Raw genomic sequence first — 105,122 nt, 5'->3', positions numbered from 1 at the left:
CTGTACGGGCCACTGCCATCGCCACCACTGGTAGGCTGTGTGGGAATGGATGTGCTAGGGTGGCGATGGGCAACTCCCTCATCTGAAGCAGGAAACTCCCTTGTCTGGAGCCGAGTCCTAGGGCCCCGGCCAAGAACACGAGCGGTTGGGGGCTTTTTTTTTTTTTGAGACAGGGTCTCACTCTGTCACCCAGGCTGGAGTGCAGTGGTGAGATCACAGCTCACTGCAGCCTCCACCTCTTGGGCTTGGGTGATCCTCCCACCTCAGCCCTGAAGTAGCTGGGACTGCAGTGTGCACCACCATCCCTGGTTTGATTTCTTGTAGAGACGGGCTCTCACTGCGTTGCCGAGGCTGGTCTTTAACTCCCGGACTCCCCAAGTGCTGCGATTATAGGCGTGACCCACTGTGCCCGGGCCCCAGGGCTTCCAGAGCCACATCTGGCTGCGTCTGTGTCTGAGAAGGGGTCCGAAGGTCTTAATTCATGAGTGCTGTGGCCGCTCTGGAGCAAACTCATGATGCAAGTGAGGTGGGGAGGGGCATGGCTGGCGTGGGCTGCCCTCCCGGGGCTGCACGGAAGGCAAGGCTCTCTGCCCCGGACGAAGGTGAGACAGAAGAGGCGGAGTCGGCTCATGCTTAGTGTTTTATTTCCTCAAAGGAGCCCTGCCGTCGGCCTTCTCAAATACCTCCTGGTATCCTTCCAACTTCCACCACTCCCAACTGTCAGATTCCATTCAGCTTCCTCCAACCTCAAACCAACCACTTTCTTGTCACAAGCTCAGACCTTCCAAACATTTTAATAATGAATAAATGTTAAATAACAACTTTCACTATTACAGAAAGGGGCAGCTAGAAAAGTTTAGTTCTACTCTGTGCACAAGACCGCGACACCCCGCTCGTAGAAGCTGCGAGGATCCTCCTTTGTAGCAATTTCAAAGTCGACGGTGAAAATAAGGTCTGCACGGGTGAAGTTCAGGTACACAGGTAAGGTCACCTGCAGGAGAAGCAGAGGGGTTTACTGGTGGCTTCAGGGAAAAGTAAGAAAACTGGAAGACTGCCAGGGACAGCTGATGGGGGCCCCGGCAAGGGAGAGGTTGGGACAGGTGCAAAATGGTTTTGCTCTAGGAACCTGACTTCCAGGTGCAAGCAGAACCCAGGCATAGAAAAGGAGGCGCCTCTGCCCTTGGTTACTGCAGGGGTCGCTGCGGGAGACCCCGGAGAGGCAGCGCTTCCTTACCACGCTGGCCTTCTTCTCGGCGTTGGTCTGCTTGAGCCAGCGCAGCTGCGTCAGGGGGAGGGCGGTGGAGATGGCGCTGGACAGCGACAGCTTGTTGTTGCTGCACGTGGCCCCTTGCAGTTTCAAACCTGTGAGGCGGAAGCCAAAACCCAGGCTGAGGTGACCACGACAGCCACACAAACCCCGTCGGAGGGCTCCCAGAGGCTCCAAACACAGCGGCTCCACCCGACCACCAGCGGGTCACCCTAAGTGCGTGTATCTGGGAACAGTGGTCTCAGGCCACCGAGGTCACCTGCAAAGAGCCAGTATTTCCTGTGAGCCTCCACTCACCCGTGACTCCAAAGCTGCAGGCGTCCAGGGTGGCGCCCTGGGAGGTGGTGACGTTGACTTCCAGGCAGAGCTCCTCCAGGGACCAGCTGTTGGCCTGGGCCACGTACTGCCTGGTGGCCGTGATGTACGCCTCCGGCACGAACAGGCCACCCAGGCACACGTGGATGTTCTGTGGAAAGCGGCAGCCCCCGGGGGAAGGAGCTCAGCTCAGACCTGGGCCCTGTGTTTGTCCCCAGAGCCACTCCCACCCCAGCCCAGGACAGCTGCTGACCACCCCAGACTCGTCGGGAGCGCCTTCACCTTTAGCTCCTTGGCGCCTCCAGACGCGGCCGCCAGTGAGATGTTCTGCAGCTGTTTGATCCTCTCGCTGAAGTCGGACACCCACTGGATGACCGTCATGCCGGCAGGCACCGTGTAGTGCGACCAGCTCCGAGGCAAGATCCCTGCAGCCAGGCACAGAGCGCAGGGCGTCAGCTCTCACAACTGCTCCAGCACAGATGCGGCAAATCTTCAAGTGCTCCGGCATCCTGGCTGCCCACACAGGCGGCTGGCGGCTCCACCTGCTGCCTTTCCCAGGCTGCGCTTTATGCCCCTGGCGCCGCCCTCACCTCCGTATCTGCTCTAACTCAGGCTGGTCCAGAGCATGTCTCAGAACCGTGCAATTTCTAGGGTCAAATTAGTCCAGGTGTGTGTGTCTGGAGGACCATAATCACATTCAAGTAAAACTGTGGCTAGAAACTCATGTCACACAAGTGGCTCAGTGTTCCTGGTGATTAGGGCTTTTGGGGCAAATAGGAGGATGCTGGGGGCTCCCCACAACTTTGGACAAGCCCTCCATGCCCGCCTGCCCCTGCTTTTCCACTGTCCTGGGGGATGCCCATTCTTCACAGGCCGTAACCTACTACCGTCTGTCACTGTCCTGGACCGCCACATTCCCCATTCACTGTCTTGCAAGACCCCTAAAAAACTGTAGAAGTTGTGTAAAGATTTTGGTCAACATTCAGCGAACCAGCACAGAAGAAAGACAAATTCTTCAGCATTTCCAATCCCTGCCCCTCCCCCCGCCCACCTCGAGGGTACGAGCACAGAGCTGCTCTCAGTGGGAAACCCCCAGGACTGCTGTTGGCACGTGGTGCTGTGTGGCTGGGCTGGGTCAGGCTGCGGCCCTAGGCCAAGGAGGCCCCAGGCCAAGGTGCCCGCCGGAGGCCACACCGTGAGTTGGGCGTCTCACGCACCTTTCACCAGCTCGTTGATCAGCGTGCGCAAGTAGTTGGTCTGCTTCTTCTTTCCTTCGCACACCTGGACCACATCCGCGAGGTCCTGGCGAACGTCCTGAAGCAGCTTCGCGCCCATCTTCACTTCTCTCTCAAAGAACCTGAACAAAGGATCCTAAAATCGTTCAAAAGGGTGAAGAGAAGTTAGGAAGAGGTTCTTTCTCCAGCAGAAAGATCAAACAGAAGTAACTCGGCCTCCGGGGAGAGCCCCAGAGCTTCCGACCTGTCCAGGGTCATGGACAGCTTTGACAGAGTGTGACTTGGAATCCAGCTTGTGTGAGGCTGAGGCTGCTCGGAAACCCACTGAGGCCCTGCCTGAGTCGCAGCTCTCGGGGCCCTCTCGGGAGGAAGGGCTGCGGTCGCTCGCTTTGGAAGCTGTCTGCCTATCTCACCATCTTCTGCAGTATTTTCAGTCCATTTCAAAAGGGCCAACTCATTTTGCCCAATGCCTGGGCTCAGCTGGACACCTGCCCTGAGGTGACGGGGGTGTGAGCACGTTCTGTCCGGCACAATGGAACCAACGGTCCACGGAACGATTGTCCGTGACCATATCCAGCACCTGGGACCTTGGGACCTGGCCGGCCCGCCACCCTCCAGCTACCTTGATATTCTCCACAGTGCGCTTGAGGTGGCTGAGTGTCTGGGGGATGAGGTGGAGCCAGTTGGACGCGGTGGTGTGCAGCGTCCGCATCCAGGCGGGGCGGCCGTCGGACGTGGAGTCTGTCCTCGTCTTTTTCTCGGTCTCTGCGTAGGCCAGGTCGTCCTCGTCCTCCAACATCTGCATCTTCAGCATCTTACTGATCATGTCCACACCTGGCCCATAGTCCCACAGTCACAGCAGGAGGGAGGGAGGGGACAGGTAAGAAATCACAGAGGGAAAAAGGACTTGAATGTAAAGGCCACATGGTGAGTCTGCACTCGGAACTGCAGCAATCTGAAAGGTGCTCTCAGTCATATATATATATAGAGAGAGACAGAGACGGAGTCTCGCTCTGTCACCCAGGCTGGAGTACAGTGGTGTGACCTTGGCTCACTGCAACCTCTGCCTTCTGGGTTCAAGTGATTCTCCTGACTCAGGCTCCCAAGTAGCTGGGATTACAGGCACACGCCATCAGGCCCAGCTAATTTTTTTGTGTGTTTTTAGTGGAGACAGGGTTTCACCATGCTGGCCAGGCTGGTCTCGAACTCCTGACCTCAGGTGATCTGCTCGCCTCGGCCTCCCAAAGTACTGGGATTACAGGCATGAGCCACCATGCCTGGCCAGTCGTATATGTTTTTAAAGCACAGAAAACGGCCTGACCAGAAAGCTAAGGAGACAAATACAGAAGAAAAAACTGTTACCAGGTCAAGTACATGATTATTAAAACTGACCCAGCAAGACAGACACAGTGGCCCACACCCACAGTCCCAGCACTGTGGGAGGCTGAAGCGGGAGCATCTCTTGAACTTAGGGGTTCAAGACTAGCCTGGGCAACATAGTGAGACCCTCATCTCTATAAAAAATGAGAAAGCCAGGTGTGGTGGTGGCACCTGTGGTCCCAGCTACTTGGGAGGCTGAGGTGGGAGGATGGCTTGAGCCCAGGAAGCTGAGGCTGCAGTGAGCTGTGATTGCATCACTGCACTCGTCTGAGTGACAGAGTAAGACTTAGTCTCAAAGCAAAACAAAAAAACTGAACCAGCAGCCTGAGTCCAAAGACTCAAGGAAGGCTCTTCAGGACTCTGCATTCACTGTGAGACCTGGGCCAAGCCCCAGCCCGCTTTGTGCCCGACCATGAATGAGTGCGTGCTCGAGAGGGGCTCCAGGAGGGGGTGCCACCTGCCCTCTTAACTCAGAAAACTGGTCGCCATGGTGTCCCTTGGCCTGTGACTGCCACCATGTGGCTGGGATTACCCTGAGCCTTGTGGTGCCTATAGTGTGTTCCAGCCTCGCCCAGATCACCCGGCTTTCCCTCCGGCCCCGCCCAGGTCGCCCGGCTTTCCCTCCAGACCTGCCCATGGCACCTGGCTTTTGCCCTCTCTGGGATGTGACTGGTGATGATGTGGGGCAGCTGGATCTCTGGGTTAGGGCAGCTCCCCTTTCCTGCCCCGACACAGAGTGCTGAATGTCAGGCTCCCAAGAGCGCTGCCTCTGGGACTTGCACCGTAGGGAGACAGAGCCTGGGCCTCGCTGCTGTGCTCTAAGTGGGACTGGACTAGGTGACGGGTGTGCTGTCCCCTGCACAGTGCTGGCACAGTACGGGGCTCAAAGAGCAGACATGATAGGCCTGAGGGGTCCTTCACAGGGACCCAGTTGTGCAGGGCCACACTGGGGCTCCTGGCATGTGACACCCAGTACTAAGCACAAGCCTCTGTAGGAGCCAACGCCCCTGCCCCACCCTTGGAAGCATGCTTGGTGCTCAGGGCTCCAATTCTCCTGGGCTTCCTCACCAGCTCAACTCAGCTGCCAACCATCTTATGTGTTCATTCTGAATGGGCAGCTGGGTTTGCGGACCCGAAGCTGGTCTACAAGCACATCCTCCGTGGGAGATGGCTGCTCTCACAGGAGGCACAGATGCCCTGCAGGGTGGCCTCGGCTGAAAGTCAAGCCCCATAACTACAAGTTCTGCCTACAGGACTAAAGAGGTGGCCTGAAGGAGTGGCCTGATACTATCCTGTTAACTAGCTGTGAGCTTCAGCAACCCCTTTGTCTTCTTTGCTTTTCGTGATTTTTCCCCGTAACAAAAAGTCAAGATTTGATCAGCCACTGTCAACCCCATGTGTAGTGCTTGGAGGCTTTGTGAAGGCCGACTGCTGGGCCTGTCCCTAGTCCTGATGGAGTGCATCTGGGCAGAGGCTAGGAACATGCATTTCTTTCTTTCTTTCTTTCTTTCTTTCTTTTTTTTGAGACGGAGTCTTGCACTGTCACCCAGGCTGGAGTGCAGAGGCGCGATCTCAGCTCACTACAAGGTCCGCCTCCTGGGCCCACGCCATTCTCCTGCCTCAGCCTCCCGAGTAGCTGGGACTACAGGCGCCCGCCACCACGCCCGGCTAGTTTTTTTTTGTATTTTTAGTAGAGACGGGGTTTCACTGTTGTTAGCCAGGATGGTCTCGATCTCCTGACCTCATGATTCACCTGCCTCGGCCTCCCAAAGTGCTAGGATTCAAGTGTGAGCCACTGTGCCCAGCCAGTAACTGCTTTTCAATATGAGATGAAAATCTAAATGTTATTTCTAGGCTCATTTATATAAATATCAAGCCTCTTCTCTAGAACTGAGTTGATGCTGCAGAAAAGATCCCTGTTAGAACCAACTCTTTCCTCTGCCTCCCCTCCGAGTGGAGCTAGGAGCAGCTGGAGACTGGCAGGGAGGCTGAGGCTGACCGAGCCGCACCCAGCATAACAAGGGAGGGCCCTGGGACAGCAGCGCACACTCACCCTGTGTGTGGGGACCCTTGCCACCCACCCTGCGTGAGGGGAGGACCCTCGCCACCCACCCCATGTGTGGGCACCCTCGCCACCCACCCCACATGAGGGGAGGACCCTCGCCACCCCCTCGTGTGTGGGGAGGACCCTCGTCACCCACCCTGTGTGGTAAGGAGGACTCTCTCGGCGTTGTTGGGCAGGCCCAGCCAGGAGGGCGTCTGGGTGTCAGGGAGCAGCTCCACCCACTGCACAAACTCCTCTCGCCTAGAAAACCAGTGCGTTTGGAAACGATGTTAGAGGCTACCTCTGAGTGACACCAGACGCTCTGACGTCACAACTGTCTCCATCCCAGCAGGCAGCAGCATACCTGATGCCGTCTGGCATTTGAATGTCTTTATGCCCGTCGACCTTGCATGCCAGCTTAAATTCACTGTCGAAACTCCTGGTTGTGAACAGGCGTTCCAGGAAGGTGTTGAGCAGACGTTGGTCAAACTCGTTGTCCACGCGCCCGCCATAAATGGACTGGGCCATCAAGGTCTTTAGTGCAGACCACGGGATCTTATCTGGTGAGATGTTCTGCCTGCCCTGGGGGAGGAAAAGCAAGGTTCGTGTGTGGTCGGAGGCGGGCATGCCCGGGGCTCCCTTTCGAGGGGCACAGCTTTCCTCCTCACTCCCCATGGCCCGCTAGGCTTTGGCGGTCACGAGGGGTCAGCTCGCTCTTCCAAGCTGAGTCTGGCCTCTCAGCGCCACGCCCTGCAGCGTCCTTCCCAGGTACACATCCGCTGCCTGTCCCGGCACGGCCCACACTTGCCTTGGCTGTGTCGTCCAGCCACGTGTCCACTGTATCGCAAGCTGACCGCAGGTCAGACTCTCCAAATTCATACTTCTTTGACCACCCCAGTGGTGCGTATCGTAAGCGTTCTTGGATGATGGCATGGAACCAGGCCAGCAGGAAGTACAAGCGGGCACGCTCGTTGGGAGACTGGGTGAGGAAAGTGACCGAGTACAGTCATTAGACAGCAGCACTTCTCCAAGAACAGCGCAGAGGCTAGGTCAGAGTCAAAGCTTTACAAAGAGCTCTCCACATCCTGATGATGGTAGCAAATTCACACGAGTACCGTTGCTAGGAGAAAAGTATGCCAACTTTTCTATTAATAGAGATGTCATCCAATGAGGCCATCGGAGAATTTATTCAGCCAATAAGAAATCTACAGAAGACAGAGTTTCTAAGAATGTCAGAAAAGGTGGATATGGCGCAAAATAGAACAGAATTGACAGAACGAAACCCCTGCCCTTCTCTTGCCCAAGAGTCCTGGTTTTCACTTGGCACCTGGGAGGGCTCTGCTTGGTCTCCGGGGGCCTGTGCTGGGGGAGAGGAGACTGTCCGCCACCTGGGGACACAACGCTGAGTCCCAGCTTCTCCGTGGGTGGGCATCTCTGCTCCTCTGGGACCTAATCACACCCCATAATCAAACATGGCTTTTACTTTTCAACCTGCTCACAGGAAGGAAATTTTAGAGAGAGAGACAGGATCTCACTATGTTGCCCAGACAGGTCTTTTTTTTTTTTTTTTTTTTGAGATGGAGTCTCGCTCTGTCGCCCAGGCTGCTGGAGTGCCGTGGCCGGATCTCAGCTCACTGCAAGCTCCACCTCCCGGGTTCACGCCATTCTCCTGCCTCAGCCTCCCGAGTAGCTGGGACTACAGGCACCCGCCACCTTGCCTGGCTAGTTTTTCATATTTTTTAGTAGAGACGGGGTTTCACCAGGATGGTCTCGATCCTGACCTCGTGATCTGCCCGTCTCGGCCTCCCAAAGTGCTGGGATTACAGGCTTGAGCCACAGCGCCCGGCCAGGTCTTTTTTTTTTTAGACGGTATCTCGCTCTGTCGCCCAGGCTGGAGTGCAATGGTGCGATAACCTCTGCCTCCTGTGTTCAAGCAATTCTCCTGTCTCAGCCTCCCCAGTAGCTGGGACTACAGGCACCCACCACCACGCCTGGCTAATTTTTTATATTTTTAGTAGAGACGGAGTTTCACTATGTTGGCCATGCTAGTCTCAAACTCCTGACCTCAAGTGATCTGCCCACTTAGGCCTCCCAAAGTGCAGGGATTACAGGAGTGAGCCACCACACCTGGCCTGCCCAGACAGTCTTGAACTCCTGGGCTCAAATGATCCTACTGCCTCGACCTTCGAAAGTGCTGGGATTACTAGTGTGAGCCACGATGCCTGGCCAAGGAAGGAAATTTTACCTACAGCCGAAAAGCAAAAGCACCTGTGCAGTTCACCACATGGCACTTCTGGGACGCCCAGGGACCCACTTCTGCATTTGGTGATGGCACTGGGCTTCGGCTTCTATGGAGAAAGCACACCAGGAGGACAAGGTACTTACCTTGCATATCCGTGAGACGGGAATGCTGCTGAACGTCCTCAGCATGTTGGCCTTCACCCCTGGTGGTGGCTCAAACACAAAGATGCGACCCGCACGGAGCAGATTCACCGGCACCTAAGGGAGAGCGCGGCCCCCGTTATGGCTCGGGTGTGGACACGGGCGCCGACAGGACTGCCACACCAGCCTGCAACGTCTCCACCCCTTCAACCACCCACCTTGGGGTTGATCTCCATGGTGAGGAAGAGTCGGAAGCAGGCATGCGGCTGCAGGGAATGCAACTTCTTCTCCAGCTGCATCAGCCACCCTGGGGCCAGATGCACATTCTTCAGCATCACCCACCTGCACACACAACGTGAGAGTCACACAACACGCCAGGCTGCCTGCCTGAATGCCTGGGGACTAAGGCTTTCTTCAGCCAAAGAGAACAGGCCTACCTGCCCGACTTCACAGCGGTGTTTATTGCCTTATCTGCTTGGTTAAAGCCTTCTGCAGAGCCTGGCGCAAGGAAACTTAGTGTCAGCAGCGGCAGCCGCGGACATCAATGCCCACCACGAATCCTGCAGGGCTCCAGCCCATGCAGCCCATCAAGCGCCCTTACCGATTGCAATTGAAGTGATCTGCGTGTTCTGCTCGGCTGCAAGGTCCTCGACATGCCCACTGGCGTCGTAACCAGGCACAGAGCACATTAAGACAGGAGTGTTGGGCTTCACCTGCAAACAGAGAAGGCAGAAGTTACAGCGGTGCCAGCAAATAGTGTGTACCTGTCAAGGGAAAGGAGCGCCCCGAGTGAGGGGCCTGAGATGTTCTTTCGGGATCCAGAGGTGTGGGCACCACACAGCCGGTTGAGAATCTGCAGCGAGGTCCTGGTCTTTGGAGCAGACTGTAGCCTGGAGTGACAGGAGATGCCAGGGCTGCTGACAGCTGTGGTTGGGGAGGTGGGCGTGGAGTCTCTTGAGACGCCTGGGCTGTATCAGGACATTACCTCTGTGCCCACAATGTGGGTCAGGTCGAGCGGCTGCTCCATGATGGACATGAAAGACTCCCCAAGGTTTGTTGAAACAAACATGTGGGCCATGGCCAACAGGCGGTCGGGCCGGAAAGCCTGGATCAGGAGCAGGCGGTGGATGGCCTGGCCAATGGGTGCTGAAACAGGTACAGAGGGGTGGGTGCTGGGTGGAAGCAAGGACTTGGAGACACCCTCCCCTGCCTGCAGCGTTCTTCCCAAAGCACCCACGCAGTATTTCAGGATCAGCTCAAATCAGGAAATTCGGCCACATCTCCTGTGCCTTCCGTGAGCCCTGTGGACACACCTTACCACCTGGATGTATCCATAGGACAAGGTGCCGTTTGCTGATTTTTAAATTACTACACTAATACCTGCTCACTTCCTGAAAACACCTGAAGGTACTCAGGAAGGGGGTCCACGCTCTGCCCTCCACAGTCTGACACTTCCTCTCAGCCTGGCTAGCCCAAGGTCTGGCTAACACACTCAAAACCGGCTGATGGCATTCCATTCCTGTCTGCAGCACGAATACAGCCAGTTAACTCCTTACCATCAGGCAGGAGCTTCCCACCTAGTTCTCTTATGGTCTTCAAGCATGAGATGAATAGGAATTGGAAATTTCTGATCTACCTCTAAGCCAACACCTATCTAGAAGCGATCTCCCTAAGTGGTTTCCTTAAAAAGTTTAACATTGAAACACTTATCTTGGGCATCAGTGACCACTCACTCAGAGACAGGTCTCTGTCTGCTGCCCAGGCTGGAGCGCAGTGGCGCAGTCGCAGCTCATGCAAGCTCGACCTCCCAGGCTCGAGTGACCTTCCTGCGTTAGCCTCCCGAGTAGATGGGACTACAGGTGTAGCCAAGGCTGATTTTTGTAGAGATGGGGCCTCCCTATGCTGCCCAGGCTAGTAACTTTGCATGTTTTTAAAGCATCCGTTTAAGCAGCAAAACCCAACTTTACATTCAGGTTCAGAAAGAAAACCACAGCGGGGCTTACTTGCAGGTGTTTCTTCACTCCAGAGGTAGGGCACGGTCTGCTCCGGGGAGCTGCTGTCCAGCCAGATGCCAAATTGCTGTGGAGACAACAGTGGAAGCACCCATGGGGCAGGGCCGGCCTCAGGGGACTGACGTAAGAGTCTGACGCGAGAGCGCAGACACGACATTCTGGGTTTTATACAACATGCGATTCCTGACATTTCCTGGGAAAAGGCCGACATTTTTCACTGGGAACAGTCAAAAGAACAATCACCTCGTCTGCCTGAACCTTTGCAATCAAGTCCTTAAACGCGGGAAGGCAGCTCAGCCTCACCACCGCCTCCGCCTGCTCCACAGTCAGGCCCTGGATCCTCGGGGTGGAGCCAGCACTCAGGACAATCTCATTTCCTCTCAAGAAGTGCTGGAACTCTGCGTCGTAGGCGGGCTCCCTGCGAAGGGCGCGGCAGGTTAGCTAGGGTCCCTCATGTTCGCTCCCACTGTCACTAACAGTTGTGATTTAAAGAAAAGAAAAAACGGGCTGGGCACAGTGGCTCATGTCTATAATCTCAGCACTCTGGGAGGCCAAGGCAGGCGGATCACTTGAGGTCAGGAGTTTGAGACCAGGTTGGGCTGCCAACGTGATGAAAATCTGTCCCTACTAAAAATACAAAAAAAGTTAGCCTGGGGTGTTGGCAGGAGCCTGTAGTCCCAGCTACTCAGGAGATTGAGGTAGGAGAATTGCTTGAACCTGGGAGTTGGAGGTTGCAGTGAGCTGAGACTGCACGACTGCACTCCAGCCTGGGAAACACAGGAAGACTCTGTCTCAAAAAATAAAAGAAAAAACAAAAGCACGTATCTGATCATGAAACCCTTGTGGGCCACCAGCAAGATGGCATCCTCCTGCGGGCATGAGTGCTCTTACCCCACGGTGCCCTTCAGTTTGATTCTCGCCAGCAGCATGGCAAAGGTGATGTGGTCCTGATGCAGCATGCCTCGAGCCACTCGGTTAAATGCCACCTGGGACAAGAGCAGGAGACGATGTTGTTCCATAAGAGAAGCAGCACCCTGCTTCCCCCCGCCGGGGAGCGGCTGAGGCCCTCACTCTCTACCTGGAAGAGGTCCTTCGTTATAATGGACAGGCGCTGTGTGTGGTCGGTGACGCCCTTCAGGTTCGGGTTCTCATATAAGACGTTGTGATAAATGTCCAGGAAAAACTGGAGGGAGTACTGGTACAAGAAGTGTATCTGAAAGGAAGCAGTGGGCAGCCATGAGGCAGCTCCCCTGGCACCTGCCGAACTTCTGTGTGGCCGAGGAGCTACTGTGCAGGGGCCGGCCAGCCTCTGCGCGGCCAAGGCACCCACCTGCTTGAGGGACTCCATGGTGAAGTAGATGCTGCTGCAGGCGGTGGAGAGCGGGAGGTACTGCTGGGACACGGTCTCCACCTCCTGCATGACAATGTCCGTCTCCTCAACTTTCCTGGTGACCTCTGCAGCCTCTCTCTTCAGGTTCTCCAGAGTGGTTATGATGGTGTCGTCGTCCAAAATGCGCCCTTTCACCTCGTTCAGAGCTTGTAGTAGAGATTTTTCCAGCTGACGCAAACGGAGCTGAAATTCCCCTTAAATGAATAAAACATCCAGAGTTTGCAATAATACTTCAAAAGGTACGCTCTCAGAAGTGTTCGCCACAAACGTGGAACGTCCTAGTCACTTAAAAGTTCAGCCCCTTCACCTGCACCAACCATCTAACAGCCACAGGTCCAGATCCTACCTTGAAGTTTAAGAAGATCAGATCGTTTCTCGTCCACATCAGGTCTTTCTGCTTTAAGTACTTCATTTAGACACTGGCTTTGTAAACTGCTACGGGTGACTGTGAAGTTTACAAAAGTAACCCGGGAACAGAGATCTGGTGGGAACTCGACCTGCCAAAATAGGTAACAGAACAGTCTGTTTTAATTCAGCTTCAAAACCAAATCCTGCCAGATTTCCCTAGGGAAGAGTCCCATTCCTTACAGTTGGATCCCGGGTGGACAGGAAGATGACAAACGATGGCGACAGGTCTATGTCCTGGTCCCCGAGGGTGATCAGCACTCTCCCTCCCGTTCGCCGCACTTCACGGTTCAGCACTGGGTTCAAAACTGGATCATAGCTTTCCACATCCTGCACAGCACACGGGTGGAACTTGATGGCCAGGGCTTTGTAACTTTATCTTCACCCAAACGCTATGTTGCTGTCCTACTCTAGATAAGCATACCTTCCCAAAAGCCACCCACCACTTGTGTACAGTGGCCACTAGCTATGTGTGGCTACTTACATTTAAATTAACTAAAATTGGCCAGGCACGGTGGCTCACGCCTGTAATCCCAGCACTTTGGGAGGCTGAGGCAGACGGATCATGAGGTCAGGAGATCAAGACCATCCTGGCTAACATGGTGAAACCCCATCTCTACTAAAAATGCAAAAAATTAGCCGGGAGTGGCAGCAGGCGCCTGTAGTCCCAGCTACTTGGGAGGCTGAGGCAGGAGAACGGCATGAACCCGGGAGGCGGAGCTTGCAGTGAGCTGAGATCGTGCCACTGCACTCCAGCCTGGGCGACTGAGCGAGACTCCGTCTCAAAAAATAAACTAAAATTAAAAACTCAGCCAGGCGTGGTGGCTCACGCCTGTAATTCCAGTATTTTGGGAGGCTGAGACAGGCAGATCACTTGAGGTCAGGAGTTCAAGGCCAGCCTGGCCAACATGGTGAAACTCCATCTCTACTAAAAATACTAAAAAATTAGCTGGGGGTGTTGGCACATGCCTGTAGTCCCAGCTACTTGGGAGGCTGAGGCAGGAGAATTGCTTGATCCTAGGAGGTTCAGACTGGGGGACAGAGCAATACTCCATCTCAAAAACAAAACAAACAAAAAAAAATTAAACACTCAGTTCCTAGTCACACTAGCCGTGGGAGGTGCTCAGTATAAGCCACCTGAGGCTATCGGCTACCACACTGGACAGTGTGGACCGTAAAGCATTCCTGCCCCTGCAGAAAGTTCTGGGGGACAGTGCTGATACAGACCCTCTGAACAGCATTGTATTTCATTTCTTAAATTTTTTTCAATTTGCATAATGAATTCATCTTGTTGCAAATCTGATGCTTCCTAGTGACCTTACATGCTTTATTTAAAAACAAATTTTTAACTTTTAAGTTCAGGAATACAAGTGCAGGTTTGTTACACAGGTAAACTTGTCATGGGGGTTTATTATACAAATTATTTCATCACCCTGGTTATAAGTCTAGTACCCAATAGTTGTTTTTCCTGATCCTCTCCCTCCTCCCACCCTCCACGCTCTGAAAGGTCCCAGTGTGTGTTATTCCCCTCTATGTGTCCATGTGTTCTCATCATTTAGCTCCCACTTATAAGTGAGAACATTTGGTACTTGGTTTTCCGCTCTTGCATTAGTTTGCTGAGGATAATGGCCTCCCGCTCTATCCATGTTCCTGCAAAGGAACATGTTCCTTGTTCTTGTTTATTGAAAATTTTTCTTGTTCTTTTTTTTTTTTCTTTTTTTGAGACGGAATCTCACTCTGTCACCCAGGCTGGAGTGCAGTGGTGTGAACTCGTTTCACTGCAGCCTCCGCCTCCCAGGTTCAAGCAATTTTCCTGCCTCAGCCTCCCAAGTAGCTGGGATACAGGTGTGCATCACCACACCCGGCTAATTTTTGTATTTTAAATAGAGATGGGCTTTCACCATGTTGGCCAGGGTGGTCTTGATCTCCTGACCTTGTGATCTGTTTGCCTTGGCCTCCCAAAATGCTGGGATTACAGACATGAGACACCACACCCGGCTGTTTCTTGCTTTTCATGGCTGTACTGAATATAATTTTTTTTTTTTTTTTTTGAGATAGAGTCTCTTTCTGTCTCCCAGGCTGGAGTGCAGTGGCATGATCTCGGCTCACTGCAACCTGTGCCTCCTGGATTCAAGTGATTCTCTTGCCTCAGCCTCCCAAGTAGCTGGGACTACAGGTGCTCGCCACCTCAACCAGCTAATTTTTGTATTTTCTGTAGAATGGGGTTTGGCCAGGCTTTTCCTGAACTCCTGACCTCAGACGATCTATCCGCCTTGGCCTCCCAAAGTGCTGGGATTACAGGCATGAGCCACCTCGCCCCACCACTGTATAGAATTTTAAATGCAAATAATGATTCTGCTGAATTTATCTATTGTAGAACCATCTCAAAGCTTTATCCTTCTGATACAACGTGAAGTCTTACAAAGTTGAAAACTAAATGCAGCCCCCAAAAAGGAATTCACTCTTGAACGCGGTGTTTCAAGAATTCAAAGGTCAACACCAACCTGGACCAGAAGGGGGTTCCCAAATCGCAGTGCACTCTCTAAGTTCTTCCTGAAGGCGTCATCCAGGAAGCTGGTCCGTGTGATCTTACGATCCTTATATTCATTCATAATGAATTCTGTGGCCTGTCCAGAGGGGTCAATGATCAGCGGATACCTGAGGATGAGGCCACAGAAGAGAAAGTTGAAACACTGAATGGGAAAAGCACAGGATCATGGTCAGCCAAGTCCCTGATGAGAGGGACAGGCTGTTACCACCACCCGAGGGTGCTTTCCAGAGACATTTTCGGGTTTACCAATAAAGCTTACATGCTTAATGCTAACATCACATCATCCTTTTGAAGAACTATTGGCATGAGGAGGTAGCTTGCGTCATATACCAGGAGGGCCATAGTTAAAAATCCTTTTTCTTCTGGGACATTCGTCCTCCCTCAGCATCTGGCACTGTTAGAATAGCTTTTTCGTATTTACGATCCTTCTAGACAGCCGGTATCAACACCGACACTGAGCAGCACCAAGGGATTAACTTTACGCAGAATTTAAATTGCCAGGGACTGTGTCAAATTACAGACACTATCTCAGGTAATCCTCCTAACAGCCCTACGAGGCTGACACTGTTATCAAACCACTCTACAAATGCGGGAAGACGGGCACAAAGAAGCTAATGTGAAGTACCTATAGTCTAGCCAGTTAAAACGTGGAAAAAACCCAGCTGGTAATACACACAAGCTTCTACAAAACTCAAACTATCAAAGGGCATATGCTGAGAAGAACCACGCTGCCCTGCCTTTTGGACCCTGTTCTTTGGTCCTCAAAGTCCCTTCGCCAGGTGATGGCTTTTACCAGTTTCTCGTCTGTCTTTACAGAGAAGGTCTAAGCATTTACAGACACATGCGTCAGTGTGGGTGTTGTGGCCTCGGGGGAGGCCTCTACCGCCTGCTCTGCACCTGTCCAGCCTGTATTCGAATGTCCTGTGTCGGCAAAGACTACCCAGCACCGCAGCGTGGTGGGCCCTCAGGAGGGCCATCTGAGTTATCTCCAGTCTTCAGCTGGGACACACTTGCTCTTCGATTTGCCATTTTGTACACACGCCAAGCTACTGTTGAATGAACACCTAGAAGTGGAACTCCTAGGTGAAAGGGTCATTTAGGCAAATCTAGCCCTGTACACAGGGTGTATTGATCGATTCATATTCTTGTTGGCGCCACCTGGTGAGACATGGCGCCCTCTCAGCACCTAGCCCATCTTCACTGCAGTTACGTCCCAGTTCTTATTCTGTCCTTCCTAAACAGAAAAACAGGCAGCACTTCCCCTTTAACTAGCTATTTTCAGTTCTTGTAACAGAGGACTGTTTGAATGTCCACCCCTAAACACAACCCTGCCAATCAATTTTATTTTTTTATTTTTTTATTTTTTATTTTTTGAGACGGAGTCTCACTCTGTCACCCAGGCTGGAGTGCAGTGGCCGGATCTCGGCTCACAGCAAGCTCCGCCTCTCGGGTTCACGCCATTCTCCTGCCTTAGCCTCCCGAGTAGCTGGGACTACAGATGCCCGCCACCTCGCCCGGCTAGTTTTTTGTATTTTTTAGTAGAGACGGGGTTTCACCGTGTTAGCCAGGATGGTCTCGATCTCCTGACCTCGTGATCCTCCCGTCTCGGCCTCCCAAAGTGCTGGGATTACAGGCTTGAGCCACCGCGCCTGGCCCAATTTTATTTTTATTTATTTATTTTTGAGATGGAGTCTTGCACTGTCACCCGGGCTGGAGTGCAGTGGCGTGCTCTCGGCTTGCTGCAATCTCTGCCTCCTGGGTTCAAGTGATTCTCCTGCCTCAGCCTCCTGAGTAGCTGGGACTACAAGCGCTTGCCACCACACCCCACTAATTTTTTGTATTTTCAGTAGATATGTTGGCCAAGCTGGTCTCAAACTCCTGACTTCGTGATCTACCCGCTTCGGCCTCCCAAAGTGCCGGGATCACTGTGTGAGCCACCGTGCCCAGCCTATTTTTATGTTTTTTTGAGATGGAGTCTCACTCTGTTGCCCAGGCTGGGGTGCAATGGCGTGATCTTGGCTCACTACAACCTCTGCCTCCTGGGTTCAAGAGTTTTTCCTGCCTCAGCCTCCTGAGTAGCTGGGATCACAGGCGCACGCCACCACGCCTGGCTAATTTTTTTGTATTTTTAGTAGAGACAGGATTTCACTATGTTGGCTAGGCTGGTCTCAAACTCCTGACCTCACGTGATCCACTGCGCCTGGCCCCTGCCAATCAATTTTAGAAGGTTACAAGAAGCATTTACTGCAGAATAACTCAGACACTTGACAATAAAGAGAACAGCACACGCCCCACCGTCAGAGGAGCACCAAGCTGCCAGCACTGTATGCCCACGTCCCATTTTCTAGTCCTCTCTTCAAACAAGGGTGTATTTTGAACAACATTCAAGATCACCACCCACGTTCTTCCCGAGCCTCTCCTTGGCACCCGAGCTCGTACCTGTTGAACCGTTTCAGCATGATGGCGTTTTCTGTGCACAGGTCATCAGCAGGCAAGGAGCTGGCCTGCCAGCGAAGACGCTCATCCGCATTGGAAAGGTATTCCGTCCTGGCAATATCTGTACGGAACTGAAAGGCAAGGCTGTTACCTTTCCTCCTCTTCGAAGCCACAGATGGGGCGTTCTAACTGTGCACTGAACACCAGCTTCGAAGCCACAGACGGGATGTTCTAACTGTGCACTAAACACCAGCTTGCCTCACACTGCTTGCACATCCTTTCTGAATTCCCCGCGATTCTCACCTGGATGTTGGCCTGCTGGAGGTGATGGGACCAGGTAGTGAACAAGTTCTGACGCATCTGCTGGTCAAAGTAACCCGCGTAGGCAATGAACGCAGCCGACAAGAGACAGTCCCCAGCAATGGTGGACATCTGGTTTTTGAAAGTTTCACTTGTTTTTTCCCATCGTTCACGTTCAGCAGACAAGCTCTTCAGAAGAGCAGTGCTTCGGTTTACCTAAAAGGAGAACCGAACAAGATGCTCAGGGATCAGGCCTTTCAGGATTTATACCGAATCCTGTAAATTGGTTCATCCACATCACGTGCAGGGTTTTGGGTGGGTTAGAAAGGGGCCCAAGTTGTTCACAATCCCAAAGGAGATGAGACCCAGATCATACATAACTAATGACCACACGCGACTCAGAATCTCAGCGGGGCAGAGGCTGGGTGTGGAGTGAGGCCTTCAGGCAGCAGAGCAAACAGGTCTGGAGCTGCCGGTGGGGGATTCAAGGGCTGTAAAGCATCCAGTTTGTATCAATCTATCCGAATTAACAACACTTTGTGAATACTCAAGTGTGTATTATTTTCTAGGAAAAAAAGTCCTCTGGGCCCTTACAGATGTTACAGAGCTAATTCACTGAGGCCAGCGTGGTACATGCAGTGCGTGTTAAAGTGTGTTAATCTCTGCTTCCACGGCAGGAAAGACTGAGGATGAATGATGATAATCTTACTTTTGCCTCGACAGCAGCCAGATCTGCCTTGATAGCCTGGGCCTCTGAGATCAGGACGGCGTATTCCTCCTTGTAGCGGGCGATGCTGGCTTCCAGGTCTCGGATCATCTGCTCCACCTCGTTGGCCTTCTGCTGGTTGTCCTTGGCGTCATCTTCCAGCTTCTGCAGCTCATTGCGTAGGGGCTCCACTCTCTTTAACATGTCTGCATAGTTAAGCTAGGAAGAACCAATTGATAACTGTTATTTAAGTGACAGAAAAAGAGGTTATCTTTCACGCGGGAGCTCTTGGCTGTGTTAATCACCTGAGCGATTGCCCATTTCACCATAGGGCCGCAAGCCAGGGAAGCCCGATTAACAATTTCATAATTGTAACTTGGATTGGACATGTAATTTTTCTTCATCTTCTCCCTTATGGCGTCACTGTAAGAGAGGAATGATATTTCTAAGCACATGCAGGACAAAAGCAAGGAAGAGTTTTCACAGAATTAAAATGGAAGAGACCAGAGCCAGCTCTCATCTCATTGCCCCAGTGACTGACCACTGGGGATGAGCGAGACTGACCCTTGGTTCTCAGGCAAAAGCTGGAAATGTGCTCTCAACACTTGAACAATTTCTTTCTTTTTAAAAAGTGAGATAGGGTCTTGCTCTGTCACCCAGGCTGGAGTGTGGTGGCGTGATCTCGGTTCACTGAAGCCTCGATCCCCTGGGTTCAGGCAATCCTCCCACCTCAGCCTCCCAAGTAGCTGGGACTACAGGTGCATGCCACCCCACCCAGCTCATTTTTGTATTTTTTGTAGAGACAGGGTGTCACCATGTAGCCCAGGTTGGTCTCTAACTTATAGGCTCAAGCACTTCACCTGCCTTGGCCTCCAAAAGTTCTGGTTTTAGAGCCGTAAGCCACTGTGCCTGGCCTGAACAGCCGAAAGTTCTGGGACTGGAGGCGTGAGCCACTGTGCCTGGCCTGAACAGCCGAAAGTTCTGGGACTGGAGGCGTGAGCCACTGTGCCTGGCCTGAACAGCTGATTTCAACTTCTGGCAATACCTTGGCACTTCCACTTCCTCACCTGATCTCCTCTGCAGAGAAGTTGACGATGGTGGGGATGAAGTTCTCCCGCATGATGATGGAGCGGATCTGCTTCCAGTCCGTGGTGCTCTCCCCCAGCAGCAGGCAGATGGACTCCAGCGCCAGCTTCACCGCAGCAGGAGGGTTGGCCATGGACCTCACCTCCACCAGGTGCTGCTTCTTGATCGACTTCACAGCTGAGTGGCAGCAGGAGTGGAGGAGGGTCGATGGGTGGGAGAAGACAGAGCAAAGCATGGTGAGAATGAACCAACCAGTCAGGAGCTCCAACTCCAATGAGAGAAAGGACAGCTAGCTGCTCAGAAGAGCTAAGAAATGAGAGACTTTTCTGTATTAAACCCTCTGGAATAGGGTAAGTAGCTGATCTCTTAAATGATTACGAAGATCTTACAAAACGCAAGCATTCCTTAAAAAGCAGGATATTACCTTTAATATTTACTTGAGACAATAATTTATTTGAGACAGAGTCTAGCTCTGTTGCCTAGGCTGGAGTGCAGTGGCACAATCTCAGCTCACTGTAACCTCTGCCTTGCAGGTTCCAGCGATTCTCCTGCCTTAGCCTCCTAAGAAGATGGGATTACAGGCCCCTGCCACCACGCCTGGTTAATTTTTTGTATTTTTTTTTTTTTTTTTTTGGAGACAGAGTTTTCGCTCTTGTTGCCCAGGCTGGAGGACAATGGCGCGATCTCAGCTCAATGCAACCTCTGCCTCCTGGGTTCAAGCAATTCTTCTGCCTCAGCCTCCCAAGTAGCTGGGATTACAGGTATGCACCACCACGCCCAGCTAATTTTGTATTTTTAGTAGAGGTGGGGTTTCTCCAAGTTGGTCAGGCTGGTCTTGAACTCCCAACCTCAGGTGATCTGCCCGCCTCGGCCTCCCAAAGTGTTGGGATTACAGGCGTGAGCGACTGAGCCCTGACAAGAATATTTTTAAGTGTAATTGTGCATCTATTTCATACAATTTCAACAGACATTTTAAATTTGCTACAATTTAGAGGGATGAGTAAAGATGTGGAGTTAACAGTTATAAAACAATGGCTGCCAGGCACAGTGGCTCACACATGTAATCTTAGTACTTCTAGAGGCTGAGGCAGGTGGGTCGCTTGAGCCCAGGAGTTTGAAACCAGCCTGGGCGATATGGCAAAACCCTGACTGCACAAAAAATACAAAAATTAGCTGGATGTGGTGGTGCGCCCCTATAGTCCCAGCTACTCAGGAGGCTCAGGTGGGAGGACTGTCTGACATAGGGAAGGCTGAGGCTACAGTGAGCCACGGTTGCACCACTACACTCCAGCCTGGGGGACAGAGTGAGACCCTGTCTCGAACAAAGCAAAACAAAAACAATGGCCCACGACTGCTATACACTGAAAAAGTTTTCCAGGCTGAAATTTTTGTAGATCAATTTTAAGTAACTATTTAGAAGGTGAGAACTACATTAAATTATCATCCAAATCCAACTCTGAATGAAAATCTATAGCTTGGGTGGTGCCTTTGAATTCATCTTGTTGTATAAGGTAAAAACTACAGATAATTGGGTTATTTGAAACTGGTTAAATACTAGTGGGCAAGAAGAGAGCACTCTTTTTTTTTTCTTTTGTTTTCATTTATTCATTTATTTTAAAATAGAGATGGGGGTCTTGCTGTGTTGCCCAGGCTGGTCACAAACTCCTAAGTTCAAACGGTCCTCCTGCCTCAAACAATCCTCCTGCCTCGGCCTCCCAAAGTGCTGGGATTAATGCGAGCCACCTTGCCTGGCTGACAGCAGTCTTAATCACTGCATAAACTGCAAACTAAAATAGGGTGGCAGGTTATTGCCCTTTTTCTTTTTTTTTTTTTTTGAGACAGAGTCTCACTCTGTTGCCCAGGCTGGAGTGCAGTGTCTCGGCTCACTGCAAGCTCTGCCTCCCCGGTTCACGCCATTCTCCTGCCTCAGCCTCCTGAGTAGCTGGGACTACAGGCGCCCACCACCATGCCTGGCTAATTTTTTGTATTTTTAGTAGAGATGGGGTTTAACTGTGTTAGCCAGGATGGTCTCGATCTCCTGACCTCGTGATCCGCCCGCCTCGGCCTCCCAAAGTGCTGGGATTACAGGTGTGAGCCACCACGCCAGGCCTGCCCTATTTCTATAGCATCTTATAGGCATGTGAGGAATGGAAAAAGAGAAGTAAGTGACTGCTATCAATACTTAAATTAGCAACTGGGTCATAGCCAGAGCACTCAGAAATAATTACAAGACAGTCACACTGAATATTTTGTATTTCTTGGTGAAATTCAACTCAGGGATAAATAACATATTTATGTAATTATCAGCAGATCTCTAAAAATGTATTATTGACATAAAGCTTATATTGTGAAGTTTCTTTTATGAGAGGGGTTTCACTATGGTACATACAGTCTAGCTTTATAGGAACTTTGCTTTAAGAGATGAAGACAGTCTCAAGCACTCAGAAAAAGCTTCAGATGGTTACTAATGATGTTTTTGGAAACATACACAACCAGAACCTTTGAGGGAAGCATGTGTGCGATGTTCAGTGACCTGAACTCCACAGTAATGTTGAGGAAGAGCACCCTTCCTAGACGTCAAAGCTCTGACAGTCTTTACATACCATTCTGGGCCTCAATGACAGCAGGTTCCACCTTATCAAGATCTTCTTTGACACTCATCTGTTTGTCCGCAATTACCTCCTGCTGCTTATGCAGCTGTTCCTGGATTTCTTGGCTCATAACCTAGAAAGGAAGGATGGCTTAGGTATGGGTTAAGCATTAATTTGCTGAGTAAATTCTAAACAACATTCTTCACTCTGCCAACACACACACACACACACACTCACACACTCTCACACTCTCTAACTCTAAGACCCATTTTGAACTACAGTTCCTACTCTCTCATTGGAGACTGAAAATGCCCAGTCCGTACAGGCAGAATTCCCTGACACCATACCTTCTTCTTTTCAGCCTCCTGCTGGTCTTTCACCATCTTTTTCAGCTTGTCATTGGCTGCTGCATTCTTCACCTCCAGCTCCTGGCTCTTTATCCTCAAGTCGCGACGCAGTTCTTCTACCTAAAGAGCAAAGCCCACACTCTGAGATGAGAAACGTGCAGAAATCACACGGAAAGGGGTCCTCACTGCAGCTCACTCCCGTGAGGAATTTGTGCCTGTGGCGCACCTGGTCAACTGTCTCCTTGATCTTCCTGAGCCCCACGTTCAAGTGCATCTGCTGCTCCTCCAGCTCGCTCCGCTTCTCGTGGAACAGGTTGGCGTAGTGATTGATGAAGTCCAGGTAGTGGCGAGGGGTGATGGCCATAGTTCTGCCGCCTCGCTTTGCTAGTCGAGCATTCGCCTTTCAGAAAACAGTTACATCTTCTCACTCTTCGGGAAACTCTATGACTTAACCTCAGAAAACAAGTTTGGCCTTGGCAGATGGGTGTGACATGACAGAAGGAGCCCAGCCCTCAGGGGCCAGAACACTTGAGTCGGGCCTCAGCTTAGCCACTTAGAACTTTCGAGATGCCCCCTACACTTCCAAACTTCTCTAAGCCCCTTAACTTCTCTAAACTGAGGATGGTGATTATGCCAACTTTAGAGGTGTACTTTATGTGAAAGACATCACAAATGTCAGTTACTACAGAAAGGTTAGCTAGCCTGCTTCCACCTTTTATTAATAAGAAATGACACAAGCAAGAAAGGGGCAGGGCAGGCCTGACGTGAGAAGCTGCTCTGGTCCCTTGATTTCTGGAGCACAGCAAGACGATCAGACTACCAGGGGAAGCTGGGGCTGGAAGACATTCCAAGGGCAATGGAGACGGCCTGCAGGGACTGGGCAGCAGGACACCTACAAGCTCAGAATGGATGTCACAAAGCTCTTCCGGGAGAGAGGAGTAGACTGAAAGCTTCTATTACAGAAAATCTATAGCAAGGATTAGCAAAATACGGCTAGCAGGCCAAGTCCTGCATTTTTCGGTAATGAGGTTTTACTGGCCACAGCCACACCCATTCACTTATATATGGTCTTTGGAGGCTCTTGCCCTACAATGGCAGCACTGAGTAGCTGTGACTACTCCACCTGCAAAGGCTAAAACATTTACGATCTGGCTCTTTAAAGAGAAAGTGTGCTGATTCCTGGTCTACAGGAGAGAGTAAGGGCCTGAACATACAGCCGCACTGGGAGAAACAGGCCAAGGAGATCACTTTATTAGAGGCAGAGTCAGTGGGGGCACTAAAGTGTTAGATGGCTCCAGAATTTGCAGCCCAGTGACAAGAATGAGACGTTGTTAAGGAGGTAAGAGGTAAGAAACAACTATTTCCTTTACAAATAACAGTACAATGTCAAATATGAAGTGCCCTCCTAAGGTCTATTTATGGTTTTTTGAGTCTACATCTCGCTCTGTTGCCCAGGCTGGATTGCAGTGGTGTGATCTCAGCTCAATGTAACCTCCTCCCACCTCAGCCTCCTGAGTAGCTGGGACTACAGGTGCCCACCACCAGGCCCGGCTAGTTTTATTTTTATTTTTTGTAGAGATGAGGTCTCGCCATGTTGCCCAGGCTGGTCTTGAACTCCTGGGTTCAAGTGATCCTCCTGCCCTGGCGTCCCAAAGTGCTGGGATTACAGGTGTGACTCACTGCACCTGGCCTTAAGGTCTATTTTTATAGCAATTTAGTTTTATGTTAGCATGATGGTTAGTTTTGTGTTTTATGTGTTGATCTGAAAATTGAACCCACCTGGTGAAGAGTCTGATGAACAAACACACAGCTGTTCACAATGGCTTCCCGATGGGATGGTGGCTGCGGCAGTTTATCATACACAACTGGCATGTAATCAGGAACGATGTAATTTGGCTTCTCCAGGTCCATCTTACTTGTGAATTCTTTGCCAACCTGATACAGTGCTTCGGTGGACCAGTCTCCAAACCAATTCAACACACACCTGAGAAAGAGGCCCACGTTTCCAAACAGCTATGAAGGGCAGCCTTTGCCCCTTGGAAGGACACCGACTTTCCTGACCCAGAGCCAAGTAAAGGTCCGCATACCTGTTGAAAAGTGCTGGCGATGTGGCTGCCCGGTCCTTGAGTCCTTCCGAGGACGGGTTCATGGTGAACACGACGTGGAGGTTACGGATAACCTGGCTGGTGAACCACTTGTAGAGCTCCTCGTGCGAGTCCAGCATCAGGCCTTCCTTCTGTGCCCCCTCTTTGCACTGCGTCATCAAGGTGGCATACTCGTCTCCTTCAAAGAGACCAGGCACCTGGGAAACAGCACAGGGCTGACTTACTGGTCCCCCGGTAACACGTAACGCAACGCAACACGTCACCTAATTACCTCTCCATTGGCCAGAAGGGTATTCATTCGCTCCAGGAATCCAGAATCTAATACATTAGATTCATCCATTATAAATGCTATCTTTTCATTTTTACAGCCAGAGCGTCTCAATACTGTCCGCAGATCTTCATCGAAGTCTTCCCCTGTGTACTTCCTATGGACCTACAGAAGCAGAGGCAAGTTAGGGCCATTCCTACTCACTGAGCTCTGCACACACATCAAGAATCTGTTGCTGGGATTAAGAGGCCACCGACTAGACGCACCTTAATCTGGTACACACTCAAACCGTTCATCCAGGCGACAAAACGAGACAGGGTAGTTTTTCCTGCTCCACTAACACCAATCAGAAGCAAGTGGCCTTGAGGTTGACGGAATATTCTGAAACATTATGAGAACTGATCAATGTTAAGGCTTATAACGCCTCATTCCCCTTTTGACTCATATCTAGTGTCTACAGTATTTCGGACATGTTTTAACTTGAACTCGTATATTAAACGTTTGCTGAGCAACTGTTATTTGCGAGGTCCAGGAGGAATGCAAAGGCCGGTAAGACACGGTCCTGTCCTCCAGACTGACATGAGACTCATGCAATTCTAGCAGAAGGTCAAAGGGCCCTAATCACAGCAGGCATGCAGTGCTGGGGGGAGGAAGAATGAAGTTCTGCTTGGGATAAACTGAGGAAGGCTAAGCTGGACTTAGAAAGAAGAGAAGGCGGAAGCTGCTTGGCAGAGAAGGCTGAGGTGGAGGTGGTAGGACAGCAGCAGGCCTGGCGGGAGCCGGCACACACACTCACTCAAGAGCAGCTTAGGCGAGAGGCGGGCCTGTAACAACAAAAGCCCACCTGTCAATCCTCAGCACGTGGTCTAGGACTTCATTGAACAGCACCAGCGGGACATCAAGCTCTTCCTCATAAAAGACCTTCAGCCTAGCTTTGACATAATCTCTTAACTCTTCTTGGTCTACTGGGATGTAATCCTATAGAAAAAAAGGCAATACCCAAATTACTCAGAAAAAATGTTAGTTATTAGACCAAAGTCAACTGTATTTCCACATACCATGAAGAAACTGTTGAAAAATGCAATAAAAAAAGGTATCATTTACAACATAGCAAAAAAATATAAATTCACTAGAAATGGATCTAAAAACATGAAAAGTTTTTATAGAGAAAACTGGACTTCACCAAAAGGCAATGAAGATGACCTCAATACATGAAGAGACATACCCTGATCACAGAGGGAAAAACGCTCTACTATAAAAATGTCAGTTCCATCAAACTCATCCACAGGTTCAACGTAATCCCAAGTGAAACCTCACTAGTGGGAGGTGCTTACTGTCTTGGTGCAACCTGACAAGTCAATTCTGCATTTCATTTGGAACAGGAAAGATCCCTCTAAAAAAGAAGCAGGTGTGAGGGCCTGCCCAATTTTTTTTTTTTGACAGTAGCCTCGCTCTGTCACCAGGCTGGAGTGCAGTGGCACGATCTCAGCTCACTGCAACCTCCACCTCCAGGGTTCAAGCAATTCTCCTGCCTCAGCTTCCCAAGTAGTTGGGTCTACAGGTGTGCGCCACCACACCCAGGTAATTTTTGTATTTTTAGTAGAGATGGGGTTTCACCATGTTGGCCAGGATGGTCTTGATCTCTTGACTTTGTGATCTGCCTGCCTTGGCCTCCCAAAGTGCTGGGATTATAGGCATGAGCCACCGCATTTGGTCTGGGCCTGCCCTATTAAACAGACTTATTACCATAATCAGGACCATGTGGTTTTAGCACAGAGAGCAACCAACAGATACCTATGCACACAGGGAAACTATGATGACAGACTGATACTGTGGAGTAAATTATTATTTAATAAACTTTGCTGGGATAAGGGGCATACACAAGGAAAGAACTGAAAATGGAGCCACTGCTCACTCCATACACAAACTCATTTAGAGACGTGATTAAGGGTTTCAAAGATCCATCTTTTTTTTTTTTTTCTTTTTTCCTTGAGACACGGTCTCACTCTGTCACTCAGGCTAGAGTGCAGTGGCCTGATCTTGGCTCACTGCAACCTCCACCTGGGTTCAAGTGATTCTCCTGCCTCTCAAGTAGCTGGGAGGACTATAGGCACATGCCAACAGGCCTGGCAAAATTTTTTTTTTTGAGTCGGAGTCTCCCTGTGTCGCCCAGGCTAGAGTGCAATGGTGCAATCTCGGCTCACTGCAACCTCTGCCTCCTGAGTTCAAGTGATTCTCCGGCCTCAGCCTCCTGAGTAGCCGAGATTACAGGCACGTGCCACCACGTCAGGCTAATTTTTGTATTTTTAGTAGAGATGGGTTTCACCACATTGGTAAGGCTGGTCTCGAACTCCTGACCTCGTGATCCATCCGCCTTGGCAAGACGGGGTTTCACCATGTTGGGCAGGCTGGTCTCGAACTCCTGACCTCAGGTGATCTGCCCACCTTGGCCTCCCAAAGTGCTGGGATTACAGGTGTGAGCCACTGTGCCCAGCCTGAAAGATACACTTTAAGAACGTTTGTTCGGCCAGGCGCGGTGGCTCAAGCCTGTAATCCCAGCACTTTGGGAGGCCGAGACGGGCAGATCACGAGGTCAGGAGATCGAGACCATCCTGGCTAACACGGTGAAACCCCGTCTCTACTAAAAAAATACAAAAAACTAGCCGGGCGAGGTGGCGGGCACCTGTAGTCCCAGCTACTCGGGAGGCTGAGGCAGGAGAATGGCGTGAACCCGGGAGGGGGAGCTTGCAGTGAGCTGAGATCCGGCTACTGCACTCCAGCCTGGGCGAAAGAGGGAGACTCCGTCTCAAAAAAAAAAAAAAAAAAAGGTTTGTTCTTCAAAAGATCTTAGAAAGAGTAAAAAAACGGCTGGGCGCAGTGGCTCACGCCTACAATCCCAGCACTTTGGGAGGCCGAGATGGGCAGATCATGAGGTCAGGAGATCGAGACCATCCTGGCTAACATGGTGAAATCCCGTCTCTTCTAAAAATACAAAAACATTAGCTGGGCGTAGTGGCAGGTGCCTGTAGTCCCAGCTACTGGGGAAGTTGAGGCAGGAGAATGGCGTGAACCTGGGAGGCAGAGCTTGCAGTGAGCCGAGATCATGCCACTGCACCCCAGCCAGGGTGACTGAGCAAGACTGTCTCCAAAAAAAAGAATAAAAAAAGATAAGCCACAGGGAGATGTTTCCTATATATGAAAAAGAATGGGTACCGAGAGTCTTAAAATATATAGAAAATTCTACTAACACTGAACACACCCACTTTACTACTCCCGGCTCCTATCCGGCCCTCTGCCTCGTACGCCCTCCCTGACGTGGGGAACCCTTCTAGAGAAAGCTGAACTTCACTGAAAGCCACTGAAGAAGACCTAAACACATGAAGACCCAATGCAAGGGTCACTCTACCAGAAATCTCTTCCCAGCCTGAGTTATCTCCCTCTGTCCCGCTTTTTCCTCCATTAGAGGCGGAGCTCCCTAAAGGAAGCTTACTCATGTCTATCACCTGGGGTTACTGAATGAAATGCAAGTGAAGACTGTAACTCAGTAAACATCCTCATCCTTTTCAGAGAAAAAGGACAACTCACAGCTATTCTGGAGAGGTGAACTCCATCTAGTATTTTAGCACATGAAACATTTTCACACAAGTTATTCACAATTGTCCTATTTTCAGTGTGAGGAATGTGAAAACAAATTTGTGAAGCAAAGATTTCTTTCACTGTAAACCCACTGAAGCAACATCTTCTACCGGATGGCAATCCAATGGCTTGACCCTCACACAGAAGTCAGAACCCCAGCAGCAGCCAGCCAGCCATACTCCTGGGAGTTCCTGCCCTAAAGCATCAGTGACTGCAAACCCACAGCCCATCACTGACGCAATGGCAGCCTCATTTGTAGTGCACTTCAGGACAAAGAGATTTTTCTGGTTTTTTAAGTGTTTTTTTGAGGTAGGGTCTCACTTTGTCACCCAAGCTGGACTCTTTTTTTTTTTTTGAGACGGAGTCTTGCTCAGTCACCCAGGCTGGAGTGCAGTGGCGCGATCTCGGCTCACTGCAAGCTCCGCCTCCTGGGTTCACACCATTCTCCTGCCTTAGCCTCCCAAGTAGCTGGGACTACAGGTGCCCGCCACCATGCCCGGCTAACTTTTTGCATTTTTAGTAGAGATGAGGTTTCACCATGTTAGCCAGGATGGTCTCGATCTCCTGACTTCATGATCCGCCCGCCTCGGCCTCCCGAAGTGCTGGGATTACAGGCTTGAGCCACTGCACCTGGCCAGCTGGACTCTTTTTAAGTTTTTATTCTTTTTTATTTTTGAGACAGAATCTCACTCTGTTGCCCAGGCTGGAGTGCAGTGGCATGACCTCGGCTCACTGCAACCTCTGCCTCCCGGGTTCAAGCAATTCTCAGACTCCCGAGTAGCTAGGATTACAGGTATGTGCCACCATGCCTGGCTAATTTTTGTCTTTTTAGTAGAGATGGAGTTTCAGCATGTTGTCCAGGCTGGTCTCGAACTCCTGACCTCGAGTGATCTGCCTGCCTTGGCCTCCCAAAGTGCTGAGATTATAGGCGTGAGCCATTGCACCTCACTGTATTTTTTTTTTTTTTTTTGGGACACAGTTTCACTTTTGTTGCCCAGGCTGGAGTGCAATGGCGCAATCTCAGCTCACCTCAACCTCTGCCTCCTGGGTTTAAGAGATCCTCCTGCCTCAGCCTCCCAAACAGCTGGGATCACAGGCATGCACCACGATACCCAGCTAATTTTGTATTTTTAGTAGAGACGGGGTTTCTCCATGTAGGTCAGGCTGTTCTCGAACTCCCGACCTCAGGTGATCCACCCGCCTCGGTCTCCCAAAATGTTGGGATTACAGGCATAAGCCACTGCGCCCGGCCAATGTTTTGTTTTGTTTTTTTTTGTTTTTTGTTTTTTTTTTTGAGACGGAGTCTCGCTCTGTCGCCCAGGCTGGAGTGCAGTGGCCGGATCTCAGCTCACTGCAAGCTCCGCCTCCCGGGTTCATGCCATTCTCCTGCCTCAGCCTCCCGAGTAGCTGGGACTACAGGCGCCCGCCACCTCGCCCGGCTAGTTTTTTTGTAGTTTTTTAGTAGAGACGGGGTTTCACCGTGTTAGCCAGGATGGTCTCGATCTTCTGACCTCGTGATCCGCCCGTCTCGGCCTCCCAAAGTGCTGGGATTACAGGCTTGAGCCACCGCGCCCAGCGCAATGTTTTGTTTTTTAAAGTATTTTTTGAAACAGGGTTTTGCTGTTTTACCCAGGCTGCAGTATGGTGGTGTGATCACAGCTCACTGTGACTTCCCGCGCTCAAGCCTCCCAAGATGCTGGAACCATAGGCGTGAGTTACCTTGCCTGGCTAAATTTTCAAATATTTTTGTAGAGATGGGGTCTTACTATGTTGCCCAGGCTGGGCTCAAACTCCTGGGATCAAGTGATCCTCCTGCCTCAGCCTCCCAAAGTGCTGGGATTACAGATGTGAGATACCATACCTGGCCCAAAGGTATTTTTGAGTAGAAGATAATTGGTTAGAATCGGTTAGAATTAGAAAGGGACGGCAGAACAAGAAGGACGTCTAAAACGCTGCGAGTCTGCTACCTTTGACAGCCAGTTGCTGTACAAGATGGGCCGGCTCATTGCCTTCTCTCTGTCGATGTTAGGGAAGTGCTTCAGAGCAACCGTGTCGATGTTCTCGTCAGTCCAGCGCCTCTCCTCATCCTCCACGAGTCTGTGGGGAGAGCAGCATGTGCATTTGGGTAACTACAGGCCACGGTGAAGAAGCACCATGTTTGTGGGTGCTGTGGGCTCTTCCAAAGGATGCAGTCTTTATCACACATCTTCCTTTACTATGCATGGACAAACCTAAGAAGCTGAACTTATGACAGCTTAGGCAACCTGAAATTTTATTTACTTATTTATTTATTTACTTTACTTACTTACTTATTTACTGAGTCTCACTCTGTTGCCCAGGCTGAAGCGCAGTGGTGTAATCTTGGCTCAATGCAACCTCTGCCTCCCAGGTTCAAGCGATTCTCCTGCCTCAGCCTCCTGAGTAGCTGGGATTACAGGTGTGTGCCACACCATGCCCAGCTAATTTTTATATTTTTAGTAGAGATGAGGTTTCACCATGCTAGTCTCGAGCTGTAATCCCAGCACTCTGGGGGGGCAGAGGCAAGCAGATCACTTTAAGTCAGGAGTCCGAGACTAGCCTGGCCAATGTGGTGAAACCCTGTTTCTACTAAAAATATAAAAATCTGTCTCAAAAAAAAAAAACCAAACAAACAAAAAAAGGGAACTGTGATGTATGTAGTTTTAGAGGTGTAAGACTGACTTACTACAAGGCAAGAAGGTGAGCCTGTGATTGCCCTGCTGTGTGAGGACCTTTGAGAAGCTGACTGTAAGATCTCCTATGCAGGCTACCAGGTGAGGGTCTACTGAAGGCAGATATATACTTACTTACTGAAGCCAACATGAATTTGTAAGCACAACTGCTGTTGCTACATTTGAATTTAAACAAAATTCTCTGTGGTATTAGAAATCTGTGAAAATTATATTGTGGGAGACAGGGTCTTGCTCTGTCACTCAGGCTGGAATGCAGTGGCACAATTATGGCTCACTGTAGCTGCAGCTTCCCAGGCTCAATCGACCTTCCTGTCTCAGCCTCCCGAGTAGCTGGGACTACAGGTACATGCCACAACACCTGGCTAATTTTTCATTTTTTTTTAGAGATGGGGGTTTCACTATGTTGGTCAGGCTGGCCTTGAACTCCTGGGTTCCAGGATCCTCCTGCCTTGGCCTCCCAAAGTGCTGGGATTATAGATGTGACCCACTATGCCCAGCCAATTTTTTTTTTAATTGAAAAGGGGAGAGTGAAGGTAGTTGACACAGCAACAACAACCAAAGACCGTTTAAACAGCAGCAGAACTCCAATAAGAAATAAAAACAGGGCTGCCACGGCCAACACGCTCTGTACTCTGCCTTGCCTGCTCATCTCTTACAGTGGCTCTCAGTAATGTGCCCAGTATTACCCAAGAACCCCAAGGAGTCGGGTTTGAAAGCCAGCGATTACAACTAGGCAGTATTCTGAGACTTCCTGTACAGTAATGATAGGAAAACCTGCGGGATGACACCTGGTCCAGAAGCACAGCTGCCCAACACTTAAGCATTTCTTAGTCTGGAGGGCACCATCTGCCAAGTCATCTTACTGCGATTCAAACCACAAAACCCACACAGTTGATGCTGATCAGTCATCCGTTAGCGATTTTTTTCCCTTAAGTACTGGTCACTTAACTAGAAAAACTCAAAACTTACAAAACAAGAATTGATCCAAGTGGGCAACAGGTAAAAGAGAAAACCAGTGCCCCAGAGCTCCAGCTGCAAAGCCTCTGATGAGAACACAGGCTGAGTCAGGAAGAGGGATGGTGGTTATGGAGCATGTACACCGGGCAGTTGTTGGGAGGCCTTTTAACTCAGCAGTGAACCCGTGCTCTGGGAAGGTTATCACAGGCAGCTGCTACCTTGTGTGGTCCCACCTGACAGTTCAAAAGGTTTATTAAAGTGCCCTGTTTTTTGACTTCTATGGTGTATCTTTAAAAAAAAGTACCCTGTTCATGGCCATAAGGTTTATGAAAGTGCCTTGCGTAAGCAGACAGTGGTGGGCAGCTGGTGCATTCAGTGCACTGTGACTTTGGTACCCTGGGGCGACTGTGACCAGAGTCCAGACGGGAGGCTGCCCTGGCTGACGCTCCTTCCACCACTGGCACCACCTGGCTCTAACTTAAGCAGGCCACCCCTGCAAAGACCCCAGCTGGATCCTCGGCTTCCCTTACCTATCTTGGAAGAGACGCAGAGCTTCATGTGCCCAAATTCGAATGAGGCCTTCAACAGGCAGGGTCTCCAGAGGTCTCAGCGCTTCGAAGATGCCCCTCACCCACCTAGTCATTTCACGGGGTGAATAGATATAGTGAGGTTGTGTATCCTGGGTGAATCTCTCCTATGGGAATGAGAAAAATAGAAGTTACATGTCAATATCTTAAGACACAGAGAAGTGGTCAAAAGGTAAAATGCGGCAAAACATATTTACATATTACATTAAAGAACCCAGACCCTGAAATATTTAAGAAGATAGCTGGACATGGGGGCAGGCGCCTGTAGTCCCAGCTACTAGGGAGGCTGAGGCGGGAGAATCGCTTGAACCCAGGAGGCAGAGCTTGTAGTGAGCCGAGATTGTGTCACTGCACTCCAGTCTGGGCAACAGAGCGCGACCCCGTCTCCACATGAGTAAACAATGTTGGAACAACTGGAAAACCATCCAGAACAAAGTTAGATTCAAGCTGCTCACTTTATGCTGAAATACATTTTATTTAATGATTTAAATATTTAAACAATGAAACTACAAAAAATCCTTCTGAAAATGCTTAAAATTAAAAGCAAATTAAATACTGGGAAAAAGCATCTGCCACCTATGACAAGCAAGCTGTCCCAAAGCATGAAGAGCGAGGGAGACACAGCAGGGCGGTCGGCGGCTCCCACTCATCCCCGCAGCCAGCGCTCCATGGGAGGCTCAACAGAGAAATGCAAACAGCAACGACGAGAGTCATTGCTCACCAAATGGGCAACGACATTTTTGTTAATGACTCTTTTTTAAATGTTGCAGAACACAGGGAAGCGGGTGCTGCTGGTGGGAGTGTAGCTGGTCCCACCATCCTGAGAGCAATCTGGCAGATACGCAGCCTTTCTATACATTTAGAAACTGCACAGCCTCTATTCTCATCATCTACACACACACACACACACGTATCGGATAATGATCTACACATACATACACATGTATCGGATAATGATCTACACATACATATGCATGTATCGGATAATGATCTACACATACATACACATGTATCGGATAATGATCTACACATACATACACACGTTTAAACATGGAAATGGCAGCAGTCTCAGTACCTGCAGAGAAAAGCGACTTTGATGACAGACCTTGGAGAAAGTCTCTCGGCTCGATAACATCTCTGAATAAAGTCCAATCTTTTTCAATAGAGTTCTCTTTTTTTTTTTTGAGATAGGGTCTCACACTCTACCACTCAGGCTGGTGCAGTGGCGCAATCACGGTTCACTGTAAGCTCTGCCTCCAGGTTCAAGCAACTCTCCCACCTCAGCCTCCTGGGCAGCTGAGACTACAAGCACACACCACTATGCCCACCTATTTTTCGTATTTTTTGTAGAGACAGGGTTTTGCCATGTTGTCCAGACTGGTCTCAAACTCCTGGGCTCAAAGGATCCACCCACTTCAGCCTCCCAAAATGCTGGGATTACAGGTGCGAACCACCACACCTGGCCAATAGAGTGCCTTCATTATGAGAGGAAAACAATTTCTGGAAGAGCAAAGAAACTCTGCGTACCTGAGACATGGTGTAGAACTCCACCATGGCAGCAGTGAGCGGCTCCGCATACGTCCGCAGGGATGGAATGAGCCTCAGCATAGCGCGGTTGAAGGTGCCGTAGATCTGTGTGAGGGAGGCGGGGCCCGGGTAATCCACATACACGACAGGCACGTGACGGAGGAACCTGTGCACAGACAGCCCAGCTCAGCACCCCTCCCTGACAGCGGCTCCAGGGAAGGGGCAGTGTGCCAGTGGAGTTGCCCTGCCAGGGCCCTGTCTGGAGGTCGCTTCCTAACCCAGCTATGCAGACTTGACATCGGTGTTAGCTGAGATCACACACACACTACTCAGGCTTGGGGTCCGACACATAACAGTCGACGGAAAACACTTGAAAAAGAAACCAGCAAAGATGAGAAAATAACCGAGGCTTATTTCAGCCTCATCTTGGCTCTACAGATGAGTCTGGAGCAGTTCATCACTACCAAGAGATCAATGCTTTCATTTTATTTATTTTTTTGAGATGAAGTCTCGTTCTGTCGCCCAGGCTGGAGTGCAGTGGCGCGATCTCGGCTCACTGCAAGCTCCACCTCCCGGGTTCATGCCATTGTCCTGCCTCAGCCTCCCGAGTAGCTGGGACTACAGGTGCCCACCACCACACCCAGCTAATTTTTTGTATTTTTAGTAGAGACAGGGTTTCACCATGTTAGCCAGGATGGTCTCGATTTCCTGACCTCGTGATCCACCCACCTCCGCCTCCCAAAGTGCTGGGATTACAGGCGTGAGCCACCACGCCTGGCCAATGATTTTTTTTTTTTTTTTTTTGAGACGGAGTCTCGCTCTGCCGCCCAGGCTGGAGTGCAGTGGCTGGATCTCAGCTCACTGCAAGCTCCGCCTCCCGGGTTCACGCCATTCTCCTGCCTCCGCCTCCCGAGTAGCTGGGACTACAGGCGCCCGCCACCTCGCCCGGCTAGTTTTTTTTTTTTTTTTTTGTATTTTTTAGTAGAGACGGGGTTTCACCATGTTAACCAGGATGGTCTCGATCTCCTGACCTCGTGATCCGCCCGTCTCGGCCTCCCAAAGTGCTGGGATTACAGGCTTGAGCCACCGCGCCCGGCCTGGCCAATGATTTTTAACATGTTTTCCTGTCATTACAGCACAGAGAAGTAACCCAAGAGGAGCCCACGATAAGCAGTATTGTTATCTTTATTATCAAAACCAGGTTTTTGTGACGCTGTGTGTACAGCAATCCTGGAGCTGTGTGTACAGCAATCCAGGAGCTGTGTGTGTGTGAAGCAGAGCAGTCTACCAAGCTGTTTTACCTGTGTGAGAGGGGCTTTCTTCCAGGGTCTGTGGGGGGATTACAAGCCCCAACAAACTGGATTCTCTCCAGCTTCACCCACGTTTGATCTGAGGTACGGTAAAAGCCTCCGTGCTCCACCATCTGAAGGAATGGACAGGTACTACATTAGGAGCAAAACGTGAACAAGAGACACTGTGGGGCAGGACGGGCCTTGTGGATAGAAACAAACCTGTCTGATGAAGGATATGACCCTCTGGGTCCCATATTTATCCATATCTGGCAAGTTGATTTCATCACAGAACAACACCAGCCACTTTCCAAGTTGAACAGGAGCCAAAACAACCCCGTTAGGCGTGCGCCTGTACTCGCAGTAGTGATCAAAAGTCTTCAGAAGCAGCTCTGGCGTAGTAGCACTGGAGAAGTTGAGACCCACCACCTTTGGAGGGAAGACACAAAACCACACTGTGAGACCAACCCCCCGCTCAACACCAAAAGGTCTGCTGTCCACCTCCTGGACCCTTTACCTCCATGTCAGGCAAGGCCCGGAGGGCGCTGAAGAGTGTCATGGTCTTGCCAGACCCGGGAGGGCCACACAAAACCAGGGGCTTGTGCTCGGCCAGCCAAGTGTACAAGAGGGCTTCGTGGCGGACTGTGTCCAGTGTCGGCACAACGACATCAGGGGCTGCCACCTTGTGCGTCTCCACTTCAATCTGAGGCACCTTGGCCTGCCACGGAGACCACTCTCCGCTGATGGATACCTATACACAGAGATGGAAGCGTGAGTCAGGCTGGAACCAAGGTGTCTCCTCACAAGGTTTGCTTACCTGAACACAAACTTGAGCTTTCAGAAAAAGGAAGGAATTGGTCAGGTTAATGTGCATTCTTTGCTAACACATGAAACTAAAAGGATAAAGTCCTTCTGTGAAATGGAATACAATGAAAAGATGAACTCAAGGTCCATGGTCAGGTTGTTCCAGGACGAGTTAAATCAACACGGGCTGTAACCGCATGCTCACCTCATAATCGATAATGGGTATGTTGGGTGCAGTGGGCAGAGGCACGGTCGTGATTCTTCTGATGTATTCACCCAGCTCTGCTCTCATTTTTAGCCGGCTGTCTCCAGACAGGGACCAGAGTATGGCATAAACCAGATAACGCTATTAAAAGAGGAATTAAACTTTGATTTTAATAAAATTTCAACAACAAAAGAAAGACACTTACAGCAAAGTTAACCAAAAGACAGTGGTTCCCGGTTTTCTTGCATCACAGACACCCACTGCACCTTTCCTAGCCCCTCAACGAAGGCTCTGCCCTTGCCTAGGAGAGAGCACATCCACACAGGTGCAGCATTTCAGAGGTCCTCAGACCTGTGGTTGGGCGCAGTGGTGAGCTCTGTGAAGCCCCTGATGCCCCCTGACCTGAATGTAGCGCTCCAACTGCTCGATCTGCATGGGGAAGTCGGGATGGTTGGCGTTATACTGCGCCACGTTGCGGCAGGCCTGGTGCAGCATGGAGAAGAGCGAGCCCAGGCAGCGCAGGCGCGTTAGGTCCATGATGTGCTCCAGCTGGAAGGCGTGCTCTAGTGCCTTGGTGACCAGGCCATTGGACGTGAAGTATGGTTGCATGATCGTGGCTGCATCTCTTTGGATCTGGGAAGTGGAATGAGTGATACTTAACTATCTTTCAAAGGGCAGGCAAGTTTCATGGATTCTAACCTGGTCCCAGGAGAAGGTCATATGACCTTGGAAAACTAATTTTGGATGACGCTTCAGTGACCAATCCTCATTCCTTTACGCTGGTGGTTCTCAAAAACCCTGCTTCCCAGGAACTTTGGTTTTCCCACTGAACATGGCAAAGAGCAGTCTTCCATCAATTTGTAGAGAAAAGTAAGATAATGAAAAGAATTTGTTAAATTTTCCCATACATGACTTTTAACATTTGTAGCTGCTACAGCCGGGCTTCCTCGTTTAAGCTGGTGGAAGACAACATTGATTACACAACACTTGGCTGGGTACAGAGACTCACGCCTGTAATCCCAGCACTTTGAGAGGCCAAGGCAGGTGGATTGCTTGAGCCCAGGAGTTCAAGACCAGCCTGGGCAACATAGCAAGATCACATCTGAACATCCTAGCACCCTCGCGTCATGATGTATGGGTCCCACCTGGGCATACCTGCAGCATGGGGGAAGCGGCCTCCTCCCCCTCATCCTCTTTGCCCTTGCGCCGCCGCTGTGCCTCATCCTCCCCTTCATCCAGCGGGATGCTGCGTAGCCTGGCCAGGAAGTTGTTGAAGATCATGTCGGTGCTCAGCACATCCTCACTGAACCAGACCATGCCGCAGCGTGACACTGTGGCCAAGGTCGCGTATTTCAAGTCCTGTACCTCAAACATTATTCTCACCTTGAAAGAAAACATTAAGCAGATTTAATAACATAGGTTTAGAAAAAACCTGGACATTAAGATTCTTTCACCTATATACAAACTGAAAAGGTGACTTAAAACTTAATTTTCCTACACAGAAAGTAGCCGGGCATGGTGGCGTGTGCCTGTAATTACAGCTTCTTGGGAGGTTGAGGCAGGAGAATCACTTGAGCCTGGGAGGTGGAGGTTGCAGTAAGCCAACATCATGCCACTGCACTCCAGCCTGGGTGATAGTGAAAACCTGTCTCAAAAAAATTTTTTTTCTGCACTTATTAAAAAAAAACCAAAAAACACCTACAGCTCGCATCACTACAGTATTCACCATTCTCTCTACAGGAATCTGGGCAGGACAAGTGTGTGTGGCAGGGAGAAGAGCAGGGCAGACCACCGTGTTTAAGGTTTCCCACTGTTCTTGAGGGCTCAGAAGCAACAGCCCCTCCAAGTGTGATGTCAGTAGTGACTGCATCCTGGGTACGCACCGGGCCTGGATCCCTCCAGTCTTACACAACCTGACCAGGCATGACCAGGCAGGCATGCTGCGTCTCCAGTGTTTTTTTTTTTTTGGAGATGGAGTTTTGCTCCTGTTGCCCAGGCTTGAATGCAATGGTGTGATCTCAGCTCACTGCAACCTCCGCCTCCCAGGTTCAAGTGATTCTCCTGTCTCAGCCTCCTGAGTAGCTGGGATTATAGGCATGCGCCACCACGCCCAGCTAGTTTTTTGTCATTTTAATAGAGACAGGGTTTCATCATGTTGGTCAGGCTGGTCTTTTTTTTTTTTTTTTTTTTTTTTTTTTTTTTTTTTTTTTTTTGAGACGGAGTCTTGCTCTGTAGCCCGGGCTGGACTGCAGTGGCTGGATCTCAGCTCACTGCAAGCTTCGCCTCCCGGGTTTATGCCATTCTCCTGCCTCAGCCTCCGGAGTAGCTGGGACTACAGGCGCCCGCCACCTCGCCCGGCTAGTTTTTTGTATTTTTAGTAGAGACGGGGTTTCACCGTGTTAGCCAGGATGGTCTCGATCTCCTGACCTCGTGATCCGCCCGTCTCGGCCTCCCAAAGTGCTGGGATTACAGGCTTGAGCCACCGCGCCCGGCCTGGTCTTTTTTTTTTTGAGATGGAGTCTTGCTCTGTCGCCCAGGCTGGAGTGCAGTGGCCGGATCTCAGCTCACTGCAAGCTCCGCCTCCTGGGTTTACGCCATTCTCCTGCCTCAGCCTCCCGAGTAGCTGGGACTACAGGCGTCCACCACCTTGCCCGGCTAGTGTTTTGTATTTTTTAGTAGAGACGGGGTTTCACCGGGTTAGCCAGGCTGGTCTCGATCTCCTGACCTCGTGATCCGCCTGTCTCGGCCTCCCAAAGAGCTGGGATTACAGGCTTGAGCCACCGCGCCCGGCCGGTCTCAAACTCTTAACCACAGATGATCCACCTGCCTTGGCCTCCCAAAGTACTGGGATTACAGGCACGAACCACTGTGCCCAGCCTCATCTCCAGTTTAAAGATGGTGCAGGTGACTTGCTGGGGTCCCACTGCTAGTCAGTGGTTGAGATTCAAAGCAGGTGGTCGGACTCCAGAGTCTTAACCCCGGAGCTGTAACAAGGAGATCAATCTCCTCTGACAACAGTTAGACTCTACGGGATCAGCTGTCAGAGCGGAACTCGAGTTGTTGGAGTAAGTGCACTTTCAGACAGTACTCAGAATGCATGGCTGGTTCCTGAAGCTGAGATAAATACCAATCCTAAGCCTTGTTGTTAAAGGCTCATAATCTGATCAGGCCAGAAACCTCGCATCATCCTTGAGTTGTTTCCCTCACACTCACATCTAGTCCATCAGCAAATCCCATGCATGCTTTAAACTCCGACCACTGTCAGCCACCTCTCAGCACCTTTGCTGCTGCCAGCTCACCCCCTGTCCCTGATGCCTGGAGGACTGAGGCAGCCTTCAACTGGCCTCCTGGCTTTCACCCTGCCCTCTTCATTCTCCAAATGGCAGCCAGACGGATCTTCGTGGACATACACCATGGAACATCGCTCCTGCCAGGCTGCTCCATGGATCCCAGCTTGCCCAGTGTACAAACTCACACTCCCACAATGACCTCCAGGGCCCCTGACCTGGCTCGTTTCCTCTCTGGTCTCAGCCCCGACTTGTCCTCCCTATCCTCTCTGCTTTAGCTGACTGCCCCTCGCTGTCCTCATGCACACCGGCCCCTGTCCCAGACCTGCTACTCCTGCTTGTGTGTTCCTTTGCCCAGAATACTTGGGAGCCTTGGAACCTACTCCCTCACTCCCCTGTGTCTGCTCAAATCACGTTCACAGGGAAGGCTTCACATTTTAACCTCCAGCCCCCACCAACACCTGACAGCTCACTTTCCATTTCTTTTTTTCTTTGCACCAATCACTATTCATTTTGTTTGGCCATTTTATGTATCACACGTGAGCAAGGGCTTTTATCTTCCTGCTTTTTTTTGTTTTCTGAGACAGAGTCTCACTCTGTCACCCAGGCTGGAGCGCAGTAGCGCAATCTTGGCTCACTGCAACCTCCACCTCCCAAGTTCAAGCGATTCTCCTGCCTCAGCCTCTCAAGTAGCTGGGAGTACAAGCGCCTGCCACCACGCCTAGCTAATTTTTTGTATTTTTAGTAGAGAAGGGGTTTCATCATGTTAGCCAGGATTGTCTCGATCTCCTGACCTTGTAATTCGCCTGCCTTGGCCTCCCAAAGTGCTGGGATTACAGGTGTGAGCCACCACGCCCGGCCTGTCTTCTTGCTTTCTTACTGCTGTATTTTCAGCATCTACAACAGGGTCTGACTCAGTGCAAATCTATACCGGGCCTGCCTGTGTTTATTGATCAGTAGGTGTTGTCAGGCACCTGCACCATGCACTCATTTCCCGAGGGACAGCCTAGAAAGCCCCATTCCAAATTTCTCATTTTCCCAACTCTTTAGATGTATAATAGCTTAAGAAACCCTAACAACCACCCCACCATACAAGGTTAACCGATAATCACAGAATGTGCTTATTATTCCATAAATGATAGAAAGCCATTAATAAAACCTATTAAAATGTTTCTCACTAGCCATGGAAATGGAAAAAAAATCTAGCAGTTGAGATGCTGCCTCTGAAAATTACTTACACATGATCGCTACTCCACGCAATCTGGGTCCACGACTCCAGATCTGCATTTAGCTAGCATATGAATTTTAGTTGGCCAAAAGGAATTATTCAGTTGATGACATACAAAAGGCTACTTACATTGGGTGGAAGACTGAGGCGCTCTCCATTGGGCAGAGTTAGGAGCTTGTTGTCATCCAGCACTGAGTTCAAGTTCTCAACCCACTCTGGATCCACATCGCCATCGAAGACGATCCACTGGCGCTTCTGCAGCTCGCCTCTCACGCTGTCGATGATCCTGGTCGGGGAAGGATTTTAAAACAGCTGCTGACTAAATCAAGATTTTTTTTTTTTTTTTTGAGACAGAGTCTTGCTCTGTCGCCCATTCGGGAGTGCAGTGGCACAATCTCGGCTCACTGCAAGCTCCGCCTCCCGGGTTCACGCCATTCTCCTGCCTCAGCGTCCCGAGTAGCTGGGACTACAGGCACCCACCACCATGCCCGGCTAATTTTTTTGTATTTTTAGTAGAGACGGGGTTTCACCGTGTTAACCAGGATGGTCTCGATCTCCTGACCTCATGATCCGCCCGCCTCGGCCTCCCAAAGTGCTGGGATTACAGGCGTGAGCCACCGTGCCTGGCCAATCAAGATTTCAACATTAGGCACGTTTACCTATGATAGTTTGCAGTGACCTTTAATTTGCTCAGACTGGTTGAAAATAATGTATACTCTGCTCTTGTGAGAGCAAAGTACGTAGGGCCCACATCCAGGAGAACACAAACACAGATCAAAGAAGACGTACTTTCTCAGCACGTGTGTGAAGAGCCCATCTGTCCATTCCCTGGTATTGGGGTCCAGGGTTCCGTAGAGGTGGTCTTTGCTGATGGCCTTGGGGTCGATGATATGGGCCACACCTTCCACACCCTCGAGTCTCTCCAACGCCTTCAGCAGGACACGCCAGGCCATGCTCTTCCCACTTCCCGAGGGCCCCACCATCATCAGGCCATGATTGATCTGGGTGATCTGATAGAGCTGGAGAACCTGCAGGGCCCAACAGACCAGCAGAGTGACCATCCCAGAGGAGGAATGGGGCCAGCTCCTCGCTCAGCCACCTCTTGTGAAAGTCAGCAAGAAACATTACGTGTGGACTTTTTTTTTTTTCTGAAACGGAGTCTCTCTCTGTTGCCCACACTGGAGTGCAGTGGCATGATCTCAGCTCACTGCAAGCTCCACCTCCCAGGTTCCAGTGATTCTCCTGCCTCACTCCCCCGAGTAGCTGGGATTACAAGCACCTATCTATGGATTCTCTTTTTTTTTTTTTTTTTTTTTTGAGATGGAGTCTTGCTCTGTCGCCCAGGCTGGAGTGCAGTGGCCGGATCTCAGCTCACTACAAGCTCCGCCTCCTGTGTTCACGCCATTCTCCTGCCTCAGCCTCCCGAGCAGCTGGGACTACAGGCGCCCGCCACCTTGCCCGGCTAGTTTTTTGTATTTTTTAGTAGAGACGGGGTTTCACCGTGTTAGCCAGGATGGTCTCGATCTCCTGACCTCGTGATCCGCCCGCCTCGGCCTCCCACAGTGCTGGGATTACAGGCGTGAGCCACCGCGCTATCTATGGATTTTTAAAGGCAAGTACTGAAACTCCCCAACTGGAGAGATGTTACATAGGCCACATCTAAAACAAACATTTCCAAACTGGCGAGTTCTTTAGTAAGTCAGGAAGGCTGGAGCCAGTGGGACAAGACACCAACGAGCAGCCTCAACAAGGAGACATCAGATCCCGCCAAGGACAACCAGAGACTGAATGGATGAGCTGCATGTTCAATCCCGTACAGCGTCTCTCAGGCTAAACACACACAGCTTGTGTAAACAATAAACGTTTTCTTAAATGAATCACATAGAGTAAGGAAAGAAGCCAATACAGAATGTAAAGTACTTACTGATCAGCAATTGAGGCTGTTCACCTCTGGCACTGGAAAGTCTTGTAAGCAGAATTTTTACCAGTATAAACAACTTTCCAAAATAGTCATGCACTTAGCATTTTCAGAAATCGAACTGTATCGTGTAAAATTTTCAGGTTAAGTATTGTTTCCTCTTCATTTAAACAACAACAACAAAAAATTCAAATAGGCCTTGGGCAAATCTTCATAAAGCATATTATGTACCTCCACAGCCTCTGCGGACAGTTTCATCAAAGGGCCCACGGCTGTCATTACTGGACACTAAGGCCAGCAGGGTCTGTGAGGGCAGTGGTCAAGGAAACAATCCGAGTTACCTTTTCAACCCACATTCCACCAACTTCTTCTCCATCTCCATATGTCAAATACATCTCCTGACACACTTTCTTCAGCTCTTCTCGAAGGGCAGTCATCTCACCCCTGTGATACTGGACTCCAGGGAACACGTCCGACAGGAGGCTGAAGAGCAGCGGGATGTCCTCTGCCACCAGCTTCGGCACCATCGTCTCACAGACGCTCTGTATCAGAATCTACGGGGAGAGGGCTGGGCTGTGAGCAGTGGAGCACGGCTTAAGTGCCACCCGCTGCATCCCCAGGAGGTGCGTGATCGGTAACTGTTGGTGAACAAAGGGTGCGACCATCACTCGCCCACATTCGTGCACTCAACTCACTGGGCCAACATTCCAGTCGATTCCAGTCATCCCAAGACATGTGAACCACAAGAAGAACCCACAAGTCATGGCTTAAATGTTAAAAAGGTAAATTTAAATAATGTATAAGGTTTGAATGATCAAAACGAACCTCTTGTTCAGGGAGATTTTCAGCAATTTCTCCTTCATCAACTGCTTCCCCTCGTTCCTCTTTCTCCCTCTTTATCTTCTGGATTCTCTCTCTCTTCACATTGCCTGCACTCACCAGCACACTCTTCAAAGCCCGAAGACCAAAGTCATAATGGCTTTGGGAAGATAGCTGCTCATCGCATAGTCTAGATAAGAAAAAAAAAGGCTTTCTTTAAAAACAGTATACTTTAAACAATAATAGGGTCAAGTGTCAAGAAATCAGAGATGGATATTTTGAAAGACGTACCATCATTACACATAAAAATCGTAAGGTTGGCTGGGCGCGGTGGCTCAAGCCTGTAATCCCAGCACTTTGGGAGGCCAAGACGGGTGGATCACAAGGTCAGGAGATTGAGACCATCCTGGCTAACACGGTGAAACCCCGTCTCTACTAAAAAATACAAAAAACTAGCCGGGCGAGGTGGCGGGCGCCTGTAGTCCCAGCTACTCGGGAGGCTGAGGCAGGAGAATGGCGTAAACCCGGGAGGCGGAGCTTGCAGTGAGCTGAGATCTGGCCACTGCACCCCAGCCTGGGCGACAGAGCGAGACTCCGTCTCAAAAAAAAAAAAATTTTTAAGGTTAAATGGGCACATTTATCACATGTAAGAAATATGAGTATGAAGAATTCTAGGCTACTTACTTAAAAAATGGGACGATTTTGTTGGCAAGCACTTCAGCAGTGCGGAAGCCCTGTGAGTACAGCATGACCTGGGCGATTAACTGCCGGTCGGGCTTGGTCATGGCCAGGCTCCGGAACAGCTTCTTCAAGTTGTCAGGAAGGTTAGACCGGCCCGCGTAGCCAGGGTTCATGGTGATGAAGATGGCCATGTCCGGGCTCACCTTGACTTGTTTGTTCAGCAGCTCACAAGTAATGGGGGCAGAGGCTGAGAACGAGATGATAGTGTTAAGGCTAGAAATGTTAAAAAACAAACAAACAAACAAAAAACCCCATTCTAAAATGTCTCTAAAACAACAGACAAAGCTCTCGTTCTCCCAGGGAGCTGGAGTAGAGGATTCCTGGGGGGCTGCTCTCTGGCCTTTCTTCAGGGACCACCAGCCACGCTCTCCCAGCCCAGGTGGACCCATTCCCATGCACCTCACGTGCACGTGTCCCAGGTCAAGCCACCAGAGGCAGAGACCACTATGTTATTTGGGCAACACAACACTGAGTGTCACAGAGAACTCAAGATAGAGATGCAGTCCACAAATGTGCAAAAATAAAAAGGAATAAATGCTGTGACACTGACTGGCTTAGATCATGGGAATTACCTGTTCCTAGCATCGACAAAATAAAAAGAACCCCAAACCTCCAAGCACCTCTGAGCCACTTTGGAACAAAGTGTATTCTCGCCTTGAGAGAACACTGATCGCAAAGGCAAGTGTTGTGCTTTCTTCCACACTCCTTTTGTTTTGTTTAGGAGGTCTGGGGAATTCTCCATAAGGCAAGTTATTATTATGCAATAAAAGGAAACATTAAAAACCACACTGTGTACCTAAGACAGAATTTCACACCCACCCAATACCCAAATGTTTGCCTCCTTCAGCATCCCACCCTCCCTGACCCATATGCTGGGACTTTGTGTTGAACCGGGAAGGGAAGTGGTCCCTGGGGCCTCTCTGACAGCTGCTCCTATCGTGATAAAGGGCTTGTTTCCAAAGACAGATGGCAGAACACTGGCCAGACAGGTGGCTGGGGAGGCTGGCTCTCTGACGATGTGGGAAGGAAGAGGGGGCACCGAGGGCCCACACCAGAGGACACACTCATCCCGTGGCAAAGGCCATGGAGGGCACACACAAGCTATAAGGGAGCACGGGGGCATCTGCCTGGCTGAGGAAGGACTGCTCAGGTTTTTGGTTGTCCTGGGACATAGAAACCTCTATGCTGCTGCCCTAGAATGATGACTGAAAGCTGTGATGCAGAACAGTCCTGGGTTTTTTTGGGGGAACAGTTTTGCTCTGTGGCCCAGGCTGGAGTACAGTGGCATGATCTCAGTTCACTACAATCTCTGTTTCCTGGGTTCAAGGGACTCTCCCTGCCTCAGCCTCCCGAGTAGCTGGGATTATAGGTGTCCACCACCACGCCAGGCTAATTTTTATATTTTCAGTAGAGATGGGTTTCACCATGTTGGCCAGACTGGTCTTGAACTCCTGACCTCAAGTGATCTGCTTGCCTCGGCCTCTCAAAGTGCTGGGATTACACACGTGAGCCACCACGCCTGGCCTGGGTTTCTTACCTTCCATCTTTAACCACGGCTCACTATACTGCCTATAATAGTGAGTTCCTGTGAGCTAATTTCTTATTTCTAATCCAAGAGGAAAAAATTAGTTCACAAGGGAATTTCCCTCTACATTCTCTAAGTAATCTTTGAAGAAGAGGTGTCTTACTCTTGTCGTAGTTGGGGCTGGAATGTTCACGCAGTGCTTCCTGTATGCACTGCACCTGCTGGGACACAGCTGACAGCATCCGCTCCTCCAGGCGGTTGAACTCGTCAAAGCAGCCCCAAGCACCCACCTGGCAAAGGCCCACAAAGATCCGGCCCATTGCCTGGAAAGGAGAGGAAGAAAGAAGCTAAAATCACCTGCTGTGCCCTAAATTGTCTCCCCCTCTCCCTTGCCACAAATTAGTATGTTGATGCCCTTACCCTAGTGGGTTTGTCTTTAGCAAAAGAGCATGTAAGGATGTAACTAAGGTTAAATGAGGCCATGAGGGTTGGGCTGCTTATCCATGGGACTGGTGCCCTTATAAGAAGAGGAAGAGGAATCAGAACACTCTCCATGCTTGTATTCCGAGGAAAGGCCTTGTGGGGACAAAATAGCCAACTGCAAGCCAGGAAGAGGGCCCTCACTAGGAACTGAACCCCACTGGCACCCTGATCTTGGACTCCCCAGCCTCCAGAACTGTGAGGAAATATATTTCTATTGTTAAGCCACACAGCCTGTGCTGCTTGGATATGGTGGCCTGAGCAGCCTCCCATACCACCTGCCTCAGCGCTGGCTTCATGGGGCTCGAATCCTGACTCTGATGATCTGTTTGGCCTTGGGCAAGTCACATCTTTTTGAAACGCGTATCTCCCCATCTTTGAAATGGGAATAATACTACCTACCTCCCATGGTGGTTGTGAAGGATAAATTAGAGTCACACCTCAGGTGAGGGGCCCAGTGCCCACACACAGCAGTTACTTCATGAACAATAGCCATCATCATGACAGATGAAAAGTATAATACCTTCTTTCCTTCTGTGCCAATAAAATCCCAATGACAAAGCTACTGTTTTTATTCTATCACTTTTTGTCGATTAAAGATAAACCTCTTCCATAACATGTGCTTATTCCAAGACACAGGCACTAAAAATGTCTTCAAAAAACCGACATTTTACAAAAATATTACACTAAAGATCTAACTTTGAAAACATGAAACTAAAGTCAACTTCAAAGCATGTATGCTGGACACCTCAAACACTTCAAGACAACACCTATCGCTACCACAGGACTCAGGAGGCCACATAAACCATGCTGAGTGGCAACACAAACGGCTTTCACAGGTGCGAGCTTGATAGTCCCCAAACAATCCCCGCAGGGCATTAGATTTTAGGTGGATCCCATAAAGCGTCTCACCTGGAAATCAAAGGTTTCATCACAGTTGAAAACTAAAACAAACCGTCCAAGCTGATGGCCAAGAGCTTTGACAGACTCTGTTTTCCCAGTTCCAGCAGGTCCTGTTTAAAGAAAAGCAACAGAATGCTTGAATCCATTACCTAACTGAAAACATATCCTTAGCTTTAAAATAACTATAAAAAGCAACTCATTTAAAAAATCCAAGTAGTGGCCAGCTGCAGTGGCTCACGCCTGTAATCCCAGCACTCTGGGAGGCCGAGGTGCGTGGACTGCCTGAGGTCAGAAGTTCGAGATCAGCCTGGCTAACATGGTGAAACTCCATCTCTACTAAAATTACAAAAATTAGTCGGGCTTGGTGGTGGACGCCCGTAGTCTCAGCTACTCGGGAGACTGAGGCAGGAGATCGCTTGAACCCGGGAGGCGGAAGTTGCAGTGAGCCAAGGTTGTACCAGTGCACTCCAGCCTGGGTGACAGAGCAAGACTCCGTCTCAAAAAAAAAATCAAAGTAGTAATAAATGCAAATTTAAGATTTTAGAATGTACACACCACATAATTAAGAAGTACATTCAGGCCAAGCGTGGTGGCTCACGCCTGTAATCCCAGCACTTTGGGAGGCACCAGGTCAGGAGTTCGAGACCAGCCTGGCCAACATGGTGAAACCCTATCCCTACTAAAAATACAAAAATTAGCCTGGAGTGATGGCGCGTGCCTGCTATCCCAGCTACTCAGGAGACTGAGGCAGAAGAATGGTTTGAACCCGGAGGCAGAGCGTGCAGTGAGCCAAGATCACGCCACTGCACTCCAGCCAGGGCGACAGAGACTCCATCTCAAAAAAAAAAAAAAAAAAAAAAAAAAAAAAGAGGTACATTCAAATCATTAGTTTTATCTTCAAACATTTTAATACATGATTCCATCTGTCCAGATCTGTGGAAGAACTTACCAAATGGGGAACCCCCCAGCCTGGCCTCCAAGGCTTGTGTCATCGTCAAATAGCAGCGGTCAGTGAGGGGGGTCTGGACCAGTTTGTCCTGAACACCCAGGTACTCAAAGCCATAGTTAAATTTGGCATTTGCCATTTGAATTGACAACTGCTGTAACACATCAGTTTGCTTAGGGTCAAAGTAAAATCGCATCTGGCTGAGCCATTCAAAAGATTTGGCGTTGTCAATCTTGCTTTTGATCAAGGACCTTGTAACGTCTCTCTGGTGAACCAACTCTGTAATCTGAAGAAAGACAGTCACTTTAAAAGTTCACCTACGCGAAAGCAATACAGTGCATTCTCTGGGTCTGTGGATTGTTAAACTGAAACTGAGGTTCTAGGTCCAGTTACAATGGTTTTCAGTAAATGTTCCAAAAGGCAAATTCACTTTCAGAGATGAGAGAAATGTTACTCATGAGATGGTATTACATAGAACCCAGAGTTGCAGCAAAAACAAAGAAACAGAAACACCTGGCTTTAAATAGTTTAAAATTCTGCAACTATCCTAAAGCATGATGGAAGGCTAGCTTTCTGATGTCTGTCCTAAGAGTCTGCCACGTACCACCATGGGACTCGGAGCAGGCACTGTCCACGCCGTGCGGCTTAGCACTGCTGTGGCCACCTCTCTGGGGAGATGACGGGAAAGAGCAAGAGATCCTGACCAAGGTTGATCCCTTCCTCTCTACCGTGATGTCATGTAACCCCCGCATGCCCGAGATTACCTTTCAATAGGGACAGGGAGCCAAATGCCCACCCTCAGAGGATATCCATACACCGTCCACTGTTCTCCTTGATACTATCTGAAACCTTTTTCAAGCATGATTTCCACTTAACTGCGTGGTTGACGGTGTAAGAGTCTAACTGGTAAGGAAGGAGTCTGGTGCGAGACTAACCAAGTGTTCTAGCTTCCGCCTTCGGAGTGGGGGCTGCTCCATGAGGACAGAGTCTGCTAACACATTGAGGGTGACCTCCACATTGCTCAGCACGGAGTGCAAGGGCGCGGCGTCTCCACCTCCGCCCATGCTGCTCAGTGCGGTCTCCACGTTCTCAGACCAGGCTATCTGGGCTGACAAAACCACAAGCTGGGCCTGAAAGACACAGGAACAAGATCCCAAAAGATCATTTTAAAGATTGGTCCGTGTTTTCACCATGAGCCCACTCACTTCTACTATAGATTACCTGGTATTTATCAATCCAAGTGATGTAGGTATTTGGGTCAATTGAAGTTGCTTTACCAAAAATCTCAACTTCCGTAACAGACTCAGCAAGCAGTTTGGCCAGGGTGACCCTCATCTCCTTCTCTACCAGCGTGAGCCACTCATTGATTTTGGGATGCTCAGTAATTGACACAGGAGTTTTAAACAGAACCTGAAATAAATGAAGAAATAAAATTAAAGTAACAATTTTAAATGAGGTGTGCAAAAATGTGAGAGAAGTTTTAAAAGTTACAAATAGAAATTTACCTCCTCTCCTTCCCGAGATGAAATACCCAAAACAACAGAGTTATCCTCGTTCAGGATGATGCTCGAAACTCCAGCAAACATCTTCTTGAAATGTTTCTGTAATTTAGCGACATTCTTGCTGTTTCCAATGATTTCAAGCAAATCTTCATCACCCACAAAATAGAACCTAAAATTAAAATAACACTCAAGTTGCTAAAATATGATATACACACATAAGGTGAATCAAGGCAAAATTTCAAACTGCAGGAAGGGAAAGAAGATGTGGCTGGTGGTGGCAATCTCCAGCCCAAATTCAAATCACATCGAAATTTCTTCCAGTCCTTGGCAAAAGATACACACTTACCTAACAAGATCTTGAAGTAAGAGGAATTCAATGAATGCAAAGAATTTCATGTCATCTGCCTTAGTAAGTTACTTTATTAACTCTTTTTTTTTTTTTGAGACGGAGTCTTGCTCTGTCACCCTGGCTGGCGTGGAGTGGCGCAATCTCGGCTCACTACAACCTCTGCCTCTCGGATTCAAGCGATTCTCCTGCCACAGCCTCCCGAGTACCTGGGATTACAGGCAGCCACCATCATGCGTGGCTAACTTTTGTATTTTTGTAGAGACAGGGTTTCACCATGTTGTCCAAGCTGATCCTAAACTCCTGACCTCAGGTGATCTGCCCGCCTCGGCCTCCCAAAGTGCTGAAATTACAGGCGTGAGCCACCACGCCCAGCCTATTAACTAATTTTTAAAAAAATCTGTCCAATTCAGCCTAAGCAAACTATTCTGAAAGGAAAAGATGCCACTCGGAAAACTGTCAGAGGCTGGGTGCGGTGGCTCATGCCTGTAATCCCAGCACTTTGGGAGGCCGAGGCGAGCAAATCACCTGAAGTCAGGAGTTCTAGAGAAGTCTGACCAACATGGCGAAACCCCATCTCTACTAAAAATACAAAAACTAGTTGGGTGTGGTGGTGGGCACCTGTAATCCCAGCTACTCTGGAAACAGAGGCAAGAGAATCACTTGAACCTGGTAGGAGGAGGTTGCAGTGAGCTGAGATTGCACCACGTGCTCCATCCTGGGTGACAGAGCAAGACTCCATCTCAAAAAAAAAAAAAAAAAGAAAACTGCCAGCGATAAACACTGAAGAGATGCCATGCAAGCTGCCTTGGAGGGTAGATGATAGTTAAATTAAAGACTTAGGAAATCCAAGGTAGGACAATTTAAAAAATCCAAGGTAGGTACAATTAGTAATCACTGCATGACAGGGAAGGGAATGGTAGTCATTATATGTATTATTGGCTAACAAAATCCTTCTTGTCAAAACTAACAAACAGAGGCCCAGAAGGGACAGAAGATAGCTGGAAAAATGCACAACTGAAATCCAGCTTGTCTCCAAGCCAAGTCAAAGTAAGGATCTTACCTGGGGAAAGATGACCGCTCTCTTTCCAGATATTCTCCCAATGCTTTCTGGATCTTTCCTAGCAGGTCTGCCAATCTTTCCAGAGACCTCTGTACTCCCTGGATATTCAGAACATCCATAACAAGGGGAGACTTGGACACTTTTTTCATTAGAGCCAAAAACTCAGTGCTGATGCTACAAATGAAATTAAAACATGCGTCAGCCTTTGCATAGAGTAGTTACCAGCTGCTGGCAAATCTGGCTCTCTGGCTGGAGGCCATACCTCTGAAACCGCTGGGTTTCCACTGGCAGCAGGTGCTTGATATCTGCACTGCCTGTGAAGATACCCTCCAGGTAGACCCACCGCCTCTGCACATCAATCCACACATCAAAGAGAGCCATGATCCTGTTCAGCTTATCTTCCCAGCTGAGTGCATCCTCTTCAAAAACCTGGTGGACAGACAAGAGGGCAGAGGTAAAGTGCTAACCCTTTTACTCACAGACATGCCAAAACTCACTGAAAAATGCAGATCAGGATCTCATGAAGTAATCTCATTCACATTGTAAGTAGATGGGTGCAGGTGGCTCACACCTGTAATCCCAGCATTTTGGGAGGCCGAGGTAGGTGGATCACTTGAGGTCAGGAGTTTGAGACTAGCCTGGCCAACATGGTGAAACCCTGTCTCGACCTAAAATACAAAAATTAGCCAGGTATGGTGGCGCGTAGCTGTAATCCCAGCTACTTGGGAGGCTGAGGCAGGAGAATCACTTCAACCCGGGGGTGGAGGTTGCAGTGCGCCGAGATGGTGCCATTGCACTCCAGCCTGGGTGAGAGCGAGACTCCACCTCAAAAAAAAAAAAAAAAAAAAAAAAAGGCAAGCAAACAAAAAACCAGGTATTGGCTGGCTGTGGTGACTCACGCCTGTAATCCGGGCGCTTCAGGAGGCCGGTGCAGGAGGACTGCTTAAGCCCATGAGTTCGATACCAGCCTGGGCAATACAGTGAGATGCTGTCTCCACAAAAAACAAAAAGTTAGCCAAGCATGGTGGCATGTGCCTGTGGTCCCAACTACCTAGAGGCTGAGGTGGGAGGATCACTTGAGCCCAGGAAGTCAAGGCTGCAGCAGTGAGCTGTGATCATACCACTGCACTCCAGCGTGGAAGACAGAGTGAGACTCTGTCTCAAAAAATAAAACAAAAAACAGGCACCTAGTAACTGTCAGTGAAAAGGTATTACAGTGAAAGTGTGGGAGACCACTGGCGGGGAGTGTGAGCGTCCTTCCCCAGCGACAGCACCTTATAATACGGAGAGAGCTTCATGGCCGAGACGCTGTTGATGTGCTCTTTGACCTTGTTGAAGAGGTCATCCCAGCCGCGGATCAAGCGGCACTTGTTCTGATAGTTAACCAAGTCTAGCTCATAAGTATTCCACACTTCTCGTATCTGAATTCAAACCAGAAAGATGCACGTTATCAATATGTGGGCATCCACTAGTTGCACAAGGGACCAAGCACTATGAGAACCAAAAGGACCACAGATGACAAGGCTCCATTTTTACATAGCTCAGATCCATGTAACAGCCCGGAACACAACATAAAAGCAGCCGTTCAGTCTTATTACTTGCCTGCTTCAAAAATTCTTCCAAAGCCATCTCCCCTTGTGCCACAAGCAGTACATCCTTGACAATAGCTTCATTTTTCTGCAAGTCAACATCCCAGATTTGGCCAAGGGTTAGCTCAGAAACAACCCAATTAACATGAAGCCTTTTCATGAGCTGTTTCCAATGGCGGTCTTTAAGTGCTTCAGATTTCAGTTCAATCACCAACATGTTTATCTGTGGAGAAAGTAAACGAAGTGTCTGTGCAGGTGCATTTCTGACGGACACTCATCACTGTGTGACACTGGTCACCCACCTTCATGTAACCTTTCAGAAGCCTCTGAACAAACTCATAGGACGCATACTGTCGCAACCGGGCAGGGAAGCTTTTCAGCTGGTTCAGGAGGGCATCCAAATTTTGTCGAAGCTGTCGAGAGAAACATAAGATGCTATTTAGCTTGCCGGCATTTCTTTAAATGGAAATATTTCTTTAAAAAATGGTTTCAGGCCGGGCGCGGCGGCTCACGCCTCTAATCCCAGCACTTTGGGAGGCCGAGACAGGCGGATCACAAGGTCAGGAGATCGAGACCACAGTGAAACCCCATCTCTACTAAAAATACAAAAAATTAGCCAGGCGCGGTGGCGGGCGCCTGTAGTCCCAGCTACTCAGGAGGCTGAGGCAGGAGAATGGTGTGAACTCAGGAGGCGGAGCTTGCAGTGAGCCGAGATCGCGCCACTACACTCCAGCCTGGGGGACAGAGCAAGACTCCATCTCAAAAAAAAAAAAAAAAAAGGTTTCAAAATAAGTTTTACAATATTCTGGACGAATAATGTAAATGACATGCAGGACATTAAGTGACATCTTATGAACTCACAATACAAATACACGAACTTGGCTTGTCATGTTCCTAAATAAGGTCTGTAACTGTTAAAATAGACATACACAAACACCGATTTCATGAGATATACCTTTCGAGGCTGTACTGAAACCCAGGGTTGCTCCTTCATCTGATCGATTTGCTCCCAAACCTTAGAAAGTTCTGACCAAACGCCTTTGAGGTCCTGTAATTCTTCTAAGGCCACCTGTGATTGAGAGTAGTAAAGCAGTTGACTTTGGAAACAGAAATGGCCCCAGAATCTGGCAGGGCCCCAGAGATGAACAAAGTCAATGGCAGAGTCCGGGTGGGGAGCAGGACTCTCCACCCCTCCCCAGTGGTTCATACCTGCACGCGCTCTTCACTGCCACTGAGAAGCCCAGTATCTGTCAATTCCAGCGCCTCCTTGGCCTTTGCACACTTCTCTCTGTCGTCCTTCAGCCTACCAAACTTCCCTTCATATATGGTGAGAGCCTGAAGTGCCTCTTCTGGGCGAAGGTTGCCCTGAAAGCAGAGCACAGAGAATTGGAGCACAACGTCTCGGGAGAGATGAGCACGGAGGCTTTAAGATGGCGCATGGAGCCTGCAGGGCTTCTGGACGTTTCGGATTCTTTGCACACATCTTCATAGGGAAACATTCAACAAGATGTCCACTTTGGATGTGTGTACAGTAGTGAATTTAATTTTTACATCAATATTTTACATAAAATAGAATGGTGGAGCATCTCTTGATTTAGCCATTGTCTTACTCAGTACCCTGGAAGGTGGGAGAAGAGGCAGCACAGACTCGGTCTCAAGTGCACACCCCCAGTGATACAAGAGGACAAACCCCCGGGGCCTGCCAGCCATATCCTCCCCAGAGAACACAGTTGTTACATCAGTCACCTAGCTAAGAGAAGAATGAGAAATCACCAGAAACAGACTCTACTTCAGCATTAACACTACTATTGGCATATTTCCTTTTCATTTTGATAACTGTTGAGAAGTGTACAAAATATTGCTGTTTTCTACTAAGGCAAGATATCAAAAAACATTGTACTTAGGCTGGACGCGGTGGCTCACGCCTGTAATCCTATCACTTTGGGAGGCGAAGGCGGGGAGACTGCTTGAGTTCAGGAGTTTCAGACCAGCCTGGGACTTCATCTCTACTAAAAATAAACAGTAAGCTGGGTATGGCGGGGCACGCCTGTAGTTCCGGCTACAATGCTTGATCCCAGGAAACAGAGGCTTCAATGAGCTATGACCACATCACTGCACTCCAGCCTGGGCGACATAGTGAGACTCTGCCTCAAAAAAAATTTTTGGCCGGGCGTAATCCCAGCACTTTGGGAGGTCGAGGTGGGTGGATCATGAGGTCAGGAGATCGAGACCATCCTGGCTAACACAGTGAAACCCCATCTCTACTAAAAAATACAAAAAATTTGCCAGGGGTGGTGGCAGGCGCCTATAGTCCCAGCTACTCGCGAGGCTGAGGCAGGAGAATGGTGTGAACCCAGGAGGTGGAGCTTGCAGTGAGCTGAGATCGCGCCACTGCACTCCAGCCCGGGCGACAGAGCAAGACTCCGTTTCAAAAAAAAAAAAAAAATTTAACTATAACACATTACTGGCACCAAGGTGAGGTGATAAGAAATATTCAAATTTTGATGACCAGAATCTTGCTACTACTACTCAACTCCTCCACTGGAGCAAGCACTCATAACGTAGCAGCAATAGCAGCACTGGCAAAAGCAGAGACCATCAAATCAAAATTAAAAACCAAGGACACAGTAGAACCCGCAGGGAGGGGCCCAGCAGCACGGGAGCGGTTACCAGCAGGATGGGACATTCACCAGCAGATCTCTGTGGAAAGCTCAATCTGTCACTGGCCTACTGTAGGAAACTTACATCCCCAAATGAGAAAAAGATTAATACTCAAAATATGTTCACATCTTTTCCATTTGTCTTTTCTACGCTTATATTCCATAAATAAATAAAAATTTAAAAATTTGAAAATTAGAAAGAAAACAAACCACTCGCCTGGGACCCACGATAACCCAACGGGATCAGCATGTAGAGAGGAGAGGGCCCGGGCATTTGCATTTACACGCTCTCCAGATAATTTCATGCGCCCTTAGGAAACCACCAATACAAATAACAAGGGGAGCAGAACATAAAATACATACAATTTTGAATTCCACTCCCAGTAAACCAAACACACCGTTATCTACTATCGTCTCCGCCATCAGCACAAGTTGCCAGCCCCCTTCCACACCACCCTCCCAGGCACGGCAGTAGCCACCAAGCCAGCATCCTCTCACCCACTTCTGTCGCAGCAGCACTACCACCTGCCTTGCCTGTCTCTTCTGGCTCATTTTTTCTCTCTCCCACTGAGCGTGATTCCATGAAGGTAGGAGGCTCTTGTCCTTTTCACTCACTGCTATATCTGCACAACCTAGAACAATGCCTGGAACACAGCTGGTGCTCAATAAATACTTGAATGCAAGAAGAAGAGTGGATGTGGCAGTTTCTGAGTGGTGGCAGGTTTAATGGCTACGGTAACGATGGCAACAGAACCTGCCTCTCCACAACCCACCGGCAGCACTGGCAAAAACAGAGACCATCCAACCAAAATCAAATTAACTAGCAGCAGCAGTGGGAAGCTTGGCCTTTGTCTATAGGAAATTAAATTCTAATTTCTGTGCATATCTACGTAAGAGAATGAACGATCTAAGAACAGAAAAACTTTAATCCTTAAAACGAGCTCCTGAATGCCATTCTGGGTAAAAAGAGGTCTAAGCTGGGCTTCATATTTTCACATTTACTATCTCCATCTGCTTTTTTAACTACAAAAAGGAAAAGAGTCTTCAGTACTGGAAAGCTCAGTCACAGCAAGGACTTTTAGGCTTGAAAGAAAGTCACCAAATCACACTGCTGGGTGAGGAGTCTCCTGGGTCCCCAACAGGCGGGACTCACCGTGACAGGCTTGGTCTTCTCCCAGTCGGTCAGCAGGTCGGTGGTGCGGCTTTCCACGGCCCGATCCTCCTGGACAATCTTCATTTGCAAGTTTGCCACCTGCTGCTGAATGGCAGAGTCCTTTCGCCGCATGATGTCATTGAAGGCTCCCCACTCTCCCTCGATGTTGTCAATATAAAGCCAGGAAGGTGGGAACTGGAATCTTTGCTTTTCCAGTAAGCGCTGGCCATTGCGGTAGAGCTTTGAGAGTTAACAAATAAATCAAATTTTTTCTTCTATAACAATGATAGAAATGATTAATTAGAGCCCCATGAAAGAGAAGGCACTTGATAGTTATAAAACATGCAAGACGGGCCGGACACAGTGGTTCTCGCCTGTAATCCCAGCACTTTGGGAGGCTGAGGCGGGTGGATTGCTTGAGTCCAGGAGTTTAAGACCAGCCTGGGCAACATGGCAGGACTTCGTCTCTACTTAAAAATAAAAAAATCAGCCAGGCATGGTGGCATGTATCTGTAACCCCAGCTACTCAAGAGGCTGAGGAGGAGATGTGAGGAGATTTGAGGAGGTTTGAGGAGATTGAGGCTGCAGTGAGCTAGGATCCTGCCACTGCACTCCAGCCTGGGTGACAGGTGAGATGCTGCCTCAAACAAAACAAAACACACAAGATCGATACATGTGCTCTTCTCCTAAAACCATTCATCCTAAGACACTGTGGCCAGAGGCAACTTCCTCTGAGAGCCCACTGCAGCTAGTCTGGGTGCTGCACTCCACTGCATCCAGATGGCCCCGGACAGGATACAAAGCAAGGTAGAGATGGGCTTCACCCTTTATTCCAAGTTATTAAAAGGATACTTGGCCAGGCATGGTGGCTCACGCCTGTAATCCCAGCACTTTGGGAGGTCAAGGCGGGCAGATCACCTGAGGCCAGGAATTCGAGACCACCCTGGCCAACACGGAGAAACCCCGTCTCTACTAAAAATACAAAAACTAGTCGGGCATGGTGGTGGGCACCTGTAATCCCAGCTACTTGGGAGGCTGAGGCAGGAGAATTGCTTGAACCTGGGAGGCAGAGGTTGCAGTGAGCCGAGATTGCACCACTGTACCCCAACCTAGGTGACAGAGTGAGACTCCATCTCGGAAAACAACAACAAAAAACAGAAAAACCCAGATGCCAAGTATCTGCACTGAGTTTTTCATTATTTATTTAGCTTTCTGAGATGGAGTCTTGCTCTGTCACCCAGGCTGGAGGGCACTGGCACGATCTCGGCTCACTGCAACCTCCACCTCCCAGCTTCCAGCGATTCTCCTGCCTCAGCCTCCCGAGTAGCTGGGACTACAGGCACGTGCCACCACACTCAGGTAATTTTTTGTATATCTTTAGTAGAGATGGGGTTTTACCATATTGGCCAGGCTGGTCTCAAACTCCTGACTTCAGGTGATCTGCCCACCTCAGACTCCCAAAGTGCTGGGATCACAGGCGTGAGCCACCACGCCTGGACTGCACTGAGTTTTAACAAGCACATCAGGCTGTCGTAATAGAGATGATCTGTGGGCCATACTAAGAAAAGAGTGCCTTAAGGGTTGAGTCAGGTCATTCTCTCAGAATGCAAAATACTATAGAAGCCAAATTAAACTAGAGATCTAGTGTGATTTTTAAATTTTTATTTATTTATTTTTTTTGAGACAGTCTTGCTCTCTGTTGCCCAGGCTGGAGTGCAGTGGCGCCATCTCGGCTCACTGCAAGCTCCGCCTCTCAGGTTCACACCATTCTCCTGCCTCAGCCTCCCGAGTAGCTGGGACTACAGGCACCCGCCACCACACCCGACTAATTTTTTGTATTTTTAGTAGAGATGGGGTTTTACCGCATTAACCAGGATGGTCTTGATCTCCTGACCTTGTGATTCGCCCGCCTCGGCCTCCCAAACTGCTGGGATTACAGGCGTGAGCCACGGCGCCCAGCTGAAAATTTTTAAATATTCATAAAGCTCACCTCAACTTGCTTCTCAAACTGCTTGATCTTCCGTTTCAAAGACTGCACATAGGTGATGAAGGTCACTGCATCGGAGGTGCTGGCTGTGTCTACTGAGTGCTGCTCCAACTCTTGGCGGGACTGTTCAGAGAGAGGGGAGCATTTCATCACAGAGCCGGGGTTTACCAGTAGACTGGTTACAGAGACAGAATCTTATGTCCTCACCTTTGAGATCTGGGAATGGAATTCCGTCATGTTTGATCCTAGCATCTGCCCAAATTTGCTAAGAACCTCCTTATGCCAAGAGTCATATTTCAAGTTCACCTTAGATTGTACCTGAGGGTGAAACAGCACACAATACATCATCAGCAGTTTTCTGCTGGCATTTATCCTTCAAATGAGTATCAGTCTAACAGAAATATTGCTTTTACACTTCCCTTGATACCTTTCAACTAGACAGCAGCGCTCACCTTGCCATAATCTATAACTACCGGTCCAAACTCTTTCTTGGTTTCCGCATTGTCAAAGGTTCCTCTGGCCTTCCTTATTTGGACCAGGAGAGCCTGCCATTTGTTGAGATCTTCTCCAAGTCTGTTATAGATGTTTTCAGCTTGCATATCCCATAAACACTGATACTGAAGCCAAACCTGCAAATGAAGAACACAGTTAAATAACAGTTTGAGTTTTGTAGAATACTAGCACCTCTTACGTTCACATTTTCCATTAAGAAGGTTCATGTCTTTCACCACTGTTAGAGAAATTCTCACTTGAGATTCTCAGAATTTTCATATCAAAAAAGAATAAAACTTACTATTCTCGAATGTCATGGTTAAAACTCCAAAAGATGTATCCTAGCATTTACTCTCTGCTTTGAAAGAGCAAACATAATCCAGCAAACCACACATACAGTCAAGACGTTTTAGTTCCATGTTCTTTATATCTTGTACTCTTAAGCGTCTAGAATAGATCATATGCATATTTGAATGAAATTAGGAGTTTCTTACCTTGACATATTGCTCAACTTCAGTTACAATGCCCATGACAGCAGAATACGACTCTTCCAGGGCAACAGGGCCATCAGGCATCCGTGTTAAAGCATTCCGATAGAATTTCTCTTCCTCAGTCAATTCGTAATGTACACCCACCTAGCCAACCAAAGCCGAAATGAATGCAAGTAGTGTATATGAAAGCAGTAATCTAAGTGTCACCTTTTACTTAAATAAAATGAACTGAAAAAAGCTCATGGCCAAAATGGCATTTAAGGGGTAACAACCACTTACCCTGGCCACAAGTAACCAGAAAGCCTACTTATATTTAATTCATCAAACCAATACAAGACACATTAATGACAACAGAGAAATGTGGCAATGCAAAAACAGCTGAAGAGTGCATGAAGCCATTTGCTCATTTTAACTATCTGAGTGCCTGTTACATGCCAGACACTATTCTAGGTACAAAAAGCAGATAAAAAAATCCCTACTTACTTACACTCTATGGGAGGAGAGATGCGATTAGGGAATCAGCAAAACAGCCAGAATGTCAGGTGGTGAGAGGGAACTACGGAGCAAGAGTGAGGAGGAGACGGAGCGTGGGCACAGCACGGGGAAGGCTGCATGTTCCCTTTTTTTTTCTTTTTTTTTTGAGGCGGAGTCTCGCTCTGTCACCCAGGCTGGGGTGCAGTGGCCGGATCTCTGCTCACTGCAAGCTCCGCCTCCCAGGTTTACGCCATTCTCCTGCCTCAGCCTCCCGAGTAGCTGGGACTACAGGCACCCGCCACTTTGCCTGGCTAGTTTTTCGTATTTTTTAGTAGAGACGGGGTTTCACCGTGTTAGCTAGGATGGTCTCGATCCTGACCTCGTGATCTGCCCGTCTCAGCCTCCCAAAGTGCTGGGATTACAGGCGTGAGCCACCGCGCCCGGCCTGAAGGCTGCATTTTCAATAGTGAGGTCAGGAAAGGCCTCGCTGAGAAGGGGAAAGTTGCGAGAAACCAGGAAGCGGGGAGGGGTAAGTTGTGAATATTTGCCGCCAAGGATTCTGAGTTGAGATCAACAAATGTGAAGGCGTAGGGGCAAGAGTCTACCAGCATGTTTGAGGACCAGCAAGACTGCAGTGTGGCGGGGCAGAGCCAGTGAAGGAAGAAGCAGCAGCAACTGAAGTCAGAGAAACAATAAGCAGCACGTTACACGGGGCCCAGCAAGCCGCTGGGGCTTTGGTTTTCATGAGTGAGATAGGAAGTCATTCAAGGGCTCTGAAAAGAGTGTCAGGATTGACTCAGAATCTAAGACTTGCTTTGGCTGCTGTGTTGAAAACAGATTTTAGGGAGGCAAAGGCAGAGAGAACAGATAGGAGGGAACATTAATAATTCAAGTGAGAGGTGATGGTATCTTGTAGGGAGTGGGTCCAGTGAACAGCTCAGCATTCATTTTCAAGAGACACACAATAGTAGTCAAGGACAATACCACGATTTTTGGCCTGAATGAGCTGAAGGATGGGAAGTGAAAGACTGAGAGAAGATCAAACTCGGGGAGGCAGGGCTCAAGAGGTGCTCAGTGTGACGCCACTCCCAGACAGCCAAGTGGAGATGCCGTGCTGGCAGCTGGCCAGACAAGCCTGGATCGGGAGAAAAGGTCAGCTGGAGATATGAACACAGAGCTGTCAGCTTGCAGGTGGCATTTAAAGTCAATAAGACTAGATGAGACCACAAAGACAGTGCACAGGAGTGGAGAGGGAATGGAACATTTAGAGGGAGTTTAAGGGGAAGGCAAAAGAGGAACCAATAAAGGAGACTAGCCACTGAAGTGGGAGGAGAACCAGGAGGCACGGTGTTCTGAAGAGTCCAGTGCATCACGCAGGAGGCAGCTTCCATCAAATCCTGCAGTTAAGAGGTGAGGCAAGGACAGAGCAGCTCACTAGTCGGCAGGGTGGGACCGCGGGCGATCACACAGAGCAGTGCTGGAGGAGGCTGGATGAGCGCCTGAGAAGGGAGCTTCCTTATGAAGATTGCAGGGGACGTGGGGTCCCGTTTAGGTACTGAAGACCCAGAAGAGAGGGAAGAACAGCTAACAAGAGTGAGGGGATGGGCTCTAGGGAACAAGGAGACTGCTGGCTTTAGTTTGTTAAATTTGGAGATAAGCAAGAGAATGATGCAAACAGAAAGGTGGCTGGTTAAAAACAGAAGCATGATGAGAAAGACGCTAAGGATTGTATGTGGACTCCTTGAAGGGCAGAAGCCAATATCCAGAGCTTGGCTCTGATTAGCTGGACAGTGCCCAGCATTAGGTGAAACACTACCACGATTTTAGCCATAGGCAATTAACTACCTCAAAAAAAATCCTAAAAGATCTGAGTTTATGTTCAAAGTTAAGAAAAGGGATAATGTCTTAACAAGATCACTAAATTCTGGAAGAGTCTGCAATAGCAGAAGTTGTGCCATCTTTTTATTGAAAGCCACTGGTTCTGTTTAGAAGTGACACTGGGGACTAAATGGTCTTTTGAGCTTTCCTTTTGCTCTAAAAATTTACCACGAGTATATTATATCTGAGATTTGCTTTAAGATAATCTGGTGGGGGTGGAGAGGTAGGGAAGAAAATATAAATAACATTGGCCACATATTGATAAAGCTGTGTGGTGGGGGGCTCTTGATTCCCTCAACTTTTGTGTATGTTTTAAAATTCCCCTAATAAAAAGTGGGGGGTGGGGAGGAGAGGGAGAAGCAGGAATTGAGATTCCCAAAGCTCATGGACAGAAGTTCAAAGAGACTACTAAGACCAAGCTACAAATGCCAAGTAACTAGTTGGAAAAAAAGGTCAGGGAACAAAAAGCCTCCCTAACTTTTCCCTGGGATGTCTGGAGTTTGTAAACAACATCAAGAGCTTATGTAAAGAAGCCCCATGAAGAAGTGGTATCACGAGCCCATGAGAAGCCTGGTCAGAGGCGTGTGCTTCAAGTCGCCGAAGGCTCACCTGGTACCTCTGACTCTGGATCCTGGGGAGAGACAGGACAACCATCTTCCAGGCAAACATTTCCTGATACAGCTTGTATCTGCACTCTTCAATTGGCGGATTCAAGTAGATTACCTGATTGGTTATTCTTAGCTCATGAACGACATTCTGTGAAAGAAAGGTTTCATTTTTTACTCAGCAATCTATTGCAATACAATATTTTTTGTTTTAAGACAGAGTTTCACTCTTATTGTCCAGGCTGCAGTGCAATGGTGCAACCTTGGCTCACTGCAACCTCTGTCTCCGGGGTTCAAGTGATTCTCCCAAGCCTCCCAAGTAGCTGGGATTATGGGCATGTGCCACCACGCCCAGCTAATTATACATTTTTAGTACAGATGGGTTTCAGCATGTTGGTCAGGCTGGTCTCAAACTCCTGATCTCAGGTGATCCACCCGCCTTAGCCTCCCAAAGTGTTGGGATTACAGGTGTGAGCCACCATGCCAAGTCCTTTGGTTTTTCTTTCTTGAGATAGGGTCTCATTCTCTCACCCAGGCTGGAGTGTTGTGGCGACATGGCTCACTTGACATTCTGGGCTCAAGCAATCCTCCTGCCTCAGCCCCCCAAGTAGCTGGGACCACAGGCATGCACCATCACACCCAGCTAATTTTTGTTTTGGTTTTGTTTTTGTTTTATTTGAGACGGAGTCTCACTCTGTTGCCAGGCTGGAGTGCAGTGGCACCATCTCGGCTCACTGCAAGATCCGCCTCCGGGTTCAAGCCATTCTCCTGCCTCAGCCTCCCAAGAAGCTGGGACTACAGGCACGTACCACCATGCCCAGCTAATTCGTGTGTGTGTGTGTGTGTGTGTGTTTTTCACTCTTGAAATACAGAATTTTACTTAGAAACTGTTTAAAATAGGAAAAAACCCTGTCAAGAAAGACCAGGTGGAAAAATGGGTTCCCAATAAAACGGAATTTTAGGGCAACAGAAGTCTAAGAGGCCACAAAAGAGGAACAGCACCACTGCCGTCTGAACCATGGCTGGTCACTCGCATTTTCTGGCATCGTTAATCACTGAGTCTGGTTTCCTCTGAACTCCACACAGCACGCACTACACAACAATTTTATCATACAACACTTGTTTTCTACACACATTTCAGGACAAGCTACCACCAGAAACAAATCAATACAAATACATCAGAGGCTGAACAATCTCAGTAGCAGGTGAGACACATTTTGCAGAATCCTGCCAAAAAAGGAACTGAATAGGCTGTGGGCAAAGCAAATGAGGGAGAGTTAAGGAATGAAATATTTTAAATATTAATAATTAATTAAGACACAGTACTGTATTTTCTGCAAAAAAAATTAACATCTAGTAACACACTAATGAATTTTATCTCCAAAGAGGTTAGTGCACGGCAAAGTATTCGGATTACAGTGGAGAGCTGTGGACAGCAGATAGCGAAAACACCCCAGTCTGGCAGATCCCAAGGTAACGACGGCCTTCACTGACCACTCCCTTTGCCAGAGGTCCAGAAAGAGCTTGCAGCATGATCACCTGCCTGCTGGACTTCCAACTCTAAGCATCAAACTTCAAGGAGCCAAAGAGGAGTCCCCAGTGGGCAAGGGGAACAGAGAAGAGAAACGTGGTAAATGTAAACCTAAAAGACAGTAAAATGGGATACAATCCCCATTCAAATCCCAGAGACGTGGGCAAGTCCCCAAAACTAGTTGTTAGATTAAAAAACTGAGCACACCTCACTTCCCCAAAAACATAATACATAGAAATTTTGGGGATAACTGGAAAAATAGAGAAATGCTCAGGGAAAACTGAGCTCTTCAACTCGAACATCTCAGGGCTGAAACACATCCTCTATTACCCAAGCAACGATGCCACTTGCTTTTTAGGAGGAATGCAATTGGTCAATGACACCAAATAACTTTACAGGGCAACTTTTAAAATGTTCCTTTTAGACCAAAGCCTAGGCCTAGCCTTGCAAGACCTGTGACAGCAGCTTCCAAAGGTTCCAAAGTCTGGCCCTTCCTTCTCAGACACGATGTCAAATGCAAAATCTCCTGTCATGTTACATTTTATATTTTGAAATATGGAAGCATATTCTGAATACTCTTAAGGCATTTATTTATTACAGCAGTCTCTGATTTCACATTAGCTTAAAATTGAGTCTTTCCATTTCTCCACTGAGGTGGCCGCCTCAGCACATTACACAACACCTTCTCCCACACTCAGTGTGACCCGCATTCACACGGTCAGCCCCACAGCCAGCCTCTTTGTTTCCCAGGTGAACCAACTACATGTTAATACTGCTCTGCTACAAGGTAAAAGCTCCCAACTCAAACTTACTGGAAAAGGAGTGAAATGTCTGCAAAGTGCTCTTTAAGAAGAGGCACTTTTTGCTTATGAAAAGAAACCAGTGAGTCCTCTAAGGATAACGAAAGTGCTCTAAGGATAACAGGTACTCAATGAACCTTCATCTGATGGGACATAAGTATATGACGATGTCTCAATATAATGACCTTGAGACCTGAGAAACTAGCACCACTGAAGCAGTGATACAAGTCAGGTTATCAGTTGTCGGGCAATGACTTAGGTTGACCAAGGTCAGGTAAGTCTGTGCCGCCTGCCAGTGCTTTAAGCTAAACAAGAATTCCAACTTAGTCTCCACTAGATAGTCATGTGTTGCTGAACAACAGGGACACGTTCTGAGAATCACGGTTAGGCGATTCTGTCACCGTGCAGACTCCACAGCATGTACCTACACAAGTCGAGATGATAGAGCCGACTGCCCACCTAGGCTACGTGGCACGGCCGATCGCTCCTGGGCTGCAAACCTGCACAGCACGGTACTGTACTGAATACTGCAGGCAACTGGAACACAATGGTAAGTATCTGTGTATCTAAACATATTTCAACATAGAAAACGGACAGTAACGGGAGGCTGAGGCAAGATAATGGTGTAAACCCGGGAGGCGGAGCTTGCAGTGAGCTGAGATCCGGCCACTGCACTCCAGCCTGGGCAACAGAGCGAGACTCCGTCTCAAAAAAAAAAAGAAAAGAAAAAGAAAAGGCACAGTAAAAATATGGTATTGTAATCTTCAGGACCACCATTGTATATGTGGTCTGTCGTTGACTGAAATGTCATTATGCAGTGCATGACTGTAATTGTATCAATTCAGAAACACTCATTTGCTTCTCTGGGACTTGGTATTCTAAAAAGTATGCTCTGGGGATGAATATCCAGTAATAGTAATAGTCAAAGGTAAAAATAGAAATATTCAAAAATGAAAACATTTTTCCAGTGCAAGGGAAAAAAATAAAAAGGTAAAGTGTAGGTAGGGAAACAAAGCCAACTGTTTCTCCCAGATCAAAGTTTTTACTGTTTTGTGAGGCCTTTTTATTGGTGAATATAACACAAATACTACAAACACTAACTGTAAGGTGGATTCCTTCGTAACCACCACCAACAGCAGCAGATAGGGCCTGCTTACACAGTGCTAGTTGACAGAAGCATTCAGTTGTGTAGAAAGCTTGCTAAGCTCCACACCAATGGGGAAGAGATGGCTCGGGAGGCACAGACTACTACTCTTTTTTTTTTTTTTTTTTTGAGACGGAGTCTCGCTCTGTCACCCAGGCTGGAGTGCAGTGGCCCGCTCTCTGCTCACTGCAAGCTCCGCCTCCCGGGTTCGCGCAATTCTCCTGCCTCAGCCTCCCGAGCAGCTGGGACTACAGGCGCCCGCCACCTCGCCCGGCTTATTTTTTTGTATTTTTAGTAGAGACGGGGTTTCACCATGTTAGCCAGGATGGTCTCGATCTCCTGACCTCGTGATCCGCCCGTCTCGGCCTCCCAAAGTGCTGGGATTACAGGCTTGAGCCACCGCGCCCGGCTAGACTACTACTCTATGCGGTGGCCACCGTGTGCCACCTTCTTCCCAGGGATGTGGACTGAGACCTTTGTTAAAACAGTAGAGTACGTTTCAACGTCACGGTCTGAACACCTTCTTCTGGTGGTAATGATTACCTGCAGTTCTTGAAATAATTTACTGCATGAATGTTGGGTAAGACATTTTTTTCCACAGTGTAGTTTTTTTTCTAAAATTTAATTTTTCATTTTTTAGGACTTAAAATAATTATTTTAGACTTACAAGAGAGTTGCAAGGGAAGTACAAGGAGTTTTCACATATCCTCCACCAGCTTTCTCTAATGTTAACATCTCACATGAGAGCGAGGGATTTTGGAAAAAGAGCGCAGAGGTGACCTGCCCTTCCCTTCCCATCACATCACATCAGAGGGCACATGACACCTGCACATCGCCACGGGTGAGGCTGACCTTCATCACCTGGTTAAGGTGGCATCTGCCAGGTGTCCACACTAAGTGACCTTTTCATAGGTGCTTTTTAACGGGAGAGTTTTGTTATTGTACTTACTAGCAAATAGAATGCCACAGAAGTACTCACTTTGATCTTTGGCTCTCCACCAGGCTTGTGACTAACTTGCGGAGCATCCGTGTCCATGTCAACTTCTGCTTTATCTTCAGCTTGTCCAAGAAGAACCTGGGTCCAAGCTCTTAGGCCAGCTTGCAGACGGACGCCCAATATTCTTTCAATCTACAGACAATGTTATATCAGAGAATAGTGTTTCTTCTAAAAGTTAGCTCACAAAGCAAGTTCATTAGAAAGTGGTATGTGTTTCAGATCAAAGATACACAGTTCCTAACTATAAGCCTTCATCTCTCTCTTCTCAGAATCTCACTTTCTCCCAGCTGCAGATCACTTGTTAGGCTGTGTTCTCCATCTTTGGATACCGAATCACCAATCCTTCACAACCTGTAACCTCTGCTATAAAATATCCTCCTCCCCAGCGCTCTCCTCTGGCGTGCTCTCTGAAGTCCACCAATGAGAAAAGGAATGGATGGGTAAGCGTGCTTTACGCACACATACCACACCTTCTACCTGTCCCCACTCATCTACAGGGATATACAGGTAGGGGCAGAATGTGGCTGGGATTTCTAAATTGGGTGTTGGGGAGGGGCAGGGTCATCAGAGGAGGACACCTGGAGGGCTAGAAAAGGTAACACGAATCATAAGAAAAGCAAGGAAGGGCAAATAGGAAGTTATCAAATATCCAGCAAATAAAGGGCGCACTTACTTCTCCCTCTTATCTCCCTGCTTCCAACTTAAACTTGATGTGAGTACTGACATGCAGTATCATAATTCAGTTCCTTTTGTGTGTGTGTGACAGGGTCTCACTCTGCCACACAGGCTGGAGTGCAGTGGTGCGATCTCGGCTCATTGCAACCTCCGCCTCCTGGGCTCAAGTGACCTCCCACCTCAGCTTCCTGAGTAGCTGGGACTACAGGTGCTCGTCACCACACCTGGCTAGTTTTTGTATTTATAGTAGAGATAGGGTCTTGCTGTGTTGCCCATGCTGGTCTTGAACTCCTGGGCTCAAGCGATCTGCCTGCCTCGGCCTCTCAAAATGCTAGGATTACAGGCGTGATGAGCCACTGTGCCTGGCCACAATTCAGTTTTATCATTAGTTAAATGAGATTTTGGAGGAGAAGTGAACTATCACAGATAATTTCCAGGGAAAAATACTTTTTAGTGACAAACTAATAAACTTACTGGAGGGTAAGCAGAAGAAAAAGGAGGAACACACAAGCAAATTCTAACCCTTACCTCCATGTCAAGCTTGTTAACCCAGATGGGCAAATTGGAATAGGAGTGCAGATTTAAGTCATCCACTGCTTTCTGGACTCTGTTCAAGATCTCTGAGAATGTCTTATGGTCATACATACAAGTTTCCAAGGAACGGACCTCTAGGTCTATTTTTTCTTCAATGATCAGCAGATCATCCACCTGAAGGAAGAAATATTTAATATTTAAAACACCCACTCACACTCTGTTCCTTTACTCTCACACAACGTTCTCCTCGGGTATTATACATTGACAAATGCTCCAGGCGGTTCTTCCATAAGTAGCTAATCCTAGCTGCGGGGGTGAGAACACTAATCCCCACTCGCACGTCCTTGCAGAGGGAAGGAAAATGCACGGAGCCTCCCCAGCTTCTCCTCCCTTACTCCCACTCACGGGAGGGGTGGCCTCTGATGGGTAAATGTGGGAGAAGGAAATAAACGTGCTCTGTTCAGCTCCTCCTGTAACTGGTGAGCCAGTCTCGCTGTCGTATGCATCTGCTCTGCTGGCAGCCGCAGGCTCTGGGTAGGTCATTAGCAGGCCTCCAAGGCTGCAGACCTAGAGCCTGCTCTGCATTCAGCTGTATCAGCAATAAAACTGCATTCTGCTCTCTGTCAGACTCCTGTGTCCTTTAGCTCTCCACTTGTTTCTAAACTCAGGTTGTTACTTAATGGCCTCCCTGAAGCCCCAGCACCATCTAACAGCCTGGTGAGTACAAAGAGTCGTCCTCCCTTGCACCTCACACGGCCGTATGCTGCATCAACCATGCATGCCTTCTTCGGGAGACCTGGTGTTTTAGCTGAGTTCGCTATTACCGTGCTTCATTCGTTACCAGGACACCTGAGGATTACACGAGAGCATACCTTTTCTTGGAAGTTGAAGACAGTCTCTGCTAAGCGCTGTACATACGGGTCAAGTTTGTAGGATTCCCACACCAACGCAATGCCTTCTGCGATCAGGGCCTGCACTTCTTTTTTCAAGCCAGCCACCAAAAGCGAAATGGTGTTCCGCTCCTCCACCTTCTCGCAGGTCCGTTCATAGGTACGAACGCTCTCGATCAGTGAGATGGCAAATGGGTAAAGCTGGTTTGCTTGATGGGCTTTGTTCACAATCGCCAGTGGGACTCGGAAACCAAGCCACTTGAGGTTCCGGACTTCTTTGGATAGTGTGATAATCTCAGGAAGAAAGTTAACTTTCAGCTTAAGCACATTTCCAGTTCGGCCCCGAACCCGAGTACTTTCAATAGTGAAAATGCGCCCTGAGACACCGAGGTTGCGCTGCTGCACCTTCCTTGCCCAGTCATCAAAGATCTCCTGTGTGTTGAGCTTCATACGGAAGCTGTCTCCATCCTGCTTCAGCTTCTGCCCCTCCACGTGATTTTCCCAGCCCTTGCCAAGGACATCTTCCACCCGCTTCATGTAGGCTGTCAGCTGCCTGTCGATCTGTTTAGCCCAGATGATAGACCCCGACACAGGGGGCAAGTCACGAACGTGACTCATCTTACAAGCCTGACTCTGTGGGTACTGGACCTTGAACTTGTCGTGAAGAGACTCGATGTCATCTTTCACACGCTGGATCAGCTGGGTCTGGTATTCGCGAATGGCCCCACGGATGTGAGGCCTGACAAACAGTGCATTAAACCTCGAGAAAATCCTGAACATCTCGTTGGCATTCTTGGCTGTGCCAAGCTGATCTCGAAGGCGAGCAGTGATCCGGGTCTCCACTCTGTCGATCCTCTCATCGTACCTCTTCATCGCAGCCTCCCAGGCTTCCGTGCCCTCTTTGGAAACATCCAGCCCGTCCACTTCCTTGACATTCTCATAAGCAAGGTTTACTTCCTCAATGGCATTCGCATCTGCAGCATCAAAGAGAACCTCAGCCACTTTCATATCTTGGGGTTCGGGGACCTCTCCTTGATTCTGTTGTGCAACTGCTGTGACCTAAAGGAGAAAGATATGTCATCAAGAAATGCTGACCAATGAAGGCTTTAAAATTTATTTTAAACTGGGCGCAATGGCTCATGCCTATAATCCCAGCACTTTGGGAGGGTGAGGCGGGTGGATCACCTGAGGTCAGGAGTTCGAGACCAGCCTGGCCAACATGCTGAAACCCCGTTTCTACTGAAAATACAAAAATTAGCCGGGCGCGTTGATGCAGGCCTGTAATCCCAGCTACTTGGGAGGCTGAGGCAGGAGACTCACTCGAACCCAGGAGGTGGAAGCTGGAGTGAGCTGAGATCACAACACTGCACTCCAGCCTGGACAACAGAATGAGACTCTGTCTCAAAACAAATAAATAAATAAAATAAACTTTATTTTTATTTTTTATGAGACAGGGTCTCACTCTGTGCAGCCTCTAACGGCTGGGCTCAGGTGATCCTCCCACCTCAGCCTCCCAAAGTGCTGGAATTACAGGTGTGAGCCACCATGCCTGGAAGACTTTTAAAATTCTGTTGTATATACCACACAAAAGCTACCAATTAGCAATACGGATTTCTAAACTTTGAGTCAAACACTTTAGAACCACAACTTAGCAAAGCCAAGTAATATACTATAGAGTATATTTTAACTCTGTACTACAAAGGTTTTTCAGACAATATGGTTTCGTTGGAGTAGATTTTTTTAAAAGAAGAACTGGTGAAGAAGAATGAAAGATAGGCCGGGTGCAGTGGCTCACACCTGTAATCCTAGCGCTTTGGGAGGCCAAGGAGGATGGATCACAAGGTTAGGGGTTCAATACCAGCCTGGCCAACATGGTAAAACCCTGGCTCTACTAAAAATACAAAAAATTTGCCGGGAATGGTGGCACGTGCCTGTATTCCCAACTATTCAGGAGGCTGAGACAGGAGAATCGCTTGAACCTGGGAGGTGGAGGTTGCAGTGAGCCAAGATCATGCCATTGCATTCCAGCCTGGGCGACAGAGCAAGACTCCGTCTCAGAAAACAAAGAAGAATGAAAGATAAATTCAGAAGAGAAAAAAAAAAGTATAAAGAAATTACTCATTTAATTATTTTAATAAATCTCAGGTATATGTAATTACTATCCATGTTTTACAGAAGAGGACTCTCAGAAAAAGAGATTAAATAAAGTGTTCCAGTCACAGAGCTACTAAATGGTGGAATTAGGATTTAGAACCCAGGAAGTCTGACTCTAGGGTCCTTGCAAGATGGAGGAAGGGACAAATGGATGGAAAACACTAATTAAGATTTGGATGGGCCGGGCATGGTGGCTCACGTCTGTAATCCCAGCACTTTGGGAGGCCGAGACGGGTGGATCACTTGAGGTCAGGCCAACATGGTGAAACCCCATCTCTACTAAAAATACAAAAATTAGCTGGGCATGCTGGCTGGCAGCTGTAATCCCAGCTACTTGGAGGCTGAGGCAGAACTGCTTGAACCCCAGAGGCAGAGTTTGCAGTGAGCTGAGATCGCACCACTGCACTCCAGCCTGGGTGACAGAGCGAGACTCAGTCTCAAATATATATATACACACACACACACGTGCACACACACACACACAAACACACATAAATACAGAATCACTAGATCCTAAGGACAACAAAAAGAAGTAATTTTTCAAAAAACACATTAAAACAATGCTTGCGGGCAGGGCGTGGTGGCTCATGCCTGTAATCCCAGCACTTTGGGAGGCTGAGGTGGGCGGATCATTTGAGCTCAGGAGTTCCAGAATAGCCTGGACAACATGGTGAGACCCCTCCTCTACAAACCACCCCTTGCTACATACACAAATAAATTAGCCGGGCATGGTGGGGTGTGCCTGTAGTCCCAGCTACTCAGGAAGCTGAGGTAGGAGGATTGCTAGAGCCCGGGAGGCAAAGGCTGCAGTGAGCCAAGATCACTCCACTGTACTCCAGCCTAGGTAACAGAATGAGACTGTCTCAAACAAAAACAGGCTGGGCACGCTGTCTCACGTCTATAATCCCGGCACTTTGGGAGGCCGAGGCAGGTGGATCACTTGAAGGTCAGTAGTTCAAGACCAGCCTGGCCAACATGGCGAAGGCCTATCTCTACTGAAAATATAAACAATTAGCTGGGTGTGGTGACAGGCGCCTGTAATCCCAGCTACTCGGGAGGCTGAGGCAGGAGAATCGCTTGAACCCAGGATGTTGCGGAGGTTGTGGTGAGCCGAGATTGCGCCACCGCACTCCAGCCTGGGCAACAAGAGTGAAACTTCATCTCAAAAAACAAACAAACAAACAAAAACCCACAAATTTTTAGAATGCAAATCATACCTGCGGCCTCAGGACCCTGACGATAACAGCTCTCAGCTGTTCATGCTGGCGTCTAAATTTCCTCATCTGGTCAAGGCGAGCCTGCAGCTTCCTGTGGGCAGGGTTGATACGCCACACCATCTTCAGATTTTCTTCCCTTTTTCTTTTGACGATGTCTCTCAACAATACCTGAAGTTTCTCATACTCATCATCCCAAGTCTGAAAGACTTCAAAGCATGCTACCATAACCTAGGATATAATTTCAAAAACGAGGCTTATTATTAAGACATATTTTCATCTAAATGTCTCGAGGTTAGTTTTCTAATATATTCAAACTTACTTTTTCAAATTCTTCATAAGCAACATGCATCAATTTCCTAGTGCCCAATACTTTGAGTAATTGAGAACTCAAGTCTCTTGAAATTGCCTCCACTAAACGCAGTGCCCTCTGAATAGGATATTTTGTGTTTCGGATCTTTCTCAAATGGGTGAAAATGGCAACAAGTGCCTGTCTTATTTTGTCCAGCTCTGTGGCAGACAGCAAATCATTCAGAGGGAAATCTTTCATCAGAGGATTATAGTCATTCACGGTTTCCAAAGCCTGTTTTAGACCTATATTAACAGAGAAAGAGTTAATGGTTTTCACATAAAGTAACAAAACTAAGTAAACTAAAATATGCAATTACAACGGAACATTTTGATGTTGCAAAAGATCTAGCGAGACAAAAACCACTCACGTTTGAAAAAACGTTATTAACAGGATAACCCTAGTGTTGTTCCATTTTTGCTTATTTAAGAGTACGAGCCAACTCACATATACTCTAAAGGCTGAAGGTGGCAGCCTCAGAGAATTTACCTTGCTTTGCTTTCTATCAGCGGCCCCCAACATTTCTGGCAACAGGGACCAGTTTCATGGAAGACGATTTTTCCACAGACAGTTGGGGGGGGGGGGCAGGGGGTGGGTAGTTTCCAGGTGATTTGAGCGCATTGCATTTACTGTGCACTTTATTTCTATTATTTTATTTTATTTTGTTTTTTTGAGACGGAGTTTTGCTCTGTTGCCAGGCTGGAGTGCAGCGGCATGATCTCGGCTCACTGCAACCTCCACCTCCCAGGTTCAAGCGATTCTCCTGCCTCAGCCTCCCAAGGAGCTGGGACTACAGGCGCCCGCCACCACACCCGGCTAATTTTTTGTATTTTTAGTAGAGACAGGGTTTCACTGTGTTATCCAGGATGGCCCTAATCTCCTGACCTCATGATCCGCCCACCTCAGCCTCCCAAAGTGCTAGGATTACAGGCATGAGCCACCGCACCCAGCCTATTTCTATTATTATTATTATTACATACTCATCATAATGTAGAATCAGTGGGAGCCCTGAGCTTGTTTTCCTGCAACTAGGCGGTCCCATCTGGGGGTGATGTGATGGGAGACAGTGGATAGATCATTAGATTCTCATAAGGAGTGCACAATCTACATCCCTCGCGTGCGCAGTTCCCAGCAGGGTTTGTGCTCCTATGAGAATACAATGCTGCCACTGATCTGACAGGAAGCAGAGCTCAGGCAGTAACGCTCACTCACCGCTGCTGGCCTCCTGCTGTACGGCCTGGTTCCCAACAGGCTGCGGACTGGTACCAGTCTGGCGGTTGGGGACTCCTGTTCTATATTATTTTAACGTTCTATCAGTCACAATTAAGTTTAGAAGAACTAAAATTTTATCCGTGAGAACACTAAAATTTAAGTTTTACATTCATGGTTTAATTTAGGTGAATGTATTACTAACTATGGACATGGAATCACGAAAGTGCTTGGATCCTAATCTATTTATTGACTTTCTTTGGCATAAGATCAAAAAAAGTATTAGGAAAAACACAAAGGTTTCAGAGGTGTTAAAAAAATCAAAGTCTACATTTCAGCATAGCGAATGTGCAGGTAATGCGTGCAATGTGATCGAAGTAACTGGAAGGTTTCTACTTGCAGTTTCCTCTAACATTTAAGACGCGGGTACCACACGTTTTCTGGGGGAAGCGAGAACATGACAACAGCTACTGTGTTAATTGTTCTAACACGTCTTCTGCGAGCACAGAGTGGAGCAGGAACGCCTAATAATGCCTCCTGTTCAAACACTGTCCAGCTAGTACGTGCTCACGCAGCTCAGTCAAGTTTTAAAGTTTTTAAAAGAATTTAAAAATAATCATAATAATGACTGTGAGTGGTAGCTCATGCCTGTAATCCTAGCACTTTGGGAGGCCAAGGCGGGAGGATTGCTTGAGACTAGAAGTTCGATACTAGCATGGGCAACATTGCAAGTCCCCATTTCTACAAAAATTTAAAGATTAGTTGGACATAGCGGTGCATCCCTGTATTCCTAGCTACTTGGGTGGTTGAGGTGGGAGGATTGCTTGAGCCTGGGAACTCCAGGCAGCAGTGAGCTATGATCATGCCACTGCATTCCAGCCTGGGCAACAAAGTGAGACCTCTATCTCTTAAAAAAAGAATAAATTTTAAAAAGAAATAAAAACAAAACAAAACAAAACAACATCACTGGCACTGTTCTCCACTCAGAAAACTAAATTCATTTTGGCCACTTATCAGAATAGGAAGGAAGACAAAGAAGAGAAAGGGGCAAGTAAAAAGAAGAAGAGAAAGCAGTAATGACTAGTTCTTTTTCCACAACCCTCTGGGCAAACAGAACTGCTTTACTGAAACCACCTTCTTGCCTGGCCTGTCAAAAGCACACCTGACTTTGTGCCAATAGCACAGCCGACTCATGGAGATGACTCATGGAGCCGCGCAGTGGGGAAACAAGAAGGAATCTGTGCTCATACCTAGAGACTGTTTCACGTTCTTAAAACCCCTGAAGGGAAAGGGGAAAGCTAAGTGTGTAGGAGAATAATTTTCATTACTTGGAACTGAGGGAAAAGATAAGATGTGATGTAAAAGAGGAAATCGTTAAAAATGACAGTACATCTATGAAAACTATAGTTTTCATTTAAATTATCAAGTAAGATCTCATAAAAGCCAGATCAATAACTTACTGATCAGATTATTAGTTCTAGTTACCTGTGTCAGTGTCAAAACTGACAGTGGCATGGAAGCGCTTGCCATGTTTCAAGATATCCAGAGTCAGGAGAACTTCCGGGCTCTCCCGTTTCTCCTGGATGCGGTATAATGCACGTTCTAAGTTTAGCCAAAAACTAATTTCCTGTAAGGCAGTTCCCGATGCAGGATCTCGATCCAGTTTGGTCACCTTTGAAAATAAAATAACATCCAAGGATATTCACTAAAGGTAGAGATATCGTTAACTAAACACATGCATTATAACGCAATTTCATGCTCAATGCTCTATCAGGGTGCCGACTGAAGCAATCTCACACTGTCCCCTGACCATTCCGCCTAGACCAAGGCTCGTCCTGCACTGAACAGTCTCAGGACCAAGAGGAGGCACCACTAACATGTTACCACGTAATTTACCTCACTGACAAAATCCAGATCAGCTTACCCAAACATATTAAAGAGTAACATATTTTATATAACTTTCAATCCTGTGCTCTTACTTTTTGAATTTCTCGGATCCAGCGGTTGACTCCAGACTGTAACTGATTAAGAAATGTCGGGTCTTCAACCTTATCACCAAAGTCTGTAACTTTCGGCTTTTCTCCACGCTCATAGCACTGTTTTGCAACATTGGTGATGATGGGATGAATCGGCAGGCTGATTTCCGGAATTTCAATATTTTGCTGCAAGTGAAGCAGTCCCATTTCGAGTTCTGCAATCTTCTTTTCAACCGAAGGAGCCATCTTGTCACCATCCCTGAAATGACATTGCATACCTCAACATTTAGTGTGCTATTGGTCTCCAAGGAGAGTCTATCATTTCAGGTCTGTCAAATAGCAATGACACACATATTTATTGATGCACAGGGTTTATATCCCCTTGGTTCACTAGCTTTACCCTCCCAATTCCCAAGTCTTACACTGAGTTCTACACTATCTCGTGAACATTAAGTGAAATACAACATTCAAACCACAGAAGAAAACTGGTTTTTACCTGTCTGCCTTGCCAGACTCTCTAATATAGGACTTAAAAAAAGGAGCCACCGCATTGCTAATGAAAGAATGCAACGTTTCGTAGGGTGAGTCTTCACTGAGTGTAAGGACCCGGAGCTGAGAAGAGACGGGTTTATCGGCATCAATCACAGGTGTACGTTTAATGAATGCCAAGCTAAAAAGAAAAATAAAACAAGAAATTACAAAAGTTACACTCCTAATTAGGCTTATTAACTTAAAAATCATACTAAGAATATACTGAAGTGTTGTTTTTCTAATAGTGAAATGCACTGCTTGTCTTTCTTTAGTACATACGTGAGAGCTACTGAATCAAGGTTATGGTTATAGAATTGAACAAACATGAAACCAGGCAAAGTTAACTTGTCTCATACATGGGTTGAATTCATAATATTGGCCTAAAACTAACCTGCCCTAGAAATACAAGTTATGAGCCAAGTAGTACTTAAATCTGATCTTACACTAATTTGTAACATTTATTTACTGTACTAAGTAAACAGGCACTCAAAGTTTGTTAAATTAATGCCTTTAGGGTAATTAATAAAATTTGAATTTTCTAATTCCCTTGCCAGTACTTTATACACAATACTTCACAGGCCAGGTGTGGTGGTTCACACCTGTAATCCCAGTACTTTGGGAGGCTAAGGTGGGCAGATCCCTTGAGGTCAGGAGTTCCAGACCAGCCTGGCCAACATGGCGAAACCACATCTTTACTAAAGATACAAAAATTGGCCGGGTGCAGTAGCTCACACCTGTAATCCCAGCACTTCGGGAGGCCAAGGCGGGCGAATAACTTCAAAAAGTTATTTGAAAACTTCAAAACCCCATCTATACTAAAAATACAAAAATTAGCTGGGCATGGTGGTGCATGCCTGTAGTCCCAGCTACTCGGGAGGCTGATGGAAGAGAATCACTTGAGCCCAGGAGGCAGAGGTTGCAGTGAGCCGAGATTGCACCACTGCACTCCAGACTGGGCGACAGAGTGAGACTTCGTCTCAAAAAGAAAAAAAAAAAAAAAAAAATTAGCCAGGTGTGGCAGCAGGCGCCTGTAATCCCAACAATTCAGGAGGCTGAGGCAGGAGGGTTGCTTGAGGCTGGGAGGCAGAGGCTGCAGTGAGCTAAGATCGCCCCACTGCATTCCAGCTTTGGCGACAGAGTGAGACTCTGTCTCAAAACAAACAACCCCAAAAAACTTCATATAACTGTAAAGGAAATGAAGCTTTCTGATGTAACATATTGAGAAAGAACGAAGTCACAATAGTATTTCTGCCAAAATCGTATAACCTGAATCTAAACATCGGGCAAACCCAACAGTTCCATGAAGCTATTCGTTTGCAAATGTCAAACATGTCAGTGTCATAAAAGGTACACAAAGGCTGAAGTACTACTCCAGATTAAAGGAACTTAGAGTGACAAGAAACTAAAGTGTGACCTGGACCAGACTCTGAATCAGGGGAAAATTACTCTAAGGGACATCATTGAGACAATCTGAACATGTACTATAATTAGAGAATAATACTGCAGCAATCTTACACTTCCTGAATTTGATCATTGTACGGAGGCTATGAATGAGAATGTCCTTGTTCTTAGGAAACACACACAAGTATTTAGGGATAAAGGAGCATATTGTCTATAACTAACTGTCAAATGATTCAGGGGAAAAATGATAATGCAAAAGTGGCAAACATTAACAACTGATATCTGGGAGTTCTATATACTATTCACGCAACTCTTCTGTAACCTGAGATTACTCAAAATAAGAAAAGAAAATGCAGAATCAATTATGACATTTACGTATTTAAATCTAGATATGTCTACTAGGATACATTAGCACAATCTTTCTGAAAGGTGGAAAATCTGGTAACATGCATTAAAAATTTTAAGGTTTGCATGTGAACTAGTAATGCTGTCTTTAGGATTTATCCTAAAAAGAATCAAACCTGTACATAGAATGTTTACTAGTTATTTGTAATAATGAAAAATCGGACATCCTGTTGTCCCCTGGTGTACGTGGGAAATTGGCTCCAGGATTCCCCTGGGACACTAAAATCTGCAAAGTTGCTTATGTAAAATGGCACAGTATTTGCAGATAACCTATGCACATCCTCCAGTATACTTTAAATCATCTCTAGATTACTTAAAATCCCTAACACAATGTAAAACTATATAGTTGTTGGCCGGGCGCGGTGGCTCAAGCCTGTAATCCCAGCACCTTGGGAGGCCGAGACGGGTGGATCACGAGGTCAGGAGATCAAGACCACCCTGGCTAACACGGTGAAACCCCATCTCTACTAAAATACGAAAAAAAATTAGCCGGGCATGGTGGCGGGTGCCTGTAGTCCCAGCTACTTGGGAGGCTGAGGCAGGAGAATGGTGTGAACCCGGGAGGCGGAGCTTGCAGTGAGAGGAGATCCGGCCACTGCACTCCAGCCTGGGTGACAGAGCGAGACTCCGTCTCAAAAAAAAAAAAACAACAACAAAAAACTATATAGTTGTTACACTAGCTGTTTTTTACTTGCTTTCTTTTTTATTTTTGTACTACACGTATTGCTTGTTTCTCGCAAATATTTTCTATCTGTGGTTGGTTGAATCTGCAGATGTGGAACCACAGATATGGAGGGCCGACTGTGATCTGAGAGTATTATCAGACATGCTACATATATTATAGCTCAAACAGAAGGTAAATGCCATGATATGGCAATTAAAAGGACAATACTTTATAATTTATATTGTCTTGGAAATCCCAATTTGAAGACATGAAATCAAAGACACTGAATTTAAAGACCAGAAATCTTTTGAGCATTTTCTTTTTTCTTTTTTGAGACAGAGTTTCGCTCTTGTTGCCCAGACTGGAATGCAATGGCACAATCTCGCTCATTGCAACCTCTGCCTCCCAGGTTCAAGCTATTCTCCTCCCTTAGCCTCCCAAGTATCTGGGATTACAGGCATGCACCACCATGCCCTGCTAATTTTGTATTTTTAGTAGAGACAGGGTTTCTCCATGTTGGTGAGGGTGGTCTCAACCCAACCTCAGGTGATTCGCCCACCTCAGCCTCCCAAAGTGCTGCGATTACAGGCGTGAGCCACCATGGAGGGCTTGAGTGTTTTCTTAATGTGTTTGTCTGAGTCAATTAAGATTTATATTAATTTTAGGCCAGGCGTGGTGGCTCATACCTGTAACCCTAGCACTTTGGGAGGCTGAGGCAGGCGGATCTCCTGAGGTCAGGAGTTCAAGACCAGCCTGACCAACATGGAGAAACCCCATCTCTACTAAAAATACAAAATTAGCCAGACATGGTGGTGCATGCCTGTAATCCCAGCTACTTGGAAGGCTGAGGCTGGAGAATCGTTTGAACCCAGGAGGCGGAGGTTGCAGTGAGCTAAGATTGCGCCATTGCACTCCTGCCTGGGCAACAAGAGCGAAACTCCATCTCAAAAAAAAAAAAAAAAAAAAAAGGCCGGGCGCGGTGGCTCAAGCCTGTAATCCCAGCACTTTGGGAGGCGGAGACGGGTGGATCACGAGGTCAGGAGATCGAGACCATCCTGGCTAACACGGTGAAACCCCGTCTCTACTAAATATTACAAAAAACTAGCCGGGCGAGGTGGCGGATGCCTGTAGTCCCAGCTACTTGGGAGGCTGAGGCAGGAGAATGGCGTGAACCCGGGAGGCGGAGCTTGCAGTGAGCCGAGATCTGGCCACTGCACTCCAGCCTGGGCGACAGAGCAAGACTCCGTCTCAAAAAAAAAAAAAAAAAAAGATTTCTATTAATTTTCTTAGTAAGAATTTCCGAGTTTGAAAAGAAAAAAGATTCATATTAATTCTCACAAATTTATAATCTGAGATAATGGTAATATTCATACTACTCACCTATTGGATTTAACCCCATAATGAATGTCTATGTTGATGTTATAGGAAATGAATTCTTTTTCTTCTTCTCCTTCATCACCAACGTCCTCTACAAATCATAATAAATATATCAAATTAATATCAACATTTCCAATTTCTTATTTATCAACTGTATAGACAATGACTATCCTCTCCCCACTCCCAACCTGACATATCAACACCTACATGACTTGGCACTATTTTTCCCTTCCCATCGTTTTTTTCCTCACTCCTGACTTTGCTGTGTGACTCTGGGCAAGGTGGTTGTCTGTGCAGTGGGGTAGTGTGGGCATGCCAGGGCTTCTGCAAGGATAACTGAGTTGGCGCTTCAAAGCACTGGAACAGGGCCTGGCCGTGGGCAGTGCTAGCCGCTACAGGCTATGGCCAAGTTCTCAGCGTCTCATCCCAGGAGGCTCATCCATTGTGCTTCAAACACAGAAGACAATTTCCGCCTCTGCTCTCAAGAATATTCTGCTCAGCTGTTCACTCAGTACCACCTGTGTGATGGGCATTTTACTAAGCACTTTACAGCTATCATATATTTAACCCTATGGGGTTGGTGTGACTATGATTATCCTTGTTTTCTCCTTAAAGAATATCAGTAACTTGCCCACAGACACTTGGGTGGGAAGCAACAATGTGAGAATTCAGAAGTTTGTGATTCCAAAGTCCAGGCTCCTCGCCACGATGTAGCATGGCCAGTTTTCATCCAGGCCAGGCCCAAGACAAATCCCAATCAAGAAAACTATCAAGAAACATCCCAGGCTGGGCGTGGTGGCTCATGCCTGTAATCCCAGCATTTTGGGAGGCTAAGGCGGGAGGATCACGAGGTCAGGAGATCGAGACCATCCTGGCTAATATGGTGAAACCCCAACTTTACTAAAAATGCAAAAAGATTAGCCAGGCTTGGTGGCGGGCGCCTGTAGTCCCAGCTACTCAGGAGGCTGAGGCAGGAGAATGGCGTGAACCTGGGAGGCGGAGCTTGCAGTGAGCCTAGATTGCGCCACTGCACTCGAGCCTGGGCGACAGAGGGAGACTCCATCTCAAAAAAAAAGAAAAGAAAAGAAAAGAAGAGAAGAGAAGAGAAGGGAAAAGAAACATCCCCAGGGTCACTGAGCAGCATTCGTCCAGCCTTGCCCTCTGCTGCACCACAGCACTTAATCTGAGTCTGCTCCGGGTTTGACTTATGAATGTATCTTCCTCCCCACCTGTGAGCTCTTGGAAGGCAGAGACCACGCTAGATTCCACACAGTACAATATGCACACGATAGTCATTTTCAAAAGTTTACGGAGGCTGGGTGTGGCGGCTGACATCAGTAATCCCAGCACTTTGGGAGGCTGAGGTGTGGATCACTTGAGTTCAGGAGTATGAAACTAGTCTGGACAACATGGTGAAACCATGTCTCAGTTTTTTAATAATAAAATTTAAATTTAAAAAAGCTTACTGGAAATTAATAGTAAGAGAGCCTCAAGAAGCATGTGAACCAAATTTCTAAATTAAAAATCAAGATTGAAAAACTAAAAAAGTATAATAGAAAATAAATCTCTACATCTAGTACTAATCCACGCGATACCTAAGCATTCTAGTCAAATTATCTTTGCAATGACGTACTGTATGAAATATATATTGGCAAAAATTACAATCTAATTTAGCATGATTATTTTATACATAGTTCAGCCTTTTTTTTTTTTTTTTTTTTGAGACGGAGTCTCGCTCTGTTGCCCAGGCTGGAGTGCAGTGGCGAGATCTCGGCTCACTGCAAGCTCCGCCTCTGGGTTCACGCCATTTTCCTGCCTCAGCCTCCTGAGTAGCTGGGACTACAGGCGCCCGCCACTGTACCCGGCTAATTTTTTGCGTTTTTAGTAGAGACGGGGTTTCACTGTGGTCTGGATCTCCTGACCTTGTGATCCGCCCGCCTCGGCCTCCCAAAGTGCTGGGATTATAGGCGTGAGCCACCGCACCCGGCTGGTTCACCTTTTAAAAGTCATGTAACAGAAAGGGAAGGCTAGGCGCGATGGCGCACCCCTGTAATCCCAGCACTTTGGGAGGTCAAGGCAGGTGGATTACCTGAGGTCAGCAGTTTGAGACCAGCCTGACCAACATGGAGAAACCCCATCTCTGCTAAAAATACAAAATTAGCCAGACATGGTGGCGCATGCCTGTAATTCTAGCTATTTGGGAGGCTGAGGCAGGAGAATTGCTTGAACCTGGGAGGCGGAGGTTGTGGTGAGTCGAGATCGCACCACTGCACTCCAGCCCAGGCAACAAGAGTGAAACTCCATCTCAAAAAAAAAAAAAGAAAGAAAGAAAAGGAAAGGGCAGTAGCTTTAACAGATCAAGTTCTATTGCTTAGAAGATATGTGACCTTGAGAAAGTCATTTTTCTTTCTCTGGGCTTTAAATTTGTGAAGTGTAAAATGGGCGGTGGAACAGGCAGTAGAATATTGAGTTAGGTGGTCTATAAGGTTTCCCTAAGCACTAAAAACTATGAAACCTGGTTATATAGTGTCTGAGCAAAAGCTATTTGCTTCCTTAGTTGTTGTTTTAAAAATCTTGCTCCTTCTGCAAGCATTTTATTTTAATTAATTAATTTATTTAGAGATCATGTCTTGCTCTGTCACCCTGGATGGAATGCAGTGGCTTCATCACAGCTCACTGCAGCCTTGTCTTCTGGGTTCAAGAGATTTTTCTAGAGACGGGGTCTCTCTACGTTGCTCAGGCTGGTGTCAAACTCCTGGGGCTCAAGAGATCCTCATGCCTCGGCCTGGCATTACAGGAATGAGTCCTTACCCCCAACCCTAGCTTCCTTAGTTTTAAGATGAGACAAATACAAAATTCACACTAAAGAGTATAAAATATTAGTCTATCTGGCCAGGCGCAATGGTTCATGCCAGTAATCTCAGCACTTTGGGAGGCCGAGGCGGGCAGATCACTTCAAGTCAGGAGTTCAATACCAGCCTGGTCGACGTGGTGAAACCCCATATGTACTAAAAATTCAAAAATTAGCCGGGTATGGTGGTGGGCGCGTGTAATTTCACCTATGTGGGAGGTTGGGGCAAGAGAATTGCTTGAACCTGGGAGGTAGAGGTTACAGTGAGCTGAGATCAGTCTCAAAAAAAAAAAAAAAAAAAGTGTATCTATCAAGAGAATAATAATTTTTCCAAATTATTGTTTCGGATATATTTGAATATAATTTTAGGAAGAGGAAGGAGTAGGCGACAGAACATTCTAGTATGCCAGATACTTGCTATTTTTTAAAATGACCATTAAAAAAACTAAAGAAATCAACCGATTTTTCTAACCACTCAAATGTAGCTAGACCACAAGAGAAATCACACTGCCTGAAAGCAGCCACACATGATTACAACCTGTAAAATGCAAGCAGAGAGAATAAAGAACCATCTCCAAACTGAAACAGCTGTCAAAGTAGTGCGATAATTTTCTCCCTCAATCTTCTGAACTTTCCATAACATTGCTCTACCACGTATATAAAATATGCCATCAAAATAACACCAAAACAATACACAGAAAATAAAATTAACATTCTATAAAGATCAAAGGAAATCACTGATGCAACTAAAAATATGGCTTGTTAACTCTGAATCATTTCTTCCCCCCCATAAAGAGTCATCACCGGTACCAAATAAAATAACGCAGAAATTGTGCAGTCAGGACACAGCATCTGAGCATGTGGCCTGCACTTCCTAATGCAAACCGGGTTAGGGGAACTAGGCGCCATTCCAAGAGATGAGTCACCGCTGTGTGGCGAGCGCTCTAGCTCTGCACTGGGAATACTGCAATGCAGTAGAATACTGCCTCAGCTCAGGAAGGCACACCCGATGACATAATCCTCAAACAATGATCATGCAAATAGATATTCCCTGCTGCTTTGTGAAATTCTAACTTCTCTTGATAATAACTTATGGAAGTCACTATGAATCAGTCACAGAAAACATCTTGGACAAGTCTTTTTGTGCATATTCCCTATATAAAGACACGGATCAAACATAGTTGAGTATGTCTGACTCTCATTTACCGTCACACAATTTAGGACAGTTTCAAAAACTGCCATCAAATAATAATCTGACATTCTACTTTTCTTTTCTTTTTTTTTAAAGTTGTCCAGAGGAGGAAAGACACTTGATTATTAATTCTTGATAACAAAGAGGCTATTAACCCGGTTATATTTAGAAGCTTCCATACAAACACAATCTGCTAGTTTGATTAGTTGATATCACTTTCAGTAAAATTTGAATCCATTTCCTTATGCTTGGCGGTTACTAGTTAATACAAAGTTACTGTTAACATGTAACAGACCAATACTGTACTATCTGTCCATGCAGTCAAAGAATCAAAGTACTGGGCCTGCTTCATGAGCTCCTTCCCTGCAAGCTATACTGACACATTACAACAACTTGTGAACACTTTCTTGGTCAACTTCTGAGAGTTTACTGAATTTTTAGAGATGTTCAAAATGGCATTTGGCACTAATGTGTGTATACTTTTATTCAAAGACAGTTTAATGTATTTCAAACTAGTAGTAATTTGTATCATTAAACTATGACTTACGTAAGCATTACATCTGTTTTATTTTTTTTTGGAGACAGGATCTCACTCTGTCACCCAGGCTGGCGTGCAGTGGTGCAATCACAGCTCATCACAGCCTTGACCTCTCTGGGCTCAAGTGATTCTCCTACCTTAGCCTCCTGAGTAGCTGGGACTACAGGTGTGCCATCACCACGCCTGGCTAACTTTTGTATTTTTTGTAGAGACAGGGTTTCTCCATGTTGCCCACGCTGGTCTTGCTCCTGAGCTCAAGTGATCCGCCTGCCTCAGTCTCCCAAAGTGTTGGGATTACAGGTGTGAGCCACTGCACCCAGCCAGCATTATGTCTTAATGAAATATAAAAACTATGCAATTTCGATTACCTTAAGAACTATATCACTCTCGACTGGGCCCAGTGGCTCCTGCCTGTAATCCCAGTAGTTTGAGGGGCCAAGGTGGGTGGATCACTCGAGCTTAGGAGTTTGAGACCCATCTGGGCAAGACGGTGAAACCCAATCTCCACAAAAAATACAAAACTTAGCAGGGCGTGGTGGTGCATGTCTGTGGCGGGAGGATCTCTTGAGCCCAGGAGACCGAGGCTGCAGTGAGTTGAGACTGCACCACTGCACTCAAAAAAGAATGATACGGCCCTCTCCTGAGTAGACAGGGCACGCCCTCTCAAAGTTTGGTGAAAGGGCAGTTGAAAAAGGGACAAAGCACACTGGTAAAGTGCCAGGTGAGGCTGCCCAACTCCTGCACCCTTGCTCATTCACTCATGTACTCTTCCTCCCAAACTTTCTCCCAGCCAGAGAGCAAGTCTCTTCCTGGTCTCGAAGCCATTCATTTCCTTTGGCCACGGGTACTAGTAAATTGCATGTTAAATGTTCCGGGGGTTCTCTTTATCTTTTGTCTTCTTTCCCTTTTAAAATTCCAAACGTGGGCCGGGCACAGGGGCTCACGCCTGTAATCCCAGCACTTTGGGAGGCTGAGGCGGGTGGATCACCTGAGGTCAAGAGTTCGAGACCAGCCTGGCCAACATGGTGAAACTCCATCTCTACTAAAACTACAAAAATTAGCCAGATGTGGTGGCACATGCCTGTAATCCCAGCTACTCAGGAGGCTGAAACAGGAGAATCACTTGAACCCAGGAAACAGGGGTTGCAGTGAGTGGAGATCATGCCACTTGCACTCCAGCCTGGGTAACAGAGCAAGATGCCATCTCAAAATAAATAAATAAATAAATAAATAAATAAATAAATAAATCCCAAACATACTAATACCACATTATTCTGGTCAATCACTATTATACATGGCCTCCCTTTTTCTCCTTAGTGTTCCCCTTTCTTGTCTCTGGTGCTTTCTCTTGTCACATGGACGTCCACCTTTTCATCCTCCTGAGGGGCCATGACTTCTTCACCATAACCACTCCCTGCTCTGGTACAAGGCTCAGAACATGGTGAGAAAGTCAGAGCATTCTTCTCAACCTGAGGACTTCCCTGTAACATCATTAGGAGTATGAAGGGAGCACGAAACCCCATATAATATTTATATTTAATGTAAACTGGAGTTCATTTTGGTATTTCCAGAAAAGAAAAGAGAAAGAATTTTTAAAAACCTAGTAAGTTATTAACACCTAAGGAACTTAAGACTTGGTACTTTTCAAGTTACTACTAATTCAAAAGAAATGACAGATACCAAGGCACTGCAGAGATGAGTGTTTAGGTTTCAGAACCCTCCTTAGAACATCCTTTTCCCAATTGTGTCTTAAAATCCTAGGGTTTTGGTTTCCTCACTCATGAAAGATGAGGGCTGGACTAAATCTCTCTTGTTGCTCCCAATCTGACCTTCTCCAATGCTGACACGCAATTTTCATCCATGTTTCCTTTTTTTAAAAAAAGTGATAACTGTATTCCCTTTGCTGTACATAAATTTCGTTTAGTATGCTACACTGCACGTTCAAATTTATCTTGCTGCAGACCGTGTGTCCCACAGTGTGACGGCATGGGGCAGTAAGAGCCTCCCTGATGTGCGGATACCACTGAGTCCAGAGCCTGGTAGCTAGGTTTGTTCTCTCCTTTTGAACGGGAGGCCCCTGGTGCAAACATGCACTGCCAGATCTTCGGTCAGGCCAAGAAGCATCTGAGTCTGCTCCCCGTCTCTGTGTCTGCTGGAGCTGGAGGTACTGGAGCAACACTGTATGGCCTGTATCTGGCACTGCTCAATCCAGATTTTACTTGGGACAGAAAGAAGAACTGAGCGCCCTAGAACAAACCAGGTCACAGGGATCAATACGAGTTCTACTCAGTGAATGTGGATTACAGTAAACTGAAGAAAGAAGGTCCAGATTTCTAAATAAAATGTTTCACTATAAAGCTGCTTTAGAAAGAAGGTCTTGCAGAAGCCATCAGCACAATTTTCCACTTAACCAGAAAACATTTCTCCTCTAAATGCATGAAATCATGTTGATATGTTGTGTTGGAGATTACATTGATTAAATCACATTTCTTCACCCTTTAGAATTAAATCCTCAGGCTGGATGTCATGGCGCACGCCTGTAATTCCGGCACTTTGGGAGGCTGAGGTAGCAGGATCACTTGAGTGCAAGAGTTCAAGACCAGCCTGGGCAACATGGGGAGACTCTGCCTTTACAAAAAATAAAAAATGAGCCAAGCGTGGTGGCGTGTGCCTGTATACCAGCTACTCGGGAGGCTGAGATGGGTGGATCGCTTGAGACCGAAGGTTGAGGATGTGGTGAGCTGAGATTGTGCCACTGCACTCCAACCTGGACAACAGTGAGACCCTGTCTCAAAAAAAAAATTCCAGGTCTCAAATACTGCAGTGTTAAACAAACAAGAGGGGTGTGGTAGCTCACACCTGTAATCCCAGGACTTTGGCAGGTGGAGGTGGAAGTATTACTTGAGCCCAGAAGTTTGAGACCAGCCTGGGTTCAACATGGTGAGACCTCATCTCCATAAAAAAATGAGAAAATGAACTGGGAGCCCAGGAAGCCGAGGTGGCAATGAGCCATGACTGTGCCACTGCATTCCTGCCTGGGTGACAGAGTGAGACCCTGTCTCAAACCAAACAAAACCCTCTCCCCACCGAAAACAAACAACCCAAACTACACGCGCTCATACAGACCAACCAACCTAGCATCCGATTCCAGGCAGGTCATGAACAAGCTGGAGAGCAGAGACAAGTCATGGAAACGTCAGTTCCATCAGCTGCAAACTGAAGTATACCCAACCAACGGGGATATACAACCAAAAAATGGTTCTTGAGGTAAAAAATGCTACAAAAACATCATTAACATAAAATGGCTCGTTAAGTAATGAACACCTGTTTTGTCACCATACTGTTAAGTATACTATGAGGAAGATAATTTCCTACCGGCCAGGAACTATAGAAATGTTTCTCTTTTTAAAATGAGAGCTATAACTTAACAATCCCTTTTTCCCACAAACTCTCCAATTCCTCAGTGTCAAGATAAGTTGTTAAGTTCACATTTATTCTATACTTTGAGTAATGCTGTACTTGATTTATTTTAGACATAGGGTCTCACTCTGTTACCCAGACTGGAGCAACGTGGTGTGATCCTAGTTCACCATAGCGTCAAACTCCTGGGCTCAAGCAATCTTCTCCAGCACCTGGGACTATAGGCATATACCACCATGCCTGGCTTATTTTTTAATTTTCTGTAGAGATGGGGTCTTGCTGTGTTGCCCAGGCTGGTCTTGAACTCCTGGCCTTAAGTGATCCTCCTGCCTTGGTCTCCCAAAGTGCTGGGATTACAGGTGTGAGCCACTGCACCCAGCTCAATGCTGCATTTTAACTACAAAAGTTTATCGCTAGCTGGGGTAGCTAAAACAAACAAACGAACAAACAAAAATATATAGTTTCACATAAAAATGTTTCCATATTCAATTACAAGTGTTTTCCACAAAAAAAGCGGAACGAATAAAATAAATAAAAGTAATTTCTACTGTTCATTAAATTACATTACTTCATTGTTGGTGATCTTTATTCAGTTTAAATAATTCAGCTCTGTTTTCTATATTAATGCAAGCCTGTCTTTTCACTGTAATTAACTACTGGATGCACATATTTGATTAAATGTACAAATGCCAAAGCTAACTCATAAAAGCCATCGAGAAGAAAGCCCTCCTACCAAAAGTGCCGGGTTTCTACTTATAGCTAAGGTGTCCTAGTGTAGCCAGGCTGCTAATAAGACAGAGAGACCATCTATCATAAAACTGGATTAACTTTAAAATCTTTCCTTAGGTTTTTGTAAGTGAAAAATAAACTACAGACAGGTTGAATTGGTAGAAATACTTCAAGGATTGTTATAAATACAGAAATGAGGTAGGATTTCAATTTTAGATAGTCTCATTCCTTAGTCAACTTTCAAAAGTGCAAGTCATTATGGAGCCAAGATGTGGATACCTGAATGTTTGTTTTGCTGAAAGAAAAAAAGGTACCCCTAAGAAAACATAGAGAGAATTTGTACTAGATAGTGTACTACATAAACATAGTCCCCCACCCCAATAATTTTAGCAACATCCAATTTTAAGACGCCTGGAAAAAGCGAATTACTGGTGATCACTCTAGAAGCAAAGTATAAAACTTACATTTTTTTTTCATAAAAAGAAACAGTGACCCAAGGTAAAAAAATAAAATAAAATCACTGATTCTAACACATAAACTATGCAATAAAAATATCAAGGATTAGCCATGGTCAAGCTACTCAAAATACAATTAACTTTAAAAATGCAGATTAAAATATATTTTAATAAAATAACGAATAGGCATTGAAAAATGACCACAAAGACATAGACCAAAAATGCTGACAGTGATCACATCTGGGTCAAACAATTCCCAGTGATTTTTACATATGCTGTATACTACATTTTCTACAATAACTATGTACGTTTTTTTGGGAAAAAAAAAAGAGTAGATGAGTTAATTTTTTTTTTAACTCTTGTGGCTTCCACTCAGGAATACATAACCCCAAACATCACAGTAAACCACCCTCAACAACATTAATACTCTAAATATGCTCAAATGGTTTATTTGCCTTGAACATTCCATGTGGATATAACAAAAAAATATTCTTTTACACTCTGCTAATCTCTGGCAGGAAACCAAGGCTACAGGGAAGCATCTTCTGAGTAAGAATAGCCTTTGAAAGAAACAAACTATCAGAAACACAGTGTGTGTTAAGGATGGGGCAGACAGTACAGGTTCTCTTACTGACAGAACCATACAGTTTTTTGAAATGTTAAGAAGCTTGTTGGCAAACATTTTTAGACAATCTCCAATTCCTAGAGGCTAACCTTGGACATCATCCTTGGGTTCTTAGATGGACATGCCACACCCAAAGTGGCTGTAATGGGCTACAAAGTGGATGTAATGAATCCATGAGAAAGCCTGCCTGCAGGCAAGCCCCAGACTTAGATGAATGTAATCTTGCTGGTGGGAGATCATTATTTGAGGAGACAGTTGGAATATGCTAACTCTTGCCTCTTCCCCCCGCTAGAAGCCTAACCTGAACCTTTTTTTAAAATCTGTAAAATTAGACTCAAATATTACAGGGTTATCATAAGGATCATCGAAGCATTAAACAAATATGAGGTATGATCAGTGAAAACAAGCAGTGGACAGGGAACTGCGATACTGAGTCTAGTCTCAGGACTAGGATTAGCTGGTGACCTTGGGTGAAATCAACCTGAGCCTCAGTTTCCTCAGGTGTAAAATCAGGATACACTCGTTCAGCAAGGATGCTGTGAGAGCATCTACCTACAACAGTGATGCTCGCAGGCCCAGGGCTGGCACCATCGCTCTGTGGGCCTCGGCCTCTTGGTCCCCACAAGGCACGGCTGGGCCACCCGCCCGACCTCCTCCAGAACCAGAAACCCGGCTGCCCCCAGCTCCGCAGGTCTGTCCCCGACACATCCCTCCTGAAGGCCGCTTGGCCTGGACACAAATCGAAACCGAAAAGCTCATGTGACATTGGAGGCAGGGATGCGGCCTCGCCCGCGCTCAGCCCAGGGAGACGCTGTCTCCACCCAACTCGGCCATCTTGAGAGGCCCGAGCAGACAAAGCGACCCCATTGTTTTGGGTGACGGCAGACGGGGACTCCTCTCCCTTCCCCGCGACGAGGAGCGGGGCGCCCTGGGGGCTCCGGGCCGGGCAGTGCGTGTGGCGAGGGCGAGCCCCGGGCGCCGCGTCGGCCTCTGCGGGGCGTCTGCGGCCCTGGGGACCCGGCCGGCGGGACGTCTGCGGCCGCCAGGCTCTGCCCATCCCGGGGTCATCTGCAGCCGCCAGGATCCTCCCATCCCAGGGACATCTGCGGCCCCGGAGGACCAGGCAGGCCCTGCCCTCCGCGAGACTTGGCCCTGGCGACCCCGCCCTCCGCGGCCCTGCACCTTTGAGCGTGGAGCGCTCCACCAGCACCGTGTGGACCTGCGGATCCGAAAGGAACTTGCGCATCTGCTCCAGGGCGCTCTTCTCCTCCAGCGCCGCCTCCAGCGCGGCCGGCGCCTCGCCGCCGTCCTCCAGCAGCAGCGGCACCAGCTTGCGCAGGTGCTTCTGCAGCACCGACACGTCCGCCACATTCTGCACCGCCGACACTTCCAGGCCGGCCGAGCCGTCCTCGCCGCCGCCGCCCCCGGGCTCCGACATGGCGCCGCGCTCGGGACCCTCCAGGAGCGATGAGAAGGCGGCCGCGACTCAGCGAGACAGCGAGCAAGGGACAGAAACGGCCGCCGGAAGCAGGACCGTCCGCTAGCCCACGGCGGACTAAGGAAAGCCGGAGCCGGCTCCGCCCTAAAGGCACCCACTGCCAGCTGGCCCCGCCCCGCCCGCCGGCGCAGCCGCCGCAGCCACCCGCGCTCGCTCACGGCCTTGGAGTCACGGCGTCGCGCATGCGTACGGGGCGGCCCCGGCTAGGTCGCCGCGCAGCTTTCTGGGACTTGTAGTCTCCGCGCTGGGCGGGGCCCACATCCACCGCACTGAGAGTTCTAGAGATGCGGACTTGGCTCAACGTCCTGGCTCGGTGCCCGGGCTCGGCGAGGTTGGTCTGGGGCCGTGTCTGTCTTCTTCACTGCTGTGGACTCAGCGAATAGCACACAGCCAGAGAAACTTTATAGTGTATGCGTGATGTTATTGGCGAGAGCTAACGTTTAGTGAGCGCTTAGCCTGTGCCCGGTGTTGTTCTAAGCCCTTAACCTCTCATTGAATGTTCTCTCACTGAATGAATGAATGACTACATATCAGGTACCAAAATATAGGCACGACAGATGTGTTTTTAGATATAGACAGGGAGATTGAGGATACTTTTCAGAGGGGGAGGAGATGAGGGGCGTGCTCAGAGGGTCCCATTGCCAGGCTGGAAAGCGACAAGTGGGGAGGGGGCCTTCAGGGCAGTGTAAGGTTAAGCCAGTAATGACACCTTCACTGTAGGTAAAACCAAGCTGTGATGGGATCTGGTTCCTAATGACAAAAATCATTGTCCCCAAGGTCGCTATGAGGACCAAGAGGGAGACCTACTGAGAACAGCTACCTCCAGCAGTGGTGCTCCTCCAGCCACCTAGAGCTGGCACTGTCATTCTGTGGGCCTCAGTGTCTGAGTCCGTACAAGGCAGGGGCTGGGTTGCCTGCCCACCAAGTTTCCCCCTAGTTCTGGCCCACCACCACCTCCTCCCCTACACCATGACTACATAAGGGCCAGAATCCAGGCTGCCCAGCTGGGTGCGGTGGCTCACGCCTGTAATCCTAGCATTTTGGGAGACTGAGATGGGAGGATTGCTTGAAGTCAGAAGTTCAAGACCAGCCTGGTCAACATAGTGAGACCCCCATGTCTGTGTATATTTAAAAATTTTAAATTTTGTAAAATAATAAAAAAATAGAATCCAGGCTGCCCATATTTGTAGTTTAGAGATGGCAGGTTCTTCTAAGGGGTAGTAGTTGGCCTTTGAAAGTTCACATTCATAACTTCTTTCTTAAGTTGGGTGGAGAGAGGGAAGAAATGGCGTTTTTTTTTTTTTTTTTTTTTTTTTTTTTTTAACAGTAAAGTGCACTGTCACAGTGCTAAGTCCTGATTGGTGGAATGATGATGGTATGATCTGATTCTCCCAAATCATCTTTGAAAAACTGTGAAACATACAATAAGCTTATTCCTTGCCTAATTACCGGTTGCTGGGTCCCAGGGGGTTGCTGGAACACGGAGACTAATCAGATGATTCTTGTCTTTAAGGACCATGTGAAAGAGGGGACAGATTAATACCCCATCTTCCTGCTCTCCATCAGTCCACCCTGGTGTAATGTGCCCAAGCAGTTCTGAATAATCTTCCCAGAAAAAATAAATAGGCGACTGCAATGAATTTGTGCAATGATCCTAATGGTAATGAATAATAATAACACACCACTGACAGCGAACGCTGAGTGCTCGCTGTGTGCTAGGCACTATGCAGAGGGTTTCCCCTCACATGTACTTTAGGGGTAGAAAGAGGGGCAAAGTGGAAACTCTATTAGGTGCAGGTCAGTGAACTCTGAGTAGGCCATCCACCATCTGAGACTCAGAAACCTGCAGGGACCTGGCTGATGGGCAGGCTGCATGCCGGCTGCACCGTGAGTCAGCACCAGGCTGGGAGACGCAGCCACTCAGGGATCCAAAGGACTCAAACATCTGCAACCTGGCCCCAGGCCAAGAGAACAAACTGCAGGCTCTGGATTTGCCACCCTGTAGAATAGGCTCAAAATGAAACATGTTTGTTATTTCTAACTGGATGGGAACTGAAGGAACCTGAGCAATCAGTGTACAAGGATTCATAAATGGACCAAACATGCTTGCTTTTTGTTCTTGAAAGATGTTTGTTGTATTTAATATATAATGAGAAGAGCGGTCAACACTGCCTGGGTGCTGAGCACTTTAAGTGCATTACCTGGGTGGCTGGCTGGGCTGTGCCAGGGCTGAAGGGTATGGGGAGCTTCTTTCGAAGTGCTCCTTCTGCCTCCTGGCACAGGACTCTGGCTCCAGCACACCCCAAGCTGACCTTGGTGGGGGTAGGGCCCCTCACCCAAACCTGGCCTCTCCCATCTCTTGTTCTGCTGCCTCAGCTTTCTCCTGTCTGTAGTAGAGTCTGCTTGGACAGACTCTGGGCAGGGTAGGGGGCAGGGCAAGCTGGAGAGAGAATTCGTTCTAGGTTGATGTGGGATGATAGTGGCTGGTAGGGCACTTGTATCCTGTCGGAAACCAGTGATGAACTGTCTGCATGGATGAGATCCCATACATTCCCACCCTTCTCTTAAAAATACCATACACAATGTCTCCTTGAGTCCAAGTCTCAAGTCAGGTGCCCAGTTTCATACCATCCTTCCTCTCCCTCTCCAAACCCTCGGGCAGGACCAACCCCCTCAGAGGAACCACTGCTGCCCCAACCCTTTTGGGCTCTATGCCCAGGATCTCCCCTCCACTCCCTGGAAATTCCACATTGGGCCAGGTGTGGTGGCGCACACCCTTGGTCCCAGCTACTCAAAAGGCTGAGGTGGAGGTCGAGGCTGCAGTGAGCTGTGATCTCACCACTGCACTCCAGCCTGCAGGACAGAGTGAGACCCCGTCTCTAATAAAAATAATAATAAATAATTTAAAGAAAAAGAATTTCCATCTTGGGCTCATTCGTTCATTCATTCATTCATCCCCACTTGTGACAGCAGGGAGGTCTAAGCTTCTCGGGATTCTCAGCACCAGCAGGGCCTGGACCAAAGTGTGCACTTGGTTGGTGGGTGTGAAACTAATGCCTTACCCTGAGGAAGGGGCGCTAGCGGTGGCCATGAGGACACGGGGTGCACTGTGGATCAGGACCTTCCTGGCCACATCTCTGGGGCTGTCAGGGTGCTGCTGGAGGGCAAGGCTGGGACTTCACAGGGTTCACAGGGCTACAGGACGCTTTCTGAGGAGGCTCATTCCAGGATCCACCCCCTTTCTGTCTTGATTCCTTGTCAAATGAGCTTCAGGGTGAGACTTGAGCCAGATCTGGTTCCTGGAGGCTTTGACCCCAGCAGGTTGGAGTTTGAAGCGCGTGGTGAGAACAGAACGGTCTCTTGGCGCCGTCTAGTGGCGGAGGAGGACGTGTCGCATGGAATTTTCTTCTGCTTGTAGGGGGCCCATCTCCCCAGCCTGCTGCCCAACCATCCTGGTGACGCCAGCAGGCTCACCTTCCCAAGGTCACCTGGCTTGCTTGTCCAGGGTCACAGAACAAGTAATGACAATGACCAGAAGGAAAATGGCAGCCTGCACCCCACTGCCCATGGGGAAGACGTGAATCTTGTCTCTACCTGGGCAGACAATTCCCACCTGGCTCTCCTGACCCCTGGATTAACCCAGGCTGCCTGCAGACGCTCAAAACCTCTGACACTGCCCTGGCCCTTCCCTCTGGTGGTGTGTGGCCCCTTCTCTTACCAAAAGCTGTCGGTGTCCCCAGCCAGGACCACTACTCCCTGGGTGTGCTGGGCTCCATCTCCTCTCAGGGTATCACCTCTAAAATTCTCCCCTTGATCCCAGATGCTCTCTCTCCCGCCTAGATTTTTTCCACTGATATCGGAACTATTCTATCCCTTCTTTAAAATGAAAACAAGGAAGCCCTACCGTAGCCCACTGCCAGCACCTCTCCACTGCTTCGCTGCCCTTTCCAGCAAACTCCTCGAGAATAAGCATATGTGGGCATTGCCTTTCCCACCCCATCCCCACACTCATGGACAGGCACTCTTGGCAAGGTCACCAGTGGCTTCCGTGTGGCCAAATCCAGTGACCAGTTCTCAGTCCTCATCTTGCTTGACCCGTGGACACACTGATGCAGCCGGCACTCCCTCCTTCTCTGAACACCACCTTCACCTGGCTTTTGGTGGCCGCACTCTCCAGATCCTCCTCGTCACCAAGGTTCATTCTCCATTCTCCTCTGTGACCTCTAAAAGTTGGAGGGGCCCAAGCCCCCTGGCGGCTTTGTGTTCTATCAACATGCCCTCTTCAGCGCCCCTCTAGCCTTGGATTTTCTTTCTTTCTTTCTTTCTTGCTTGCTTGCTTTCTTGCTTTCTCTTTCTTTCTTTCTTTCTTTCTAGATGGAGTTTTGCTCTTGTTGCTCAGGCTGGAGTGCCATGGCACGATCTCCACTCACTGCAACCTCTGCTTCCTGGGTTCAAGCGATTTTCCTGCCTCAGCCTCCCGAGTAGCTGGAATTATAGGCATGTGTAAAATTAGTACTCGGCTAATTTTGTATTTTTAGTAGAAACGAGGTTTCTCCGTGTTGGTCAGGCTGGTCTCGAACTCCCGACCTCAGGTGATCCATCCGCCTGGACCTCCTGAAGTGCTGGGATTACAGGCGTGACCCACCGCAGCCGGCCCTTTTCTTTTTTTTGAGACAGGATCTCACTCTGTCAACCTAGCTAGAGTGCAGTGGCACAATCATGGCTCACTGCAGCCTCAACCTCCCTCCCAGCCTCAAATGATCCTCCCACCTCAGCCTCCTGAGTAGCTGGGACTATAGGCACATGCCACCACGCCTAGGTAATTTTTGTTCGTTTGTTGTTGTTATTTTTAGTAGAGACGAGGTTTTGCCAAGTTGCTCAGGCTGCTCTCAAATTCCTGGGCTCAAGGATCCTCCTGCCTCAGCCTCCCAGAGTGCTGGGATTACAGGCATGAGCCACTGTACCCGCCCAAGTCTTCCGTGGATTTTCAATACAGCCACGTGTTGACTCCCAACCTTAGAAGGCGGTGTTCTGCTGTTGTTGGGTGGAATGTTCTAAGAAATGTCAATTAGGCCATGTTGGTTGAAAGTGTTCAAGTCTTCAATATCCTTATTGGCTGGGCATGGTGGCTCACGCTGGTAGCCCTAGCACTTTGGGAGGCTGAGGCAGGAGGATTGCTTGAGACTAGGAGTTTGAGGTTACAGTGAGTCATGATTGCGCCACTACACTCCCATCTGGGTGAGAGACCCTGTCTCTATTTTTTAAAAAATAGTAAAATAAATATTCATTTAGTACATTCTAACTTAAAACATAAGAAACACTGATAATTTTTTTTTTTTTTTTTTTGACAGGGCCTCACTCTGTCACCTAGGCTGGAGTGCAGTGGCACAATCTCGGTTTACTGCAACCTCCACCTCCCAGGTTCAAACGATTCTCCTGCCTCAGCCCCCTGAGTAGCTGGGATTACAGAGGCATGCCGCCATGCCTGGCGAAATTTTTTTTTTTTTTTGTATTTTTAGTAGAGACTGGGTTTTGCCGTGTTGGCCAAGCTGGTCTGGAACTCCTGACCTCAAGTGATCTGCCTGCCTGGGCCTCCTGAAGTGCTGGGATTACAGGCATGAGCCACCACGCCCGGCCAGGGCCAAGCATCTTCTCTGGGCCCTGGTGAGTTGCCACACTCCTTTCTAGTTGGATCAGCTTATCACATTTTATCCTTTGCACTTCCAGAGTTGCAAAATATCTCCCAGAGTTCCTTTCGTGTGAGTTTTTTTTTTTTTTTTTTTTTTTTTTTTTTTTTTTTTGCTGGCATCACACCCCCTAGGACATCATCATCCTTCTCATCTCAGCTGTTTCCTTATTTATGTGGACAGGCCGCCCTCACTCCACCCCTCTGGCTGCACTGCTGGAGCCCCTGGCCGGTGGCAGCGTCCACCTTCATTCCTGCAGCTGTTTCCTCTTATGACCTCACTTATATTTGATTGGAATGTTTGCTCCAGGGCTATCGCATTTTATTTCTTTTTATCACACATTCACCTCTGTGGGTCAGTGATGTAATTGACCATGGATCATAACGTGCTTCTGTCTTTTATGATGCAGTGATTTGTGGACTGAAGAGCTGGCCGCAAAGCTTGTATTTTATTCAATTACTCACAGGTAATTTACCATGGTAACTGGTACTTGAACCGTGTTGCTGGGAAACTGGTGTTATTGAACTAAACCGTGATAAGGAAATCTTGTCCATACAGATTGGACCCATACAAAGCTGGGACTGCCTATACTGACTGATTTTCTCCCTCCATCTCATGTTCCTCCTATCTGTTCATGCAGGAGCCTCGCTTGGTCTGTGGTTCTAGGACTGAAAGTGGAAGGTGCCTGTTGGTCTTTCAGGCTTTTGGTTTTTTTTCCCCCCCAAAAGTCCAAGCCCTTGAGAGTAAAAGGGCATATGGGGGAGAAAGGAGAAAGTTAGAATCCCCCATGTAGGCAAAGCATGCTGGAGAAGCAGGAGGTGACGGAGCCACAAGAAGACTCTCCAGGCTGGGGTGAGGAGAGGCAGGTGAGGGGGCCCTGCTGCCCACCGGCCCCTGGAGAGCAATGCTGGCGAAGTGGGAGCTGGCACCCAGGTGACAAGACCCCAGGCAGGCTGGCCAAACAGGCCCTCCTACCCATTGAGGCCAGGAGCAGCAGAAGAGGTGTGGGACCAGGGGGCCAGGGTAACCGGTGGGAGACAAAGTAGCAAGTGTAAGAAGCCATGTGCACTCAGTTCTGCTTGCCAACAGAATTTCACAAAGCCCTGCCTCTTCAGATTCTCTGAGGACAAAACGGGACAGAGCACAAGCCCACGTGTCTTGCTGGAGTCAATCTATCCTTAAAAGATAAATGGCCCCAGCCTTGCCTTTTCCTGCACATAAGATAATGTATGACGGGGTTAGTGCTGATGATAACCTGATGTGGTTATAAATCTACAATCTATAACCAGATGTACTCTCTCTCTCTTTTTTTTTTGAGATGGAGTCTCACTCTGTCACTCAGACTGGAGTGCAGTAGCACAACCTCAGCTTACTGCAACTTCCACCTCCCGGGTTCAAGCGATCCTCCTGCCTCAGCCTCCCAAGTAGCTAGGACTATAGGCGTGTGCCACCACACCCGGCGAATTTTTGTATATAATTTTTTTTTTTTTTAGACAGAGTTTCGCTCTTTTGCCCAGGCTGGAGTGCAGTGGCACAATCTCGGCTCACTGTAGTCTCCGCCTTCTGGGTTTCAAGTGATTCTCTTGCCTCAGCCTCCCAAGTAGCTGGGATTACAGGTACCTACCACCACGCCCAGCTAATTTTTATATTTTTAGTGGAGATGGGGTTTCACTATGTTGGCCAGGCTGGTCTCGAACTCCTGACCTCGTAATCTGCCTACCTTGGCCTCCCAAAGCGCTGGGATTACAGGCATGAGCCACCGCGCCCAGTCTAATTTTTGTATGTTTAGTAGAGACAGCGTTTCACCATGTTGGCCAAGCTGGTCTCAAACTCCTGACCTTGTGATCCGCCTGCCTCGACCTCTCAAAGTACTGGGATTATAGGCGTGAGCCGCTGTGCCCGGCCTATAAACAGATACTCTTGTACCCAGACTTTGATGTGATTTTGCATGCACTGAACCTCCACTACCTGGATATAAGCTATGATCTGAAATGCTGTTCTGGAGCATTCTGACAGTACCTCTCTCAAAGACTTCTCCTGGCCTGGGCAGCCTCTAGGCTTCAGTAAGGCTTCTGAATAAAATTACATGTGTTTAAACGCTTGGGCAGGGACCAGGCACGGTGGCTAATGCCTGTAATCCTAGCACTTAGGGAGGCTGAGGAGGGAAGGTCCCTTGAGACCAGGAGCTTGAGAACAGCTGGGGCAACAAAGTGAAACCCCGTCTCTACAAAAAATTAGGTATGCATAGTGGCATGGGCCTGTGGTCCCAGCCGCTTGGGAGGCTGAGCTGGGAGGATTGCTTGGGCACTGGGAGGTCAAGGCTGTGGTGAACCCTGATCACACCACCCCAGCCCAGGCGAGAGTGAGACGCTGTCTCAAAAAGAGAAAGACAAAAAAAGTCTTGATGCTTTTCTTGCGTCAATACTGGTGTGACAGATGACAGATGACCTGGGCCAGCACGTTCTCCCCAGACAGAGCCTGTCCCTGCTGTGCTTTAGCTGACTCAGGAAAGGGCAGAACCCTGAAACTGAATCCTGGGATGTGCCGGCCGTGGAATCGCGGAGTCGTGGAATCGCAGAGTCGTGGAATCTCGGAGTCGTGGAATGGGAGCCTGGACAGACACTAGACGGTTGCATACACTGGAGACGGCGGACTTGCGGGCACACCCCGCTGCTGGAGGGAGAGGCCTGCGTCTCCGGCTGCGTCGTCACCACGCACCGGGGGCGTCTAACGGCTTTGTCCAGCATCCCCAGATCCACCAGATGGGTTAACTCCGCAATGCAAAGGGCAGGAACAGGTTTGGAAAGGGCAGTAGCTTGCTGAAGTCTCAGAGATAACAGGAGGTGGAGTAGGGGTTCGAATCCAGAGGCCGACTGTGTCTAGAGCCTTCAAGCCACCAAGGGGCATGGGCCGGGTCCTCTCCTTCCATTTACCCCGTGCAGAAGGGCTGGGAATCCTCCAACGTTCCCTCCCTCTCTCCCAAACGTCGACGAGCTCTCTGGGCGGCAGCGTCCAGTGCAGAAAGCCGGATGCCAACAGCCCAGCCGGGATGCCCGCGCAGCAGCAGCGGGCCAGCGCATCCCGACACCCGCAGGCCCCCACCAGCGCACAGCACCTGCAGCTGCCCACTGTCCTGGCATGTGGGGCTGGGCCCGGCACCGAGCAGGTGCTGGCAGATATTAACGTAGCCGCTTCCCTTAGTTCCATGAGACCTTTCCTCCCAGGACTGATGGAGAGGCAGCAGCAGAATCTCCTCCATCTGCCTCGCCAGCTGGTCACACAGGAAGGCCTGGAACCACCTAGAGCAAGCTTGTCTAACTCGCGGCCCACATGTGGCCCAACACAAATTGTGAACTTTCCTAAAGCATTTTATTTGATTTTGTGTGATTTTGTGTTTCCCCGCTCTTAGCTGTCCTTAGTGTATTTTATGTGCCCCAAGACAATTCTTATTCTTCCGACGTGGCCCAGGGAGGCCAAAAGATTGGACACCCTGGAATGACCTGGGTCACTTGCCTAGAACAAGCGTCACGCCCGGCCAAGTCTTGGTCTTGTTGCTTAGACTGGAGTGCAGTGGCGCGATCTCGGCTCACTGCAACCTTCACCGCCCCCCGGACTTGAAGCAATTCTTCAGCCTCAGCCTCATGAGTAGCTGGGATTACAGGCGCCTGCCACCACACCCAGCTAATTTTTGTCTTTTTAGTAGAGACAGGGTTTCACTGTGTTGCCCAGGCTGGTCTCGAACTCCTGACCTCAGGTAATCTGCCCGCCTCGGCCTCCCAGAGTGCTGGGATTACAGGCGTGAGCCACCACACCCAGCTTCACTTTGAAGAAATAACTCCCCACTTTACTCCAAAGGATGTGCATATTTCCCAGGCAATCCGAAGTTCCCAGAGGCTTGTCTGTGTCCGCAAGACTGGGACTTTGCTGGGCCTCAGGACCGCGGTCACTTCTCACCATGGCAGTGGGGGGACATGTTGACATTCTTTTTTTTTTTTTTTTTTTTTTTTTTGAGGCGGAGTTTCGCTCTGTCGCCCAGGCTGGAGTGCAGTGGCCAGATCTCAGCTCACTGCAAGCTCCGCCTCCCGGGTTCACGCCATTCTCCTGCCTCAGCCTCCCGAGTAGCTGGGACTACAGGCGCCCGCCACCTCGCCCGGCTAGATTTTTGTATTTTTTAGTAGAGACGGGGTTTCACCGGGTTAGCCAGGATGGTCTCGATCTCCTGACCTCGTGATCCGCCCGTCTCGGCCTCCCAAAGTGCTGGGATTACAGGCTTGAGCCACCGCGCCCGGCCGACATTCTTATTGACAAAACAAAACCCTATTTCACCCTTAAAGGTGACAGAACACAAAAGGATTTATCAGAAAATAGTGTTACTCTTTCCCTTATCACTGCAGAAACCCCTGGTGCTGCCAGACAGCCTTATTCTAACTGTTATTTCTTTCTCTCTGTCTCTCCTGCTTTTGAGACAAGGTCTCTTTCTGTTGTCCAGGCTGGAGTGCAATGGCACTATCATAGCTCACTGCAGCCTTCACCTCCTGGGCTCAAGCGCTCCTCCTGCCTCAGCCTCCCCAGATGCTGGGATTACACATGTGAGCCACTGTGCCCAGCCTGTAACTACCTTTTGTGTACATTAAAACTCTTCAGCATTTATTTTCTAAGTGGAGTGTGTAGGGGGCTGTGGATCAGCCACTGACCTCTCTAGACTTGACTTCCATTCCTCGAGCATGAGGGGAAGACACAGCGAGACCCTGTTTAGGAGCGCTGCTCAGGCTGGGCGCAGTGGCTTACGCCTATAATCCCAGCACTTTGGGAGGCCAAGGCTGGTAAATGGCTTGAGTCCAGGTGTTCAAGACCAGCCTGGGTAACTTGGCAAAATCCTGTCTCTATAAAAAATACGTAAAAAGTAGCTGGTCGTGGTGGTGTATACCTGTGGTCCCAGCTACTGGGTGGTGATGGGGGACTGAGGTGGGAGGATCGCTTGAGCCTGGGAGGTGGGGGTTGTAGTGAGCTGAGATTGTGCCACTGCACTGCAGGCTGGGTGACAGAATGAGACTCTGTCTCAAAAAGAAAAAAAAAAAAAAAGTAGCACTGCTCAGCCAGCCTGTGAATAGCAACTTGGAGGCCTGAGGCCTGTTGATGGATCTTGCAAAGAAAATGGGCTGCTGGGGCCAAAGAGATTTGGGAATCACTGAGTTAGACGAAGCCGAAGGGGTGTCATCACTGCAGCTCCTTTCAAATCCTCTAGGAGGCCCTTCCCAAACTTACTTGGCTATGAGACTATTTTTATTTATTTATTTATTTATTTAGTGGGGTCTCACTCTTGCCACCTAGGCTGGAGTGCAGTGGTGTGATCACAGTTCACTGCAGCCTTGACTTCTCAGGCTCAGGTGATCCTCCCACCTTAGCCTCCCAAGTAACTAGGACTGCAGGTGCGCAAAACTGTGCCCAGCTATGAAACTACTTGTCGGTGGAGCATCTGTGGGGCTAGAGCTCTACAGGTGACGTCAGCCTGGAGAACACTGTTGTGGAACATAGTATGTGTTTAATAAACACCAGTCACTACTGTAATCTTTTTAAAGAAGGCAAACAGCCCTTCCTCTTGCTAGTCCTCATTTGGACCAGAGGGCTTATTCCACAGGCAGCTGGCAGCCTCCCTCCTGAGCTTGGCCAAGGATACCTCTCTTCTGCTATTGAGGTGATTTTGGAGGAGTTTGGGAGGCCTTGCTGGCACTGACATGGGTGGTGAGAAAGAGCTCTGGTTCTGGAAGGATCCTGGTGCTGCCACTCCCAGTTGTATGACCTTGGATGAGTCCCTTAACTACCCTGTGCTATGTTCCTGTGAGCGTACCTGCCCTGGGGCTGTGTGAAGAACAGATGGCACCACGTGGTACAGCTGCTAGCACGATGATCGATCAATCACTGCTGTTGTTGCTATCGCCATTGTCATTAGCAGTAGCAATGATGGTGGTGCTCTAGCCCCATCAATACTGATCCCGGAACTCCGTTCTGGGGGTGAACCTTACTTGAGGAATGTAAAAGGCTTCCAAGCAACAGACAAAAAAAAAAAAATAGTTTCCTTTACTGAAAAGCAAAAAGCAGAAGCCTTAAGTTGCATCTTTATTTCTTGAGATTTTAATTTTAATTTTTTGAGACAGAGTCTCGCTCTGTCGCCCAGGCTGGAGTGCAACGGCATGATCTTGGCTCACTGCAAGCTCCGCCTCCCGGGTTCACGCCATTTTTCTGCCTCAGCCTCCCGAGTAGCTGGGACTACAGGCGCCCGCCACCTCGCCCGTCTAATTTTCTTGTATTTTTAGTAGAGACGGGGTTTCACCGTGTTAGCCAGGATGGTCTCGATCTCCTGGCCTCGTGATCCGCCCGCCTCGGCCTCCCAAAGTGCTGGGATTACAGGCTTGAGCCACCGTGCCCGGCCTAATTTTTTTTTTTTTTTTTTGTATTTTTAGTAGAGATGGGGTTTCACCGTGTTAGCCAGGATGGTCTCGATCTCCTGACCTCATGATCCGCCCACCTTGGCCTCCCAAAGTGCTGGGATTACAGGCGTGAGGCACTGTGCCTGGCCTATTTCTTGAGGTTTTAAAAAAATTGTGATAAATGATGAATAAAATTTACCATTTCAATCATTTGAAGTGTATAATTCAGTGGCATTAAGTAAATCTGTAAAGTTGTACAAGCATCACCACCATCCATTTCCAGACATTTTGTCGTCCCAAAGAGAAATTATGTACACATTAAACAGTAACTCCCCACCACTCCCAACTCAACGGGCAGTGTGGGAAGGGACACTATGCAAGGTGAAGACCCTCCCCAGCGTCCTGCTAGTGCCTGCTCAGCTGTCACCCATCAGGTAGAATGCTGAAACTCAGTCACAAGCTGCTGCTGCCATCTGCAGCATATAACGAAGGGAAAATTCAGCAAGTATGTGCTTCTTTAGCCTCCTCTCTTAATACTACACCTTCAGAATTAAAATTGTGGTGGACAACTAAATGCGATGTGGTGTCCTGCACGGGATCCTGGAACAGAAAAGAAACACGAAGAAAATCTGAACACACTGGGCGTGGAGGCTCATGTCAGCAACTCCTGGGCCAGGGCAGAAGGATTGCTTGAGCCCAGGAGATCTAGGATGCAGTGAGCCGTGTTCATGCCATTGTACTCCAGCCTGGTGAGAGAACGAGACCTTATCACTTAAAAAAAATTATAGGTGGGCGGATCACTTGAGTACAGGAGTTCAAGACCAGCCTAGCCAACATAGCAAAACCCCATCTCTACTAAAAACACAAAAAATAGCTGAGTGTGGTGGCACATGCCTGTAATCCCAGCTACTTGGGAGGCTGAGGCACAAGAATCGCTTAAACCCAGCGGGTGGAGGTTGCAGTGAGCTGAGGTTGCGCCACTGCACTCCAGCCTGGGCAACAGAGGGAGATTGTGTCTCACAATAAATAAATAAATAAAATCATGACTATAGGCCGGGCGTGGTGGCTCACGCCTGTAATCCCAGTACTTTGGGATGCCGAGGCGGGTGGATCACCTGAGGTCAGGAGTTCGAGACCAGCCTTGCCAACATGGCGAAACCCCGTCTCTACTAAAAACACATAAATTAGATGGGCCTGGTTGCACGTACCTGTAATCCCAGCTACT

General features: G+C 48.3%; 1 protein-coding gene and 1 pseudogene across 1 annotated transcript; one reads left to right on the top strand and one right to left on the bottom strand.

The window, feature by feature from the left end:
- Nucleotides 1-627: 627 nt before the first annotated feature.
- Nucleotides 628-91,870, bottom strand: DYNC1H1 (dynein cytoplasmic 1 heavy chain 1). Its single transcript, XM_037984524.2, has 78 exons — nt 91,467-91,870; nt 80,478-80,565; nt 76,593-76,766; nt 76,100-76,355; nt 75,606-75,792; nt 72,885-73,156; nt 72,566-72,793; nt 69,177-70,253; nt 68,299-68,478; nt 67,078-67,227; nt 62,628-62,774; nt 59,670-59,810; nt 59,136-59,312; nt 58,891-59,001; nt 58,687-58,806; nt 56,697-56,936; nt 54,093-54,248; nt 53,839-53,952; nt 53,186-53,296; nt 52,897-53,106; nt 52,569-52,715; nt 51,557-51,723; nt 51,295-51,468; nt 49,889-50,054; nt 49,605-49,793; nt 49,319-49,513; nt 48,387-48,669; nt 47,447-47,547; nt 46,218-46,377; nt 44,473-44,716; nt 43,795-43,978; nt 43,311-43,523; nt 41,841-42,079; nt 41,181-41,337; nt 37,692-37,919; nt 36,939-37,169; nt 36,537-36,677; nt 36,045-36,278; nt 35,750-35,956; nt 35,540-35,661; nt 34,239-34,404; nt 32,655-32,818; nt 30,424-30,553; nt 25,665-25,798; nt 25,087-25,201; nt 24,824-24,985; nt 24,535-24,749; nt 24,227-24,431; nt 22,674-22,847; nt 22,448-22,567; nt 22,113-22,233; nt 19,491-19,686; nt 18,729-18,846; nt 18,427-18,642; nt 17,721-17,933; nt 17,421-17,548; nt 14,935-15,088; nt 12,614-12,760; nt 12,372-12,522; nt 11,966-12,219; nt 11,714-11,848; nt 11,527-11,621; nt 10,879-11,053; nt 10,627-10,702; nt 9,609-9,769; nt 9,225-9,336; nt 9,061-9,121; nt 8,842-8,965; nt 8,627-8,740; nt 7,050-7,220; nt 6,606-6,823; nt 6,399-6,502; nt 3,440-3,651; nt 2,800-2,953; nt 1,865-2,007; nt 1,565-1,733; nt 1,235-1,362; nt 628-991 (listed from the first exon to the last, which is right to left on the bottom strand). Exons 1-78 carry the CDS (start codon nt 91,720-91,722, stop codon nt 863-865), a joined length of 13,941 nt encoding a protein of 4,646 aa, XP_037840452.1. The 5' UTR covers nt 91,723-91,870; the 3' UTR covers nt 628-862.
- On the top strand, nt 87,144-87,392 carry LOC119619090 (cytochrome c oxidase subunit NDUFA4 pseudogene; annotated as a pseudogene).
- Nucleotides 91,871-105,122: the final 13,252 nt, after the last annotated feature.

This window comes from Chlorocebus sabaeus, chromosome 24, assembly GCF_047675955.1.
Source record: "Chlorocebus sabaeus isolate Y175 chromosome 24, mChlSab1.0.hap1, whole genome shotgun sequence".
In the NCBI taxonomy this organism is placed as follows: Eukaryota; Metazoa; Chordata; class Mammalia; order Primates; family Cercopithecidae; genus Chlorocebus; species Chlorocebus sabaeus.
Note: the sequence above shows the minus strand (reverse complement) of the source record. Positions and strands in the feature narration are given on the sequence as shown.

Excerpts from the sequence above, each read along its gene's own strand:
- DYNC1H1 (XM_037984524.2), bottom strand. The coding sequence starts at position 91,722 with ATGTCGGAGCCCGGGGGCGGCGGCGGCGAGGACGGCTCGGCCGGCCTG. Across the intron at positions 56,937-58,686 it reads AGTTTGAGAAGCAAGTTGAG|CTCTACCGCAATGGCCAGCG; the intron begins GTGAGCTTTATG and ends TAACTCTCAAAG. Across the intron at positions 46,378-47,446 it reads ATGAAACCTTTGATTTCCAG|GCAATGGGCCGGATCTTTGT; the intron begins GTGAGACGCTTT and ends TCTCCTTTCCAG.